General features: G+C 41.3%; 1 protein-coding gene and 2 long non-coding RNA genes across 5 annotated transcripts; 2 read left to right on the forward strand and 1 right to left on the reverse strand.

The window, feature by feature from the left end:
• Positions 1 to 15634: 15634 nt before the first annotated feature.
• Positions 15635 to 34463, forward strand: LOC148186587 (uncharacterized). Its single transcript, XR_015779467.1, has 3 exons — positions 15635 to 15753; positions 21589 to 21662; positions 34285 to 34463. It is a non-coding gene; the product is annotated as an uncharacterized LOC148186587 (long non-coding RNA).
• Positions 34464 to 35485: 1022 nt separating this feature from the next.
• On the forward strand, positions 35486 to 79908 carry LOC148186588 (uncharacterized). The gene is made up of 12 exons (XR_015779591.1): positions 35486 to 35595; positions 41404 to 41477; positions 54007 to 54122; positions 54439 to 54621; positions 54740 to 54890; positions 55601 to 55750; positions 61570 to 61643; positions 74645 to 74760; positions 75077 to 75259; positions 75378 to 75528; positions 76225 to 76374; positions 79249 to 79908. It is a non-coding gene; the product is annotated as an uncharacterized LOC148186588 (long non-coding RNA).
• A 1588-nt stretch (positions 79909 to 81496) lies between these two features.
• Positions 81497 to 109620, reverse strand: nt5c1aa (5'-nucleotidase, cytosolic IAa). 3 transcript variants are annotated; one of them, XM_088090892.1, is made up of 8 exons: positions 109314 to 109617; positions 109003 to 109128; positions 103136 to 103180; positions 99114 to 99281; positions 97675 to 97804; positions 91426 to 91548; positions 85256 to 85440; positions 81497 to 83540 (listed from the first exon to the last, which is right to left on the reverse strand). In XM_088090892.1, exons 2-8 carry the CDS (start codon positions 109123 to 109125, stop codon positions 83184 to 83186), a joined length of 1131 nt encoding a protein of 376 aa, XP_087947018.1. In that variant the 5' UTR covers positions 109126 to 109128; positions 109314 to 109617; the 3' UTR covers positions 81497 to 83183. The 3 variants fall into 3 exon arrangements, with proteins under 3 accessions (XP_087947018.1, XP_042363176.2, XP_087947019.1); XM_042507242.2 differs by having other exon boundaries at positions 109003 to 109617; XM_088090893.1 differs by lacking the exon at positions 103136 to 103180 and having other exon boundaries at positions 109003 to 109620.
• Between the last annotated feature and the right edge of the window lie 5920 nt (positions 109621 to 115540).

A 115540-nucleotide genomic window follows, 5' to 3' on the forward strand; every position in this document is an offset into this window, starting at 1 on the left:
TTTTCTTTAAGTATTTATTTACATATTTACATATATATTAACTTATTACTGTTTTTGTTAACTCATTTATTAACATATTTATTTACTCAGTCCTGTACTGGCATAATTAATTAAACATGGAGATATTTATAAATTTATTTTCAGTTCATGCATTCATTTTCTGATTCCTGTATGTATTTACACATTTATTCACATATTATTTTACTTTATTTTGTGTTTATCTATACATTTATTTGTACATACATATGCTTTTAGCTGTTTGTATTTGTCAATTCATTTTTTTTTTTTACATTTATTCATTCATTTATTAAAATATTTATTTCCTAATACCTGTATTTATAAATATATCCACATTCATTTATATATGTATTTATAAAATGACATGTTTGAGAGGCTGCAATGTCCTCATAATAGCTACCAGGATGACTTTTAACCAAGCTAGCTAGTTGAAGGCCAGCAGGCTGTAATACACTGGCAGCTTCACTGTTTGATGAATAAAACATGAATATAAAACACTTAAAGCAAAAATGTAGCCCAACATTTGGCCTGAGTGAGCAAAGCCGTATTGTTGTTGTGACATGGCCAGAAAGGTGAGGGAGAGACGTATGCATAGTTTTGATAACCTTTTGAAACCTGAGTAAATCGGCTTGACTTCTGACAAATTCAGAAATTGTGAAAAATGAGTAAAAATTGATGAAGAAAATGACCTGAAAATAGAATTACATGTTAAAGCCATGAAGAAAAAATATATACTTTTTAAAGAAAACATTTAAGCATTTAAAAAAAAACAGTTTTCTTTCTTCTATTGCTTATTTTCAGGGTATTTCCGTGTAATTTTTTAATTAATTTCTTGCTAATGTTTTGGTCATGTCTTCTCCCCATGTTTTTAATCAATTTTTGCTCTGGTGTCAAAGGGTTAAAGGTTAAGTAAGGTTAAGTAGAATAACTTTAACCTTAACATTACCTTAATAAAAAAACTGCTAAAATGTTTTAGCTCTCTCAGCTCTGCTCTATCATGTTGCATCCTGGGTCACTCTGCTCAGGTGTGCTGCTGCTCACAGGTGAAGGGGGCGTGGCCTTTGTGAACAGAGAGCAGGGAATTGTTTGGGAAGGGGTTTTTGAAGGAGGAAACAGGAGGGGGAGGTGGAAGCTGGGCAGCTTGCTGATGAAAAAAGCCTTCACTTGTGTCTTTTTATGCTGTTTCCTCAACAGGCTGCAGGAGGAAGAGAAGCAGTGTGTGTGGTGGACCATGAACACAGAGCAGAGGTTCCTTCCTTCACTCCCAGGTGACTTAGATTCTTTTTGTTGATGTTTTTCCATTTGTTTGCAATGCATCACATTTTCTGGTTTTCTATTTTTGGATTTTGAAAGGGTGGACTATGAACATTTCTGTTCTCAGGTGTTTTAACCCTTTGAAACCTGGAGCGACATCACTTCTCTTGTGCTGCTTTTAGACACTTTTCACAAGTATTTAACCCTTTGAAGCCTGAGTAAAGTGGTGCAATTTCTCTTCAAAACATGAAGAAAAAGTCAATGAGCAACTTGGTAAGAAATCTTCCGCAGATTGCAGGAAATAAGCAGATTTAGAGAATTAAAAAACAAACAAACAAACAAACAAAAAATATGTTAAAGCAAGGAAAATGTTTAGGGAAAATAAAGAATAAAGTAAGGAAAAAATTATATTGTTCATATTCATGTGTTTAAATTATGTTACAGAATTTTAATATTTTCAAACCACCTTTCTCAGTCATTTTCTTTTTTTAACTTTCAATTTTTTTCGATTATTTTAAACTAAATTCTAGGCAATTTTCTTCTTTTACTTATTTCTGGCAATATTTTGGGGCCTTTCATCATTTCTCATTGCCTTCTTCACATGATTTTAAAAGAGGTCAAAACTATTTTCTCAGGTTCCAAAGGGTTAATTTGGACTATAAGGACAATAATTTAAGTAGAAAATCCTCCACTTTAGATTTTACTCGTATCTTTATTGGGGACGAGGTTACTTTCTTGATAAACTGTGTCCAACCCCATTTAAATTTTGATGCAGCACTCTCTTTTGCTTGTGTCAGTAGAGAGTTAAAAGCAGACCCATTATATTAATAAACACTCCTTTAACCAAGTTAAACTTTCCACCAGAATTACTTTCATCGAGTTAACCAACATCAGTCCTCATCATGAATATCAAATATTTTTAATTTTCAGAAATTTAGCCCTTTAAATGCCAGGTTTTTGTCAGGATGCCGCTATGTTTTAAATGAAAATGCCAAATATGGTAAAAATCATCATCAGGTTGAAAATAGTCAAACGACATATTCCAAGGCGGAAGCTCAGAATAACTCCTAGAAATAATACAACGCATGTTTTTATGCTTTGATGGCTGTGGGATCAAAAATTGCACAATTTTTCCACAGTGTATTTTAGACTTATTATAGGAGCTGAGCTGGAAATTCCAAGATTAAACAAAAATGCACAATCTTGCCAAAATGTATGAATTGTGTGCATGAACACAGCTAAACTTATCAAACAATGAAGAATGAAAAGCCTGTAAAATGTACCAAACAGTCCCTAAGGGTTAAAGGTCCAGTGTGTAAGATTTTGTGGCATGGAAGTGTACATTCATGTTTGAATATAGTTTTGAATTCCAAAACAGTTTGTCAAGTTCATATTAACAAGGTAAAGCAGTTTATAGTATGTGTCTTGATTGAAAACCAAATGTATATGCAAATACATTTACTTTATGATCTTAACTTTCACATTTATTTCTTTTAAATAAGTGTGGTCTTGAAACCACGGCTTTGAGGTTGTGTTGTAAAAGTGGGGTTGGGGGTTTGTGGGGGGGCCATGGAGAGAGCAGTAGCATCTCTGCATGGGGAGGTGGAATAAGGATCTCTGGTACAGATCTTGTAGATGGACTTGTCCTTGCAGGCCTGAATCAGCTCCTTTTGGATCTGAAAGTCTGTCAAGTCCATCAGGGCCTGCAGAAAACCACAAAGAGTTTCCAACTTCAGTACTATTCTTAGATATTGTATTAGATATTATTCTAGTGTTTATGATTACTGTGATTACTACAGACTTGATTGTTTCTAATACAATACATGACTACACACTGAGACACTCCCAAATATCTTATAGTGCTATACACTGGCCTGATCTACACCACCTTAAATTAGATTTATCATTGCAGGCATGCTATTATTGCACTGCTATTGTCTATTTTATCTTAAAAGTTATATTTACTAGTGTATCTCTGGTCTCTGCTGTTCCTCGAAGGTCTTCACATAGCAGGACAGAAATCAGCGGTGCAGGTTGCTGGAGGAAGCTCTGTGGTGGAGGTTTGGCTGCAGCTGTCTGCAAGAAATTTCAGGTGGCAAGCAGCAGCTGCAGATTGCTGTCATAGCCTATAGATGGGGGTGACAGTGCAGGTTGCTGGCAGAGGCTGTTGGTGGAGGTTTGGCCGCAGCTGTTTGCCAGAATCTTTAGGTGGAGGCAATGGCTTTAGGTTGCTGACAGAGGCTGGAGGTGGAGGTCTAGTGGCAGCTCTCTGCTCTCTCTTGCAGGTTGAGGTGGATACTGCAGGTTGCTGTTAGAGGCTTTTGATTGAGGTTTGGTGCAGACATCTGCCAGAATCTGCAGGTGGAGGCAGCAGCTGCAGGTTGGTGACAGAGGCTGTTTAGTGGATGTGTGGTTGCAGCTGTCTACCAGAAACTACAGGTTGAGGCAGCGGTGGAGGCTGTTGTGTCAGTTTTGGTCTCATACAGTAATGACTACTTTGAGTTTAAAGTTCGGAGCATTTACTCATGCAACAGGCAGGTAAATGTTACATATAAGAGTAGCAGTCATCTCATCGTTAACTACGCAGCCTGTGATCCCCAACCAAAACGGAGCCCACCCTGTGACATCATCAAATGATCTTTTTCATTTCCTGTACTGCTGTGTTTTTTTTCTGGATCTGCCCTCATGTTGTCATCTGAAATGATGTAGCTGAGAAACTTGACCTCTATTTTCCTAAAATTCCCACTTTGACATTTTTAGTTTGACACCTGCCTTTTCCACTCGCTCCAGAGCATCATTCACCCTTGTGTCATGCTGCTCTTTTGCGGTCCCACAATTGAAGATGTCATACATGTGGGGCAAGCGGTTAAAGTGATAGCGCCCAGATGGCATGATGAAGGTCGTGTGAAGAGCTGATTCTTCAGAGAGGAGTGTTTGCCAAAAGACCGTGTTTGCGTCCAGCTTGGTGAAATACGCTCCTGTGAGCATGCCCAGGGTTTGGTCTTCAGAGGGAGCATGAACTTTTCCTGACACACCGACTCATTTAGGGCTGTCATGCTGACTACTTCTTCATTTTTTAGGGGCAACCATCATACCACAACACCAGTCTGCTGATCCCTCAACGCAGCTGATGATCCCTAAATTCTCCATCCTCTCCGACTCTTTTTCACTTTACTCATAAGAAGTTATAAGACCTGCTGTGGCACAGAAAATGTCTTGGCATCAGGTGTGCGATTCATGGTGTGAAGTGTCTGAACCAGCCTGAGTACATCACAGAGTTTCGGATATGACTGTCTGACTGTGGCTCGGCCTATGTTTTCAACTCTGTTCATTAGCTTGTGTCTCACTGAAGCTGTTCTGCTCAGTAGCGCCACCCGTAGATCGCTCACTACATAGATTTTCTCTGTGGAGCAGGGGGGGGGGTTTCTGATTTTTCTTCTGTGTGCATGATTCCTTTAAACACCCGCTCAGGAATGGCTGTAACATTGGCTCCTGAGTCCAGTTTCAATGTTACCTTACTGCCTCTTGAGTTGATGTCAGCCATACATGGTTCCTCTTCTGAAGCCATCTCTCCACGACACAGTTCATCCATCCTCAGCAACCTCATTCACTGTGCTGTTGGACTTGCAGACGTTTTTATAATGTCCTTCTTTACCACAGTTGTGGCACAAATGCTGAGTGAGACGGTGACTTACCAAATTTGGGGGATGCACAGTGTTCATAGCTGCTTTATCAGCACTCATCTCTCATCTGAAATCAGTCTGTTGTTGCTTTATTTCCTCTGACTGTTGAGCCATTGTGATAGCTTTTGTGGATGTGAGGTCTTTGTCAAGTGGCATCCTCTGTGACAGTGATGAATCTTTAAGACTCACTACTATTCTGTCTCTCTAAATTTCACCATGCAATTCTCCATCCTCAATTTTCTTCCAGTGCATAAAGTGCTGTGATGAATGAGTCCACTGTTTCAGTTGCCTGCACCACTCTCTTATTGAACTTAGCCCATTTGTACATCATTTGTTTGTGGAGGGCTGCAGCTTTCTGCCTGAACCTGCAGGTGGAGAAGAGGCCTACAGGTTTCTAACAGAGGCTGTAGTTGGAGATTTAGTGGCAGCTGTCTGACACATGGTATATGGTTTTTTAGCACTTTGAGCTGGTGGAATATTGCTGGCTGTGGCTGTAGTTTGAGTATTGGCCAAGTTGTCAGCCACAATCTGCAGGTGGAGCTATTATTGCAGATTGCAGAGAGGGCCTGGAGATGGAGGTTGAAAGAGGTTTCAGATGGCACCTGGTTCTTCAGCATCCTGAGGTAATGTAGCTGATGGAATCATAGTTAGACAATTTTGTCAAGCTTTTTGCCGTAGTCTGCAGGTCATGTTGCAGTTTGCTGACAGAGACTGAAGGCTTGAATTCGGTAGCAGCTGTCCGTGAAAATCCGCAGGTGGAGGGATAGCTGCAGATTGCTGACATAGACTGTAGTTGGAGATTTGGCAGCAGTTGTCTACTAAGATGTGCATGTTGAGATGGCAGCTCTAGGTTACTGATAGAGGCTGAAGGTGGATATTGACAAAGATTTCAGATGTCATGTGATTCATTAGGACTTTGAGGTGATGGAGCTGAAGAAATGATTCAGTAGTTGGAGGTTTGGTGCCAGCTACTTGCCAGAACCTACAGGTGAAGGGCAGAAGCTGCAGGTTGCTGACAGATGCTGATAGTCGGAAGTTCACTGCAGATTTCTGCCAGAATGTGCATCTGGATGCTGCAGAATGCTGAATGAAGCTGTAGTTAGTAGTCAGTTTTAAGAGGTTTACGAAGAAACGTGGTTTCTTGGCTCTGTGAGGTGATGGCGCCTATGGAATACAGCCTGCTGACAGAGACTGTTCCTTTTGTCATAATCTTAACATGGCAGTACAGGTAACTTAGCAAGTTGCTAATAAAGACTGTAGGTTGAGGTTGAAGGTTTTAGATGGCACATGTTTCTCCAGCACTTTGAGTGGATTGAGCCTATGTGAATATTGCTAATTGTTGTTGTATTTTCAGCATTTAGTCAAGCTGTCTGTTAGAATCTGCAGGTGGAGGTGGCGGTAAAGGTTGCTTACAGGAGCAGTAAATGGAGGGTTGGCGGCAGCTGTCTGCAAAATTCTGCAGGTGGAGGCAGCAGCTGCAGGTTGCTGATAGAGGCTGTAGTTTTAGGTCTGGAGGTTCTTCAGCACTTTCAGGTGATGGAGCTAATATTGTATAGCTGATTGTAGTTATAGTTTTAGCATTTGGCTGCAGCTTTTTGCAACAATCTTCAGGTGAAGGGGGGCGGCTGCAGGTTACTCATATCAGCTACTGATGGACAATTCTCTGACATAATCTTTGGCCAAGCTTTCTGCCAGATTGCGCAGGTGGAGGCAGCAACCAAGGGTTTCTGAATGAGCCTGTAGGTGGAGTTTTGATAGGAGCAGTCTGCCAGAATCTGCAGGTGGATACACAAGCTGTAGGTTCCTGACAGAAGCTGTAGGTGAAGTTTTTTTCTGTCTGTTTTCCTCCAGAATTGTCAGTTGCAGGAACTAACTGCAGGTTTCTGACAGAGGCTTTTGGTGGAGGTTTGCCCAGGCTGTGTGCCAGAATCTGCAGGTGTATGTGGCAGCTGCAGATTACCGACGGAGGCCGTAGATAGATGTTTGGAGGCAGTTGACTGCCAGAATATCCAGGTGGAGGCAGCAAATGTGGGTTGCTGACTGAGGCTTTAGGTGGAGGTTTGACCAGCCATCTGCCAAAATGTGCAGCTTGAGGCTGCAGCTGCAGGTTACTGACAAAGGCTTTAGATGAAGGTTTGGTGACAACAGCTCACCAGAATCCAAAGGTCTAGGTCCCAGCTGCAGATTCTTGTCATGGGCAGTGGATGGAGGTTTGGCCGCAGGTGTTGGGGGAATCCTCACATGGAGGCCCCAGTGCAATTTGCTGGAATAGGATGTTAGCTGTAGTTTGAGGTTTTGCAGCCGTTTTCTCCGAGGATGTGCACGTTGAGATTGCAGCTCTAAGTTGCTGACAGAGGCTGAAGGCTGAAATTAAAAGAGATTTCAGATGGCATGTTATTCTTAAGAACTTTGAGGAGATGGGGCAGAGGGAATGCTGCTGGTTGTGGTTGTAGTTTGAGCATTTGGCCAAGCCGTCTACCTACGTCTACAAGCGGAGTAGCAGTTTCCAGCCCGAGGCTGTAGTTGGCGGTTTTGCAGGAGCTGTTTGCGAAAATCTGTGGGTGGAATTTGTAGCTGCAAGTTTGAGACCGAGGTTAAAGATTGAGATGTAAGAGATTTTTGATGTTAAATGTTTCTTCAGCTCTTTGAGGTGTTGGAGCTGATGGGGTGCTGTAGTTATGACTAGTTTGATTATTTGGCCATGCTGTGTCTCAGAATATAAAATTGGAGGCAGTGGTGAAGGTTGCTGCCAGAGGCCATAGTTGGAGGCTTGGTAGCAGCTTACTGTCAAAATCTGCAGGTGGAAGCAGGAGCTGAAGATTGGTACATAGGTTTTGGTGGAGATTTGGTGCCAGAATCAGCAAATGGAGGGAAATCTGCTGGTTGCTGATAGTGTACTAGTTGGAGGTTGAAGTAGGTTTCAGATGACACATGGTTCTTGCCATGCTGGAATATTGCTGGTAGTGGTTGTAGTTTAGAACATTTTGCCAAGCAGTTTCCCAGAATCTGCAGGTGAAGGTGGAAGTTGAAAAATGCTGATTTAGGCTTTTGGTGGAAGTTTAGTGCAGCTCTCTGCCAGAGTCTGCAGGTGCAGCTGACACCTGTAAGTTCCTCACAGATGATGTCGTTTGACGTTTGGGGGCAACTGTTGGCTAGAATGTGCAGACAGCAGCTGCAGAATGCAGATAAAGGCTGTAGTTGGAGGCCGAGCGAGGTTTAAGATGACACGTGGTTCCTCAGCACTTAGAGGTGATGGAGATTATGGAATGTTGCTGGTCGTGGTTATAGATTTAGCAGTTGGCAGCAGCTATTTGCAAAAACGTGCAGGTAAAGGGTGGAAGCTGCAGATTGCTGACAGAGGCTGTAGTTTGAGCTTTCACAGCAGCAGTCTGCCAGAATCTGCAGTTGAAGGAAGCAAAGCAGGTACTGACAATGACGCTGCTGCAGCTGTCTGCAAGTAGTTGGAGGTCTGGCAGCAGTTGTCTGCTAAAATGTGCAGATGGATGCTACAGGTTGCTGGTACAGGCTATGAAGGTTGAAGGTTATGCTGGAGGCTGCAACTGCAGGTTTCTGACAGAGGCTTTAGGTGGATGTTTTGTGGCAGCAGTTTTGCTAGAATCTGCGGGTGTCACATGTTCCCCCAACACTTGGAGGTGATGGAGCCGATTATATATGGCTGGTTGTGGTTGTAGTTCAAGCATTTGGCCAAGCTGTCTCCCAGAATCTGCAGGTGGAGGCAGCAGTGCAGATTGTCTGAGAGAGGCTTAGGGTGGAGGTTTGGAATCAGTTGTTTGCCAGAATAAGCATGTGAAGGCGGCAGCTGCACGTTGCTGACATACTTTGTGAGTGGAGATTTGGTGTAGCCCTGGTGTCCATCCTCTCCAATTGTTTTTCACTTTACCCATGAGAGGTAATGAGACCTGCTGTGGCATTTTAAAAGAAAATGGCTTGGCGTCAGGTTTGAGCTTCATGGTGTAAAGTGTGAAGCAGCCCGAGTCCATCTCAGAGTTTCGGATATGACTGTCTGACTGTGGCTCGGTCTATGGTGTCAACTCTGGTTATTAGTCTCACTGAAGCTGTTCTGCTCAGTAGCGCCAATCGTAGATCTCTCACTCCATAGATTTTCTCTGTAGTGGTCCTCTCTCCATATGAGAGTGTCTCTGAAGCTGAACCCCAAACAATACGTTTCTTTCCACCAGGACCACAGAGCAGTTTTTGTGCCTTTTCTAATTTTTAATTTGTGTGCGTGATTCCTTTAAACACCTGCTCAGGAATGGCTGTAACATTGGCTCCTGAGTCCAGTTTGAATGTTACTTACTGCCTCTTGAGTTGATGTCAACCATACATGGTTCATCATCTGAAGCCACCTCTCCAAGACAGAGTCCATCCATGTCCTCAGCCATCTCTTTCACTGTGCTGTTGGACCTGCTGACTTTCTCATAATGTTCTTTCTTGCCACAGTTGTGGCACAAATGCTGAGTGAGACGGTGACCAATACCAAATTTGGGGCATGCTTTCCGTTTCAGCTTTGTTTTGTTCTGTTTTTGTAGCTTTTGTTGTTGTCTGTTTCTTGGATTCATATTTGTGCTGCTTTCCTGGCTTAAAATGCAGCGTTCATAGCGGGTTTACCAGCAGTCATCTCTCATCTTAAATCAGTCTGTTGTTGCTTTATTTCCACTGACTTTCGGTCCATTGTGATAGCTTTTGTGGGTGGCAGGTCTTTGTCAAGCTGCATCTTCTCTGACAGTGATGAATTATTAAGATTCACTAATATTCTGTCTCTCAAAAGTTCACCATGCAATTCTCCATCCTCATCATTTTCTTCCAGTGCATAAAGTGCTGTGATGAATGAGTCCACTGTTTCAGTTGGCTGCTGCACTCTCCTGTTGAACTTAGCCCATTCATATATCATGGTTTGTTTTTTTTTGGAAGAAAATATAAACTGCACTGTATCAGTGCTGCATGCTGGCTTGTTTGTGGAGGGCTGCAGCTTTCTGTCAGAAATTGCAGGTGAAGGAGAGGCCGACAGGTTTCCAACAGAGGCTCACGTTGGAGGTGTGGCAGCAGCTATCCTCCAGAATTTGCTGGTGGAGGCGGAAGCTGCAGGTTGCTGACAGAGGCTGTAGTTGTCCTCTGTAATGGAGCTTATGGCATGTTGCTGGTTGTACCTTGAACAGAGCTGTCGCCAGAATCCTCAGATGGAGGATGAAGCTGCAGGTTGTTGGCAGAGGCTTCACGTGAAGGTCAAAAGGAGTTTCACATGGCGCTTTGTTTTTTAGCACTAAGATGATGTAGCACTTAAATCTTTAGCACTAAGATGATCTGCTGCTTTGTTTTTAGCACTTAGATGGTGTCCTAAACTTATGGATCCTGGTTGTGGTTGTAGTTTGAGCATTTGATACATTCTGTCTGGCCATAAGCCACTGCTGTGGCCAAACCTCCATCCTCACGTGGAGGTCCCAGTGCAATTTGAATTACAATTAAAGCAGATGAAATGCTGCTGGTTGTGTTTGTAGTTTGACAGTATGGCCAAGATGTTTGTCAGAAACTGAAGGTTGCAGTGCAGCGCTGAGGCTTTTAATGAAAGTTAGGTGAAGCCATCTGCCTGAATCTGCACATGGAGGCAAAAGCTGCAGGCTCTGGAAAGAGGGTGAAGTTGGCAGTTTTCCCACAGTCACCTGCTAGAATGTTCAGGTTGAGTTGAGATGACTCCATGAGACACTTTCTGATGACACATGGTTCTTCAGCACTTTGAGGTGATGGAGCTGATGACATTTTCAGGTTTGGCCATGCTTTCCCCCAGAATCTTCAGGTGGAGGCAAATATTGCAGACTGCCTACAGAAGCTGTAGTTTGAGGTTTGCAGCAGTTTTCTCCGAGGATGTGCGCGTTGAGATTGCAGGTCTAGGTTGCTGACAGAGGCTGAAGGTGGAAATAGCAAGAGTTGTCTGATTGCATGTGATTCTTAAGAACTTTGAGGAGAGTGAGCCAAGGGAATGGTGGTGGTTGTGGTCGTAGTTTGAGCATTTGGCCAAGCCATCTACCCAAATCTGCAGGTGGAGTTGCAGTTTCCAGGCAGAGGCTGTAGTTGAATGTTTTGCAGGAGCTGTTTGCCAAAACTTGTGGATGAAATTTGTAGCTGCAGGATTCAGACCGAGGTTGAAGATAGAGATGAAAGAACGTTTTGATGGCAAATATTTCTTCAGCACTTTGCAGTGTTCAAGCATATGGAATGCTGTAGTTATGACTGTAGTTTGATTATTTGGCCATGCTGTGTCTCAGAATATAAAAGTGGAGGCAGTGGAGGTTTAGTGCAGCTCTCTGCCAGAGTCTGCAGGTGCAGGTGAAAGCTGTAAGTTCCTCACAGATGCTGTAGTTTGAAGTTTGGGGACAGTTGTTGGCCAGAATGTGCAGACAGCAGCAACAGAATGCAGATAAAGGCTGTAGTTGGAGGCTGAATGAGGTTTAAGATGACACGTGGTTCCTTAGTACTTAGAGGTGATGGAGCTTATGTCTTTGGCTGTTGTTTTAGATTTAGCAGATGGTGGTAGCATTTTGCAAGAACGTACAGGTAAAGGGTGGAAGCTGCAGGTTGCTGACAGAGGCTGTAGTTGGTTTCACAGCAGCTGAATCCTTTTTCCTCCACCTGCAAGAATCTGCAGGGGGAGGAAAGAGGTGCAGGTTCCTGACAGCCTGACAGAGGCTTCAGGTGGAGGCCAAAAAAGGTTTCATATTGCACGTTTCTTCAGCACCTTGAGGTGATGGAGTGGAGTTTTTTGGCAGCAGGCTGCCAGAATCTGCAGGTAGAGGCTGCAGCTAAAGTTTGATGACAGAGGCCGTAGGTGGAGTTTTATGGCGGCGGTCTATCAGAATCTGCAGGTGGAGGCAGCACCTGCAGGTTAATGACAGAGGCTGTAGGTGGAGTTTTATGGCAGCGGTCTGCCAGAATCTGCAGGTGGAGACGGCACCTGCAGGTTAATGACAGTCGCTTTAAATGGAGGTTGTTTTTAAGCGGTCTGCCAGAATCTGCATGTGGAAGCAGCAGCTGCAGGTCACTGACAGAGGCTGTAGTTTGAGATGTTGAGGTAACAGACTGCCAGAACCTACAGTTGGAGGAATAAGCTGCAGGTTTCTGACAGAGTCTGTGGAGTTTTTTAGTAGCGGTCTGCCAGAATGTGCAGCTGGAGGCGGCAGCTGCACATCACTGACAGAGGCTGAAGCTCGAGGTTTTGAGGGTTAGGGTTAGGTGAAGGTTTTGAGACAGCGGTCTGCCAGAATCTGCAAGGGGAGTCGGAAGCTGGAGGTTACTGACAGAGGCTGTAGGTAAGGTTTTGTAAAAGTGGTCTGCCATATTTTGCAGTTGGAGACGACAGCTGCAGGTTAATGACTGACACTTTAGATGGAGGTTGTTTTTAAGCGGTCTGACTGCAGGTGGAGGCAGCAGCTGGGCTGTAGGTGGAGTTTTTTGGTAGCGGTCTGCCAGAATCTGTAGGTGGAGGCAGCACCTGCAGGTTAATGACAGAGGCTTTAGGTGGTGGTTTTTGGCAGCCGTCTGCCAGAATCTGCAGGTGGAGGCGGCAGCTGCAGTTTGATGACAGAGGCCGTAGGTGAAGATTTATGGCAGCGGTCTGTCAGAATCTGCAGGTGGAGGCGGCACCTGCAGGTTAATGACAGAGGCTTTAGGTGGTGTTTTTTGGCAGCAGTCTGCCAGAATCTGCAGGTGGAGGCGGCAGCTGCAGGTTAATGACAGAGGCTATGGTGAGGTTTTGTAAAAGCAGTCTGCCACAATCTGCAGTTGGAGGCGACAGCTGCAGGTAAATGGCAGACGCTTTAGATAAAGATTGCTTTTAAGCGGTCCGCCAGGATCTGCAGATGGAGGCGGCAGCTGCAGGTCACTGACAGAAGCTTGAGGTGGAGGTTTTGAGGCAATAGACTCCCAGAGCCTACAGGTGGAGGCGGAGGCTGTAGCTGGTGGTTTTAAGGGTTAGGGTTAGGTGAAGGTTATGAGGCAGCAGTCTGCCAGAATCTGCAGGTGGAGGCGGCAGCTGCAGGTCACTGGCAGAGGCTGTAGCTAGAGGTTTTGAGGCAGCGGTCTGACAGAATCTGCAGGTGGAGGCAGCACCTGCAGGTTAATGACAGAGGCTGTGGATGGAGTTTTTTTGAAGCAGTCTGCCAGAAACTGCAGCTGGTGTCGGAAGCTGGAGTTTATTGACAGAGGCTGTAGGTGAGGTTTTGTAAAAGCGTTCTGCCACAATCTGCAGTTGGAGGTGACAGCTGCAGGTTAGTGACTGACACTTTAGATGGAGATTGTTTTCAAGCGGTCTGCCAGAACCTGCAGGTGGAGGCGGAAGCTGCAGGTCACTGACAGAGGCTATAGGTGGAGTTTTATGGCAGCGGTCTGCCAGAATCTGCAGGTGGAGACGGCACCTGCAGGTTGCTGACAAACCCTTTAGAGGGTCGTTGTTTTGAAGCTGTCTGCTGGAATCTGCAGGTGGAGGCGTTAGCTGCAGGGTAATGACAGAGGTTGTGCGTTGCAGACTTCACATTTGAAGGCGGCTGTGAGAGGCTTTTGGTGGAGGATGGATCTAGAAACTTAGAATTGTATCACTATAAAAACTATTACCACTACAAGTATTTTTTTGCCCAGTTGAAATAATTCTGTCATGAAAACTTGCAAGTCAAATAAATCCAACCCAAGAACATGCACTTGAAAGTCTTACTCAGATTACTTACTTTAAACATGCAATGCAAATGAAACTTACCTAAAAACATTTAATTCAAAGAAAACTTATCTAGAAACATGTAATTCAAAGGAAACTTAGCCAAAAACATGCAATTCAAAGAAACCTTACCTAAAAACATACTCTTAAAATGGAACATATTTAAAAACATACAGTTGAAATATACTTGATGTAAAATAGTTTCAGTTTAGCTCATTTTATGAGAAAAACATGAATTCAAAATCAGTTGCCAGGACAAAAGCGCTTACCTGCAGACTCACCTGCAGGTTCAGCAGCTCTCTTGCTCCACCTGCTGCCAACCTGGTTTCTCCTCTTGATCAGGAGCCTCACGTTCCTTACCCACTTTGGCTCAGGGCCACTGCACAACGGCTGAGACTTACCGGATGCCGCAGGTCCTTGAGGGGGGCTTGCAACCAAAGACTTACCTGGTGATGGAGGTGAGTCAGAGGAGCTCGGCTCAGGGTCACAGCCACGGGGGGAGTCTGGTGCAGGGACCAAACGGAGGATGAGCCGTGGAAGGCTGCACCCGTCTGGGTTTGGGATGAGCACGCTGGTCCAAGTAGCACCCTGGTCCACCGGAGGGTTAAAACAAATACAGCTGTCAGACCCCTGCTCCGTATTTTGTTTACACAACATGGGTTGTTCTACCATAATCATTTTCTGGAAAAGTCATCACATCACAGGTAGATAATATGTCAAATAAATGATGTGCAGACTCAGTGGAGTCCTTGCCCTTCTTACATGGTTTCCCAGTGGACTGGATGCACCAGAGTAGCTGGGTGAGGAACCAGGGGAGGAGCCAGACGAAGAGCTACTCTGGGAGGCTGACGCTGGGACCCTCCGCAAGATGAGCCGTGGGCTGTCGGGTCTGCCGGGGACTGGCTCAAGGACGCACCTGAAGCGCTGTTTGATGCAAAGTTTTAAAGAAACACAACGGTGAGAATACTGCTCCACATCACGTTTTTATTGTATTTCTGGAAAAGTCATCACATATATGGAAAATGTGTCAAATGTGTGATGTAGACAGACTGTGGAGTCCTTGCATTACTTACAGTGTCCCCCAGAGGACTGGAGGCACGAGACGAGGCAGATAAAGAGCCAGACGAGGAGCCAGACGAGGAGCCGGGGGAGCTGCAGTGGAGGGCTGGCGCTGTGTCACTCGGAAGTGGCGACAGGATGCACCCATAGCGCTTGTCCAACTAAAGGTAAAAACAAGCACAACCCTGAGAGCACTGCTCCACATCATGTTATCAAAGCATGGCTTGTATTTCTGGAAGTAACTTCATATCACACAGTCCTGCACTGAAAATGTTATTTAAGTCAAATGAAGTATAATCAGGAACAGGTATTAAGAGTGAAAGTACCCAATGCAGAAAAAATAGTTCTAGACAGAAAAAACACAGCCTAAAATACATAAAAAAAACAAAACAACACTCCAAACAAGGGTCAAAAACACCTCCAAAACAAAAAACTCAAACAAAACTTTTAAAAAAAAAAATGGGAAAAAACTCACAATTACAGAAAACTTGAAAAATAAAAACCCACTCCCAAAACAAAAAAAAATGTACTCAAATGTTTCGTGTTGCTGTTGTACTTGTTCACTGTTTTGTAATTGAATTTGTGATACAACATCATATTTTATAAACTCCTATTGTGTTTTTTTCTGCAAAACATCTGAACATGTAACGAAAGCTGTCAGTTAAATGTAGTCAAGTAAAAAGAACAATATTTCCTTCTTAAATTCAAAAAATAAAATTACTCAAGTAAAGCACAGGTACCTCAGTGTCATACTTAAACACAGTACTTGAGTAAATGTACTTGGTTAGATTCCACCAGTGTTGGAAAATATTTCAGTGCGTCATGTTCAGACTCAGGGAGTCCTTGCATTTCTTACAATGTCTCTTTCAAGACTGGATGCACCAGAGTAGAACGGGAGGAGCCAGGGGAGGAGCTACTCTGGGAGGTCGGTGATGGGACCCTCCGGAGGACGAGCAGCGGACTGCTGGGCCGGCCAGGGACAGGAACAAGGGTGTAACTGCAGCGCTGAGCCATCTGAAGGTAAAGACAAATCCTACAATGAAACCACTGCTCTGCGTCGTGTTGAGATACCATGGACTGTTATACCATACTGACTTTCTCGTAAATTCATCACATCATCTGTTTAATGTGAAAGAGTAACACAATGCAATAATACTTCATTAAAAGTACATTTTAAGCATTAAATTATTGACAGGCAAAAATATAAAAGTATTTGTAATCTCGAAAATACCACAGTGCCAAATGTCAGCATTTCTTTCACGGTGTTACCTTACATATGTCAGCGTGCACGTACAACCTGATGGCACACATGGAAGCTGTTACACTCTTATTTTCTTTTGACACATCAAACCCATTAGCACACAGTCAGCACTGATACAGCTTAAGTGTGCAGAATACAGTAAAATGTAACATTTCAGACTACATGTTGATGGCAAACTCAGAAAATTAGGTCACAATCTACTTTTGGAAACTAACTCAAATTTGTGCATGTTTGTTTGTATGTTTGTTTTAAGTCATAATAGCTATGTTATTTATGAAACCAGTTTGTTCTGTTAAGAGTCTGGAAGCTTTATCACAGCAGACAGGCATGGATGGATTATGAATTGGCCTACCAGACACAGGCCCAGGGGCCCAGAGTGTCAGGGGCCCTCTTGCCTCCACCCCCAAAATGTCTCTGACATTAACATGAAAAAGACAAACAACGACTCCAACAACAGAAATTCATGTGACAAATACAAAAAAATACAAAAAATTAACTCAGAGAGAAAACATTTCCTCAAAGAGACAAAACGCTACAAAAAAGTTACACAATTAGTTCAAAAAAACACAAATTGACCAACAGAAAAAGACAAAAGACACAAAATAACCTAAATTACCCTAAAGGTACACAAGATTACCAAAAATTTTACCGTAAAGAGACAAGGAACTACCAAAAAGATCCGTAATTTGCCACAAACATTTACAAATCTACCAAATAAGATGCAAAATTACCCAAAGAGACATACGATTACTCAAAGAGATGCAAGGTTACTAACCCTCAAAAGGTTACTGCAAACAATCACAAATTGACTTAAAAGATACATAATTACCTCAAAAAGATGCAAAACTGCCTCAAAGATACACACAATTACTAAAGTCTGTAATTTACCTCAAAAACAAAACAAACATTGACCAAAAAACACAAAAATTAACTTCAAAAAGAAACAAAATTACAATTAAGAATCAAAACTAACAAAAAAGTCAGTAATTTACCACAAACAATTACAAATCTACCTGAAATGGCATGAACTTACCTCAGAAATACTAAATTTCTTTAAAGAGACAAAAAAAACCACCAAAACGTCACAAAATTATCTCAAAGAAACACCAATCAACCAAAAAAGACACACCTGACAGACACAGTTACCTCAGAGACACAAAACGACCTTTAAAGTAAGTTATTTACACAAATCGACCTATAAGGACACAAACTTACCTCAAAGAGAAACAAATCAACCAAAAAAAGACACAAAATTATGCCAAAGACACAAAGTGACCTCAAAGACACATTACCTGAGAGAGACAAAATTACCCAGGGACACAAAATGACCCCAAAGACACAAAACGAGTACAAAAAGACACAAAACCTAAAACTGTGTGTGTCCTGCCCTATATGAAGCAGAAGTGGTGGGGCCTTTTGTGAATCGTGCCCAGGGGCCCATTGTCTCATAATCCGCCCCTGCGCACAGAGGAGCTACAGAAAGATAGCTGTCTTTGAAATTTAGCCCCAAATCATTCAACAATATGTCAATTCTAACTTCTCTTGCTGACTGAGAAAAAGTCAGCAGCATATCAGCGTGTTTTTCTCGAAAAATCTCTTCGCCCAGCTGTTTTACAGCCTCTGTTTCACACTGTGTGTGTTGCTCAGGATATGATAACATCATAACATTACTCCTTTTTGCTTCAATTACTTATACATTTTAAAGATCTGACTTATGATGAGCATGTTCAAATGATAAGTTTGTTGCTGCTTTCATCTCTGATGGCCTGAATCCCCAAGAAGTGAACAAACAAACATTATTGTTATTGGCAATGCTTATGTTACTTGTTGAGGATGAAACGGACAGGTGGTGAACCAAAGAAAGCAGCTTTAGATTTATTGATTCAAACTTGGTCACAACAGTCAAAAGTCAGCTGGATTTGATTAATTTACACTGAAAATAGAAAATATTGTCCATATTAGCAATTAGTCGTTAATTTTTCAGGTCGATTGGGAAGGTCTCAACGGTGAAACAGACAGGAAACAACATGGGGTTAAACAGAATAAAAACCTCACGTCTACCATGAATTATACCGTTTGTCAGTGACAGTAGGTCTTAAGAAGATGTCCAGATGTGAAAAGTCTCAGTTTGAAGTTTCTTTCTCAGAAAAATCGTCGAGTGAAAGTAGATTTCGTGGTGTTTCTGCTGCTGGAAAGTTTGTTTTAGTTTGAAAAATCAAACGATGCGTAACGACGCATTGGAACCATCAGGTCTGTTCTGAGAACACGTCATAGCTCAAAGTTCTCCTTCAGTCCTCATCAGCCAGTCCAGTGATGCCAAATGATGTTTGCTTCAGTCATTTCATTTCTGTGTCTTCTCTCTTCTGTTATGATACTTTGTTTTCATATTCACGTGGACAGTTTTCTCCAATACACACCATATATCCTATGCCAGATTTCCAGAGAAAATATCCCTATATAAATACCCAGACTCCATATATCATACCTTCAGATGAAAAATCATTATAACGATTATTACTTGCACACCAGAGAAGAGATGTTGTACTCCATCTGCCTGTACAATCATTATAGACAAAGTACATTTTATATTTCATTTTCGCTGGGCTCTCCGTCCCTTTTTTATCGCTTGTCAACAGAGCCGCACTGCGCTTTTACGCACGAATGGTGGCACTGTGAAGGACAGCAGAGCGCCATGAAGGCCGTCAGCGTGTGAGCGTTTTTCTGCCTCCACACCAAGAAGGTGATTCTGCTGCCTGCTCTGCTGTTGTTTCTCTGGGGAAGAAGTGGGATTGAAGCTTCACTTTGGATGGAGACTTCCGTCGCTTCACCGGGGCCGCCAACAGCGTTTAAATCGCTCCAGAAAACAGCTGTAGCAGCTGAGCCACGATCCGACTCTGGTCCAGAGTCTGAACCAGAGAGGAACATTGAGGGCAGAAAATATCTGTTGCATCTGTCTCTAACTGGAGTGATGTTGGGCACTGTGGAACCAAATTACGCACGGCAGATCCGCTCATTACATTTTGTGCAACGAGCCTCAGATGCAAGAAAAACTGTAAACGGAGAAAAAGCCGTTAATGTCACGGTTTCTTCTGTTTTGGGTTTTTTTTTCTGATTTCCACACCGTGTCCAAGTGCGCCACAGGTGCGCCAAGGGAGCCCGATCACGCACTTACCCAAAGTATTTTTGGCAAGCTGCCGACGCACTTGGTAGAGCTCACCTGCGCGTGATCTGGCTGAGATGCTTGGTCCGCGATAGTAGATCCCTTGATGTGCTCTTGTGCGCACAGAAAGTTGGAGGACATAAAGTCTCCTTGTCCTCACTGTTTAGGCTGGAGTGCGCCAAACGAACTTTGCGCTGTTTTAACGGGTTTCTGCGATGGACGCAACATTGAGCGTCAACATATTGTTGCCGTTTGTTGAGAATGAAACTCTGATCAGCTGCGGTGTCATCCAGGGCCCTAAGCATCTATTTAAAATCGGGGGGGAGGGGACCCTTTTAAATCAGCACCTTTTAGAATTCCACCCAGGCCAAATTTTTGGAAACTCAACAGCTTAACTGATAAATTTACAGCAACTTGAAATAAATAAATCTTTGAACAGGAGTTCTCAAAGTTTACATGGCTGTGTAGGGAGCCAGCATATAATCAAGAAGCCCACAGGAAAAGTGCACAGAATGGCAGTTTTATGTCATTTTATGACATCCTAAACTGTGACTTTTCTATGACATGAGGCGACCACAATGACACAAACTGAACTCAAAGACACATAAAATTACATCAAAGAGACACAAAACTACAAAAAAGACACAAATCTACCTGAAATGAACAGCAGAAAATCCCAGAGCCTCAAAATTAATTCAAATTTACCTCAACAAGACAGAAATTTAAGTTAAAAACACATAAAATGAGCTCAAAGAGAAACAAATGTACCTCTAAATTGACCACAGTGAAACAAATTCGACTCAAGGAGACAGAAACTGACACGTCAAAGTCACAAACTGACCTCTCACAGAAACAATGTTGCTGCAAAGAGACACAAAGTGACCATGGCAGCACAAATAGACCTTTCAGAGACACAAAATTACGTCAAAGATATACAAAATAACTGCAGTGACACAAATTAACCTCAAATACACAAGCTGACCTCAAAAAGACACAAAATCGACCTCAGAGACACAGAATGACTTAAGATATACACAACATGACCTCAGAGAAAATCTCTGGACATCTTGAGACAGATGTTTATACGTTTATTTTATATTTATGCATTCATTCACTGATTACTGTATTTATTTACACAATTATTCACATATTTATTTACTTTATACATTTTTGTCAATTATTAATGTATTTACTTACTTATTCCTTTATTTGTATGTTTGTTTGTTTTTCTTTAAGTATTTATTTACATATTTACATATATATTAACTTATTACTGTTTTTGTTAACTCATTTATTAACATATTTATTTACTCAGTCCTGTACTGGCATAATTAATTAAACATGGAGATATTTATAAATTTATTTTCAGTTCATGCATTCATTTTCTGATTCCTGTATGTATTTACACATTTATTCACATATTATTTTACTTTATTTTGTGTTTATCTATACATTTATTTGTACATACATATGCTTTTAGCTGTTTGTATTTGTCAATTCATTTTTTTTACATTTATTCATTCATTTATTAAAATATTTATTTCCTAATACCTGTATTTATAAATATATCCACATTCATTTATATATGTATTTATAAAATGACATGTTTGAGAGGCTGCAATGTCCTCATAATAGCTACCAGGATGACTTTTAACCAAGCTAGCTAGTTGAAGGCCAGCAGGCTGTAATACACTGGCAGCTTCACTGTTTGATGAATAAAACATGAATATAAAACACTTAAAGCAAAAATGTAGCCCAACATTTGGCCTGAGTGAGCAAAGCCGTATTGTTGTTGTGACATGGCCAGAAAGGTGAGGGGAGAGACGTATGCATAGTTTTGATAACCTTTTGAAACCTGAGTAAATCGGCTTGACTTCTGACAAATTCAGAAATTGTGAAAAATGAGTAAAAATTGATGAAGAAAATGACCTGAAAATAGAATTACATGTTAAAGCCATGAAGAAAAAATATATACTTTTTAAAGAAAACATTTAAGCAATTTTAAAAAACAGTTTTCTTTCTTTTATTGCTTATTTTCAGGGTATTTCCGTGTAATTTTTTAATTAATTTCTTGCTAATGTTTTGGTCATGTCTTCTCCCCATGTTTTTAATCAATTTTTGCTCTGGTGTCAAAGGGTTAAAGGTTAAGTAAGGTTAAGTAGAATAACTTTAACCTTAACATTACCTTAATAAAAAAACTGCTAAAATGTTTTAGCTCTCTCAGCTCTGCTCTATCATGTTGCATCCTGGGTCACTCTGCTCAGGTGTGCTGCTGCTCACAGGTGAAGGGGGCGTGGCCTTTGTGAACAGAGAGCAGGGAATTGTTTGGGAAGGGGTTTTTGAAGGAGGAAACAGGAGGGGGAGGTGGAAGCTGGGCAGCTTGCTGATGAAAAAAGCCTTCACTTGTGTCTTTTTTATGCTGTTTCCTCAACAGGCTGCAGGAGGAAGAGAAGCAGTGTGTGTGGTGGACCATGAACACAGAGCAGAGGTTCCTTCCTTCACTCCCAGGTGACTTAGATTCTTTTTTGTGGATGTTTTTCCATTTTTTTGCAATGCATCACATTTTCTGGTTTTCTATTTTTGGATTTTGAAAGGGTGGACTATGAACATTTCTGTTCTCAGGTGTTTTAACCCTTTGAAACCTGGAGCGACATCACTTCTCTTGTGCTGCTTTTAGACACTTTTCACAAGTATTTAACCCTTTGAAGCCTGAGTAAAGTGGTGCAATTTCTCTTCAAAACATGAAGAAAAAGTCAATGAGCAACTTGGTAAGAAATCTTCCGCAGATTGCAGGAAATAAGCAGATTTAGAGAATTAAAAAACAAACAAACAAACAAACAAAAAAATATGTTAAAGCAAGGAAAATGTTTAGGGAAAATAAAGAATAAAGTAAGGGAAAAAATTATATTGTTCATATTCATGTGTTTAAATTATGTTACAGAATTTTAATATTTTTAAACCACCTTTCTCAGTCATTTTCTTTTTTTAACTTTCAATTTTTTTTTCGATTATTTTAAACTAAATTCTAGGCAATTTTCTTCTTTTACTTATTTCTGGCAATATTTTGGGGCCTTTCATCATTTCTCATTGCCTTCTTCACATGATTTTAAAAGAGGTCAAAACTATTTTCTCAGGTTCCAAAGGGTTAATTTGGACTATAAGGACAATAATTTAAGTAGAAAATCCTCCACTTTAGATTTTACTCGTATCTTTATTGGGGACGAGGTTACTTTCTTGATAAACTGTGTCCAACCCCATTTAAATTTTGATGCAGCACTCTCTTTTGCTTGTGTCAGTAGAGAGTTAAAAGCAGACCCATTATATTAATAAACACTCCTTTAACCAAGTTAAACTTTCCACCAGAATTACTTTCATCGAGTTAACCAACATCAGTCCTCATCATGAATATCAAATATTTTTAATTTTCAGAAATTTAGCCCTTTAAATGCCAGGTTTTTGTCAGGATGCCGCTATGTTTTAAATGAAAAATGCCAAATATGGTAAAAATCATCATCAGGTTGAAAATAGTCAAAACGACATATTCCAAGGCGGAAGCTCAGAATAACTCCTAGAAATAATACAACGCATGTTTTTATGCTTTGATGGCTGTGGGATCAAAAATTGCACAATTTTTCCACAGTGTATTTTAGACTTATTATAGGAGCTGAGCTGGAAATTCCAAGATTAAACAAAAATGCACAATCTTGCCAAAATGTATGAATTGTGTGCATGAACACAGCTAAACTTATCAAACAATGAAGAATGAAAAGCCTGTAAAATGTACCAAACAGTCCCTAAGGGTTAAAGGTCCAGTGTGTAAGATTTTGTGGCATGGAAGTGTACATTCATGTTTGAATATAGTTTTGAATTCCAAAACAGTTTGTCAAGTTCATATTAACAAGGTAAAGCAGTTTATAGTATGTGTCTTGATTGAAAACCAAATGTATGCAAATACATTTACTTTATGATCTTAACTTTCACATTTATTTCTTTTAAATAAGTGTGGTCTTGAAACCACGGCTTTGAGGTTGTGTTGTAAAAGTGGGGTTGGGGGTTTGTGGGGGGGCCATGGAGAGAGCAGTAGCATCTCTGCATGGGGAGGTGGAATAAGGATCTCTGGTACAGATCTTGTAGATGGACTTGTCCTTGCAGGCCTGAATCAGCTCCTTTTGGATCTGAAAGTCTGTCAAGTCCATCAGGGCCTGCAGAAAACCACAAAGAGTTTCCAACTTCAGTACTATTCTTAGATATTGTATTAGATATTATTCTAGTGTTTATGATTACTGTGATTACTACAGACTTGATTGTTTCTAATACAATACATGACTACACACTGAGACACTCCCAAATATCTTATAGTGCTATACACTGGCCTGATCTACACCACCTTAAATTAGATTTATCATTGCAGGCATGCTATTATTGCACTGCTATTGTCTATTTTATCTTAAAAGTTATATTTACTAGTGTATCTCTGGTCTCTGCTGTTCCTCGAAGGTCTTCACATAGCAGGACAGAAATCAGCGGTGCAGGTTGCTGGAGGAAGCTCTGTGGTGGAGGTTTGGCTGCAGCTGTCTGCAAGAAATTTCAGGTGGCAAGCAGCAGCTGCAGATTGCTGTCATAGCCTATAGATGGGGGTTTGGCTGAGTCCTGCCAGAATCTACAGGTGGAGGTGACAGTGCAGGTTGCTGGCAGAGGCTGTTGGTGGAGGTTTGGCCGCAGCTGTTTGCCAGAATCTTTAGGTGGAGGCAATGGCTTTAGGTTGCTGACAGAGGCTGGAGGTGGAGGTCTAGTGGCAGCTCTCTGCTCTCTCTTGCAGGTTGAGGTGGATACTGCAGGTTGCTGTTAGAGGCTTTTGATTGAGGTTTGGTGCAGACATCTGCCAGAATCTGCAGGTGGAGGCAGCAGCTGCAGGTTGGTGACAGAGGCTGTTTAGTGGATGTGTGGTTGCAGCTGTCTACCAGAAACTACAGGTTGAGGCAGCGGTGGAGGCTGTTGTGTCAGTTTTGGTCTCATACAGTAATGACTACTTTGAGTTTAAAGTTCGGAGCATTTACTCATGCAACAGGCAGGTAAATGTTACATATAAGAGTAGCAGTCATCTCATCGTTAACTACGCAGCCTGTGATCCCCAACCAAAACGGAGCCCACCCTGTGACATCATCAAATGATCTTTTTCATTTCCTGTACTGCTGTGTTTTTTTCTGGATCTGCCCTCATGTTGTCATCTGAAATGATGTAGCTGAGAAACTTGACCTCTATTTTCCTAAAATTCCCACTTTGACATTTTTAGTTTGACACCTGCCTTTTCCACTCGCTCCAGAGCATCATTCACCCTTGTGTCATGCTGCTCTTTTGCGGTCCCACAATTGAAGATGTCATACATGTGGGGCAAGCGGTTAAAGTGATAGCGCCCAGATGGCATGATGAAGGTCGTGTGAAGAGCTGATTCTTCAGAGAGGAGTGTTTGCCAAAAGACCGTGTTTGCGTCCAGCTTGGTGAAATACGCTCCTGTGAGCATGCCCAGGGTTTGGTCTTCAGAGGGAGCATGAACTTTTCCTGACACACCGACTCATTTAGGGCTGTCATGCTGACTACTTCTTCATTTTTTAGGGGCAACCATCATACCACAACACCAGTCTGCTGATCCCTCAACGCAGCTGATGATCCCTAAATTCTCCATCCTCTCCGACTCTTTTTTCACTTTACTCATAAGAAGTTATAAGACCTGCTGTGGCACAGAAAATGTCTTGGCATCAGGTGTGCGATTCATGGTGTGAAGTGTCTGAACCAGCCTGAGTACATCACAGAGTTTCGGATATGACTGTCTGACTGTGGCTCGGCCTATGTTTTCAACTCTGTTCATTAGCTTGTGTCTCACTGAAGCTGTTCTGCTCAGTAGCGCCACCCGTAGATCGCTCACTACATAGATTTTCTCTGTGGAGCAGGGTTTTTCTGATTTTTCTTCTGTGTGCATGATTCCTTTAAACACCCGCTCAGGAATGGCTGTAACATTGGCTCCTGAGTCCAGTTTCAATGTTACCTTACTGCCTCTTGAGTTGATGTCAGCCATACATGGTTCCTCTTCTGAAGCCATCTCTCCACGACACAGTTCATCCATCCTCAGCAACCTCATTCACTGTGCTGTTGGACTTGCAGACGTTTTTATAATGTCCTTCTTTACCACAGTTGTGGCACAAATGCTGAGTGAGACGGTGACTTACCAAATTTGGGGGATGCACAGTGTTCATAGCTGCTTTATCAGCACTCATCTCTCATCTGAAATCAGTCTGTTGTTGCTTTATTTCCTCTGACTGTTGAGCCATTGTGATAGCTTTTGTGGATGTGAGGTCTTTGTCAAGTGGCATCCTCTGTGACAGTGATGAATCTTTAAGACTCACTACTATTCTGTCTCTCTAAATTTCACCATGCAATTCTCCATCCTCAATTTTCTTCCAGTGCATAAAGTGCTGTGATGAATGAGTCCACTGTTTCAGTTGCCTGCACCACTCTCTTATTGAACTTAGCCCATTTGTACATCATTTGTTTGTGGAGGGCTGCAGCTTTCTGCCTGAACCTGCAGGTGGAGAAGAGGCCTACAGGTTTCTAACAGAGGCTGTAGTTGGAGATTTAGTGGCAGCTGTCTGACACATGGTATATGGTTTTTTAGCACTTTGAGCTGGTGGAATATTGCTGGCTGTGGCTGTAGTTTGAGTATTGGCCAAGTTGTCAGCCACAATCTGCAGGTGGAGCTATTATTGCAGATTGCAGAGAGGGCCTGGAGATGGAGGTTGAAAGAGGTTTCAGATGGCACCTGGTTCTTCAGCATCCTGAGGTAATGTAGCTGATGGAATCATAGTTAGACAATTTTGTCAAGCTTTTTGCCGTAGTCTGCAGGTCATGTTGCAGTTTGCTGACAGAGACTGAAGGCTTGAATTCGGTAGCAGCTGTCTGTGAAAATCTGCAGGTGGAGGGGATAGCTGCAGATTGCTGACATAGACTGTAGTTGGAGATTTGGCAGCAGTTGTCTACTAAGATGTGCATGTTGAGATGGCAGCTCTAGGTTACTGATAGAGGCTGAAGGTGGATATTGACAAAGATTTCAGATGTCATGTGATTCATTAGGACTTTGAGGTGATGGAGCTGAAGAAATGATTCAGTAGTTGGAGGTTTGGTGCCAGCTACTTGCCAGAACCTACAGGTGAAGGGCAAAAGCTGCAGGTTGCTGACAGATGCTGATAGTCGGAAGTTCACTGCAGATTTCTGCCAGAATGTGCATCTGGATGCTGCAGAATGCTGAATGAAGCTGTAGTTAGTAGTCAGTTTTAAGAGGTTTACGAAGAAACGTGGTTTCTTGGCTCTGTGAGGTGATGGCGCCTATGGAATACAGCCTGCTGACAGAGACTGTTCCTTTTGTCATAATCTTAACATGGCAGTACAGGTAACTTAGCAAGTTGCTAATAAAGACTGTAGGTTGAGGTTGAAGGTTTTAGATGGCACATGTTTCTCCAGCACTTTGAGTGGATTGAGCCTATGTGAATATTGCTAATTGTTGTTGTATTTTCAGCATTTAGTCAAGCTGTCTGTTAGAATCTGCAGGTGGAGGTGGCGGTAAAGGTTGCTTACAGGAGCAGTAAATGGAGGGTTGGCGGCAGCTGTCTGCAAAATTCTGCAGGTGGAGGCAGCAGCTGCAGGTTGCTGATAGAGGCTGTAGTTTTAGGTCTGGAGGTTCTTCAGCACTTTCAGGTGATGGAGCTAATATTGTATAGCTGATTGTAGTTATAGTTTTAGCATTTGGCTGCAGCTTTTTGCAACAATCTTCAGGTGAAGGGGGGCGGCTGCAGGTTACTCATATCAGCTACTGATGGACAATTCTCTGACATAATCTTTGGCCAAGCTTTCTGCCAGATTGCGCAGGTGGAGGCAGCAACCAAGGGTTTCTGAATGAGCCTGTAGGTGGAGTTTTGATAGGAGCAGTCTGCCAGAATCTGCAGGTGGATACACAAGCTGTAGGTTCCTGACAGAAGCTGTAGGTGGAGTTGTTTCGGTCTGTTTTCCTCCAGAATTGTCAGTTGCAGGAACTAACTGCAGGTTTCTGACAGAGGCTTTTGGTGGAGGTTTGCCCAGGCTGTGTGCCAGAATCTGCAGGTGTATGTGGCAGCTGCAGATTACCGACGGAGGCCGTAGATAGATGTTTGGAGGCAGTTGACTGCCAGAATATCCAGGTGGAGGCAGCAAATGTGGGTTGCTGACTGAGGCTTTAGGTGGAGGTTTGACCAGCCATCTGCCAAAATGTGCAGCTTGAGGCTGCAGCTGCAGGTTACTGACAAAGGCTTTAGATGAAGGTTTGGTGACAACAGCTCACCAGAATCCAAAGGTCTAGGTCCCAGCTGCAGATTCTTGTCATGGGCAGTGGATGGAGGTTTGGCCGCAGGTGTTGGGGGAATCCTCACATGGAGGCCCCAGTGCAATTGCTGGAATAGGATGTTAGCTGTAGTTTGAGGTTTTGCAGCCGTTTTCTCCGAGGATGTGCACGTTGAGATTGCAGCTCTAAGTTGCTGACAGAGGCTGAAGGCTGAAATTAAAAGAGATTTCAGATGGCATGTTATTCTTAAGAACTTTGAGGAGATGGGGCAGAGGGAATGCTGCTGGTTGTGGTTGTAGTTTGAGCATTTGGCCAAGCCGTCTACCTACGTCTACAAGCGGAGTAGCAGTTTCCAGCCCGAGGCTGTAGTTGGCGGTTTTGCAGGAGCTGTTTGCGAAAATCTGTGGGTGGAATTTGTAGCTGCAAGTTTGAGACCGAGGTTAAAGATTGAGATGTAAGAGATTTTTGATGTTAAATATTTCTTCAGCTCTTTGAGGTGTTGGAGCTGATGGGGTGCTGTAGTTATGACTAGTTTGATTATTTGGCCATGCTGTGTCTCAGAATATAAAATTGGAGGCAGTGGTGAAGGTTGCTGCCAGAGGCCATAGTTGGAGGCTTGGTAGCAGCTTACTGTCAAAATCTGCAGGTGGAAGCAGGAGCTGAAGATTGGTACATAGGTTTTGGTGGAGATTTGGTGCCAGAATCAGCAAATGGAGGGAAATCTGCTGGTTGCTGATAGTGTACTAGTTGGAGGTTGAAGTAGGTTTCAGATGACACATGGTTCTTGCCATGCTGGAATATTGCTGGTAGTGGTTGTAGTTTAGAACATTTTGCCAAGCAGTTTCCCAGAATCTGCAGGTGAAGGTGGAAGTTGAAAAATGCTGATTTAGGCTTTTGGTGGAAGTTTAGTGCAGCTCTCTGCCAGAGTCTGCAGGTGCAGCTGACACCTGTAAGTTCCTCACAGATGATGTCGTTTGACGTTTGGGGGCAACTGTTGGCTAGAATGTGCAGACAGCAGCTGCAGAATGCAGATAAAGGCTGTAGTTGGAGGCCGAGCGAGGTTTAAGATGACACGTGGTTCCTCAGCACTTAGAGGTGATGGAGATTATGGAATGTTGCTGGTCGTGGTTATAGATTTAGCAGTTGGCAGCAGCTATTTGCAAAAACGTGCAGGTAAAGGGTGGAAGCTGCAGATTGCTGACAGAGGCTGTAGTTTGAGCTTTCACAGCAGCAGTCTGCCAGAATCTGCAGTTGAAGGAAGCAAAGCAGGTACTGACAATGACGCTGCTGCAGCTGTCTGCAAGTAGTTGGAGGTCTGGCAGCAGTTGTCTGCTAAAATGTGCAGATGGATGCTACAGGTTGCTGGTACAGGCTATGAAGGTTGAAGGTTATGCTGGAGGCTGCAACTGCAGGTTTCTGACAGAGGCTTTAGGTGGATGTTTTGTGGCAGCAGTTTTGCTAGAATCTGCGGGCGTCTCATGGTGTCACATGTTCCCCAACACTTGGAGGTGATGGAGCCGATTATATATGGCTGGTTGTGGTTGTAGTTCAAGCATTTGGCCAAGCTGTCTCCCAGAATCTGCAGGTGGAGGCAGCAGTGCAGATTGTCTGAGAGAGGCTTAGGGTGGAGGTTTGGAATCAGTTGTTTGCCAGAATAAGCATGTGAAGGCGGCAGCTGCACGTTGCTGACATACTTTGTGAGTGGAGATTTGGTGTAGCCCTGGTGTCCATCCTCTCCAATTGTTTTTTCACTTTACCCATGAGAGGTAATGAGACCTGCTGTGGCATTTTAAAAGAAAATGGCTTGGCGTCAGGTTTGAGCTTCATGGTGTAAAGTGTGAAGCAGCCCGAGTCCATCTCAGAGTTTCGGATATGACTGTCTGACTGTGGCTCGGTCTATGGTGTCAACTCTGGTTATTAGTCTCACTGAAGCTTTTCTGCTCAGCAGCGCCAATCGTAGATCTCTCACTCCATAGATTTTCTCTGTAGTGGTCCTCTCTCCATATGAGAGTGTCTCTGAAGCTGAACCCCAAACAATACGTTTCTTTCCACCAGGACCACAGAGCAGTTTTTGTGCCTTTTCTAATTTTTAATTTGTGTGCGTGATTCCTTTAAACACCTGCTCAGGAATGGCTGTAACATTGGCTCCTGAGTCCAGTTTGAATGTTACTTACTGCCTCTTGAGTTGATGTCAACCATACATGGTTCATCATCTGAAGCCACCTCTCCAAGACAGAGTCCATCCATGTCCTCAGCCATCTCTTTCACTGTGCTGTTGGACCTGCTGACTTTCTCATAATGTTCTTTCTTGCCACAGTTGTGGCACAAATGCTGAGTGAGACGGTGACCAATACCAAATTTGGGGCATGCTTTCCGTTTCAGCTTTGTTTTGTTCTGTTTTTGTAGCTTTTTGTTGTTGTCTGTTTCTTGGATTCATATTTGTGCTGCTTTCCTGGCTTAAAATGCAGCGTTCATAGCGGGTTTACCAGCAGTCATCTCTCATCTTAAATCAGTCTGTTGTTGCTTTATTTCCACTGACTTTCGGTCCATTGTGATAGCTTTTGTGGGTGGCAGGTCTTTGTCAAGCTGCATCTTCTCTGACAGTGATGAATTATTAAGATTCACTCATATTCTGTCTCTCAAAAGTTCACCATGCAATTCTCCATCCTCATAATTTTCTTCCAGTGCATAAAGTGCTGTGATGAATGAGTCCACTGTTTCAGTTGGCTGCTGCACTCTCCTGTTGAACTTAGCCCATTCATATATCATGGTTTGTTTTTTTTTGGAAGAAAATATAAACTGCACTGTATCAGTGCTGCATGCTGGCTTGTTTGTGGAGGGCTGCAGCTTTCTGTCAGAAATTGCAGGTGAAGGAGAGGCCGACAGGTTTCCAACAGAGGCTCACGTTGGAGGTGTGGCAGCAGCTATCCTCCAGAATTTGCTGGTGGAGGCGGAAGCTGCAGGTTGCTGACAGAGGCTGTAGTTGTCCTCTGTAATGGAGCTTATGGCATGTTGCTGGTTGTACCTTGAACAGAGCTGTTGCCAGAATCCTCAGATGGAGGATGAAGCTGCAGGTTGTTGGCAGAGGCTTCACGTGAAGGTCAAAAGGAGTTTCACATGGCGCTTTGTTTTTTAGCACTAAGATGATGTAGCACTTAAATCTTTAGCACTAAGATGATCTGCTGCTTTGTTTTTTAGCACTTAGATGGTGTCCTAAACTTATGGATCCTGGTTGTGGTTGTAGTTTGAGCATTTGATACATTCTGTCTGGCCATAAGCCACTGCTGTGGCCAAACCTCCATCCTCACGTGGAGGTCCCAGTGCAATTTGAATTACAATTAAAGCAGATGAAATGCTGCTGGTTGTGTTTGTAGTTTGACAGTATGGCCAAGATGTTTGTCAGAAACTGAAGGTTGCATTGCAGCGCTGAGGCTTTTAATGAAAGTTAGGTGAAGCCATCTGCCTGAATCTGCACATGGAGGCAAAAGCTGCAGGCTCTGGAAAGAGGGTGAAGTTGGCAGTTTTCCCACAGTCACCTGCTAGAATGTTCAGGTTGAGTTGAGATGACTCCATGAGACACTTTCTGATGACACATGGTTCTTCAGCACTTTGAGGTGATGGAGCTGATGACATTTTCAGGTTTGGCCATGCTTTCCCCCAGAATCTTCAGGTGGAGGCAAATATTGCAGACTGCCTACAGAAGCTGTAGTTTGAGGTTTGCAGCAGTTTTCTCCGAGGATGTGCGCGTTGAGATTGCAGGTCTAGGTTGCTGACAGAGGCTGAAGGTGGAAATAGCAAGAGTTGTCTGATTGCATGTGATTCTTAAGAACTTTGAGGAGAGTGAGCCAAGGGAATGGTGGTGGTTGTGGTCGTAGTTTGAGCATTTGGCCAAGCCATCTACCCAAATCTGCAGGTGGAGTTGCAGTTTCCAGGCAGAGGCTGTAGTTGAATGTTTTGCAGGAGCTGTTTGCCAAAACTTGTGGATGAAATTTGTAGCTGCAGGATTCAGACCGAGGTTGAAGATAGAGATGAAAGAACGTTTTGATGGCAAATATTTCTTCAGCACTTTGCAGTGTTCAAGCATATGGAATGCTGTAGTTATGACTGTAGTTTGATTATTTGGCCATGCTGTGTCTCAGAATATAAAAGTGGAGGCAGTGGTGAAGGTTCCTGCCAGAGGCCATAGTTGGAGGTTTGGTAGGAGCTTACTGCCAAAATCTGCAGGTGGAAACAGCAGCTGAAGATCAGTACATAGGTTTTTGGTGGAGATTTGGTGCCAGAATCTGCAAATGGAGGGAAATCTGCTGGTTGCTGATCGAGGCACCAGTTGGAGGTCGAAATAGGTTTCAGAATATACATGTTTCTTGCCATGCTGGAATATTGCCGGTTGTGGTTATTTTTAGCATTTTGCCAAGCAGTTTGAGGTGGATGTTGATAATTGCGGATTTAGACTTTTGGTGGAGGTTTAGTGCAGCTCTCTGCCAGAGTCTGCAGGTGCAGGTGAAAGCTGTAAGTTCCTCACAGATGCTGTAGTTTGAAGTTTGGGGACAGTTGTTGGCCAGAATGTTCAGACAGCAGCAACAGAATGCAGATAAAGGCTGTAGTTGGAGGCTGAATGAGGTTTAAGATGACACGTGGTTCCTTAGTACTTAGAGGTGATGGAGCTTATGTCTTTGGCTGTTGTTTTAGATTTAGCAGATGGTGGTAGCATTTTGCAAGAACGTACAGGTAAAGGGTGGAAGCTGCAGGTTGCTGACAGAGGCTGTAGTTGGTTTCACAGCAGCTGAATCCTTTTTCCTCCACCTGCAAGAATCTGCAGGGGGAGGAAAGAGGTGCAGGTTCCTGACAGCCTGACAGAGGCTTCAGGTGGAGGCCAAAAAAGGTTTCATATTGCACGTTTCTTCAGCACCTTGAGGTGATGGAGTGGAGTTTTTTGGCAGCAGGCTGCCAGAATCTGCAGGTAGAGGCTGCAGCTAAAGTTTGATGACAGAGGCCATAGGTGGAGTTTTATGGCGGCGGTCTATCAGAATCTGCAGGTGGAGGCAGCACCTGCAGGTTAATGACAGAGGCTGTAGGTGGAGTTTTATGGCAGCGGTCTGCCAGAATCTGCAGGTGGAGACGGCACCTGCAGGTTAATGACAGTCGCTTTAAATGGAGGTTGTTTTTAAGCGGTCTGCCAGAATCTGCATGTGGAGGCAGCAGCTGCAGGTCACTGACAGAGGCTGTAGTTTGAGTTTGAGGTTAGTTAGGGTGAAGGTTTGAGACAGACTGCCAGAACCTACAGTTGGAGGAATAAGCTGCAGGTTTCTGACAGAGTCTGTGGAGTTTTTTAGTAGCGGTCTGCCAGAATGTGCAGCTGGAGGCGGCAGCTGCACATCACTGACAGAGGCTGAAGCTCGAGGTTTTGAGGGTTAGGGTTAGGTGAAGGTTTTGAGACAGCGGTCTGCCAGAATCTGCAAGGGGAGTCGGAAGCTGGAGTTTATTGACAGAGGCTGTAGGTGAGGTTTTGTAAAAGCGTTCTGCCACAATCTGCAGTTGGAGGTGACAGCTGCAGGTTAGTGACTGACACTTTAGATGGAGATTGTTTTCAAGCGGTCTGCCAGAACCTGCAGGTGGAGGCGGCACCTGCAGGTCACTGACAGAGGCTATAGGTGGAGGTTTTTGGGAGCGGTTTGCCAGAACCTGCAGGTGGAGGCGGCACCTGCAGGTTGCTGACAAACCCTTTAGAGGGTCGTTGTTTTGAAGCTGTCTGCTGGAATCTGCAGGTGGAGGCGTTAGCTGCAGGGTAATGACAGAGGTTGTGCGTTGCAGACTTCACATTTGAAGGCGGCTGTGAGAGGCTTTTGGTGGAGGATGGATCTAGAAACTTAGAATTGTATCACTATAAAAACTATTACCACTACAAGTATTTTTTTGCCCAGTTGAAATAATTCTGTCATGAAAACTTGCAAGTCAAATAAATCCAACCCAAGAACATGCACTTGAAAGTCTTACTCAGATTACTTACTTTAAACATGCAATGCAAATGAAACTTACCTAAAAACATTTAATTCAAAGAAAACTTATCTAGAAACATGTAATTCAAAGGAAACTTAGCCAAAAACATGCAATTCAAAGAAACCTTACCTAAAAACATACTCTTAAAATGGAACATATTTAAAAACATACAGTTGAAATATACTTGATGTAAAATAGTTTCAGTTTAGCTCATTTTATGAGAAAAACATGAATTCAAAATCAGTTGCCAGGACAAAAGCGCTTACCTGCAGACTCACCTGCAGGTTCAGCAGCTCTCTTGCTCCACCTGCTGCCAACCTGGTTTCTCCTCTTGATCAGGAGCCTCACGTTCCTTACCCACTTTGGCTCAGGGCCACTGCACAACGGCTGAGACTTACGGATGCCGCAGGTCCTTGAGGGGCTTGCAACCAAAGACTTACCTGGTGACGGAGGTGAGTCAGAGGAGCTCGGCTCAGGGTCACAGCCACGGGGGGAGTCTGGTGCAGGGACCAAACGGAGGATGAGCCGTGGAAGGCTGCACCCGTCTGGGTTTGGGATGAGCACGCTGGTCCAAGTAGCACCCTGGTCCACCGGAGGGTTAAAACAAATACAACTGTCAGACCCCTGCTCCGTATTTTGTTTACACAACATGGGTTGTTCTACCATAATCATTTTCTGGAAAAGTCATCACATCACAGGTAGATAATATGTCAAATAAATGATGTGCAGACTCAGTGGAGTCCTTGCCCTTCTTACATGGTTTCCCAGTGGACTGGATGCACCAGAGTAGCTGGGTGAGGAACCAGGGGAGGAGCCAGACGAAGAGCTACTCTGGGAGGCTGACGCTGGGACCCTCCGCAAGATGAGCCGTGGGCTGTCGGGTCTGCCGGGGACTGGCTCAAGGACGCACCTGAAGCGCTGTTTGATGCAAAGTTTTAAACAAACACAACGGTGAGAATACTGCTCCACATCACGTTTTTATTGTATTTCTGGAAAAGTCATCACATATATTGAAAATTTGTCAAATGTGTGATGTAGACAGACTGTGGAGTCCTTGCATTACTTACAGTGTCCCCAGAGGACTGGAGGCACGAGACGAGGCAGACGAGGAGCCAGACGAGGAGCCAGACGAGGAGCCGGGGGAGCTGCAGTGGAGGGCTGGCGCTGTGTCACTCGGAAGTGGCGACAGGATGCACCCATAGCGCTTGTCCAACTAAAGGTAAAAACAAGCACAACCCTGAGAGCACTGCTCCACATCATGTTATCAAAGCATGGCTTGTATTTCTGGAAGTAACTTCATATCACACAGTCCTGCACTGAAAATGTTATTTAAGTCAAATGAAGTATAATCAGGAACAGGTATTAAGAGTGAAAGTACCCAATGCAGAAAAAATAGTTCTAGACAGAAAAAACACAGCCTAAAATACTTACATAAAAAAACAAAACAACACTCCAAACAAGGGTCAAAAAACACCTCCAAAACAAAAAAACTCAAACAAAACTTTTTTTTTTTAAAAAAAATGGGAAAAAAACTCACAATTACAGAAAACTTGAAAAATAAAAACCCACTCCCAAAACAAAAAAAAATGTACTCAAATGTTTCGTGTTGCTGTTGTACTTGTTCACTGTTTTGTAATTGAATTTGTGATACAACATCATATTTTATAAACTCCTATTGTGTTTTTTTCTGCAAAACATCTGAACATGTAACGAAAGCTGTCAGTTAAATGTAGTCAAGTAAAAAGAACAATATTTCCTTCTTAAATTCAAAAATAAAATTACTCAAGTAAAGCACAGGTACCTCAGTGTCATACTTAAACACAGTACTTGAGTAAATGTACTTGGTTAGATTCCACCAGTGTTGGAAAATATTTCAGTGCGTCATGTTCAGACTCAGGGAGTCCTTGCATTTCTTACAATGTCTCTTTCAAGACTGGATGCACCAGAGTAGAACGGGAGGAGCCAGGAGGAGCTACTCTGGGAGGTCGGTGATGGGACCCTCCGGAGGACAGGCAGCGGACTGCTGGGCCGGCCAGGGACAGGAACAAGGGTGTAACTGCAGCGCTGAGCCATCTGAAGGTAAAGACAAATCCTACAATGAAACCACTGCTCTGCGTCGTGTTGAGATACCATGGACTGTTATACCATACTGACTTTCTCGTAAATTCATCACATCATCTGTTTAATGTGAAAGAGTAACACAATGCAATAATACTTCATTAAAAGTACATTTTAAGCATTAAATTATTGACAGGCAAAAATATAAAAGTATTTGTAATCTCGAAAATACCACAGTGCCAAATGTCAGCATTTCTTTCACGGTGTTACCTTACATATGTCAGCGTGCACGTACAACCTGATGGCACACATGGAAGCTGTTACACTCTTATTTTCTTTTGACACATCAAACCCATTAGCACACAGTCAGCACTGATACAGCTTAAGTGTGCAGAATACAGTAAAATGTAACATTTCAGACTACATGTTGATGGCAAACTCAGAAAATTAGGTCACAATCTACTTTTGGAAACTAACTCAAATTTGTGCATGTTTGTTTGTATGTTTGTTTTAAGTCATAATAGCTATGTTATTTATGAAACCAGTTTGTTCTGTTAAGAGTCTGGAAGCTTTATCACAGCAGACAGGCATGGATGGATTATGAATTGGCCTACCAGACACAGGCCCAGGGGCCCAGAGTGTCAGGGGCCCTCTTGCCTCCACCCCCAAAATGTCTCTGACATTAACATGAAAAAGACAAACAACGACTCCAACAACAGAAATTCATGTGACAAATACAAAAAAATACAAAAAATTAACTCAGAGAGAAAACATTTCCTCAAAGAGACAAAACGCTACAAAAAAGTTACACAATTAGTTCAAAAAAACACAAATTGACCAACAGAAAAAGACACAAAATAACCTAAATTACCCTAAAGGTACACAAGATTACCAAAAATTTTACCGTAAAGAGACAAGGAACTACCAAAAAGATCCGTAATTTGCCACAAACATTTACAAATCTACCAAATAAGATGCAAAATTACCCAAAGAGACATACGATTACTCAAAGAGATGCAAGGTTACTAACCCTCAAAAGGTTACTGTAAACAATCACAAATTGACTTAAAAAGATACATAATTACCTCAAAAAGATGCAAAACTGCCTCAAAGATACACACAATTACTAAAGTCTGTAATTTACCTCAAAAAACAAAACAAACATTGACCAAAAAACACAAAAATTAACTTCAAAAAGAAACAAAATTACAATTAAGAATCAAAACTAACAAAAAAGTCAGTAATTTACCACAAACAATTACAAATCTACCTGAAATGGCATGAACTTACCTCAGAAATACTAAATTTCTTTAAAGAGACAAAAAAACCCACCAAAACGTCACAAAATTATCTCAAAGAAACACCAATCAACCAAAAAAGACACACCTGACAGACACAGTTACCTCAGAGACACAAAACGACCTTTAAAGTAAGTTATTTACACAAATCGACCTATAAGGACACAAACTTACCTCAAAGAGAAACAAATCAACCAAAAAAAGACACAAAATTATGCCAAAGACACAAAGTGACCTCAAAGACACATTACCTGAGAGAGACAAAATTACCCAGGGACACAAAATGACCCCAAAGACACAAAACGAGTACAAAAAGACACAAAACCTAAAACTGTGTGTGTCCTGCCCTATATGAAGCAGAAGTGGTGGGGCCTTTTGTGAATCGTGCCCAGGGGCCCATTGTCTCATAATCCGCCCCTGCGCACAGAGGAGCTACAGAAAGATAGCTGTCTTTGAAATTTAGCCCCAAATCATTCAACAATATGTCAATTCTAACTTCTCTTGCTGACTGAGAAAAAGTCAGCAGCATATCAGCGTGTTTTTCTCGAAAAATCTCTTCGCCCAGCTGTTTTACAGCCTCTGTTTCACACTGTGTGTGTTGCTCAGGATATGATAACATCATAACATTACTCCTTTTTGCTTCAATTACTTATACATTTTAAAGATCTGACTTATGATGAGCATGTTCAAATGATAAGTTTGTTGCTGCTTTCATCTCTGATGGCCTGAATCCCCAAGAAGTGAACAAACAAACATTATTGTTATTGGCAATGCTTATGTTACTTGTTGAGGATGAAACGGACAGGTGGTGAACCAAAGAAAGCAGCTTTAGATTTATTGATTCAAACTTGGTCACAACAGTCAAAAGTCAGCTGGATTTGATTAATTTACACTGAAAATAGAAAATATTGTCCATATTAGCAATTAGTCGTTCATTTTTCAGGTCGATTGGGAAGGTCTCAACGGTGAAACAGACAGGAAACAACATGGGGTTAAACAGAATAAAAACCTCACGTCTACCATGAATTATACCGTTTGTCAGTGACAGTAGGTCTTAAGAAGATGTCCAGATGTGAAAAGTCTCAGTTTGAAGTTTCTTTCTCAGAAAAATCGTCGAGTGAAAGTAGATTTCGTGGTGTTTCTGCTGCTGGAAAGTTTGTTTTAGTTTGAAAAATCAAACGATGCGTAACGACGCATTGGAACCATCAGGTCTGTTCTGAGAACACGTCATAGCTCAAAGTTCTCCTTCAGTCCTCATCAGCCAGTCCAGTGATGCCAAATGATGTTTGCTTCAGTCATTTCATTTCTGTGTCTTCTCTCTTCTGTTATGATACTTTGTTTTCATATTCACGTGGACAGTTTTTCTCCAATACACACCATATATCCTATGCCAGATTTCCAGAGAAAATATCCCTATATAAATACCCAGACTCCATATATCATACCTTCACATGAAAAATCATTATAACGATTATTACTTGCACACCAGAGAAGAGATGTTGTACTCCATCTCCCTGTACAATCAATATAGACAAATTACATTTTATATTTCATTTTCGCTGGGCGCTCCGTCCCTTTTTTATCGCTTGTCAACAGAGCCGCACTGCGCTTTTACGCACGAATGGTGGCACTGTGAAGGACAGCAGAGCGCCATGAAGGCCGTCAGCGTGTGAGCGTTTTTCTGCCTCCACACCAAGAAGGTGATTCTGCTGCCTGCTCTGCTGTTGTTTCTCTGGGGAAGAAGTGGGATTGAAGCTTCACTTTGGATGGAGACTTCCGTCGCTTCAGCGGGGCCGCCAACAGCGTTTAAATCGCTCCAGAAAACAGCTGTAGCAGCTGAGCCACGATCCGACTCTGGTCCAGAGTCTGAACCAGAGAGGAACATTGAGGGCAGAAAATATCTGTTGCATCTGTCTCTAACTGGAGTGATGTTGGGCACTGTGGAACCAAATTACGCACGGCAGATCCGCTCATTACATTTTGTGCAACGAGCCTCAGATGCAAGAAAAACTGTAAACGGAGAAAAGCCGTTAATTTCTCAGTTTCTTCTGTTTTGGGTTTTTTTTTTTTCTGATTTCCACACCGTGTCCAAGTGCGCCACAGTTGCGCCAAGGGAGCCTTTGGCAAGCTGCCGACGCACTTGGTAGAGCTCACCTGCGCGTGATCTGGCTGAGATGCTTGGTCCGCGATAGTAGATCCCGTGATGTGCTCTTGTGCGCACAGAAAGTTGGGGGACATAAAGTCTCCTTGTCCTCACTGTTTAGGCTGGAGTGCGTCAAACGAACTTTGCGCTGTTTTAACGGGTTTCTGCGATGGACGCAACATTGAGCGTCAACATATTGTTGCCGTTTGTTGAGAATGAAACTCTGATCAGCTGCGGTGTCATCCATGGCCCTAAGCATCTATTTAAAATCGGGGGGGAGGGGACCCTTTTAAATCAGCACCTTTTAGAATTCCACCCAGGCCAAATTTTTGGAAACTCAACAGCTTAACTGATAAATTTACAGCAACTTGAAATAAATAAATCTTTGAACAGGAGTTCTCAAAGTTTACATGGCTGTGTAGGGAGCCAGCATATAATCAAGAAGCCCACAGGAAAAGTGCACAGAATGGCAGTTTTTATGTCATTTTTATGACATCCTAAACTGTGACTTTTCTATGACATGAGGCGACCACAATGACACAAACTGAACTCAAAGACACATAAAATTACATCAAAGAGACACAAAACTACAAAAAAGACACAAATCTACCTGAAATGAACAGCAGAAAATCCCAGAGCCTCAAAATTAATTCAAATTTACCTCAACAAGACAGAAATTTAAGTTAAAACACATAAAATGAGCTCAAAGAGAAACAAATGTACCTCTAAATTGACCACAGTGAAACAAATTCGACTCAAGGAGACAGAAACTGACACGTCAAAGTCACAAACTGACCTCTCACAGAAACAATGTTGCTGCAAAGAGACACAAAGTGACCACGGCAGCACAAATAGACCTTTCAGAGACACAAAATTACGTCAAAGATATACAAAATAACTGCAGTGACACAAATTAACCTCAAATACACAAGCTGACCTCAAAGACACAAAATCGACCTCAGAGACACAGAATGACTTAAGATATACACAACATGACCTCAGAGAAAATCTCTGGACATCTTCGAGACAGATGTTTATACGTTTATTTTATATTTATGCATTCATTCACTGATTACTGTATTTATTTACACAATTATTCACATATTTATTTACTTTATACATTTTTGTCAATTATTAATGTATTTACTTACTTATTCCTTTATTTGTATGTTTGTTTGTTTTTCTTTCAGTATTTATTTACATATTTACATATATATTAACTTATTACTGTTTTTGTTAATTCATTTATTAACATATTTATTTACTCAGTCCTGTACTGGCATAATTAATTAAACATGGAGATATTTATAAATTTATTTTCAGTTCATGCATTCATTTTCTGATTCCTGTATGTATTTACACATTTATTCACATATTATTTTACTTTATTTTGTGTTTATCTATACATTTATTTGTACATACATATGCTTTTAGCTTTGTATTTGTCAATTCATTTTTTTTTTTTACATTTATTCATTCATTTATTAAAATATTTATTTCCTAATACCTGTATTTATAAATATATCCACATTCATTTATATATGTATTTATAAAATGACATGTTTGAGAGGCTGCAATGTCCTCATAATAGCTACCAGGATGACTTTTAACCAAGCTAGCTAGTTGAAGGCCAGCAGGCTGTAATACACTGGCAGCTTCACTGTTTGATGAATAAAACATGAATATAAAACACTTAAAGCAAAAATGTAGCCCAACATTTGGCCTGAGTGAGCAAAGCCGTATTGTTGTTGTGACATGGCCAGAAAGGTGAGGGGAGAGACGTATGCATAGTTTTGATAACCTTTTGAAACCTGAGTAAATCGGCTTGACTTCTGACAAATTCAGAAATTGTGAAAAATGAGTAAAAATTGATGAAGAAAATGACCTGAAAATAGAATTACATGTTAAAGCCATGAAGAAAAAATATATACTTTTTAAAGAAAACATTTAAGCATTTAAAAAAACCAGTTTTCTTTCTTCTATTGCTTATTTTCAGGGTATTTCCGTGTAATTTTTTAATTAATTTCTTGCTAATGTTTTGGTCATGTCTTCTCCCCATGTTTTTAATCAATTTTTGCTCTGGTGTCAAAGGGTTAAAGGTTAAGTAAGGTTAAGTAGAATAACTTTAACCTTAACATTACCTTAATAAAAAAACTGCTAAAATGTTTTAGCTCTCTCAGCTCTGCTCTATCATGTTGCATCCTGGGTCACTCTGCTCAGGTGTGCTGCTGCTCACAGGTGAAGGGGGCGTGGCCTTTGTGAACAGAGAGCAGGGAATTGTTTGGGAAGGGGTTTTGGAAGGAGGAAACAGGAGGGAGGTGGAAGCTGGGCAGCTTGCTGATGAAAAAAGCCTTCACTTGTGTCTTTTTTATGCTGTTTCCTCAACAGGCTGCAGGAGGAAGAGAAGCAGTGTGTGTGGTGGACCATGAACACAGAGCAGAGGTTCCTTCCTTCACTCCCAGGTGACTTAGATTCTTTTTTGTGGATGTTTTTCCTTTTTTTTGCAATGCATCACATTTTCTGGTTTTCTATTTTTGGATTTTGAAAGGGTGGACTATGTTTTAACCCTTTGAAACCTGGAGCGACATCACTTCTCTTGTGCTGCTTTTAGACACTTTTCACAAGTATTTAACCCTTTGAAGCCTGAGTAAAGTGGTGCAATTTCTCTTCAAAACATGAAGAAAAAGTCAATGAGCAACTTGGTAAGAAATCTTCCGCAGATTGCAGGAAATAAGCAGATTTAGAGAATTAAAAAACAAACAAACAAACAAACAAAAAACTATGTTAAAGCAAGGAAAATGTTTAGGGAAAATAAAGAATAAAGGAAGGGAAAAAATTATATTGTTCATATTCATGTGTTTAAATTATGTTACAGAATTTTAATATTTTTAAACCACCTTTCTCAGTCATTTTCTTTTTTTAACTTTCAATTTTTTTTTCGATTATTTTAAACTAAATTCTAGGCAATTTTCTTCTTTTACTTATTTCTGTCAATATTTTGGGGCCTTTCATCATTTCTCATTGCCTTCTTCACATGATTTTAAAAGAGGTCAAAACTATTTTCTCAGGTTCCAAAGGGTTAATTTGGACTATAAGGACAATAATTTAAGTAGAAAATCCTCCACTTTAGATTTTACTCGTATCTTTATTGGGGACGAGGTTACTTTCTTGATAAACTGTGTCCAACCCCATTTAAATTTTGATGCAGCACTCTCTTTTGCTTGTGTCAGTAGAGAGTTAAAAGCAGACCCATTATATTAATAAACACTCCTTTAACCAAGTTAAACTTTCCACCAGAATTACTTTCATCGAGTTAACCAACATCAGTCCTCATCATGAATATCAAATATTTTTAATTTTCAGAAATTTAGCCCTTTAAATGCCAGGTTTTTGTCAGGATGCCGCTATGTTTTAAATGAAAAATGCCAAATATGGTAAAAATCATCATCAGGTTGAAAATAGTCAAAACGACATATTCCAAGGCGGAAGCTCAGAATAACTCCTAGAAATAATACAACGCATGTTTTTATGCTTTGATGGCTGTGGGATCAAAAATTGCACAATTTTTCCACAGTGTATTTTAGACTTATTATAGGAGCTGAGCTGGAAATTCCAAGATTAAACAAAAATGCACAATCTTGCCAAAATGTATGAATTGTGTGCATGAACACAGCTAAACTTATCAAACAATGAAGAATGAAAAGCCTGTAAAATGTACCAAACAGTCCCTAAGGGTTAAAGGTCCAGTGTGTAAGATTTTGTGGCATGGAAGTGTACATTCATGTTTGAATATAGTTTTGAATTCCAAAACAGTTTGTCAAGTTCATATTAACAAGGTAAAGCAGTTTATAGTATGTAATTGCTAATACATATGTATATGCAAATACATTTACTTTATGATCTTAACTTTCACATTTATTTCTTTTAAATAAGTGTGGTCTTGAAACCACGGCTTTGAGGTTGTGTTGTAAAAGTGGGGTTGGGGGTTTGTGGGGGGGCCATGGAGAGAGCAGTAGCATCTCTGCATGGGGAGGTGGAATAAGGATCTCTGGTACAGATCTTGTAGATGGACTTGTCCTTGCAGGCCTGAATCAGCTCCTTTTGGATCTGAAAGTCTGTCAAGTCCATCAGGGCCTGCAGAAAACCACAAAGAGTTTCCAACTTCAGTACTATTCTTAGATATTGTATTAGATATTATTCTAGTGTTTTTGATTACTGTGATTACTACAGACTTGATTGTTTCTAATACAATACATGACTACACACTGAGACACTCCCAAATATCTTATAGTGCTATACACTGGCCTGATCTACACCACCTTAAATTAGATTTATCATTGCAGGCATGCTATTATTGCACTGCTATTGTCTATTTTATCTTAAAAGTTATATTTACTAGTGTATCTCTGGTCTCTGCTGTTCCTCGAAGGTCTTCACATAGCAGGACAGAAATCAGCGGTGCAGGTTGCTGGAGGAAGCTCTGTGGTGGAGGTTTGGCTGCAGCTGTCTGCAAGAAATTTCAGGTGGCAAGCAGCAGCTGCAGATTGCTGTCATAGCCTATAGATGGGGGTTTGGCTGAGTCCTGCCAGAATCTACAGGTGGAGGTGACAGTGCAGGTTGCTGGCAGAGGCTGTTGGTGGAGGTTTGGCCGCAGCTGTTTGCCAGAATCTTTAGGTGGAGGCAATGGCTTTAGGTTGCTGACAGAGGCTGGAGGTGGAGGTCTAGTGGCAGCTCTCTGCTCTCTCTTGCAGGTTGAGGTGGATACTGCAGGTTGCTGTTAGAGGCTTTTGATTGAGGTTTGGTGCAGACATCTGCCAGAATCTGCAGGTGGAGGCAGCAGCTGCAGGTTGGTGACAGAGGCTGTTTAGTGGATGTGTGGTTGCAGCTGTCTACCAGAAACTACAGGTTGAGGCGGCGGTGGAGGCTGTTGTGTCAGTTTTGGTCTCATACAGTAATGACTACTTTGAGTTTAAAGTTCGGAGCATTTACTCATGCAACAGGCAGGTAAATGTTACATATAAGAGTAGCAGTCATCTCATCGTTAATTACGCAGCCTGTGATCCCCAACCAAAACGGAGCCCACCCTGTGACATCATCAAATGATCTTTTTCATTTCCTGTACTGCTGTGTTTTTTTCTGGATCTGCCCTCATGTTGTCATCTGAAATGATGTAGCTGAGAAACTTGACCTCTATTTTCCTAAAATTCCCACTTTGACATTTTTAGTTTGACACCTGCCTTTTCCACTCGCTCCAGAGCATCATTCACCCTCGTGTCATGCTGCTCTTTTGCGGTCCCACAATTGAAGATGTCATACATGTGGGGCAAGCGGTTAAAGTGATAGCGCCCAGATGGCATGATGAAGGTCGTGTGAAGAGCTGATTCTTCAGAGAGGAGTGTTTGCCAAAAGACCGTGTTTGCGTCCAGCTTGGTGAAATACGCTCCTGTGAGCATGCCCAGGGTTTGGTCTTCAGAGGGGAGCATGAACTTTTCCTGACACACCGACTCATTTAGGGCTGTCATGCTGACTACTTCTTCATTTTTTAGGGGCAACCATCATACCACAACACCAGTCTGCTGATCCCTCAACGCAGCTGATGATCCCTAAATTCTCCATCCTCTCCGACTCTTTTTCACTTTACTCATAAGAAGTTATAAGACCTGCTGTGGCACAGAAAATGTCTTGGCATCAGGTGTGCGATTCATGGTGTGAAGTGTCTGAACCAGCCTGAGTACATCACAGAGTTTCGGATATGACTGTCTGACTGTGGCTCGGCCTATGTTTTCAACTCTGTTCATTAGCTTGTGTCTCACTGAAGCTGTTTTGCTCAGTAGCGCCACCCGTAGATCGCTCACTACATAGATTTTCTCTGTGGAGCAGGGTTTTTTTTTTCTGATTTTTCTTCTGTGTGCATGATTCCTTTAAACACCCGCTCAGGAATGGCTGTAACATTGGCTCCTGAGTCCAGTTTCAATGTTACCTTACTGCCTCTTGAGCTGATGTCAGCCATACATGGTTCCTCTTCTGAAGCCATCTCTCCACGACACAGTTCATCCATCCTCAGCAACCTCATTCACTGTGCTGTTGGACTTGCAGACGTTTTTATAATGTCCTTCTTTACCACAGTTGTGGCACAAATGCTGAGTGAGACGGTGACTTACCAAATTTGGGGGATGCACAGTGTTCATAGCTGCTTTATCAGCACTCATCTCTCATCTGAAATCAGTCTGTTGTTGCTTTATTTCCTCTGACTGTTGAGCCATTGTGATAGCTTTTGTGGATGTGAGGTCTTTGTCAAGTGGCATCCTCTGTGACAGTGATGAATCTTTAAGACTCACTACTATTCTGTCTCTCTAAATTTCACCATGCAATTCTCCATCCTCAATTTTCTTCCAGTGCATAAAGTGCTGTGATGAATGAGTCCACTGTTTCAGTTGCCTACACCACTCTCTTATTGAACTTAGCCCATTTGTACATCATTTGTTTGTGGAGGGCTGCAGCTTTCTGCCTGAACCTGCAGGTGGAGAAGAGGCCTACAGGTTTCTAACAGAGGCTGTAGTTGGAGATTTAGTGGCAGCTGTCTGACACATGGTATATGGTTTTTTAGCACTTTGAGCTGGTGGAATATTGCTGGCTGTGGCTGTAGTTTGAGTATTGGCCAAGTTGTCAGCCACAATCTGCAGGTGGAGCTATTATTGCAGATTGCAGAGAGGGCCTGGAGATGGAGGTTGAAAGAGGTTTCAGATGGCACCTGGTTCTTCAGCATCCTGAGGTAATGTAGCTGATGGAATCATCGTTAGACAATTTTGTCAAGCTTTTTGCCGTAGTCTGCAGGTCATGTTGCAGTTTGCTGACAGAGACTGAAGGCTTGAATTCGGTAGCAGCTGTCTGTGAAAATCTGCAGGTGGAGGGGATCGCTGCAGATTGCTGACATAGACTGTAGTTGGAGATTTGGCAGCAGTTGTCTACTAAGATGTGCATGTTGAGATGGCAGCTCTAGGTTACTGATAGAGGCTGAAGGTGGATATTGACAAAGATTTCAGATGTCATGTGATTCATTAGGACTTTGAGGTGATGGAGCTGAAGAAATGATTCAGTAGTTGGAGGTTTGGTGCCAGCTACTTGCCAGAACCTACAGGTGAAGGGCAGAAGCTGCAGGTTGCTGACAGATGCTGATAGTCAGAAGTTCACTGCAGATTTCTGCCAGAATGTGCATCTGGATGCTGCAGAATGCTGAATGAAGCTGTAGTTGGTAGTCAGTTTTAAGAGATTTACGAAGAAACGTGGTTTCTTGGCTCTGTGAGGTGATGGCGCCTATGGAATACAGCCTGCTGACAGAGACTGTTCTTTTTGTCATAATCTTAACATGGCAGTACAGGTAACTTAGCAAGTTGCTAATAAAGACTGTAGGTTGAGGTTGAAGGTTTTAGATGGCACATGTTTCTCCAGCACTTTGAGTGGATTGAGCCTATGTGAATATTGCTAATTGTTGTTGTATTTTCAGCATTTAGTCAAGCTGTCTGTTAGAATCTGCAGGTGGAGGTGGCGGTAAAGGTTGCTTACAGGAGCAGTAAATGGAGGGTTGGCGGCAGCTGTCTGCAAAATTCTGCAGGTGGAGGCAGCAGCTGCAGGTTGCTGATAGAGGCTGTAGTTTTAGGTCTGGAGGTTCTTCAGCACTTTCAGGTGATGGAGCTAATATTGTATAGCTGATTGTAGTTATAGTTTTAGCATTTGGCTGCAGCTTTTTGCAACAATCTTCAGGTGAAGGGGGGCGGCTGCAGGTTACTCATATCAGCTACTGATGGACAATTCTCTGACATAATCTTTGGCCAAGCTTTCTGCCAGATTGCGCAGGTGGAGGCAGCAACCAAGGGTTTCTGAATGAGCCTGTAGGTGGAGTTTTGATAGGAGCAGTCTGCCAGAATCTGCAGGTGGATACACAAGCTGTAGGTTCCTGACAGAAGCTGTAGGTGAAGTTTTTTTCTGTCTGTTTTCCTCCAGAATTGTCAGTTGCAGGAACTAACTGCAGGTTTCTGACAGAGGCTTTTGGTGGAGGTTTGCCCAGGCTGTGTGCCAGAATCTGCAGGTGTATGTGGCAGCTGCAGATTACCGACGGAGGCCGTAGATAGATGTTTGGAGGCAGTTGACTGCCAGAATATCCAGGTGGAGGCAGCAAATGTGGGTTGCTGACTGAGGCTTTAGGTGGAGGTTTGACCAGCCATCTGCCAAAATGTGCAGCTTGAGGCTGCAGCTGCAGGTTACTGACAAAGGCTTTAGATGAAGTTTGGTGACAACAGCTCACCAGAATCCAAAGGTCTAGGTCCCAGCTGCAGATTCTTGTCATGGGCAGTGGATGGAGGTTTGGCCGCAGGTGTTGGGGGAATCCTCACATGGAGGCCCCAGTGCAATTTGCTGGAATAGGATGTTAGCTGTAGTTTGAGGTTTTGCAGCCGTTTTCTCCGAGGATGTGCACGTTGAGATTGCAGCTCTAAGTTGCTGACAGAGGCTGAAGGCTGAAATTCAAAGAGAGATTTCAGATGGCATGTTATTCTTAAGAACTTTGAGGAGATGGGGCCGAGGGAATGCTGCTGGTTGTGGTTGTAGTTTGAGCATTTGGCCAAGCCGTCTACCTACGTCTACAAGCGGAGTAGCAGTTTCCAGCCCGAGGCTGTAGTTGGCGGTTTTGCAGGAGCTGTTTGCGAAAATCTGTGGGTGGAATTTGTAGCTGCAAGTTTGAGACCGAGGTTAAAGATTGAGATGTAAGAGATTTTTGATGTTAAATATTTCTTCAGCTCTTTGAGGTGTTGGAGCTGATGGGGTGCTGTAGTTATGACTAGTTTGATTATTTGGCCATGCTGTGTCTCAGAATATAAAATTGGAGGCAGTGGTGAAGGTTGCTGCCAGAGGCCATAGTTGGAGGCTTGGTAGCAGCTTACTGTCAAAATCTGCAGGTGGAAGCAGGAGCTGAAGATTGGTACCTAGGTTTTGGTGGAGATTTGGTGCCAGAATCAGCAAATGGAGGAAATCTGCTGGTTGCTGATAGTGTACTAGTTGGAGGTTGAAGTAGGTTTCAGATGACACATGGTTCTTGCCATGCTGGAATATTGCTGGTAGTGGTTGTAGTTTAGAACATTTTGCCAAGCAGTTTCCCAGAATCTGCAGGTGAAGGTGGAAGTTGAAAAATGCTGATTTAGGCTTTTGGTGGAAGTTTAGTGCAGCTCTCTGCCAGAGTCTGCAGGTGCAGCTGACACCTGTAAGTTCCTCACAGATGATGTCGTTTGACGTTTGGGGGCAACTGTTGGCTAGAATGTGCAGACAGCAGCTGCAGAATGCAGATAAAGGCTGTAGTTGGAGGCCGAGCGAGGTTTAAGATGACATGTGGTTCCTCAGCACTTAGAGGTGATGGAGATTATGGAATGTTGCTGGTCGTGGTTATAGATTTAGCAGTTGGCAGCAGCTATTTGCAAAAACGATGCAGGTAAAGGGTGGAAGCTGCAGATTGCTGACAGAGGCTGTAGTTTGAGCTTTCACAGCAGCAGTCTGCCAGAATCTGCAGTTGAAGGAAGCAAAGCAGGTACTGACAATGACGCTGCTGCAGCTGTCTGCAAGTAGTTGGAGGTCTGGCAGGAGTTGTCTGCTAAAATGTGCAGATGGATGCTACAGGTTGCTGGTACAGGCTATGAAGGTTGAAGGTTATGCTGGAGGCTGCAACTGCAGGTTTCTGACAGAGGCTTTAGGTGGATGTTTTGTGGCAGCAGTTTTGCTAGAATCTGCGGGCGTCTGCGGGTGTCACATGTTCCCAACACTTGGAGGTGATGGAGCCGATTATATATGGCTGGTTGTGGTTGTAGTTCAAGCATTTGGCCAAGCTGTCTCCCAGAATCTGCAGGTGGAGGCGGCAGTGCAGATTGTCTGAGAGAGGCTTAGGGTGGAGGTTTGGAATCAGTTGTTTGCCAGAATAAGCATGTGAAGGCGGCAGCTGCACGTTGCTGACATACTTTGTGAGTGGAGATTTGGTGTAGCCCTGGTGTCCATCCTCTCCAATTGTTTTCACTTTACCCATGAGAGGTAATGAGACCTGCTGTGGCATTTTAAAGAAAATGGCTTGGCGTCAGGTTTGAGCTTCATGGTGTAAAGTGTGAAGCAGCCCGAGTCCATCTCAGAGTTTCGGATATGACTGTCTGACTGTGGCTCGGTCTATGGTGTCAACTCTGGTTATTAGTCTCACTGAAGCTTTTCTGCTCAGCAGCGCCAATCGTAGATTTCTCACTCCATAGATTTTCTCTGTAGTGGTCCTCTCTCCATATGAGAGTGTCTCTGAAGCTGAACCCCAAACAATACGTTTCTTTCCACCAGGACCACAGAGCAGTTTTTGTGCCTTTTCTAATTTTTAATTTGTGTGCGTGATTCCTTTAAACACCTGCTCAGGAATGGCTGTAACATTGGCTCCTGAGTCCAGTTTGAATGTTACTTACTGCCTCTTGAGTTGATGTCAACCATACATGGTTCATCATCTGAAGCCACCTCTCCAAGACAGAGTCCATCCATGTCCTCAGCCATCTCTTTCACTGTGCTGTTGGACCTGCTGACTTTCTCATAATGTTCTTTCTTGCCACAGTTGTGGCACAAATGCTGAGTGAGACGGTGACCAATACCAAATTTGGGGCATGCTTTCCGTTTCAGCTTTGTTTTGTTCTGTTTTTGTAGCTTTTTGTTGTTGTCTGTTTCTTGGATTCATATTTGTGCTGCTTTCCTGGCTTAAAATGCAGCGTTCATAGCGGGTTTACCAGCAGTCATCTCTCATCTTAAATCAGTCTGTTGTTGCTTTATTTCCACTGACTTTTGGTCCATTGTGATAGCTTTTGTGGGTGGCAGGTCTTTGTCAAGCTGCATCTTCTCTGACAGTGATGAATTATTAAGATTCACTAATATTCTGTCTCTCAAAAGTTCACCATGCAATTCTCCATCCTCATCATTTTCTTCCAGTGCATAAAGTGCTGTGATGAATGAGTCCACTTTTTCAGTTGGCTGCTTCACTCTCCTGTTGAACTTAGCCCATTCATATATCATGGATTTTTGTTTTTGGAAGAAAATATAAACTGCACTGTATCAGTGCTGCATGCTGGCTTGTTTGTGGAGGGCTGCAGCTTTCTGTCAGAAATTGCAGGTGAAGGAGAGGCCGACAGGTTTCAACAGAGGCTCACGTTGGAGGTGTGGCAGCAGCTATCCTCCAGAATTTGCTGGTGGAGGCGGAAGCTGCAGGTTGCTGACAGAGGCTGTAGTTGTCCTCTGTAATGGAGCTTATGGCATGTTGCTGGTTGTACCTTGAACAGAGCTGTCGCCAGAATCCTCAGATGGAGGATGAAGCTGCAGGTTGTTGGCAGAGGCTTCACGTGAAGGTCAAAAGGAGTTTCACATGGCGCTTTGTTTTTTAGCACTAAGATGATGTAGCACTTAAATCTTTAGCACTAAGATGATCTGCTGCTTTGTTTTTTAGCACTTAGATGGTGTCCTAAACTTATGGATCCTGGTTGTGGTTGTAGTTTGAGCATTTGATACATTCTGTCTGGCCATAAGCCACTGCTGTGGCCAAACCTCCATCCTCACGTGGAGGTCCCAGTGCAATTTGAATTACAATTAAAGCAGATGAAATGCTGCTGGTTGTGTTTGTAGTTTGACAGTATGGCCAAGATGTTTGTCAGAAACTGAAGGTTGCAGTGCAGCGCTGAGGCTTTTAATGAAAGTTAGGTGAAGCCATCTGCCTGAATCTGCACATGGAGGCAAAAGCTGCAGGCTCTGGAAAGAGGGTGAAGTTGGCAGTTTTCCCACAGTCACCTGCTAGAATGTTCAGGTTGAGTTGAGATGACTCCATGAGACACTTTCTGATGACACATGGTTCTTCAGCACTTTGAGGTGATGGAGCTGATGACATTTTCAGGTTTGGCCATGCTTTCCCCCAGAATCTTGAGGTGGAGGCAAATATTGCAGACTGCCTACAGAAGCTGTAGTTTGAGGTTTGCAGCAGTTTTCTCCGAGGATGTGCGCGTTGAGATTGCAGGTCTAGGTTGCTGACAGAGGCTGAAGGTGGAAATAGCAAGAGTTGTCTGATTGCATGTGATTCTTAAGAACTTTGAGGAGAGTGAGCCAAGGGAATGGTGGTGGTTGTGGTCGTAGTTTGAGCATTTGGCCAAGCCATCTACCCAAATCTGCAGGTGGAGTTGCAGTTTCCAGGCAGAGGCTGTAGTTGAATGTTTTGCAGGAGCTGTTTGCCAAAACTTGTGGATGAAATTTGTAGCTGCAGGATTCAGACCGAGGTTGAAGATAGAGATGAAAGAACGTTTTGATGGCAAATATTTCTTCAGCACTTTGCAGTGTTCAAGCATATGGAATGCTGTAGTTATGACTGTAGTTTGATTATTTGGCCATGCTGTGTCTCAGAATATAAAAGTGGAGGCAGTGGAGGTTTAGTGCAGCTCTCTGCCAGAGTCTGCAGGTGCAGGTGAAAGCTGTAAGTTCCTCACAGATGCTGTAGTTTGAAGTTTGGGGACAGTTGTTGGCCAGAATGTGCAGACAGCAGCAACAGAATGCAGATAAAGGCTGTAGTTGGAGGCTGAATGAGGTTTAAGATGACACGTGGTTCCTTAGTACTTAGAGGTGATGGAGCTTATGTCTTTGGCTGTTGTTTTAGATTTAGCAGATGGTGGTAGCATTTTGCAAGAACATTACAGGTAAAGGGTGGAAGCTGCAGGTTGCTGACAGAGGCTGTAGTTGGTTTCACAGCAGCTGAATCCTTTTTCCTCCACCTGCAAGAATCTGCAGGGGGAGGAAAGAGGTGCAGGTTCCTGACAGCCTGACAGAGGCTTCAGGTGGAGGCCAAAAAAGGTTTCATATTGCACGTTTCTTCAGCACCTTGAGGTGATGGAGTGGAGTTTTTTGGCAGCAGGCTGCCAGAATCTGCAGGTAGAGGCTGCAGCTAAAGTTTGATGACAGAGGCCGTAGGTGGAGTTTTATGGCGGCGGTCTATCAGAATCTGCAGGTGGAGGCAGCACCTGCAGGTTAATGACAGAGGCTGTAGGTGGAGTTTTATGGCAGCGGTCTGCCAGAATCTGCAGGTGGAGACGGCACCTGCAGGTTAATGACAGTCGCTTTAAATGGAGGTTGTTTTTAAGCGGTCTGCCAGAATCTGCATGTGGAAGCAGCAGCTGCAGGTCACTGACAGAGGCTGTAGTTTGAGATGTTGAGGTAACAGACTGCCAGAACCTACAGTTGGAGGAATAAGCTGCAGGTTTCTGACAGAGTCTGTGGAGTTTTTTAGTAGCGGCCTGCCAGAATGTGCAGCTGGAGGCGGCAGCTGCACATCACTGACAGAGGCTGAAGCTCGAGGTTTTGAGGGTTAGGGTTAGGTGAAGGTTTTGAGACAGCGGTCTGCCAGAATCTGCAAGGGGAGTCGGAAGCTGGAGGTTACTGACAGAGGCTGTAGGTAAGGTTTTGTAAAAGTGGTCTGCCATATTTTGCAGTTGGAGACGACAGCTGCAGGTTAATGACTGACACTTTAGATGGAGGTTGTTTTTAAGCGGTCTGACTGCAGGTGGAGGCAGCAGCTGGGCTGTAGGTGGAGTTTTTTGGTAGCGGTCTGCCAGAATCTGTAGGTGGAGGCAGCACCTGCAGGTTATTGACAGAGGCTTTCGGTGGTGGTTTTTGGCAGCCGTCTGCCAGAATCTGCAGGTGGAGGCGGCAGCTGCAGTTTGATGACAGAGGTTATAGGTGGTGTTTTTTGGCAGCAGACTGCCAGAATCTGCAGGTGGAGGCGGCACCTGCAGGTCACTGACAGAAGCTTGAGGTGGAGGTTTTGAGGCAATAGACTCCCAGAGCCTACAGGTGGAGGCGGAGGCTGTAGCTGGAGGTTTTAAGGGTTAGGGTTAGGTTAAGGTTATGAGGCAGCAGTCTGCCAGAATCTGCAGGTGGAGGCGGAAGCTGCAGGTCACTGGCAGAGGCTGTAGCTAGAGGTTTTGAGGCAGCGGTCTGACAGAATCTGCAGGTGGAGGCAGCACCTGCAGGTTAATGACAGAGGCTGTGGATGGAGTTTTTTTGAAGCAGTCTGCCAGAAACTGCAGCTGGTGTCGGAAGCTGGAGTTTATTGACAGAGGCTGTAGGTGAGGTTTTGTAAAAGCGTTCTGCCACAATCTGCAGTTGGAGGTGACAGCTGCAGGTTAGTGACTGACACTTTAGATGGAGATTGTTTTCAAGCGGTCTGCCAGAACCTGCAGGTGGAGGCGGAAGCTGCAGGTCACTGACAGAGGCTATAGGTGGAGGTTTTTGGGAGCGGTTTGCCAGAACCTGCAGGTGGAGGCGGCACCTGCAGGTTGCTGACAAACCCTTTAGAGGGTCGTTGTTTTGAAGCTGTCTGCTGGAATCTGCAGGTGGAGGCGTTAGCTGCAGGGTAATGACAGAGGTTGTGCGTTGCAGACTTCACATTTGAAGGCGGCTGTGAGAGGCTTTTGGTGGAGGATGGATCTAGAAACTTAGAATTGTATCACTATAAAAACTATTACCACTACAAGTATTTTTTTGCCCAGTTGAAATAATTCTGTCATGAAAACTTGCAAGTCAAATAAATCCAACCCAAGAACATGCACTTGAAAATCTTACTCAGATTACTTACTTTAAACATGCAATGCAAATGAAACTTACCTAAAAACATTTAATTCAAAGAAAACTTATCTAGAAACATGTAATTCAAAGGAAACTTAGCCAAAAACATGCAATTCAAAGAAACCTTACCTAAAAACATACTCTTAAAATGGAACATATTTAAAAACATACAGTTGAAATATACTTGATGTAAAATAGTTTCAGTTTAGCTCATTTTATGAGAAAAACATGAATTCAAAATCAGTTGCCAGGACAAAAGCGCTTACCTGCAGACTCACCTGCAGGTTCAGCAGCTCTCTTGCTCCACCTGCTGCCAACCTGGTTTCTCCTCTTGATCAGGAGCCTCACGTTCCTTACCCACTTTGGCTCAGGGCCACTGCACAACGGCTGAGACTTACCGGATGCCGCAGGTCCTTGAGGGGGGCTTGCAACCAAAGACTTACCTGGTGACGGAGGTGAGTCAGAGGAGCTCGGCTCAGGGTCACAGCCACGGGGGGAGTCTGGTGCAGGGACCAAACGGAGGATGAGCCGTGGAAGGCTGCACCCGTCTGGGTTTGGGATGAGCACGCTGGTCCAAGTAGCACCCTGGTCCACCGGAGGGTTAAAACAAATACAACTGTCAGACCCCTGCTCCGTATTTTGTTTACACAACATGGGTTGTTCTACCATAATCATTTTCTGGAAAAGTCATCACATCACAGGTAGATAATATGTCAAATAAATGATGTGCAGACTCAGTGGAGTCCTTGCCCTTCTTACATGGTTTCCCAGTGGACTGGATGCACCAGAGTAGCTGGGTGAGGAACCAGGGGAGGAGCCAGACGAAGAGCTACTCTGGGAGGCTGACGCTGGGACCCTCCGCAAGATGAGCCGTGGGCTGTCGGGTCTGCCGGGGACTGGCTCAAGGACGCACCTGAAGCGCTGTTTGATGCAAAGTTTTAAAGAAACACAACGGTGAGAATACTGCTCCACATCACGTTTTTATTGTATTTCTGGAAAAGTCATCACATATATGGAAAATGTGTCAAATGTGTGATGTAGACAGACTGTGGAGTCCTTGCATTACTTACAGTGTCCCCCAGAGGACTGGAGGCACGAGACGAGGCAGACGAAGAGCCAGACGAGGAGCCAGACGAGGAGCCGGGGGAGCTGCAGTGGAGGGCTGGCGCTGTGTCACTCGGAAGTGGCGACAAGATGCACCCATAGCGCTTGTCCAACTAAAGGTAAAAACAAGCACAACCCTGAGAGCACTGCTCCACATCATGTTATCAAAACATGGCTTGTATTTCTGGAAGTAACTTCATATCACACAGTCCTGCACTGAAAATGTTATTGAAGTCAAATGAAGTATAATCAGGAACAGGTATTAAGAGTGAAAGTACCCAATGCAGAAAAAATAGTTCTAGACAGAAAAAACACAGCCTAAAATACATAAAAAAAACAAAACAACACTCCAAACAAGGGTCAAAAAACACCTCCAAAACAAAAAAACTCAAACAAAACTTTTTTAAAAAAAAAAAATGGGAAAAAAACTCACAATTACAGAAAACTTGAAAAATAAAAACCCACTCCCAAAACAAAAAAAAATTTACTCAAATGTTTCGTGTTGCTGTTGTACTTGTTCACTGTTTTGTAATTGAATTTGTGATACAACATCATATTTTATAAACTCCTATTGTGTTTTTTTCTGCAAAACATCTGAACATGTAACGAAAGCTGTCAGTTAAATGTAGTCAAGTAAAAAGAACAATATTTCCTTCTTAAATTCAAAAAATAAAATTACTCAAGTAAAGCACAGGTACCTCAGTGTCATACTTAAACACAGTACTTGAGTAAATGTACTTGGTTAGATTCCACCAGTGTTGGAAAATATTTCAGTGCGTCATGTTCAGACTCAGGGAGTCCTTGCATTTCTTACAATGTCTCTTTCAAGACTGGATGCACCAGAGTAGAACGGGGAGGAGCCAGGGGAGGAGCTACTCTGGGAGGTCGGTGATGGGACCCTCCGGAGGACGAGCAGCGGACTGCTGGGCCGGCCAGGGACAGGAACAAGGGTGTAACTGCAGCGCTGAGCCATCTGAAGGTAAAGACAAATCCTACAATGAAACCACTGCTCTGCGTCGTGTTGAGATACCATGGACTGTTATACCATACTGACTTTCTCGTAAATTCATCACATCATCTGTTTAATGTGAAAGAGTAGCACAATGCAATAATACTTCATTAAAAGTACATTTTAAGCATTAAATTATTGACAGGCAAAAATATAAAAGTATTTGTAATCTCGAAAATACCACAGTGCCAAATGTCAGCATTTCTTTCACGGTGTTACCTTACATATGTCAGCGTGCACGTACAACCTGATGGCACACATGGAAGCTGTTACACTCTTATTTTCTTTTGACACATCAAACCCATTAGCACACAGTCAGCACTGATACAGCTTAAGTGTGCAGAATACAGTAAAATGTAACATTTCAGACTACATGTTGATGGCAAACTCAGAAAATTAGGTCACAATCTACTTTTGAAACTAACTCATATTTATGCATGTTTGTTTGTATGTTTGTTTTAAGTCATAATAGCTATGTTATTTATGAAACCAGTTTGTTCTGTTAAGAGTCTGGAAGCTTTATCACAGCAGACAGGCATGGATGGATTATGAATTGGCCTACCAGACACAGGCCCAGGGGCCCAGAGTGTCAGGGGCCCTCTTGCCTCCACCCCCAAAATGTCTCTGACATTAACATGAAAAAGACAAACAACGACTCCAACAACAGAAATTCATGTGACAAATACAAAAAAATACAAAAAATTAACTCAGAGAGAAAACATTTCCTCAAAGAGACAAAACGCTACAAAAAAGTTACACAATTAGTTCAAAAAAACACAAATTGACCAACAGAAAAAGACACAAAATAACCTAAATTACCCTAAAGGTACACAAGATTACCAAAAATTTTACCGTAAAGAGACAAGGAACTACCAAAAAGATCCGTAATTTGCCACAAACATTTACAAATCTACCAAATAAGATGCAAAATTACCCAAAGAGACATACGATTACTCAAAGAGATGCAAGGTTACTAACCCTCAAAAGGTTACTGCAAACAATCACAAATTGACTTAAAAAGATACATAATTACCTCAAAAAGATGCAAAACTGCCTCAAAGATACACACAATTACTAAAGTCTGTAATTTACCTCAAAAAACAAAACAAACATTGACCAAAAAACACAAAAATTAACTTCAAAAAGAAACAAAATTACAATTAAGAATCAAAACTAACAAAAAAGTCAGTAATTTACCACAAACAATTACAAATCTACCTGAAATGGCATGAACTTACCTCAGAAATACTAAATTTCTTTAAAGAGACAAAAAAACCCCACCAAAACGTCACAAAATTATCTCAAAGAAACACCAATCAACCAAAAAAGACACACCTGACAGACACAGTTACCTCAGAGACACAAAACGACCTTTAAAGTAAGTTATTTACACAAATCGACCTATAAGGACACAAACTTACCTCAAAGAGAAATAAATCAACCAAAAAAAGACACAAAGTGACCTCAAAGACACATTACCTGAGAGAGACAAAATTACCCAGGGACACAAAATGACCCCAAAGACACAAAACGAGTACAAAAAGACACAAAACCTAAAACTGTGTGTGTCCTGCCCTATATGAAGCAGAAGTGGTGGGGCCTTTTGTGAATCGTGCCCAGGGGCCCATTGTCTCATAATCCGCCCCTGCGCACAGAGGAGCTACAGAAAGATAGCTGTCTTTGAAATTTAGCCCCAAATCATTCAACAATATGTCAATTCTAACTTCTCTTGCTGACTGAGAAAAAGTCAGCAGCATATCAGCGTGTTTTTCTCGAAAAATCTCTTCGCCCAGCTGTTTTACAGCCTCTGTTTCACACTGTGTGTGTTGCTCAGGATATGATAACATCATAACATTACTCCTTTTTGCTTCAATTACTTATACATTTTAAAGATCTGACTTATGATGAGCATGTTCAAATGATAAGTTTGTTGCTGCTTTCATCTCTGATGGCCTGAATCCCCAAGAAGTGAACAAACAAACATTATTGTTATTGGCAATGCTTATGTTACTTGTTGAGGATGAAACGGACAGGTGGTGAACCAAAGAAAGCAGCTTTAGATTTATTGATTCAAACTTGGTCACAACAGTCAAAAGTCAGCTGGATTTGATTAATTTACACTGAAAATAGAAAATATTGTCCATATTAGCAATTAGTCGTTAATTTTTCAGGTCGATTGGGAAGGTCTCGACGGTGAAACAGACAGGAAACAACATGGGGTTAAACAGAATAAAAACCTCACGTCTACCATGAATTATACCGTTTGTCAGTGACAGTAGGTCTTAAGAAGATGTCCAGATGTGAAAAGTCTCAGTTTGAAGTTTCTTTCTCAGAAAAATCGTCGAGTGAAAGTAGATTTCGTGGTGTTTCTGCTGCTGGAAAGTTTGTTTTAGTTTGAAAAATCAAACGATGCGTAACGACGCATTGGAACCATCAGGTCTGTTCTGAGAACACGTCATAGCTCAAAGTTCTCCTTCAGTCCTCATCAGCCAGTCCAGTGATGCCAAATGATGTTTGCTTCAGTCATTTCATTTCTGTGTCTTCTCTCTTCTGTTATGATACTTTGTTTTCATATTCACGTGGACAGTTTTTCTCCAATACACACCATATATCCTATGCCAGATTTCCAGAGAAAATATCCCTATATAAATACCCAGACTCCATATATCATACCTTCACATGAAAAATCATTATAACGATTATTACTTGCACACCAGAGAAGAGATGTTGTACTCCATCTCCCTGTACAATCAATATAGACAAATTACATTTTATATTTCATTTTCGCTGGGCGCTCCGTCCCTTTTTTATCGCTTGTCAACAGAGCCGCACTGCGCTTTTACGCACGAATGGTGGCACTGTGAAGGACAGCAGAGCGCCATGAAGGCCGTCAGCGTGTGAGCGTTTTTCTGCCTCCACACCAAGAAGGTGATTCTGCTGCCTGCTCTGCTGTTGTTTCTCTGGGGAAGAAGTGGGATTGAAGCTTCACTTTGGATGGAGACTTCCGTCGCTTCACCGGGGCCGCCAACAGCGTTTAAATCGCTCCAGAAAACAGCTGTAGCAGCTGAGCCACGATCCGACTCTGGTCCAGAGTCTGAACCAGAGAGGAACATTGAGGGCAGAAAATATCTGTTGCATCTGTCTCTAACTGGAGTGATGTTGGGCACTGCTAATCCGCACTAATCCGCTCATTACATTTTGTGCAACGAGCCTCAGATGCAAGAAAAACTGTAAACGGAGAAAAAGCCGTTAATGTCACAGTTTCTTCTGTTTTGGGTTTTTTTTTCTGATTTCCACACCGTGTCCAAGTGCGCCACAGGTGCGCCAAGGGAGCCCGATCACGCACTTACCACACTTAAGTCACGCACACTTAAGTATTTTTGGCAAGCTGCCGACGCACTTGGTAGAGCTCACCTGCGCGTGATCTGGCTGAGATGCTTGGTCCGCGATAGTAGATCCCGTGATGTGCTCTTGTGCGCACAGAAAGTTGGGGGACATAAAGTCTCCTTGTCCTCACTGTTTAGGCTGGAGTGCGTCAAACGAACTTTGCGCTGTTTTAACGGGTTTCTGCGATGGACGCAACATTGAGCGTCAACATATTGTTGCCGTTTGTTGAGAATGAAACTCTGATCAGCTGCGGTGTCATCCAGGGCCCTAAGCATCTATTTAAAATCGGGGGGGAGGGGACCCTTTTAAATCAGCACCTTTTAGAATTCCACCCAGGCCAAATTTTTGGAAACTCAACAGCTTAACTGATAAATTTACAGCAACTTGAAATAAATAAATCTTTGAACAGGAGTTCTCAAAGTTGACATGGCTGTGTAGGGAGCCAGCATATAATCAAGAAGCCCACAGGAAAAGTGCACAGAATGGCAGTTTTTATGTCATTTTTATGACATCCTAAACTGTGACTTTTCTATGACATGAGGCGACCACAATGACACAAACTGAACTCAAAGACACATAAAATTACATCAAAGAGACACAAAACTACAAAAAAGACACAAATCTACCTGAAATGAACAGCAGAAAATCCCAGAGCCTCAAAATTAATTCAAATTTACCTCAACAAGACAGAAATTTAAGTTAAAAACACATAAAATGAGCTCAAAGAGAAACAAATGTACCTCTAAATTGACCACAGTGAAACAAATTCGACTCAAGGAGACAGAAACTGACACGTCAAAGTCACAAACTGACCTCTCACAGAAACAATGTTGCTGCAAAGAGACACAAAGTGACCACGGCAGCACAAATAGACCTTTCAGAGACACAAAATTACGTCAAAGATATACAAAATAACTGCAGTGACACAAATTAACCTCAAATACACAAGCTGACCTCAAAAAGACACAAAATCGACCTCAGAGACACAGAATGACTTAAGATATACACAACATGACCTCAGAGAAAATCTCTGGACATCTTGAGACAGATGTTTATACGTTTATTTTATATTTATGCATTCATTCACTGATTACTGTATTTATTTACACAATTATTCACATATTTATTTACTTTATACATTTTTGTCAATTATTAATGTATTTACTTACTTATTCCTTTATTTGTATGTTTGTTTGTTTTTCTTTAAGTATTTATTTACATATTTACATATATATTAACTTATTACTGTTTTTGTTAACTCATTTATTAACATATTTATTTACTCAGTCCTGTACTGGCATAATTAATTAAACATGGAGATATTTATAAATTTATTTTCAGTTCATGCATTCATTTTCTGATTCCTGTATGTATTTACACATTTATTCACATATTATTTTACTTTATTTTGTGTTTATCTATACATTTATTTGTACATACATATGCTTTTAGCTTTGTATTTGTCAATTCATTTTTTTTTACATTTATTCATTCATTTATTAAAATATTTATTTCCTAATACCTGTATTTATAAATATATCCACATTCATTTATATATGTATTTATAAAATGACATGTTTGAGAGGCTGCAATGTCCTCATAATAGCTACCAGGATGACTTTTAACCAAGCTAGCTAGTTGAAGGCCAGCAGGCTGTAATACACTGGCAGCTTCACTGTTTGATGAATAAAACATGAATATAAAACACTTAAAGCAAAAATGTAGCCCAACATTTGGCCTGAGTGAGCAAAGCCGTATTGTTGTTGTGACATGGCCAGAAAGGTGAGGGGAGAGACGTATGCATAGTTTTGATAACCTTTTGAAACCTGAGTAAATCGGCTTGACTTCTGACAAATTCAGAAATTGTGAAAAATGAGTAAAAATTGATGAAGAAAATGACCTGAAAATAGAATTACATGTTAAAGCCATGAAGAAAAATATATACTTTTAAAGAAAACATTTAAGCATTTAAAAAAACCAGTTTTCTTTCTTCTATTGCTTATTTTCAGGGTATTTCCGTGTAATTTTTTAATTAATTTCTTGCTAATGTTTTGGTCATGTCTTCTCCCCATGTTTTTAATCAATTTTTGCTCTGGTGTCAAAGGGTTAAAGGTTAAGTAAGGTTAAGTAGAATAACTTTAACCTTAACATTACCTTAATAAAAAAACTGCTAAAATGTTTTAGCTCTCTCAGCTCTGCTCTATCATGTTGCATCCTGGGTCACTCTGCTCAGGTGTGCTGCTGCTCACAGGTGAAGGGGGCGTGGCCTTTGTGAACAGAGAGCAGGGAATTGTTTGGGAAGGGGTTTTTGAAGGAGGAAACAGGAGGGGGAGGTGGAAGCTGGGCAGCTTGCTGATGAAAAAAGCCTTCACTTGTGTCTTTTTATGCTGTTTCCTCAACAGGCTGCAGGAGGAAGAGAAGCAGTGTGTGTGGTGGACCATGAACACAGAGCAGAGGTTCCTTCCTTCACTCCCAGGTGACTTAGATTCTTTTTTGTGGATGTTTTTCCATTTTTATGTAATGCATCACATTTTCTGGCTTTCTTATTTTGGATTTTGAAAGGGTGGACTATGAACATTTCTGTTCTCAGGTGTTTTAACCCTTTGAAACCTGGAGCGACATCACTTCTCTTGTGCTGCTTTTAGACACTTTTCACAAGTATTTAACCCTTTGAAGCCTGAGTAAAGTGGTGCAATTTCTCTTCAAAACATGAAGAAAAAGTCAATGAGCAACTTGGTAAGAAATCTTCCGCAGATTGCAGGAAATAAGCAGATTTAGAGAATTAAAAAACAAACAAACAAACAAAAAAATATGTTAAAGCAAGGAAAATGTTTAGGGAAAATAAAGAATAAAGTAAGGGAAAAAATTATATTGTTCATATTCATGTGTTTAAATTATGTTACAGAATTTTAATATTTTTAAACCACCTTTCTCAGTCATTTTCTTTTTTAACTTTCAATTTTTTTTTCGATTATTTTAAACTAAATTCTAGGCAATTTTCTTCTTTTACTTATTTCTGGCAATATTTTGGGGCCTTTCATCATTTCTCATTGCCTTCTTCACATGATTTTAAAAGAGGTCAAAACTATTTTCTCAGGTTCCAAAGGGTTAATTTGGACTATAAGGACAATAATTTAAGTAGAAAATCCTCCACTTTAGATTTTACTCGTATCTTTATTGGGGACGAGGTTACTTTCTTGATAAACTGTGTCCAACCCCATTTAAATTTTGATGCAGCACTCTCTTTTGCTTGTGTCAGTAGAGAGTTAAAAGCAGCCCCATTATATTAATAAACACTCCTTTAACCAAGTTAAACTTTCCACCAGAATTACTTTCATCGAGTTAACCAACATCAGTCCTCATCATGAATATCAAATATTTTTAATTTTCAGAAATTTAGCCCTTTAAATGCCAGGTTTTTGTCAGGATGCCGCTATGTTTTAAATGAAAAATGCCAAATATGGTAAAAATCATCATCAGGTTGAAAATAGTCAAAACGACATATTCCAAGGCGGAAGCTCAGAATAACTCCTAGAAATAATACAACGCATGTTTTTATGCTTTGATGGCTGTGGGATCAAAAATTGCACAATTTTTCCACAGTGTATTTTAGACTTATTATAGGAGCTGAGCTGGAAATTCCAAGATTAAACAAAAATGCACAATCTTGCCAAAATGTATGAATTGTGTGCATGAACACAGCTAAACTTATCAAACAATGAAGAATGAAAAGCCTGTAAAATGTACCAAACAGTCCCTAAGGGTTAAAGGTCCAGTGTGTAAGATTTTGTGGCATGGAAGTGTACATTCATGTTTGAATATAGTTTTGAATTCCAAAACAGTTTGTCAAGTTCATATTAACAAGGTAAAGCAGTTTATAGTATGTGTCTTGATTGAAAACCAAATGTATGCAAATATATTTACTTTATGATCTTAACTTTCACATTTATTTCTTTTAAATAAGTGTGGTCTTGAAACCACGGCTTTGAGGTTGTGTTGTAAAAGTGGGGTTGGGGGTTTGTGGGGGGGCCATGGAGAGAGCAGTAGCATCTCTGCATGGGGAGGTGGAATAAGGATCTCTGGTACAGATCTTGTAGATGGACTTGTCCTTGCAGGCCTGAATCAGCTCCTTTTGGATCTGAAAGTCTGTCAAGTCCATCAGGGCCTGCAGAAAACCACAAAGAGTTTCCAACTTCAGTACTATTCTTAGATATTGTATTAGATATTATTCTAGTGTTTTTGATTACTGTGATTACTACAGACTTGATTGTTTCTAATACAATACATGACTACACACTGAGACACTCCCAAATATCTTATAGTGCTATACACTGGCCTGATCTACACCACCTTAAATTAGATTTATCATTGCAGGCATGCTATTATTGCACTGCTATTGTCTATTTTATCTTAAAAGTTATATTTACTAGTGTATCTCTGGTCTCTGCTGTTCCTCGAAGGTCTTCACATAGCAGGACAGAAATCAGCGGTGCAGGTTGCTGGAGGAAGCTCTGTGGTGGAGGTTTGGCTGCAGCTGTCTGCAAGAAATTTCAGGTGGCAAGCAGCAGCTGCAGATTGCTGTCATAGCCTATAGATGGGGGTTTGGCTGAGTCCTGCCAGAATCTACAGGTGGAGGTGACAGTGCAGGTTGCTGGCAGAGGCTGTTGGTGGAGGTTTGGCCGCAGCTGTTTGCCAGAATCTTTAGGTGGAGGCAATGGCTTTAGGTTGCTGACAGAGGCTGGAGGTGGAGGTCTAGTGGCAGCTCTCTGCTCTCTCTTGCAGGTTGAGGTGGATACTGCAGGTTGCTGTTAGAGGCTTTTGATTGAGGTTTGGTGCAGACATCTGCCAGAATCTGCAGGTGGAGGCAGCAGCTGCAGGTTGGTGACAGAGGCTGTTTAGTGGATGTGTGGTTGCAGCTGTCTACCAGAAACTACAGGTTGAGGCAGCGGTGGAGGCTGTTGTGTCAGTTTTGGTCTCATACAGTAATGACTACTTTGAGTTTAAAGTTGAGCATTTACTCATGCAACAGGCAGGTAAATGTTACATATAAGAGTAGCAGTCATCTCATCGTTAACTACGCAGCCTGTGATCCCCAACCAAAACGGAGCCCACCCTGTGACATTATCAAATGATCTTTTCATTTCCTGTACTGCTGTGTTTTTTCTGGATCTGCCCTCATGTTGTCATCTGAAATGATGTAGCTGAGAAACTTGACCTCTATTTTCCTAAAATTCCCACTTTGACATTTTAGTTTGACACCTGCCTTTTCCACTCGCTCCAGAGCATCATTCACCCTTGTGTCATGCTGCTCTTTTGCGGTCCCACAATTGAAGATGTCATACATGTGGGGCAAGCGGTTAAAGTGATAAGCGCCCAGATGGCATGATGAAGGTCGTGTGAAGAGCTGATTCTTCAGAGAGGAGTGTTTGCCAAAAGACCGTGTTTGCGTCCAGCTTGGTGAAATACGCTCCTGTGAGCATGCCCAGGGTTTGGTCTTCAGAGGGGAGCATGAACTTTTCCTGACACACCGACTCATTTAGGGCTGTCATGCTGACTACTTCTTCATTTTTTAGGGGCAACCATCATACCACAACACCAGTCTGCTGATCCCTCAACGCAGCTGATGATCCCTAAATTCTCCATCCTCTCCGACTCTTTTTTCACTTTACTCATAAGAAGTTATAAGACCTGCTGTGGCACAGAAAATGTCTTGGCATCAGGTGTGCGATTCATGGTGTGAAGTGTCTGAACCAGCCTGAGTACATCACAGAGTTTCGGATATGACTGTCTGACTGTGGCTCGGCCTATGTTTTCAACTCTGTTCATTAGCTTGTGTCTCACTGAAGCTGTTCTGCTCAGTAGCGCCACCCGTAGATCGCTCACTACATAGATTTTCTCTGTGGAGCAGGGTTTTTTTTTTCTGATTTTTCTTCTGTGTGCATGATTCCTTTAAACACCCGCTCAGGAATGGCTGTAACATTGGCTCCTGAGTCCAGTTTCAATGTTACCTTACTGCCTCTTGAGTTGATGTCAGCCATACATGGTTCCTCTTCTGAAGCCATCTCTCCACGACACAGTTCATCCATCCTCAGCAACCTCATTCACTGTGCTGTTGGACTTGCAGACGTTTTATAATGTCCTTCCTTACCACAGTTGTGGCACAAATGCTGAGTGAGACGGTGACTTACCAAATTTGGGGGATGCACAGTGTTCATAGCTGCTTTATCAGCACTCATCTCTCATCTGAAATCAGTCTGTTGTTGCTTTATTTCCTCTGACTGTTGAGCCATTGTGATAGCTTTTGTGGATGTGAGGTCTTTGTCAAGTGGCATCCTCTGTGACAGTGATGAATCTTTAAGACTCACTACTATTCTGTCTCTCTAAATTTCACCATGCAATTCTCCATCCTCAATTTTCTTCCAGTGCATAAAGTGCTGTGATGAATGAGTCCACTGTTTCAGTTGCCTGCACCACTCTCTTATTGAACTTAGCCCATTTGTACATCATTTGTTTGTGGAGGGCTGCAGCTTTCTGCCTGAACCTGCAGGTGGAGAAGAGGCCTACAGGTTTCTAACAGAGGCTGTAGTTGGAGATTTAGTGGCAGCTGTCTGACACATGGTATATGGTTTTTTAGCACTTTGAGCTGGTGGAATATTGCTGGCTGTGGCTGTAGTTTGAGTATTGGCCAAGTTGTCAGCCACAATCTGCAGGTGGAGCTATTATTGCAGATTGCAGAGAGGGCCTGGAGATGGAGGTTGAAAGAGGTTTCAGATGGCACCTGGTTCTTCAGCATCCTGAGGTAATGTAGCTGATGGAATCATAGTTAGACAATTTTGTCAAGCTTTTGCCGTAGTCTGCAGGTCATGTTGCAGTTTGCTGACAGAGACTGAAGGCTTGAATTGGTAGCAGCTGTCTGTGAAAATCTGCAGGTGGAGGGATAGCTGCAGATTGCTGACATAGACTGTAGTTGGAGATTTGGCAGCAGTTGTCTACTAAGATGTGCATGTTGAGATGGCAGCTCTAGGTTACTGATAGAGGCTGAAGGTGGATATTGACAAAGATTTCAGATGTCATGTGATTCATTAGGACTTTGAGGTGATGGAGCTGAAGAAATGATTCAGTAGTTGGAGGTTTGGTGCCAGCTACTTGCCAGAACCTACAAGTGAAGGGCAGAAGCTGCAGGTTGCTGACAGATGCTGATAGTCGGAAGTTCACTGCAGATTTCTGCCAGAATGTGCATCTGGATGCTGCAGAATGCTGAATGAAGCTGTAGTTAGTAGTCAGTTTTAAGAGATTTACGAAGAAACGTGGTTTCTTGGCTCTGTGAGGTGATGGCGCCTATGGAATGCAGCCTGCTGACAGAGACTGTTCCTTTTGTCATAATCTTAACATGGCAGTACAGGTAACTTAGCAAGTTGCTAATAAAGACTGTAGGTTGAGGTTGAAGGTTTTAGATGGCACATGTTTCTCCAGCACTTTGAGTGGATTGAGCCTATGTGAATATTGCTAATTGTTGTTGTATTTTCAGCATTTAGTCAAGCTGTCTGTTAGAATCTGCAGGTGGAGGTGGCGGTAAAGGTTGCTTACAGGAGCAGTAAATGGAGGGTTGGCGGCAGCTGTCTGCAAAATTCTGCAGGTGGAGGCAGCAGCTGCAGGTTGCTGATAGAGGCTGTAGTTTTAGGTCTGGAGGTTCTTCAGCACTTTCAGGTGATGGAGCTAATATTGTATAGCTGATTGTAGTTATAGTTTTAGCATTTGGCTGCAGCTTTTTGCAACAATCTTCAGGTGAAGGGGGGCGGCTGCAGGTTACTCATATCAGCTACTGATGGACAATTCTCTGACATAATCTTTGCCCAAGCTTTCTGCCAGATTGCGCAGGTGGAGGCAGCAACCAAGGGTTTCTGAATGAGCCTGTAGGTGGAGTTTTGATAGGAGCAGTCTGCCAGAATCTGCAGGTGGATACACAAGCTGTAGGTTCCTGACAGAAGCTGTAGGTGAAGTTTTTTTCTGTCTGTTTTCCTCCAGAATTGTCAGTTGCAGGAACTAACTGCAGGTTTCTGACAGAGGCTTTTGGTGGAGGTTTGCCCAGGCTGTGTGCCAGAATCTGCAGGTGTATGTGGCAGCTGCAGATTACCGACGGAGGCCGTAGATAGATGTTTGGAGGCAGTTGACTGCCAGAATATCCAGATGGAGGCAGCAAATGTGGGTTGCTGACTGAGGCTTTAGGTGGAGGTTTGACCAGCCATCTGCCAAAATGTGCAGCTTGAGGCTGCAGCTGCAGGTTACTGACAAAGGCTTTAGATGAAGGTTTGGTGACAACAGCTCACCAGAATCCAAAGGTCTAGGTCCCAGCTGCAGATTCTTGTCATGGGCAGTGGATGGAGGTTTGGCCGCAGGTGTTGGGGGAATCCTCACATGGAGGCCCCAGTGCAATTTGCTGGAATAGGATGTTAGCTGTAGTTTGAGGTTTTGCAGCCGTTTTCTCCGAGGATGTGCACGTTGAGATTGCAGCTCTAAGTTGCTGACAGAGGCTGAAGGCTGAAATTAAAAGAGATTTCAGATGGCATGTTATTCTTAAGAACTTTGAGGAGATGGGGCCGAGGGAATGCTGCTGGTTGTGGTTGTAGTTTGAGCATTTGGCCAAGCCGTCTACCTACGTCTACAAGCGGAGTAGCAGTTTCCAGCCCGAGGCTGTAGTTGGCGGTTTTGCAGGAGCTGTTTGCGAAAATCTGTGGGTGGAATTTGTAGCTGCAAGTTTCAGACCGAGGTTAAAGATTGAGATGTAAGAGATTTTTGATGTTAAATGTTTCTTCAGCTCTTTGAGGTGTTGGAGCTGATGGGGTGCTGTAGTTATGACTAGTTTGATTATTTGGCCATGCTGTGTCTCAGAATATAAAATTGGAGGCAGTGGTGAAGGTTGCTGCCAGAGGCCATAGTTGGAGGCTTGGTAGCAGCTTACTGTCAAAATCTGCAGGTGGAAGCAGGAGCTGAAGATTGGTACATAGGTTTTTGGTGGAGATTTGGTGCCAGAATCAGCAAATGGAGGGAAATCTGCTGGTTGCTGATAGTGTACTAGTTGGAGGTTGAAGTAGGTTTCAGATGACACATGGTTCTTGCCATGCTGGAATATTGCTGGTAGTGGTTGTAGTTTAGAACATTTTGCCAAGCAGTTTCCCAGAATCTGCAGGTGAAGGTGGAAGTTGAAAAATGCTGATTTAGGCTTTTGGTGGAAATTTAGTGCAGCTCTCTGCCGGAGTCTGCAGGTGCAGCTGACACCTGTAAGTTCCTCACAGATGATGTCGTTTGACGTTTGGGGGCAACTGTTGGCTAGAATGTGCAGACAGCAGCTGCAGGATGCAGATAAAGGCTGTAGTTGGAGGCCGAGCGAGGTTTAAGATGACACGTGGTTCCTCAGCACTTAGAGGTGATGGAGATTATGGAATGTTGCTGGTCGTGGTTATAGATTTAGCAGTTGGCAGCAGCTATTTGCAAAAACGTGCAGGTAAAGGGTGGAAGCTGCAGATTGCTGACAGAGGCTGTAGTTTGAGCTTTCACAGCAGCAGTCTGCCAGAATCTGCAGTTGAAGGAAGCAAAGCAGGTACTGACAATGACACTGCTGCAGCTGTCTGCAAGTAGTTGGAGGTCTGGCAGGAGTTGTCTGCTAAAATGTGCAGATGGATGCTACAGGTTGCTGGTACAGGCTATGAAGGTTGAAGGTTATGCTGGAGGCTGCAACTGCAGGTTTCTGACAGAGGCTTTAGGTGGATGTTTTGTGGCAGCAGTTTTGCTAGAATCTGCGGGCGTCTATGGTGTCACATGTTCCCCCAACACTTGGAGGTGATGGAGCCGATTATATATGGCTGGTTGTGGTTGTAGTTCAAGCATTTGGCCAAGCTGTCTCCCAGAATCTGCAGGTGGAGGCAGCAGTGCAGATTGTCTGAGAGAGGCTTAGGGTGGAGGTTTGGAATCAGTTGTTTGCCAGAATAAGCATGTGAAGGCGGCAGCTGCACGTTGCTGACATACTTTGTGAGTGGAGATTTGGTGTAGCCCTGGTGTCCATCCTCTCCAATTGTTTTTTCACTTTACCCATGAGAGGTAATGAGACCTGCTGTGGCATGTTAAAAGAAAATGGCTTGGCGTCAGGTTTGAGCTTCATGGTGTAAAGTGTGAAGCAGCCCGAGTCCATCTCAGAGTTTCGGATATGACTGTCTGACTGTGGCTCGGTCTATGGTGTCAACTCTGGTTATTAGTCTCACTGAAGCTGTTCTGCTCAGTAGCGCCAATCGTAGATCTCTCACGCCATAGATTTTCTCTGTAGTGGTCCTCTCTCCATATGGGAGTGTCTCTGAAGCTGAACCCCAAACAATACGTTTCTTTCCACCAGGACCACAGAGCAGTTTTTGTGCCTTTTCTAATTTTTAATTTGTGTACGTGATTCCTTTAAACACCTGCTCAGGAATGGCTGTAACATTGGCTCCTGAGTCCAGTTTGAATGTTACTTACTGCCTCTTGAGTTGATGTCAACCATACATGGTTCATCATCTGAAGCCACCTCTCCAAGACAGAGTCCATCCATGTCCTCAGCCATCTCTTTCACTGTGCTGTTGGACCTGCTGACTTTCTCATAATGTTCTTTCTTGCCACAGTTGTGGCACAAATGCTGAGTGAGACGGTGACCAATACCAAATTTGGGGCATGCTTTCCGTTTCAGCTTTGTTTTGTTCTGTTTTTGTAGCTTTTTGTTGTTGTCTGTTTCTTGGATTCATATTTGTGCTGCTTTCCTGGCTTAAAATGCAGCGTTCATAGCGGGTTTACCAGCAGTCATCTCTCATCTTAAATCAGTCTGTTGTTGCTTTATTTCCACTGACTTTCGGTCCATTGTGATAGCTTTTGTGGGTGGCAGGTCTTTGTCAAGCTGCATCTTCTCTGACAGTGATGAATTATTAAGATTCACTAATATTCTGTCTCTCAAAAGTTCACCATGCAATTCTCCATCCTCATCATTTTCTTCCAGTGCATAAAGTGCTGTGATGAATGAGTCCACTTTTTCAGTTGGCTCTCCTGTTGAACTTAGCCCATTCATATATCATGGGTTTTTTTTTTTTGGAAGAAAATATAAACTGCACTGTATCAGTGCTGCATGCTGGCTTGTTTGTGGAGGGCTGCAGCTTTCTGTCAGAAATTGCAGGTGAAGGAGAGGCCGACAGGTTTCCAACAGAGGCTCACGTTGGAGGTGTGGCAGCAGCTATCCTCCAGAATTTGCTGGTGGAGGCGGAAGCTGCAGGTTGCTGACAGAGGCTGTAGTTGTCCTCTGTAATGGAGCTTATGGCATGTTGCTGGTTGTACCTTGAACAGAGCTGTCGCCAGAATCCTCAGATGGAGGATGAAGCTGCAGGTTGTTGGCAGAGGCTTCACGTGAAGGTCAAAAGGAGTTTCACATGGCGCTTTGTTTTTTAGCACTAAGATGATGTAGCACTTAAATCTTTAGCACTAAGATGATCTGCTGCTTTGTTTTTTAGCACTTAGATGGTGTCCTAAACTTATGGATCCTGGTTGTGGTTGTAGTTTGAGCATTTGATACATTCTGTCTGGCCATAAGCCACTGCTGTGGCCAAACCTCCATCCTCACGTGGAGGTCCCAGTGCAATTTGAATTCAAATTAAAGCAGATGAAATGCTGCTGGTTGTGTTTGTAGTTTGACAGTATGGCCAAGATGTTTGTCAGAAACTGAAGGTTGCATTGCAGCGCTGAGGCTTTTAATGAAAGTTAGGTGAAGCCATCTGCCTGAATCTGCACATGGAGGCAAAAGCTGCAGGCTCTGGAAAGAGGGTGAAGTTGGCAGTTTTCCCACAGTCACCTGCTAGAATGTTCATGTTGAGTTGAGATGACTCCATGAGACACTTTCTGATGACACAGGGTTCTTCAGCACTTTGAGGTGATGGAGCTGATGACATTTTCAGGTTTGGCCATGCTTTCCCCCAGAATCTTGAGGTGGAGGCAAATATTGCAGACTGCCTACAGAAGCTGTAGTTTGAGGTTTGCAGCAGTTTTCTCCGAGGATGTGTGCGTTGAGATTGCAGGTCTAGGTTGCTGACAGAGGCTGAAGGTGGAAATAGCAAGAGTTGTCTGATTGCATGTGATTCTTAAGAACTTTGAGGAGAGTGAGCCAAGGGAATGGTGGTGGTTGTGGTCGTAGTTTGAGCATTTGGCCAAGCCATCTACCCAAATCTGCAGGTGGAGTTGCAGTTTCCAGGCAGAGGCTGTAGTTGAATGTTTTGCAGGAGCTGTTTGCCAAAACTTGTGGATGAAATTTGTAGCTGCAGGATTCAGACCGAGGTTGAAGATAGAGATGAAAGAACGTTTTGATGGCAAATATTTCTTCAGCACTTTGCAGTGTTCAAGCACATGGAATGCTGTAGTTATGACTGTAGTTTGATTATTTGGCCATGCTGTGTCTCAGAATATAAAAGTGGAGGCAGTGGAGGTTTAGTGCAGCTCTCTGCCAGAGTCTGCAGGTGCAGGTGAAAGCTGTAAGTTCCTCACAGATGCTGTAGTTTGAAGTTTGGGGACAGTTGTTGGCCAGAATGTGCAGACAGCAGCAACAGAATGCAGATAAAGGCTGTAGTTGGAGGCTGAATGAGGTTTAAGATGACACGTGGTTCCTTAGTACTTAGAGGTGATGGAGCTTATGTCTTTGGCTGTTGTTTTAGATTTAGCAGATGGTGGTAGCATTTTGCAAGAACGTACAGGTAAAGGGTGGAAGCTGCAGGTTGCTGACAGAGGCTGTAGTTGGTTTCACAGCAGCTGAATCCTTTTTCCTCCACCTGCAAGAATCTGCAGGGGGAGGAAAGAGGTGCAGGTTCCTGACAGCCTGACAGAGGCTTCAGGTGGAGGCCAAAAAAGGTTTCATATTACACGTTTCTTCAGCACCTTGAGGTGATGGAGTGGAGTTTTTTGGCAGCAGGCTGCCAGAATCTGCAGGTAGAGGCTGCAGCTAAAGTTTGATGACAGAGGCCGTAGGTGGAGTTTTATGGCGGCGGTCTATCAGAATCTGCAGGTGGAGGCAGCACCTGCAGGTTAATGACAGAGGCTGTAGGTGGAGTTTTATGGCGGCGGTCTATCAGAATCTGCAGGTGGAGGCAGCATCTGCAGGTTAATGACAGTCGCTTTAAATGGAGGTTGTTTTTAAGCGGTCTGCCAGAATCTGCATGTGGAGGCAGCAGCTGCAGGTCACTGACAGAGGCTGTAGTTTGAGATGTTGAGGTAACAGACTGCCAGAACCTACAGTTGGAGGAATAAGCTGCAGGTTTCTGACAGAGTCTGTGGAGTTTTTTAGTAGCGGTCTGCCAGAATGTGCAGCTGGAGGCGGCAGCTGCACATCACTGACAGAGGCTGAAGCTCGAGGTTTTGAGGGTTAGGGTTAGGTGAAGGTTTTGAGACAGCGGTCTGCCAGAATCTGCAAGGGGAGTCGGAAGCTGGAGGTTACTGACAGAGGCTGTAGGTAAGGTTTTGTAAAAGTGGTCTGCCATATTTTGCAGTTGGAGACGACAGCTGCAGGTTAATGACTGACACTTTAGATGGAGGTTGTTTTTAAGCGGTCTGACTGCAGGTGGAGGCAGCAGCTGGGCTGTAGGTGGAGTTTTTTGGTAGCGGTCTGCCAGAATCTGTAGGTGGAGGCAGCACCTGCAGGTTATTGACAGAGGCTTTCGGTGGTGGTTTTTGGCAGCCGTCTGCCAGAATCTGCAGGTGGAGGCGGCAGCTGCAGTTTGATGACAGAGGCCGTAGGTGAAGATTTATGGCAGCGGTCTGTCAGAATCTGCAGGTGGAGGCGGCACCTGCAGGTTAATGACAGAGGCTATAGGTGGTGTTTTTTGGCAGCAGACTGCCAGAATCTGCAGGTGGAGGCGGCACCTGCAGGTTAATGACAGAGGTTATAGGTGGTGTTTTTTGGCAGCAGACTGCCAGAATCTGCAGGTGGAGGCGGCACCTGCAGGTCACTGACAGAAGCTTGAGGTGGAGGTTTTGAGGCAATAGACTCCCAGAGCCTACAGGTGGAGGCGGAGGCTGTAGCTGGAGGTTTTAAGGGTTAGGGTTAGGTGAAGGTTATGAGGCAGCAGTCTGCCAGAATCTGCAGGTGGAGGCGGCAGCTGCAGGTCACTGGCAGAGGCTGTAGCTAGAGGTTTTGAGGCAGCGGTCTGACAGAATCTGCAGGTGGAGGCAGCACCTGCAGGTTAATGACAGAGGCTATAGGTGGAGTTTTTTTGAAGCAGTCTGCCAGAATCTGCAGGTGGAGGCGGCACCTGCAGGTCACTGATAGAAGCTTGAGGTGGAGGTTTTGAGGCAATAGACTCCCAGAGCCTACAGGTGGAGGCGGAGGCTGTAGCTGGAGGTTTTAAGGGTTAGGGTTAGGTGAAGGTTATGAGGCAGCAGTCTGCCAGAATCTGCAGGTGGAGGCGGAAGCTGCAGGTCACTGGCAGAGGCTGTAGCTAGAGGTTTTGAGGCAGCGGTCTGACAGAATCTGCAGGTGGAGGCAGCACCTGCAGGTTAATGACAGAGGCTGTGGATGGAGTTTTTTTGAAGCAGTCTGCCAGAAACTGCAGCTGGTGTCGGAAGCTGGAGTTTATTGACAGAGGCTGTAGGTGAGGTTTTGTAAAAGCGTTCTGCCACAATCTGCAGTTGGAGGTGACAGCTGCAGGTTAGTGACTGACACTTTAGATGGAGATTGTTTTCAAGCGGTCTGCCAGAACCTGCAGGTGGAGGCGGAAGCTGCAGGTCACTGACAGAGGCTATAGGTGGAGGTTTTTGGGAGCGGTTTGCCAGAACCTGCAGGTGGAGGCGGCACCTGCAGGTTGCTGACAAACCCTTTAGAGGGTCGTTGTTTTGAAGCTGTCTGCTGGAATCTGCAGGTGGAGGCGTTAGCTGCAGGGTAATGACAGAGGTTGTGCGTTGCAGACTTCACATTTGAAGGCGGCTGTGAGAGGCTTTTGGTGGAGGATGGATCTAGAAACTTAGAATTGTATCACTATAAAAACTATTACCACTACAAGTATTTTTTTGCCCAGTTGAAATAATTCTGTCATGAAAACTTGCAAGTCAAATAAATCCAACCCAAGAACATGCACTTGAAAGTCTTACTCAGATTACTTACTTTAAACATGCAATGCAAATGAAACTTACCTAAAAACATTTTATTCAAAGAAAACTTATCTAGAAACATGTAATTCAAAGGAAACTTAGCCAAAAACATGCAATTCAAAGAAACCTTACCTAAAAACATACTCTTAAAATGGAACATATTTAAAAACATACAGTTGAAATATACTTGATGTAAAATAGTTTCAGTTTAGCTCATTTTATGAGAAAAACATGAATTCAAAATCAGTTGCCAGGACAAAAGCGCTTACCTGCAGACTCACCTGCAGGTTCAGCAGCTCTCTTGCTCCACCTGCTGCCAACCTGGTTTCTCCTCTTGATCAGGAGCCTCACGTTCCTTACCCACTTTGGCTCAGGGCCACTGCACAACGGCTGAGACTTACCGGATGCCGCAGGTCCTTGAGGGGGGCTTGCAACCAAAGACTTACCTGGTGATGGAGGTGAGTCAGAGGAGCTCGGCTCAGGGTCACAGCCACGGGGGGAGTCTGGTGCAGGGACCAAACGGAGGATGAGCCGTGGAAGGCTGCACCCGTCTGGGTTTGGGATGAGCACGCTGGTCCAAGTAGCACCCTGGTCCACCGGAGGGTTAAAACAAATACAACCGTCAGACCCCTGCTCCGTATTTTGTTTACACAACATGGGTTGTTCTACCATAATCATTTTCTAGAAAAGTCATCACATCACAGGTAGATAATATGTCAAATAAATGATGTGCAGACTCAGTGGAGTCCTTGCCCTTCTTACATGGTTTCCCAGTGGACTGGATGCACCAGAGTAGCTGGGTGAGGAACCAGGGGAGGAGCCAGACGAAGAGCTACTCTGGGAGGCTGACGCTGGGACCCTCCGCAAGATGAGCCGTGGGCTGTCGGGTCTGCCGGGGACTGGCTCAAGGACACACCTGAAGCGCTGTTTGATGCAAAGTTTTAAACAAACACAACGGTGAGAATACTGCTCCACATCACGTTTTTTTTGTATTTCTGGAAAAATCATCACATATATGGAAAATGTGTCAAATGTGTGATGTAGACAGACTGTGGAGTCCTTGCATTACTTACAGTGTCCCCCAGAGGACTGGAGGCACGAGACGAGGCAGACAAAGAGCCAGACAAGGAGCCAGGCGAGGAGCCAGGGGAGCTGCACTGGGAGGCTGGCGCTGTGTCACTCGGAAGTGGCGACAGGATGCACCCATAACGCTTGTCCAACTAAAGGTAAAAACAAGCACAACCCTGAGAGCACTGCTCCACATCATGTTATCAAAGCATGGCTTGTATTTCTGGAAGTAACTTCATATCACACAGTCCTGCACTGAAAATGTTATTTAAGTCAAATGAAGTATAATCAGGAACAGGTATTAAGAGTGAAAGTACCCAATGCATAAAAAATAGTTCTAGACAGAAAAAACACAGCCTAAAATACTTACATAAAAAAATAAAACAACACTCCAAACAAGGGTCAAAAAACACCTCCAAAACAAAAAAACTCAAACAAAAATGGGAAAAAAACTCACAATTACAGAAAACTTGAAAAATAAAAACCCACTCCCAAAACAAAAAAAAAATTTACTCAAATGTTTCGTGTTGCTGTTGTACTTGTTCACTGTTTTGTAATTGAATTTGTGATACAACATCATATTTTATAAACTCCTATTGTGTTTTTTTCTGCAAAACATCTGAACATGTAACGAAAGCTGTCAGTTAAATGTAGTCAAGTAAAAAGAACAATATTTCCTTCTTAAATTCAAAAAATAAAATTACTCAAGTAAAGCACAGGTACCTCAGTGTCATACTTAAACACAGTACTTGAGTAAATGTACTTGGTTAGATTCCACCAGTGTTGGAAAATATTTCAGTGCGTCATGTTCAGACTCAGGGAGTCCTTGCATTTCTTACAATGTCTCTGTCAAGACTGGATGCACCAGAGTAGAATGGGGAGGAGCCAGGGGAGGAGCTACTCTGGGAGGTCGGTGATGGGACCCTCCGGAGGACGAGCAGAGGACTGCTGGGCCGGCCAGGGACAGGAACAAGGGTGTAACTGCAGCGCTGAGCCATCTGAAGGTAAAGACAAATCCTACAATGAAACCACTGCTCTGCGTCGTGTTGAGATACCATGGACTGTTATACCATACTGACTTTCTCGTAAATTCATCACATCATCTGTTTAATGTGAAAGAGTAACACAATGCAATAATACTTCATTAAAAGTACATTTTAAGCATTAAATTATTGACAGGCAAAAATATAAAAGTATTTGTAATCTCGAAAATACCACAGTGCCAAATGTCAGCATTTCTTTCACGGTGTTACCTTACATATGTCAGCGTGCACGTACAACCTGATGGCACACATGGAAGCTGTTACACTCTTATTTTCTTTTGACACATCAAACCCATTAGCACACAGTCAGCACTGATACAGCTTAAGTGTGCAGAATACAGTAAAATGTAACATTTCAGACTACATGTTGATGGCAAACTCAGAAAATTAGGTCACAATCTACTTTTGGAAACTAACTCAAATTTGTGCATGTTTGTTTGTATGTTTGTTTTAAGTCATAATAGCTATGTTATTTATGAAACCAGTTTGTTCTGTTAAGAGTCTGGAAGCTTTATCACAGCAGACAGGCATGGATGGATTATGAATTGGCCTACCAGACACAGGCCCAGGGGCCCAGAGTGTCAGGGGCCCTCTTGCCTCCACCCCCAAAATGTCTCTGACATTAACATGAAAAAGACAAACAACGACTCCAACAACAGAAATTCATGTGACAAATACAAAAAAATACAAAAAATTAACTCAGAGAGAAAACATTTCCTCAAAGAGACAAAACGCTACAAAAAAGTTACACAATTAGTTCAAAAAACCACAAATTGACCAACAGAAAAAGACACAAAATAACCTAAATTACCCTAAAGGTACACAAGATTACCAAAAATTTTACCGTAAAGAGACAAGGAACTACCAAAAAGATCCGTAATTTGCCACAAACATTTACAAATCTACCAAATAAGATGCAAAATTACCCAAAGAGACATACGATTACTCAAAGAGATGCAAGGTTACTAACCCTCAAAAGGTTACTGCAAACAATCACAAATTGACTTAAAAAGATACATAATTACCTCAAAAAGATGCAAAACTGCCTCAAAGATACACACAATAACTAAAGTCTGTAATTTACCTCAAAAAACAAAACAAACATTGACCAAAAAACACAAAAATTAACTTCAAAAAGATACAAAATTACAATTAAGAATCAAAACTACCAAAAAAAAGTCAGTAATTTACCACAAACAATTACAAATCTACCTGAAATGGCATGAACTTACCTCAGAAATGCTAAATTTCTTTAAAGAGACAAAAAAAAACCCACCAAAACGTCACAAAATTATCTCAAAGAAACACCAATCAACCAAAAAAGACACACCTGACAGACGCAGTTACCTCAAAGACACAAAACGACTTATAAAAGTAAGTTATTTACACAAATCGACCTATAAGGACACAAACTTACCTCAAAGAGAAACAAATCAACCAAACACAGACACAGACACATTACCTGAGAGAGACAAAATTACCCAGGGACACAAAATGACCCCAAAGACACAAAACGAGTACAAAAAGACACAAAACCTAAAACTGTGTGTGTCCTGCCCTATATAAAGCAGAAGTGGTGGGGCCTTTTGTGAATCGTGCCCAGGGGCCCATTGTCTCATAATCCGCCCCTGCGCACAGAGGAGCTACAGAAAGATAGCTGTCTTTGAAATTTAGCCCCAAATCATTCAACAATATGTCAATTCTAACTTCTCTTGCTGACTGAGAAAAAGTCAGCAGCATATCAGCGTGTTTTTCTCGAAAAATCTCTTCGCCCAGCTGTTTTACAGCCTCTGTTTCACACTGTGTGTGTTGCTCAGGATATGATAACATCATAACATTACTCCTTTTTGCTTCAATTACTTATACATTTTAAAGATCCAACTTATGATGAGCATGTTCAAATGATAAGTTTGTTGCTGCTTTCATCTCTGATGGCCTGAATCCCCAAGAAGTGAACAAACAAACATTATTGTTATTGGCAATGCTTATGTTACTTGTTGAGGATGAAACGGACAGGTGGTGAACCAAAGAAAGCAGCTTTAGATTCATTGATTCAAACTTGGTCACAACAGTCAAAAGTCAGCTGGATTTGAGTAATTTACACTGAAAATAGAAAATATTGTGCATATTAGCAATTAGTCGTTCAGTTTTCAGTTCGATTGGGAAGGTCTCAACGGTGAAACAGACAGGAAACAACATGGGGTTAAACAGAATAAAAACCTCACGTCTAACATGAATTATACCGTTTGTCAGTGACAGTAGGTCTTAAGAAGATGTCCAGATGTGAAAAGTCTCAGTTTGAAGTTTCTTTCTCAGAAAAATCGTCGAGTGAAAGTAGATTTCGTGGTGTTTCTGCTGCTGGAAAGTTTGTTTTTGTTTGAAAAATCAAACGATGCGTAACGACGCATTGGAACCATCGGGTCTGTTCTGAGAACACGTCATAGCTCAAAGTTCTCCTTCAGTCCTCATCAGCCAGTCCAGTGATGCCAAATGATGTTTGCTTCAGTCATTTCATTTCTGTGTCTTCTCTCTTCTGTTATGATACTTTGTTTTCATATTCACGTGGACAGTTTTTCTCCAATACACACCATATATCCTATGCCAGATTTCCAGAGAAAATATCCCTATATAAATACCCAGACTCCATATATCATACCTTCACATGAAAAATCATTATAACGATTATTACTTACACACCAGAGAAGAGATGTTGTACTCCATCTCCCTGTACAATCATTATAGACAAATTACATTTTATTTTTCGTTTTCGAGCAACGCTCCGTCAGTTTTTATTTATTTATTTATTTATTTATTTATTTTATCGCTTGTCAACAGAGCAGCACTGCGCTTTTACGCACGACTCTTGGCACTGTGAAGGAGAGCAGAGCGCCATGAAGGCCGTCAGCGTGTGAGCGTTTCTCTGCCACCACACCAAGAATATGATCCTGCTGCCTGCTCTGCTGTTCTTTTTCTGGAGAAGAAGTGGGTCGGTGCCTGGAAGAGGATGGAGGTTTCACTTTAGATGGAGACCTCCGTTGCTTCACCGGGGCCATCAACAGCGTTTAAATCTCTCCAGAAGAAAAGCTGTAGCAGCTGAGCCACAATCCGCTCCAGAGTCTGAACCAGAGAGGACCATTGAGGGCAGAAAGTATCTGTTTTATCTGCAGTCTGTGACTGTATTGATGTTTGGCACTGTGAAACCAAATTACGCACGTCAGATCCGCTGATTACGTCTTGTGCAACCAGCTCCATGCTGTTTCAAAATAACACGCCTTTTGTATAAGTGCACATCAAACATTTCGTTTTGATGAATCATTCTGCATTGTTATTAATAACAGTAATTAACTATTAATAACAGTAAACGGAATGCGCCACAGGTGCGCCATGAGAGCCTGACCACGAGCCCGACGTACTTCAGGGCGCACCTGACTATGCTCTGGCTACGTTGCTAAGTTCACGATAGTAGATGATGTCTTCCTATGCGCACAGAAAATGAGGTGGGGCAAAAAGTTTAATTGTACCTCTTGTTTCGGTGGCCATGCGTCAGAGGAACCATGCGCAGTTAAAAAAAAAAAAAAAGCAATTAAAAACAGAGATAAGAAAAATTACCTGAAAATTTGCAAGAAAAGAGAAATACAAACAACATAGTTTTCATAAACAGAAAAATACTTTATTGGACCTTTTTCCCAAAATATTTTTTCCCATAATATTCTGTCTGTTTTAAAGGTTCATATGCTTGTGAAAGTCATCTGATTGTAGCAAGAAAACAGGTGTGACTTTTTAGGATTAAAAACGATAGATCAGGAGAACAATGCACAGTGTTGTGCGTTGAAAATTAATGTATACTGAAATGTTACAATTGGGGGGAACTGTCATGTGTTCCATCTTTGTACACAGTCTTTATGTCAGACCTGGAAAATATCGCCCTCTACTGGATTTATACGTTTATGAACTGCAATATATGTGATTTTCTGTGCTATGATTACTTCTATGAAATAACATGATGATCTTATTATGCCTAGTTGCACTTCTGAGATTATTTAGGTGAAAGTAACGCAAAAGTAGTGTAATGCTTTACTCTACACAGAGAGTCATATAACTCATTACTTTCAAATGAAGATAACTTTTAAATTGTAATAATATTACATTTTAAAAGTAACTTGTGCAACAGTGTTGCTGGTGTGGCTTCAGAGAAATTAAAGGCAGCAGCTGAAATTTATGGCTGTCTGTATGTTTTTTGTCCCAACAGATTAAAGACAGACAATTTCTTCCTTATTACAAAATACATTTCCCAACACGTTCTCATCCCAACTCGTCACATGTTACTGCTCCATCAGTGACCTTCTGCATCTGCATTTTAAGTATCTCTCCAGGATGCCATTACGGTGACGTCAACAAATGCACTTGCTGGGATGACATCATGGTGGGATGACGCAGCCTGTTATCAGGTTGCAACAAATGCAACAGCACATGGTCATATGAGTGTGCTCGTACACCTTATATTATGTTGTCACCGGCAGCATTATTACCTTTTGCTGTCCTTCAGTGTTTATTTGCGTGCAACTTTTTTTTTTATCATTTAAAAGTTTTATTGATTTTCTTTGGACGCATGTTCACGGGATGCTGCCCATGCACATTGCATGTGGCCATGCCCAGCCCTGTCCAGTGGTATATAAAAACAATGCTGCCGGTTCTGTCCGAGTGTGTTCTCTTCTGACACCTTCCAGTCGTGTTCCAGTTGGACGCGGAGGGTGGCTCACGCTCTCACACCAAAAGCATTGGAATATTTGAAGAGTTAGGAGTGTGAATGGGCTGCATTTACCGGTAAAATGCTGAGAAGATAAACTTTAGCATGCTAATGGTACATTGTACAGCTACATGTTAAAGGAATTCTGTCATTAGTTTGGCAAAGTCAGGGGATCACCATCAAATTAATTTGTTTTCATTCTCTACAAACCATAAATGTCTAAACTGATTTTACGGCAGTCTATCCAACAGCTGTCGAGATCTTTAATTAATACTGACCCGACCACACTGCCAGTTTGGCTAAAATAGTGTCTTCTTTGAAAATAAGGCACCAACCGAAAATTATGGCTTTCTATATTTGTTTTAGACTAATACATTACAGTACATAATATTGCTATCTTCTGTCATATACAACACATTTTGTAACGTTGCAAACAAACAATTGTACATTCTTGTGAAGTCAAACTCTGTGAAATGATTGACACATACACTTTGAATTATGATGCTTGCGCTACATGACATCACTATAATATTCTTTATAATATCTCTGCATTGTGCTTATGGCTCATTTTCTTGCCAACATACAGTGTAGTCTCTGTGCTTTACTGAAGTAAATGTCAATGAGGCCATTCATTCGGGATCCTCAAGCATTCTCTGAAGAGGTGTCTTCATTATGAAGACAAGTAGTGGTGAGAGAACTAGCAGGTCACCATGACAATCAAGCATCTTTACATTTCCCATATAAAGCCAGATTGAACAAAACACATCAGTGCTGAGAAGATTAAATATTTGAAAAATAAACCTGACACTTGATTTCAGGTTCCAGACTTTTATCCCATATTGTACTCATAATGTGATTAGCCTGGTAAGACCGTCCCAGTGACATGACCGCAACATTCTTTTTCGCTCTTTGTATCAATCTGGACTCGCTGCAACCCCAAACACTTTTCAGAAATTAAAATCCAGAAATTAAATACTGCTGCTTTGACAGTGCTTTCGGTATACACTCCCAATGCCAAAAGGCACCTTTTGCATCTTTATGATACGCCCCTTAACGGTATCAGTTAAGAAGGCAGCCGGACAGAACTGATCACTTTGTTATACCTGTCAACTGAGAACATGGCCTGATTGAACCTGTCATGTGTCCATGATATACCACATAATAGAATCAGGTTGAAGGGCTGGTGGTAACCACATAACATAAGGAGTGCAAGAGTGCCTGTAGGGTGGGTGGAAGGGTTGATTAATGGGTCCAACAAACCTTGGACTTTCAAGTGAGAGTCTGCTGTTTGCTTCCTGTCAGAATGTGATTTTTTTTTCAACACTTTAAACATGTGCCTCCTTGCACTACTCTTAACCATCCGTGCCAGCATATGCGTTTGTTGACGTCCCAGCATTGGCTGCTATGTGCTTGTGTTGTCTAAACATAGCGATATATGGTGGGATGATGCGGCATATGGCTATGTTTAGACAACCCCAGCACATCACACCCAAGCATTTGTTGACAATAATGGTAGCGCCTTTCGGAAACACAAAGAGCAGAGGCAGAATGATACCTAAAACAAAATATGAAGACACAGAAGTCCATTGCAACGCAGCAACACGTGATGACTTTGAACGAGATCTTGTTATTACTGGAGGCTAGTTCTAACATTGGGATTGGCTGAACGAGTTTGTCTGTTAAGGCGAGTTCTCCCGCCCGCTGAAAGTGTTTTGGGTGGCAGCTATTCCAGACTGACACAGAGAGAGAAACCGTAAGTTGCGCTAATGTCACCAGGATGGTTTCACCAGACTGCAATGTGATGTCATTAAGATGAGACTGTTTATATAGTGATAAAACAGTCTTACAATACCATGCTACATTATGGAAATGATGCATTCCCATGACAATTCAGTATAAGGTCATCCTCCCAAGCACTCTGTAACCTCTCCGCTTCACTTTGCTCTTCCAGAAGATGTTTCCTCATCCCATCATCCTCTTGTTCTGTTTCTGACTGTGCCACTGACATCTCAAGTCCTGCTTTCTACTTCCCTGCACTTGTGTTCTGTTTGGCCTTATGTTTCTGTGCGATGCCGTAAGGCACATGGGCAGCAATGGTGCCCATCTCAGCTGCTCCCTCCACGTGAAACATCTGATCATCAAAATAGATGTGAGGCCTGATCTTCTCCAGCATGGGGCCTTTTGCTGCCCCTGCAAGGAACAAGGCCTCGTCAATCTCCAAGCCCCAGGCCCTGAGCGTCTTCAGCGCCCGGATCCCCGAGCTGGCTGCGCTACGAGCTGTGACCAAGTATGTTCGGATCGGACAATCCAGGCGCTGGCCCTTAGCATAAAACTTTTTCTGGAGCTTCCCCAGTGCCTCCAGGAAGCCTTTCAGGGGACCCTGCCACAGAGGAGGAGAGAGATGATGATCATTATGTTCTCTCAAGTTTCAATAGCCCTTTTTACACAGAGATGACACAAAGTCCCTTCTTTATGGCACCTCCAGTGTGCGATTTCAGCATGCCGGCATCACGTAAGTAAATAAGAAACACAAAAGCATATGTTTGAACGTAGAAAATAATGCATTTTTTGTGGTTTTTACATGGACAAACAGTGGCGTTTTGTAAAGAAATTGGCATGAAAGGGTTACATATTTTGTAATAATGATTTGAACTTAAGTTAGATAAACTCCAATAAAATGGAAAACAACATTAACTTGTATTATTTTTATAGTAGTTTAGTAAGAGGACATTTTTGTCCTGGGATGAGAGAAACTTTTTTTTTTTTAAATCTCATACTGCAAAAAAAAAAAAAAAGCACCAAAATAAACATTTTTATTCTGATATATCCCAGAATCTGATAATCCAGCCCCTCCCAAAAATGATTTATTCTCTGTGTTTTTGTCATTAAAAAAATAGCGTTTTGGAAAGAACTTGGTGTTTAAAGGGTTAAAACATTCTGAAAATTAATATTTTATATTTTTGATTAAGAAGTTGTAAAAGTATTGAGGAAAAAAGGAAAATAATACCATGAGATAGTGTTTTTAAGGCAGTTTTAAGAAGAGGACATTTTTTGTCTGTAGGAGGCAGTCTTGAGCTAATGTTAGTAGGGAACTAGAGGGTTAAATCTTAAGTGGTGGGTTCCATTTCATGATCGCTGTGTAAAAGGGGCTAGTGTCTTGTTTTTGTAACTTTTACACCTTGCATCATAAATTGGTTTGTTATGACGCATCTTTACGTTCATGCAGCACAAGCAAAATTTTTATTAAATTTGCATCAATTTAGTGCAACTTTATTTTTCAAACCTGCACAGCTCAAAGCTAATTCTGGTAAAGGCTGGTTGTCTAACAGAATGATGCCCCACATGACTGCATGAAACATTCATCATGTAATTTTGCATAATTTATTCATAGAATAATCAGTTAATGTAATGTGTTTTATATCAAGAACATGTGCATAATCATTCACACTTGATTGAGCTTGCATGAAAATGGTAATGTAAGGCTACACAGAAGAACAGAATTTAAAGCTTTATTTTAATCAACAGAAACCTGGACCGACATCAGATAACTTTTACAAGAATTTAAACTTCTAAACCCTGAGCAAATTGGTAATTTATTTATTTATTTTAAAAAAAAAAAACATGGGGAAAAAAAAAGAGGCAGTGAGCAACCCAGTGAGACATGTTTCACAAATTGCAAGAAATTTGTAGATTTATTTGAAAAAAATAAGAAATAAAAAAAGAAAGCTAGGGAAAATTATTAATCATGGCAATTATAATTACCATGGTTGGATATTTTAAATTATGTTACAGAAAATATTATGAGCACTTTTTCTAATTCATTTCTTTTTTTTTTTCTTCTGCTAATTTTCAGCTAATTTTCTTGTTCCTTTTTGTTACTAATTTATTTAAGTAATAATTTATCTATCTCATTGCCTTCTATGTCTATGTTGCTCAGGTTTCACAGGGTTAAATTTCTGCACAAATGATGTTAAAAAAATAAAAAGGAATCCTTGCCCAGTGAAATGCAATCACTACCATACCACTCTATAATGAATTTCATGGTTACAGCAAATTGCTGTTCAAGAGAGCAGACCTCCAGTGAAAACTACCTACATGATCCAACAGCGTGTCCTCGTTGTCCTTCTCGTGTTCGAAGAACTTGTCCAGCCCGTGGGCCTTAAAGATGCGCTCAGATTCATCCGAGAAGAGGACGGCGTCACCGTCAAACGCTACCCTCAGCTGGGACTCTGACACCTCCGTCAGCTTCTCTGGCATGAACATGGTGGCTGCTGCGATGCCTGGACACAAATACACACACACACACACACACACACACACACACACACACACACACACACACACACACACACACACACACACACACACACACACCAAGAAGAAATTGATTCCTTGAAACCAGAGGTGGTGTACATGACCCCGCTTTATTTCTCTTGCCATCACAATTAGTCCCTGCACAGAGGCGTGTGTAGGAAATGACCTGAGGTGGCATTGGCCTCCCGTGCCACCCTGTTATGATTGGTTTTGTGCCTGGTCATTTTGAACTGTTTGACATGTAAACTCAATTTCCATTTAAAAGTGCAACTAGTCTTAAACCAGAGACGCAGTAATGTGCCAGAGTTGTGTCTTGCCTGACTAATTTTAAATAAAATCCAAATTGATACAACTGTTAAAAAGTTTGTTCACACAGGCTTGTTTATTTAACACTTGAACCGCCAACATTCCAGTAACCCCCGAGAACATTTTTTTTTCTTTCTTTCTTCGTATTCTATTGTCTATTGTCCTACCTGCCAAGGAGCTACAGATGTAAATTGTCAGTCCTGGTAACTCTGGCGTATTTACATTTTCATTTTATACTGAAGTTCATTAATATGCTGTCCTTTTTAAATAAAAAATAGATTAAATTAGATTAAATGAAATTAGGTTAAATACAACTAAATTAAATAAAATAATACAATCAGATTAAGTTAAATTCTATTAAATAACTATAGACAAACATTGACTTTTGCCCACTGTGTTTATCCATTTTTGACATCAGGTCGGCTACTCATGTTATAAAATTTCTCTAACTTGCTGCATTGTTCGTCCGACAGGAGAGGCTGCTCATGTGAACTTTCCTAATGGGAAAGTAATCGTTCCGATTTTTCTGACGTCACATGAATGCAGCATTCATGCCACCCCTGCATAAATCGGTTGGGCCACCCCCCTTAAAAAAGTCTTGACACGCCGCTGTCCCCGCCCTCTTGTTCATTCCATAGAGAACACCCACAATCCTTAAATTAGCCAATGACAACCCCAAACGAGTCACACAGGTGAAATCAACCTGCAGAAAATCTGCTGGTGTTGTTGAAGTCCGCGTGAGTTGGTCAGTGAAGGAGAAACGCCCGCGTATCCTCGGTATCAGAGCGCGCGTAAAATGTCCGCGGAACTGTTGTGCGCTCATAGGAAAGAAGCCACAAGATTATTCAGTCATTCCTGGATTATGGATGTATATTTCCTGTCGGAGTTTTTCCAGGAGTTACAGCTGGGAAAGAGTTAAAACTGACGCTACAAACAGGACAGATGAACTGACCAAGTGACTGATCGGCGGCACTGTGAGTACCAGGTGTTTGTAATGTGACCGATTCTCTGTCAGCGCAATTTAGAATTTAATGATTTCCTGGTTTGTTTTGTGGGTTTCGCGGCAAAACGCGGAGCGGGTTTTTTGAGTTGTATTTTCTGTTGGTGATTGAAACTGGATTGGGGTCAGTGTATTGTTTGGTCTTTGGGGTTGTTTCCTTTCAGGACCAGAAGACAAACAAAAAACAGAAGTTGTCCAAAAAAAAAAAAGGGAAGAAAATCCCATTTTTAGTTTTCTCGATCAGAAACATTTTTTTTTCTTTCTCCTAAAAATAATATATATATATATATATATATGTATATATGTATCATGATGATGATGAAAAAGATTTCTTGAAAGATGTCTTGAAAAAAATACGAATCACAGTATAGCACCAAAACCATTACAGGGCTAATTATAACCAATTAACAATTATTAACTCTTTACTTCTCTCACCAACAACTTTGACACTCATGCACTGAACAGTATTTTTATTTTGTTTGTTTGTTTGTTTGTTTTTAACTCAGGAAAACTTCCAAAAAATAAAAATAAAATACCTTTATTTGCTTTTTTCCCAGTTTTTTGTTTTCTTGGTATATTGCATTTCTTTGATGGTAGAAAAAGATTAGTAAGAGGCATTTATTATTGGTATATTTCATTTTGACTGCATTTTCATTTTTATACTTTTCCAGATCGTTTTGTTTGCTGCTTGAATACATGTTTGGAACTGAACTGAGCTGAGCTGTGGTCTATTTGTTTTTTGAAGAGCTGGTTTTTGGTGATATATGTTTAAATATCTGATGTGTTCTTTATTGTTTTGCAGTCTGTGGTTTGACAGAACTATTTTCTAACTATTAACTAGATTTCTATGTTATCGCTGTTTGTTAGACGTGACTGACTGGCAGCCCACTGTATTTAAGTAACATAAAAGAGACACCAAACCTTCACGCATCACTGCATCGTTCTCTGTCGCTTTCTATCTGTCCTTCACATGACTTGACTTTACTGGACTTTTTAACTATCCTTCTTCACTTTAAATGAAACTGTTATGTCACTTCACTTTATATAAACCCAATAGATCCTTAAATACTTCAACTATCAGCAAATTACAACTTGTGGAGAACACTGCTGCAAGGATTTTAACCAAAACTAGAAAATGTGATAATTACCTATGTTTTTATTCCCAAAAAACAAAAACAGCTTTGGTCTCTGTAGCTAATTTTCCTGTTCATGGAAACTGTACAAGAGGTGAATTTTTATATAACCTTTGAAACGTCATCAGTGCTTATAGTTATGCATAAGGTGAGTGCTGTCTGTTGAGTATGGATGTAGCTGAAACTATTTCAGTGTGTTTTCAGTTCATGGAATTGAATATCAGTGTTTTGATCGCTGAAAAGAGTCTTTTTGTGGCATGTGTTTGTACTAAAAGGCAATAACTATACATTTTGTTTTAGTGGTATTGTTATGAGGAAGACACATTAACATTAGTAATACACAGTTAACTCTAGTATTACACTATGCTAACTCTAGCTGGAATTAGGGTTTTCTCCTCCCTCAAATATGGTCACCTCTGGCTCAAAAAACAAAATTAATATGGCGACAGCAAAAGTGCCAAAATCGAGGCCTCAAAACAGGAGTCCACAACCCAAAAGAGGAAAACCCAGCTCATGTTTTTCTTTCTTTCTTAATTTCCTGCTAAAAATAGAACAAATCATCAAAGTTTTTACCGTTGTTGTTACAGCTGCGGTGCTGTTAATGCTACTCAGAGCAGATCCTGGCCTTCAGCTTACAGAAAGCATTATGTAATTGTCTTCATCACTAATTAAGACCCTTCAAGTAAAATGTCAAGGACGCTTCCTTTGATTCTTTTGTGTGTGTGTGTGTGTGTGTGGGGGGGGGGGTGCGCTCCTCACAGTCACTGCATTAGTGACATGAAGCATGTAAGTCACATGGTGTCACCTTGAGAGGCGTGTGGTTACGCTGTGATCGATCAGCACTCAAGTTAATTTCCCTCAGCCCTCGAACTGTGACACAGTAGAGACAATATGGTGTTTCCTGGTTCACGTTACCAGAAAGTCAAAAATATCTTTTGTGTTAAGGAGCTTATACACATTTTTAGATTTTAATTCATTTGAAACTGGTTTCATTCTTCATTCTGGTTAAGCTTTGCGGGATTTTCCGTTTGGTTTCTCTTTGGGTTTGACCTCTTCCTCTCTGGCAGCAGTAACAATGCAGCGTGAAATGCGCTCCGGAACACATTTGAACCTTCAGAGGCGCTTGTCACCTCAAGTCCCGTAAATTTCACATCAGTGTACTGTGTTTGCTGCTCCCTGTCAGCAGCATATTAACATCTGGTATTTCTTTGGCAGAGAGCAGCCCATGCTTTCAAATATTAAAATATATATCCACAGCCAGCAGCCTGCTGGTATTGCCTGATATGCTGTGACATGCAGGAAGCCACCACAGAGAGGGAAAATCATCAACATGCTGGTTTATGATAATGTGACTGCAGCGTCAGACGAGATGTCAGTCAATGCTACTCAAAATGCAAACGGGACATAAAAACTTAAGAATGTTAGCTTGCAGCTTGCTGTTAACATGCTGTGTGTGTAAAAATGTAACAGCTTCATTAGGGATCATTTGGGGAATATTGTGCGCTTTTCATTCTTCATTTTTTGCTCATTTTGGCTGTGTTCATGCATATTGCATAAACTTTAGCAAGATTGTGTATTTTTGTTTAATCTTGGAATTTCCAGCTCAGCTCCTACAATAAGTCTAAAATACACTCAGTAAACAAATTTGTCACATTCATACACATTTTTTTTATCTCACAGCCACCAAAGCATAAAAATCATGCATTGAAATTTGTAATTTTTATTATTTTCTACCTGATGATTTGTACCATATTTGGTGTAATTCACCAAAAAAACCCCATAATGGCATCATGACAAAAACTTTCCATTTCAAAGGTTAAAATGGTGAAAATTTATGAATATTTGAAATTTATAAGTAGGATTGATGTAGCATGATGTAAAATAACTCAATTAAAGTAAAAAATCATATTAATGTATAATATTTCTTGTAGCCTGATTTTTAAAAAGCATTTTGTGCGCTGAGTGACATGAGTGTGAGTATTTGACACTGCACAAAAAGAGTAAATTAAAAATACAAAAAGTTGCTGCTAATCATTGACATATTCTAGGCTGTGATAGGAAAAAAAATCAACTTAGCATGTAGTATATTGAAAGTAATTCATTTTTATGTTTTTTTTTTCATCTAAAAACATAGTGACATCATGACAAATTTAAAGGGTTACAATTGAAAATTTGATATTCATGATAAAGACTGATGTTGGTTAAAAATGAACTCAATGAAGATAGAAAATAATGAGAATTTATCATTTTTAAAGCTTGATTTTGAAAAGCACTTTTGTGCGCAGAGTGATACAAGTGTGTGTACTATTAAAGCGAGCCCTATTGAAGGCAGTTTTTGAGTGATTTCTCCATTTTCTTCTAAATGTACTTTGCAATTATTGCACTTCTAATAATAATAAAACTAGATATGCATGATGGATTGCTTATCTGGAGCAGGTTTAAAGTCTGAGTGCCTGGAAGGTAGGAAAGACATTTAAATTACAACATTACTGCAGCTTTAAAAAAAAAAAAAAAAAAAAAAAAAGCTCAGCTCTAATGTAATGTCAGCTGTTATTGCTCTTTATGCCGAGATAAACCAACCAGCTGCTGACTGGAGCCTTGTCTTTAACAAAGAGGTATCAGTGGTACCCACTTTACTCTGAGAAATCACATAAAAAATTCTTTAAGCATTTTTCCTGTTAAATAATCCTCATAGAGGTTGTTTTCTGAATATGAATAGAATTAACTTAAAAAAAATGCAACTATATGTTTTTTTTCAACCTAATCGCCAGAATAATGTTGGCATTGTACACTATTGCAAACTATGGATATGAGACATTTTTATATGGACACTTTGTGTTTCAGCAAAGCTGTGGTTAACGTGTGGTTATGTTTTTTCTGTTTTCTGCTTGCGTTTTTTAGGGCTATTATTAAGGGCTATCATGCCTTTTTTTATGGGGGTGGTGGGGATGAGACACAGCAAAGGGTCACAGGTCAGATTTTAACAAAACACATGTCAAGCAGATATGTTTGACATGTTTCACACATGTTTTTGTTTATGAGCCATAAAAAGCTTTTTTATTTGATATTTGATATTTTTTATTTTATTTTATATCCTATCTTATCTAACCACAGTATTTTTGAAATGTAAAGTTTGAATGATCTGCTAAATAATAACGCACAAATATCTAAGGTTTGCAGAAATGTAAAATGCCAGCATTTTTTTCTTATGAGAGCTGATGTAAAGAACTTTTTTTTACTCCAAAGTTGACTATTTGGAGCTTCTTTAAGTGTAATTTCTAAAGTATAATTAATATGTGCCCTGGATAATCATGCATGATCAAAAAAAAAGTTTTTAATATAAATTTTAGATCCTGATTATTGTCCAAAAAACACGGAAATACTTAATGAAAAAAAAAGAGAAAATGCATTCAAACCTAAAATCCTTAACCTCCTAAAATCTCTCTTGCATGTGTGTGTGGCATGTGTGTGTGGCATGTGTGTGTGTGTGTGTTGGATGTGTGTGTGCTCACCTTCAGCCAGCGCCTCCCTGACCTTGTCGGCGTCAGCAGACAGGTAGAGGTTGGTGTGCCAGGCCTTCAGGTAGCCAATAGGGCTGCTTCCTCCCGTCATACAAAACCTCTCAATGAACAAGTCTGAGGACCAGAACAACAAACACAAACAATGTTTTTAGATTTAGATTTATGTCTCAGCGTTCACTATCAACATCCAGTGCATTTTGCAGCATTTCACAGCCAAAAAAACAGAACAGAGAAATAAAATCCTCCCTGTTTCAGCGGGGAGCTGCAGCTCTGAGTTTGTCCTGGAGTCACGGAGGGTGAAGTGGAGAGTGGGTGGGAGTTAGGGACAGGGTGAGAGGATACACAGGATAACACTTAAAAGGTGGTGAGAGTCCGGGGGGGGGGGAGAAGAGGGGAGAGGCTGTGAGAGCGAGTGCTGCTTGGGTGTCTGGTTGCATTTTGGCTGAAGCGGGATCCTAATTCGCTGCTTATGTACTGAGCCAAAGAGCAGCGGAGAGCCGGTATGTGGAGGCCGAGAGGAGACTGATATTGGGTAATAAGATCCATGATTACAGAGCTGTACCCTCTTAAAGGGTGCAGGAGCAAAGTAATAGACTAATATCAGGATGGAGATTTGATCAAATGTAGGGCCATGATAGAGGAGAAAAGGTGGGTGACACCTGAGATGGATGGAGGAATGGTAAAAGAGAAAGTTAGCGAGGGTGGAGATTGATGTGCTGAATATAGAATGAGATTCGGCAAGGTTAAGGCATTTATTAGAAGCTGCACTGCGCAAGAAACTTGTCTTTGATATTGCATTTCCATAAAGATGGACTCATGAGAAACATGTTTATCCCCTTGAAACATGAAATTGGTTTGATTTCTTTCAAAAACATGACAAGGAGGCAATGAAAGACTTAAAAGAATGACCAAAGAATTAGCAAGAAATCTAGTAAAAAATAACAAGAAAATTAACCAATCAAAAACAGAAATAATAATAAAAGAAACAAAACAGGACATGACTTGAAAAGGTGCTAAAATAAAAATACAAATCACAAATTGGTGCAATTTCTTTCAGAAACATGTGAAGAAAAGGGCAATTAGCAATATAGTAAGAACTGCTCCAAAAATTGCAAAAACAACAAAAAAACTCTTTTAAAAAGGTAGGGGAAAATATTTTGGAGGAAAAGCCATATTTATTTTTAAGGACATATTTAAAATTATGTTACATTTACATACATCTTTTAAGCACTTTTCCTAGGTCATATCCTTGTTTTTTGTTATGATTATTATTATTTTTAATTATAAGTCATTTTCTTGTGCTTTTTACTTTCCTTGATAATATTTGGATCAGTTGTATTTTGTTGCTAATTGCCTTCTTCCAGTGTTTTTTTTTAAAGAAATCAAGCCTATTTGTGCATGTTTCAAAGGGTTAACTGACAGATATACTAAAGTGAAGTGTGGTCTTATATTATACACTCTATATTTGCTATATTTAGTGTTGAGCATGCTGCTTTGGTTGCAGCTATCGGTTACTGCAACAACTACAGCAAAGCTACCTTAAGCAAAATATAGCTGTTTAACTAATAATGTACCCACTGTAAATTACCTGTTCAGCTGAGTACCTCTTGGCAAGAAAAACATAGTGAACAAACTTAAACATCAATCTGATTGTGTTTGTTGCAGCAGTTGACAGTTTAGAGCAGCTAAAGAATTACATAATTTTAAACAATAATAACATTAAAAACAATAATATTGAAAACGATGATATTAAATGTAAAATGTGGCTTATAGGACTTATTATATATTATTCTTAATTCTTCAAATTTTTAAAAAATTATATACATGACTCATATTTGAAACCTTTTTTACTCATCTCCTGCAGTACTTCAAAGTACCCCTAGGGGTACCTGTATCCCCACTTCAGAAATACTGCTGAGGTTACAGAGAGAGTGAGTTGTTCAAACTGCAATGTAAAAATGCAGTTTGAACAACTTGACAAATATGTTAATATAAGAAATTTAAAAAAATATATATGTAATCCAAAAAAGTCACATGCCAGCATAAAACACCAGTCAATTAAGTTTGATGCAATAAGTGGCCACTTGTTCACAGGTCACGCATAAACCAAGCTTAACCCTTTGAGACCTGAGCAAAATGACTTCTTTCAAACATATGGGATAAGTGCAATTTGCGAAAAAAAGAAGGAAAGAAAAAGAAAACTGACCCCCAAAAGAAAAAGAAAAAAAAAAAAAAGTCTTAAAAATATTGTAAAAAAAGTTACCTGGAAAAAGTGCTTAAAATTCTGATAACTCATAGTTACATGGTTTTGAATTTTAATTATGGTAATTGCCTTTAAATTTAGTTTTTTTCTTTGTGTTTTTTCTCTTTTTGCCCTGGACATTTTCCTCTAGCTTTAAAAATGGATATAAAAGATGGATATGATATGACTCACAGATCGTCTGAAGGCAGATGAAGATGGAGACTAAAGAAACAGAAACTGAGTTCAAAGAACCGACCGTCCTCTGCAGATTCTCTCAACCGTTTATTTAACTTTGTAGTTGGGCCCTGGTGAGTCTGCCCCCCCCCCCTGCACCTCGCAGCACCTCATCACTTCAAACCTCCCAAGTGTCCCCTGCCTTTAAGACGGGCGCCGGAGCGTGGGAGTCACTTGATGGAAAATATCCTAACCATTGATGTCTTTGTATCTTTTTATTTTCTCCTTGCAAAAATGTTTTCATATCATCTATCTTTGTATGAATTATTTGCTTGTTCAGATGATCTGAAACATGCTAATAGGAAGCGGGAAATCGGCGGGAGTGCAGACACACAGCTTCATTGTGCAGTTTAACACATTTCACTTGTGTGTGTCAGAGTGGGCTGTTATGCAAACTGCATGCATATATGAGGTCGTGTACTGGCTTCAAATTAGATTTCCAAAGAGAACGTTATCACATGAGATCTCAATTTGCTGCACACAGAGCTTATTACAGGACCTGCCAGTCATCTTGGCCCCCTGGGTCCTTCATGTTATACATGCCAAATAGATGGATGAAATTGCTGGCAGGCACCTATATGCTTGTCACTCACAGCCATTCGCTAACTGTATAGTCATCCCCCATCATAGGGAGGGAAGGAGGGAATCTTTATACCTCACCTTGCACCTGTTAAAAATAGCAAGTGTAAGCAGATGATGAGGGATGAGTAGTGGTGCGTTCATGTTCAAATACGAAAAGCAAAGGAGCAGGTAAATGATTTTATGCTTCTAAGCCAGGGATAGCCTTGGCTGGAGGCTTAATGTTTTCGGGATGTCTATCCATTTATCCATCCCATTCTCATGTATGCAATATGTCAAAAATACAGAGAGGGAATTTCTTCAGTTTTGGCACAAACATCAATTTTGACTCAACAATGTCCTGATTATCCTTTTAGTGGTCATGAGTCAAACGTCAAGGTCATTGAGACATTGTCTGTCTCATTATTGGGAATGTGATATCTTAAGAACCCCTTGAGGGATTGTTTTCAAATTTGGCACAAACGTTCACTTAGATTTACCGATAAACTGATCAGATTTTAGTGGTAATAAGTCAGTCACTGTGATTTTGCATCAGTCTCATCCTTGTGAATGGGATTTCCCACAAACAACAATGAACTGAATAGATTTTCGGTGGCAAAATACCAAGGTCATTGTGACACTGTCTGTCCCATTCCTTTGAATGCAATACCTTAAGTAAGCCTTGAGGGCTTTTTATTCCCTCAAATTTCACTGCTAAACTGATTAGATTTTTGTTGTCAAAGGTCAAGGTCACTGTGACCTTGTGTCAGTCTCATTTTTTAATTTTATTTTTTATGACCCTGTCACCAGTGGAGGCTGATTGCTGACAAAGGAACTGCAGGAATCATGATCAGCAAACCCTCATTTCTGTGACATCAGAGACGCCATGTTTTCATACAGTTCTGTAGGAAAGGTCAGAGGTCAGGGGACTGTGTGACTGCATCAGGCCCTTCATGCTGAGAGCCACCAGAGAGATCTAACATGAGCATCTGAGAGGCGGCACGTTGCTTTGCGGGCTCTGCTCAGACCTGTTTTTATTTGAGGCCTCTCAGATTATTTTTACATCCCAAAGGACATAATCTTGAACTTTTGAGGACATGAAAACATTTGAGGAGCCGAGCAGGAAGTGGTCTGTGAGGAAGATGTCAGATATCCCTGGGAAGGATCCAGTCAGTCAGCTGTTCACACACTTTGATGTTTATCGCTCAGCTGAGTTTGTGTCATCAGTATCCTTTATCGTTACGCTGCCTCTTGACATTTTGTAGTCCTCTGTGTCGTGCCAGCAGCAGCCATGAGAGAGGCATCATGTTTTTAGGCTTCCCATACATACATCTGTACATATGTCCATCCCATTCTTGTGAACACAATGTCTTAAGAACACCTTGAGGGAATTTCTTATACATTTGGCACAAACACTCAACAATTAATTTATTGGATTTTGGTGGTAATGGATTAAAGGTCAGGGTCACTGTGACCTCTTCTTTCTTGCTCTCGTAAACACAATAACTCAAGAAAAGCTTACGAGAATTTTTTTCAATAAAAAATACTTGTAAGTCCAAACATCCACTTGGACTCAAGGATGAACTGATGAGATTTTGGTTGCCAAAGGTCAAGGTTACTGTGACCTTACATCTGTTGCATTCTCATGGAAGTTATATCTCAAAAATGCCTTGAGGGAGTTTCCTCAAAATTGGCACAAACGTCCACGTGGACGCAAGGATTAACTGATTAGATTTTGGTGGTCACAAATTAAAGGTCAAGGTCATTGTGACATCTATCTCATTTTTTCACGAACGTTTACTTAGATTCACCGATAAACTAATACAATTTTTGTGGTCAAAGGCCAACTCAATTTTGTTTATAAAGGCCATTACCACACATCACAATTTGCCTCAAAGGGCTTCACATATGAAACCTCTCTGTCCTCAGACCCTCACATCGACTAAGGTAAAAATCACCCTCAAAAAAACCCTATAACAAGGGGAAAAAACAATTGAAAACCTTTTCCAGGACAGACAGACAGACAGACATGCAGTACATGTTGTAAAAAAAATTACAGTCGATGACAAAAAATGTATGAGAGAGAGAGAGAGAGAGAGAGAGAGAGAGAGAGAGAGAGAGAGAGAGAGAGAGAGAGAGAGAGAGAGAGAGAGAGAGAGAGAGAGAGAGAGAGAGAGAGAGAGAGAGAGAGAGAGAGAGAGAGAGAGAGAGAGAGAGAGAGAGAGAGAGAGAGAGAGAGAGAGAGAGAGAGATGCACAGCATCAATAACATAACATGTAACAATAGCAATTAACATAGAAACTAGTCAACTGTAATTTATAATAGCATGTAATAATACATGCAAATATTGTAGTTTTTTGTAAGTGGCGATTAACACTCGTATATTGTATGTTATACTGTATATTAATAGTGGAGGCATGACTAATAATATGGCAGAGGAAGCTGGCATCAAGGGGGATCACGGCATCAGTGTGACCCTCAAAACACAAAATGTTTTTGTCTCAAAATCAAGAATCCGTTCATGCAAATCATAGAATAAAATGCTGAACTGATGACTTTTCATATTCAGAAGTCAACTTCACTTTGACATCATGTCACACAAAAGCACTTTTCTGGCCAATACTTAATGTCTAAACTCTGGAACAGAAGGGACATTTGGTCACATACTGAACTGGTAACACTGATCCTGGGAAACTGCTGATTGTATAGATCCACTGTGCTGCGGAAGATGTGTGAAGCACCCATGTTTTCACAAACACGGGTGTAAACTGTAAGTGGAACTTCAGTGGTTCACAGAAGCATCAGGTGGTAATTCAAGGTTTTTATGTTTTCTCTTCTGGATAAATTATTTACATTATTTATGCTCTATGTCAGTTTGACGTGGAGAGTGAGATAATAATCTTATCAAACTGAATTGCCAGAGTCCATGTGGGTGCTTGAAACCTCATATCTTCCTGAGCTATCAATGGGCTACACCATGACAGGAAACTATTTCAAGCCTATTTTTTTGCCTGACACATTGTATCATATGATAATGCCACAGAGGGTCGCCATAGTCGTAAATTTTCAGTTTCTGCATAGCAGGTCTTTAAACTAGTGTGTTAATGCCACTACTGTCTAATTCTGGAGGAGATGCCAGCTATAAAGCACCTGTTTTCTCAACTTAAAGCCACATCTTTATAATTAGTTCTGTCTGTGAGACTTACTGTGATGGTTGATGGTGTTGATGAGTCGGATTCCTACGTGGGCATGGTTGTATGTCACCAAAACAATGTCAAACAGTTCTTCACTTTGGGGGTACAGGTCCCGCAGACGTGCATTTACCGTCTCCAGAGCCTGTCAGGATACGGCAATTGTCAGCTGAGATGTCCAGGCCAGCACAAAAGTCAAATGTTCAATCTGCTAATCAAACTCTGTATTTGCAACCCAATCGCTAGAATAAATGTTGCTATTGTGCGTTTCTGCTGACCTCAGATACATCACATTTGCGCCTTATTATGTGGCTTATATGCTGAAACTTTGCTTTTTTTACATTTCAACAATGCTGGTAAGACAGGTTTCGGCACAAAAATGACTTGGTTATGGTGAGGAGAAATTCATGTTTTGGCTTAAATACCTGCATTTGATGGTACAGTCCCCACTTGAAACACAGCAATGGCTCTTTATAGACAACCGCTTTTTGCAGCACTTTTTCGGCTGGAAATGCAGCTATATCTAGGTGGAAAACATCTGCTTTTCACGGAACTTTCCCAGCTGGAAACACATAGATTTCTCCAAAAAAAACATTCACTTTTTGTGGCACTATCCTGGCAGGAAATGCATTGATGTCTCAGGAAAAACACCTGCTTTTTGTAGCACTGTCCTAATGTATACGGACAAACAATAGCTTTTCGTAGCACCATTTTCGCAAGAAATGCAGAAATATCTCTGTAAAAACAACAACATTTTTTTTGGTACTATCTTGGCAGGAAATGCAATCAGATCTTTGTAAAAACAATCAATTTTTTGTGGCACTATATGTGCAGGAAATGCAGCAATGCCTCAGGGAAAAAGAACAATTTTTTGTGTCACTATCCTGGCAGGAAACGCATCTATATCTAAGGAAAAACAACCACTCATGGTGGCACCATTTTGGCAAGAAACACAACAACATCTAAGTGAAAGCAATCACTTTTTGTTGCAATACACTGGTGGGAAAAGCAGCCATGTCCCATTAAAAACTTTTCCTGGCAATGTACCGCTGTGTCTTTTTAAGTCTTTTTATAGCAGTAAATGGAGCCATGTCTCAGTAAGAAAAATCATTTTTCGTGGCACTATTTCAGCAGGACGCACAGTGATATCTCTGAAAAAACCAACTACATTTCAAGGCATTTCCCTCGTGGAGACACCGTGATGACTCACTAAAAACAACCAGTTTTTGTTGTTTGTCAGTCTTATAATGTGGTCTGTAGCTCGGCAGACATCTCGCCGGGGTGACATGACGTCCAACATCCTCTCCACTCCGGTAATTTAAATGTTAATATGATACGTATGAAACATACAAATAAAGCATATCTGTAGTTTGCAGAAATACACAATATCAACATTTTCCTCTAACGCCTGGGCTGGTATTTGTCATGTGAGTGTGAGCTTGTTTGACTTCAACCTTGACGAAGGGGAAAGCCGGTCCGGGGGCGAAGGGCTCGTTCTCATGCTCGATTTGGTACCTCAGGTACTCTTCCACCCCTTTCTGCTCAAACACCTTCTGCTCCCGTTCAGTCCGAAATAAAACCCGAGAGGAAACTGCAATGGTCACTGCGTTCTCCGGCTTTGGCTGCAGAAAGGAAGATATGAGACAAAAAAACTGTTATGACAAAGATAAATAGGAGAAAAAAAGCGATGATGATGAAAACACAGAGAGGAGAGTTGAAAGGTTTCGGAGGAACGGATGAGCCCGTGGGGCAAAACTGACCCTCAAACTAAACCGTTCTAATAATACATTTCACTTTTACAACTGCATGCTAATGGGTGTCGCGGTTATTTCTTTTACAAGAAGCGCTGGCTCATTAAAACTTTATTTGCATGCAGTTCAAAGAATTGTTAGAGCTCTTCACATCACAATACATGCCGGGCTACATGCACAAAACATGTGATACATTTCGGCTATTTTGGCACCTTTAATCTGTTGCAATGCTGTGACATTACAACAAGCTGCAAATGGAGATCTATCATAAGAATGGTGCCATTTCTAATCATGGGACAACAAAACCAGCAAGAACGCAGCTGCATACAACCACCTGAGTAACATCAGTTTGTTCTTTTATTCAGAGGAACTGTACAAAAATAATTGAGGTAAAAGGGGGGCTTAACCACATGTTGTAAAGTTTTAAAAGACCCTTCTCCATGTTCTTCATATTTTCTTTGGACCCTCATATAGACTTAGAAAAACACTGCAAAACTCTAAATATCTTAAAATATCAAATTGACATATTAAACCTCTTTCAACAATGAATAAATAAGAGGAAAAGCATAAAAAATTGAGGCTGATATACCCTAATTTAATTGTTAATATTGTAATAAAAACCTGCTTTCAAAAATGTGTGTAAGAAATTAACAAGATGATTAGAGAAGCTTGAGGCTGGCTCCAAAATAGTCAATCCAATGGACACCAATATTAACCCTTAGGGACTGTTTGGTGCTTTTTAAGCACTTTTCATTCTTTTTTATATATATATATATATATATATATATATATATATGTATATATATATATATATATATATATATATATAGATTGTGTGTTTGTTTTTGTATTTGTTTAATCTTGGAATTTCTAGCTCAAAGTTGTTACATTCATACAGTTAACTGCAAAAAAAAATGCGCCATTGAAACCCATTCAAACTGCAAATTTTCCACAGCCATCAAAGCATAAAAACATGCACTGTATTATTTCAGGGTGTTATTCTGGGATTTTGCCTTGCAATTTGTAATTTTTACTATTTTCCAATCAATTTATTTATTTATTTATTTATTTATTTTTTTTACCATATTTGGCATATGGTATACATGCTATTTCCACTAGGTGCACTGTCACAGTAAATGTTGCTGCAAATACTGGCCATTTTCCAAGCTGTGATAATGATAATTAAAAAAAAAAAAAGATTATCTTATTAGCATTTAATGTATTGAAAATAATCTTTTTTTTTTTTAATCTAAAAACCCTCAACCCCTTAAATGCCCGGCCTGACTGGCTGATGTTGGTTAAAAATAAGTCAATGAAAGTAAAAAATATTGTGTAATATTTTTTAAAGCTTGATTTTGAAAAGCGCATTTTGTTCACAGACTAACACAAGTGTGTGTAATATTAAAGCAGGCCCTGAAGGTTATTTATACAGTACAAAGTTTTTGCCCCAAGGTTTTACAAAATTACTATTTAAAGTCTGAGCTGCTTATTTTGCAGCTAGCTAGTAAGTACCAAACACCCTGTGCCCTCAGTGAATCCTATCACTGTTAAGCTCATAATGTTCAGAGTTTGGTGAGAAAGTGTCAGGAGGCTGTTGACTCAGCTCTGTGGTCATTTTGGAAACTAAGTTGTGTTGTACATTTACATTATATTGCATGAAACTGAACAGAGATTCTCATATTTATGTCAAATCGTCAGTGAGTCACCAAATAAAAATGTAATGCAGTGTGTGTGTGTGTGTGTGTGTATGTGTATGTGTGTATGTGTGTGTGTGTGTGTGTGTGTGTGTGTGTGTGTGTGTGTGTGTGTGTGTGTGTGTGTGTTGTGGACTCCAGTGAACAGTGCTAGATGGCAGAGTGGCCTCATGTTGCTTAATGTGTGTTTACGCTCGGGTGCTAGTGTTTAAAAGGGGACGGTAGAATTCTTATGAGGGCAGCTGGCATTAGTGCCCACAGCAGGCAGATGAACTCAGACGCTGCCTGGTTGGTGGGAGAAGAGCAGGGAGGGGGCCTCTGGAGCCATAATGTGCTTGTGAAAGTTTGTGTGTGTAATGTACCAGGACACACAACTGCGCTTAAATGTGTGCAAGTATCTTCTGCTCAGCTCTAAATCCTGCATGTTGCCTATAATGGTAAAATCAGTTTAATAAGAGATAATATCAGCAATTTTTATTGCAGAGTAGCTCAGTGTTATTAGTACAAACATTTGTATTGGCAATGAATAATGCATGCCCCTGAGTCAATATGTGTCTACATCCGGTGTGTGTTTGCATTGAGGCAGGAAGCCGTGTAACAACACACACATGCATGTTTGTGTCCACGCCCCGATGGCTGTGAGCTGATAAATAGGCCACAGGCTGACGGGGCCACTGATTCACTGTGCCTCTATTTAGCCTTACAGCAGCACAACAGCACTGCCTGCTGACATGTCACCTACTTACCTGTTGACACACACACACACACAGACACATGCACGCACAAACATGCACGCACACATCACTTTGTCAGGAATAATCTTGACCCACAGTGAATTTGATCAGATGATAACACTATTTCTGTAGCTGTGAGTCCACTGAGCTGAATTGTGATGAATGTTTGCACGTGTATAAATACATGCAAACTGTGCATACAGTATAAATGTCGTCTTATGCCATATTCTTGTGCATTTGTTAGGTATATATTTTGTATGTTTTTAGTGGTCACTTAGACTCAATGAATTTGCCCATAGAGCAATATGTTTATGAAACACAGCGTTTCACACAGTAGGAATACACAACAATTTTCCACAGTTTCTGTATCCAAACGCAGGTCTTTGTAAAGTTTGTAGCACACACTGATGAGATGGGGTGGGGGAGTGGGAGTGGGGGTGGGGTGTAAAAATAATTCTCATGCGCAAAAATACACAAATGTGGAGCTTTGCCAGCTTTGCTCATTTAAAATGAACACTGCGGGTTTCCATCCAAATGTAGAGTAAATTTAACCAAATTTTTAGGGAACTGGCAGAAGACATTGCAAATAATGCACTTTTCCATCCATTAAACGTACAGATGTTTCAGAAAATTCCACATTCCAAACCCAGAAATTTCCAATTTTTTTTCATTTCTGCACGCATTTAAAAAAAACTAAAAACTCATTCCACCATTTAAATTCATTGCACAAAATTACAAAAAATCCAGTTTATATTTCCTTACACAAAAAGAAGCCCTCATTTGTTTTTCCTTACATAAAAAACCTAAAAAAAATCCCAGTGTATATTTCATTTTTTTTTTTAAATCTAATTTATTTTTCCTTACCCCCTACCCTAAAATTAAGAAATCCACAGTTAACAATTAAAAAAATATTTTTAAAAAGGTTGGAAGAATTTTTAGAAATTTCTCTTTTTTTTAACATGATGTGTCAGCTAATATTAAACTTGAATAAAATCACAGGAGCATGAGCATACAGATCACAAAGCCTCATACGTAGCTCTCTGTGTGTCTGTCTGGTGATTAGAACACAGCATGCTGGCTCATCAGCTCACTGACTGTCCGGCACAATGTGAATCAACATGACGGCACACGTGACGATGCGGCGGCTCAAGTTGTTTGGTTAGTGGAGTGGGTGCGTCTGTGATCATGCGGGCACATCGACAGCTGAGGTGAAAAGGAGGTGAAAAGGCAGTGGTGATGGTCATACGGTAGCCATGGACACAACCTTTGACCTCACATGACGATGGGACATACTTACGAAGAACACGCCTCCCTCCACCTTCCGGGCTCGTCTCCCTGACACCTTAGCAGAACGACAGTTTGTTTTTATTCAGAGGAAATTCACGAGCTTCACTGACAATCCATCCAATAGACAAATCCACCCAAAATACTTTTTTTTTTCGCAGTAAATCAAGTTTTAACACATGAAGAGAAACAGTTTCACAGAGCTATGTGTGACACAATGTGTTGTGGAAAAACAGGGGTCTTTACGAGCGCTGCCGGGAAACAGCTTTGCACATGTACGACTGCTTCTGGCGCACCTTCTCCATTCGAGTCAGTTTACTCTATGAATAACATGTCACACAGTCTGGAAGTGATCCCAGAGGCCAGTTCTTTGCTGTGACTCGATACCGGCAGTGTTAACAGCCTGCCCTCTCTCAGTGGGCCTCTACTCCCACTGGGAATGCATCAATCACACGGCTCCTGTATGCAGGAACCAGCAGTAACCATGATCACCTCATATTGATTTGTATGGTGGCAGAGAATATAATTAACTCTGCCAGGACTGCAAACATAACAACCATGTGTTTATTTTTTGTTGCATTAACTATTACGGCATGATTTATTGTCCCATAAAGCTCAAAAAAAGGAAATAGTTTTTGAGCCCTCTCCCCCCTCTTCCACACCTTACATATTAATCCTGTCAGAGCTCTGCCTGATCAGCAGGACTGGTGTTCACGCATAACCCAGATCCATGAGTCATCTGTAATTTATCGTTACATATCTAAGGCGCTGACACATCCCTTCCGTCCACCGGAGAATTAAAAAGAGCAGGAGTGATAAAGGGACTTCCAGACAATAGACAGAGACCGAACAGAGAGGAAGCAGTGGGAGAAATAGAGGAGTGAAAGGGTGGGAAGAGAGTGGTGGTGGTGGTATTGGGGGGGGAGCAGTAGGGGGGCTGATATTTATAGATATGTAAAAGGCCAGTGATGATGCAGTCTAGTCAGGCCTTGGCAGATATGGTAACACACAAGTGTGACTGACCACTCCAATAACAGCCGTAATAATGTACTGGTTTGTCTGAAATCAGGCCAGTATCACAATATCACATAGACCGTGAGCCGTGATGTACACTAGGTTAAACAGTATAACAATATAATAGCTCATAATAACAATATAACAATATCAGTATCTTTATCTATATACAGTGTATATATACAAGGACTTCTGTCTTTGTCTCAGTATACAAGCACCAGGAGAGAACTGATTTATTGATTCCTCCAGGGCAGGTGGAATTATGCCCTCATTCATTAGTTGCAATAACACTATATTATTCATATAGTCTATGATATGGACCGCATCACAATCATTAATACAATAACTTCGGGGTAGAAAACCAATGCAATAGGTATAAATAATCAAACGGCACTGAGCAAACTCATTGATTAGTTTTAAGCCACCTCAAAAAATCTGTCGGTTTAAGCATACACAATATTTAGAATAATTTCAGCACTTTACCTTGCTGTGACACAGCCCTTAACAACGGCAATTTGAAGATGTTTTGTCAAAAACACCAGACACCGCTGAGAAAAAGTCTTCTTACTCTACTGAACAGCAGAGCTGCTGCTCTAACGCTGCCTCAATCAGCTGTTGTGGAAGGTAAAAAAAAATTCAAACATAGTCAACACCTTTGGTGATTGTTTTTTTTTTTTTTCTTTTTAGGTGACTAAAGTATGTTTTGCTTTGGGCCCTGTCCAGGTTGGGTAGTTTATGTTTATTTTATATAAAATACTACCTTTTCAAGTTGTATGTCTCTCACCTAAGCCAAAATGAAAAACACTAGTCCCTCCTTTGTGCTTACATTTTTTTAATGCCTGGCCAGTTTTGCAGCACCTCTTTCTCCTCATAAATAACAAACAGTCCCAAACCACAGAGGGAGGCCAGTATGGCGACCAGGAACACTCGCAGAACGCAGAGTCCAGTTTAAGTCAGAAGTGACGGAAAAGCTCAACTTCCAATCGCATTATCTGGCCGTGTTAGTCCGATTTCCAACACATTGATTTAACTTTTTCTAACATCATGTAAACATACTGAGTGTCCACCAGAAGGCTACAAGAAAATATATGTGTACTGAGGAAGAGTAAAAGAGGGTACTCTCACAAAAAAGGCCAGAGAATTGACTTTTTGACACACATTTTTCATCTAGCAAGAGATAACTGCGCCATTTCCATGTGGACACAGTATAAAAGCTTAGAAAGCGTCATTTTGATTTGTCAAAATTATGTCATTGCAGTCTTTCTCCTGCTCAGTTATTACTGTAATATGACAATTTAATTTCTACTTGCAGTCATTTGATTAAAAGCCTGATAATCTGCATGCTCGATACTAAATAATCTGAGGCTGAGATGGATCGCTGCTGTCCATTAGTATCATGTATTTATTCCATTGATGTAAAGCAGTAATATTTGGAGTTAAGCAGTATCGCTGCTGTGTACAGAATGTTTTACAGTCTGAAAATAAACCACTGTGGCCGCACTAATCCGCACAGGGCAGAGATTACTCAGCTTTTAGCCACTTTTAGCTCTAGTACCTGGTTCCCACCATTATTTCGCTCACTCTTTGTTGTTTTTCTGTTATTTGTTTAATCTACTTTTCTCAGTTGTTTCGCGTGTTATAATTCTATGAATATAACTGCGATAACTCTGCTCAGCACCTTGTGCACTGATTCCCTGGAAGAGCTGCTGTGTCCTGAACAGTATGTTTTAGTCCTGCAATGCAATTAACACTAAACCCTGCTACTGCATGTCTGCTCCTCTTTGTCAGCTCAAACATGCGTTCAAGGGACATTTCATCCCAAAATCAAAAATCCGTATTTTTCCTGGTACCTGTAGTGCTAGTTTTGGTGTGAGTTGCCAAGTGTTGGGGGTATCAGCCATAGAGGTGTCTGCCCTCTCTCTAATATAATGTGATTAGATGGCAGTCGGCTTGTGGTGCTAAAAGTGCCCAAAAAAATACATTTGAAAAACTCAACAGCAGTGTCTCTTTCCAGAAATCATGACCTGGTCACTCAACATAATCCAAAGACCTTGTTGTGAGCACTTTCATGCAGGAACTATTTTCTCTCTATTTAACTACACCTGCCAACTGTATCACTGCACAGAAGGAAGTGCATCTACACGCGGCCGAGAAGCTCTTGACGGCATGAGATGCAAACATTAATGGCGTTCTTGTCAGCTGAGGCTTAACTCTTTGAGACCTGAGCAATTTAGCTTGTTTTCTTTCAAAAACATGGTAGGAGAAACAAAAGAAATGATCGTCAAAATAGCAAGAAATTAATAAAAAATACAAGAAAATTTTCTGAAAATCAGAAATAAAAAATAAAAGCAAAAAAGATCTAACAAATAAAAAGGGCAAACAAGACTTGGGAAAGTGCTTAAAATATATCCTATCTCTGCAACATATTTTTAAATTTGTAATCATGTTAATTATGAATTATAATCATAAATATATTTTTTACCCAGCTTTTTTTCCCTTGACATTTCCCTTGGCTTTTTTAAAACACATTTTCTAAATCTAGTAATTTCTTGCAATTTGTGGAAATTTTTTTATCCAGTTGCTCATTGCCTTTTTTTCCTGTACTTTTAAAGGAAATTTCCCCACTTTATGCAGGGGTCAAACATTAAAATACTTTTGAAAGGCATCTGAAAAGCAGTGCAAGAAAAGTGATGTCGCTTCAGGTTTCAAAGAGTTAACATTAGTTAGCTCAGTGTTGCTAAGTGAGATAGCGGATGCATGCGTCCTTCTGTGCAATGGTAAAAATGTTTCAATTTCCTATATTCCAATACTTGAAATTGTGTAATGGCTGATACAGAGTACCAATGAAGTAACAATACATGAAAAACAAACAAAAGAAAAGACTGCTGTTTATCAAACTAACCATGTATGGATGTGATTTTTTTTTGGCATGGCTCAGGTCAAACCTTTAAAAAAACATAAATGAAATGAAAAAGAAATTCAAAAATTGCTGAAAATTTCACCAACTGCTAATGTTACACTATTTCCCAGAAACCAGTTATTTTTTTGCTGCTCTAAGGCCACATTGAGATGAAAATAGACCCACTAAAATGGGAAAAGTCTTCCCTTTGCATTTAAATGTTTTTTTTGCATTCATATGACAAAAATGGTGTGTACACGTATCCATAAAAACAACTGAAAAAGCTGTAGTATGCATGCCAGGCCAGTAGTTGGCGGTGTAACTTTGTAAAGACACACCATAGAAGAACGCCACAAGCATGCATGAAGTGCGTCCGTGACTTCACCGTTCTCACAGGATCCGCGCATTGCCAGGTGACACGGCGTCAGAAGGGGTTGCGTTTTAAAAGATTACACTCTTGAACACACTATTAAAGTTTGGGTTTTCAGGCCTCGCAGTGTAGTGTGAACAAAAGGCCAAACTGCAATAAAAGTTTTTCATGCAAAAACTGTTGCCATGTAAATGGCCCTAAAACAGTAGCTGCCACAGTGCACCTTGCTGCGTAGGCTACTCATGCAGAGCGCCGAAGAAGAATTGATTTCTGGAAAACCTGCTGTTTTTATCCTGCTGTGAATTCTACTTTAGAGTGCATAAATTACGTGCTTTCAGATTGGTGCATAGACTTGGTGCAGTATTGGAGGTCTCCAACTGGTCTACTGGTATCTGTATCAGAACAATGCTTCCATCTAGTTCCATTATACTGGAGAAAAGGCAGACATCTCTACAGCTGGTTTCCCTTTCACTTTGTTCAACAGCTCAAAACAAAACTTAGACTGATAAACAGCTCTAATGGTTTGAGGAGAAATATGTACTTTTGATTTGGGGCTGTCCCTTTAACCTTTTGCAAAGTCATCATTCTCTGATGACTCTTAGAAGCAAAAATGCTCTAAAGGCAGAACTAAGGAACTAAGGACAAAAAAATATGACCTGGACAAAAACAATGTGTGAAAACAATAATTCAATAATGTTTTAAATATATGGTTTGAAAAAAATGAACCAAAAGTTAGCGATAGTAATTTGCGGAAATTAAACAAATAATAAAAAAATAGAAAGAAAAAAGGAAAAGAGTGAGAGAAAAAGAAAGAAAGAGAAAGAAAAAGTGAGAGAGGAAATGTGAGAGACAGAGAAAGAAAGAAGACAAAAGTAAAAGACAAAAAAAATGACGTGGAAAAAATAATAATTGTCTTCTTGATGTAAAATATTCTAAACATGTGATTGAGATAATTATAAATTTTGTTTTTTTGGACATTGTTCCCTAGCTTTTAAAAAAATAATTTTCTAAATTCAGTCATTTCTAAACACAGCATGTAAAATTGCTCCAGGTTTCACAGGGTTTAAGTACTGATCCAGATCTACAGTGCACTGCTGTAGCGTACATTTACATGTGAATATTTCGGTTAATTCTTACTTGTTTTATAATTGTGCTCTCAGTTTTTCTACTCTTATTTTGAAATGCAGTCTATGCCATATATATGTTTTATGAGGAATACTGTAAGAAGGTGGACAAAATCAGATGTAACTGAGCCTTTAGACCAGAGTCCATCGGTGCCTGGTGCGTCTGCCATTAAGATTCCACTCATGATTTGGAAGACGGCTGTAATCGTAGTTTGATGCCGCGCTCTGTGACCTCACACTCTTAACCTTATCTAACCCTTGGCCCCTCCGTGTACGAGGTAAAGTTTGAGCTGCACGTGGGTGATGTAAGCACCTGACTCAAAAGTTTATGTGGGTTGAAAATGCAACAGGAGACGAAAAGAGAAGACGAGTAAAGGGGATCTTCGACATACATTCATTGTCCGGTAAAGACGCCTTTGCTCACAAATTATCTAAAAAAAAAATCAAGAGAAAAGATGTGAGTGCAGACTCACCGGTTTGGGCTTGGTGGTGAGACCCAGGTGGTCCTGATCAAACTCTTCTTTCTCGTCCCATGGTCCTCTGCTGTCCCCGTTGGACGAAGAGGCGACTTTGAGCTCCTTGACCTGTCCGCTCATCACCTGCACAGGGTCCAGACTCATCTTCACCATAAAGAACCCCCTCCACCTCCTCCGTGTGCTCCCACAGGCGCCCCGCGACCTATCCCAACCCTCTGATAAAGATACAACTCTCTCCTACAAATTAAAAGTGTCCCTCTACAGTCTGCTGCATTTAATGAAACTGTCCTACATTAATAATGACTCACTGCAGTTGTTTTCTGGGCTTGTGAAGCAGCCAAAGTGTGACGGGAAAAAGTCTTCTGCTCACTTGTCTGTCTCCTTTGCCCCCTACCCTCAAGAGGATTATTGCTCACTGCGTCCAATTCCAGAGGACATGAAAGACGTTAGCTGCTCCACTCATTCACAGCCATTCTGATCAACACACACTGTCACACACATACACACAGTCTATCCTTTGTGAGTGTGGTGCAGGCTGTGCAGCGGTCCATCTGCTGCTATCTGCTCAGAGTCTCTTTCTCTTTCCCCACTCAGTGACCCTCCTCCCCTCCCCTCTGTCCCTCTCTGTCCCTCCCTTTCTGTCCCATTCAATCACTCCCTAAGCTCCCCTGCTTGGCTACCCCCCCCCGCGCAGTCTTCCCGCTGACCAATCACAGGCCTGCTTCCTTATTCAGCCACGCTCCGCCCCTCACCCTCTGCTGTCCCTTGTTGACGGTGCAATTTGCCCAAGAGGCTCATGGGACGTCCAGGCACACACACTAAGTCCAAGCAAAAAATAGCCAATAGCGTGATGAGCCATTTAATCTGGAGGCCAGTCTGAATTGGGTTTTTTTTGTTGTTGTTTTTTTAATTAGTGAGATGGGCTGACAGAATTTTGCACATAAAACAAAAGCAAATCAGGTGATAAAGAAATTTTAAAAAACCTCAAATGGAAGTTTTTGATAAAGAATTTAAACTCTTTATATGGTTTTTATTGACTTTATTTGCAATATAACACCCTACACTTCCTTTAATAATCACTCTATTCTGAACATGGAAGATTTAACCCTTTCTAACCTAAGAAAATAGCCTGAATACGGGAAGAAAGCAATGAGCTATGTTCTTTCTTTCTGGTTATGAATTATTTAAAAAGAAAACTACAAGTCTAACGTCTCCTTCCGTTATATGGAAAGAAAGAATGACTCAATAATATAATAAATATAAGATGTTACTTTAAAAAAAAAAAAAAACAAAGAACCCCCCCTTAAAACAAGAAAATGACCTGTAAAAAGTGCTCAAAAATATAGTAAAACTAACATCATTTTAAATGCAAAATTCTGATCATTGTAAATATAGTTTTTCCCAGCTTTTTTCTTTTCTCCCTAAACATTTTTTCCTGTCTTTTACATTTTTTTCAAAATCCACTTATTTCTACCAAGTTGTTCATTGCATTTTCCCCATGTTTTTATTTTTATTATTATTTTTTTTTAAAAATCGCACAGATGAGCTCAGAATTCAAAGGTTTAAATACTTGTGAAAGGTGTCTGGAAGCAGCAAAAGAAATGTGATGTCATTGATTCTGAAAATGCATCACATGATGTACATCCTATAACTGTAATTTTCCAAAAATTAAAAAGGTACTTAAAAAAAACGTATCATGATGGAGAAAAACATACTTGAAAATACAACTTTTATGGCAATGTTGTAGAAAATCTACAGGGTATTTCAGGCTGCAACGATTCTAAAAACAGTCAGGGAAATCCTGGTGGGACTGTTAACCCTTTTAATCTGAGCAAATTGACTAGACTTCTTTCAAAAACACGGGAAGAAGGCAATTAGCAACAAAAGAAGAAATAACTCTTTTAAAGAAGTTAATATCCTGAAAAAAGGTACTTAGAAATTATACTTTTTCCCGAGCTTTGATATTTTTTTCCTAGATATTTTCCCATAGATTTAAAAAAAAATAATCTCTAAATCTGTTAATTTCTTCCAATTTGTGGAACATTTCTCACCAGGATGCTTATTGCCTTTTTGTCCGTGTTTTTGGAAGAAATCTCACCAATTTCCTCTGGGTTCAGAGGTTTAAATACTTTTGAAAGGCGTCTAAAAGCAGCACAGGAAAAAGGGATGTCGCTTTGGGTTTCAAACGGTTAAACACATGTTAGTTGAAAGATAGTGGGCTGAGAGAGGGGGAGTGAGTCAGAGAGGGGTTGATCAGAGGATGGGGGGCTGAATTAGCCTAAAGCTAGCAGATAATGGATGTAACCTCCATTTAAAACCAAGGTTGCACAGCGAGTTGAACATTAGTGTTCTTACTCATGCACGCTGACTGCAGCACAGAACCAGAGCTCCCAGCAGCCACGTGTCTGTGGTTTGTTACCATGTTTCATACAAAGGTGACATGACAAGTTCACTGATCTTTTAATCACAATGATATTGATACTTTTGTCCCTTTATGGTCAAAGATACCCTCACTTTCTAATAACTGCTGACTGAATTTTGGCTTCACTTCAGTGCAAACCAGCACGGTGATTCATTTCTAAATTGCACTCATCATTTCTGGAGCACAGTTTGGACTCTGCCAGGACTCAGGGCTGAAAACGAATTCTGGTGAAGCGTCTGACTTCAACAAAACACATTTTTTTTCAATAACCCTTTTATTTATTGTATTACTAGAAGATTTTTTTTTCCACTAATAGTAGTTCTACTAATGATAACCATAATAGTAGTGAAATTGCATTATAGCACACAGTCGTTTAGTAGCAGTATTCAGTCCTTTTGAAATGCTTTATACGATACTTTTAGCCATGCTAACTCTAGTCGGGTTTCCATTACAGATTCACGATAAAACTCAATTGCGTTATTGCGTTTAGAGTTATGTTGTGCGCTTTCTCCTCTGGCGATAACGTGAGTGATAATGGAAAGGCGAGCCCCTTATACATGGGAGCGGCCACATATGAGGGAATTCTGGGAGGTGATACTCCACAATTTCACAGAGGAATTGTGAATTCAAAACTTCCTGATAATCTGCTCAACTTTTGAAGACTTATGTGCAATAACACCTCTTGTAGCTCCTCCGTGGTTTCCATTACTTGTATTTTATATTCACAATTTTAATTTGCAAAATTTTAGGGTGAATGGAAACCCGCCTAATGTTTTTCTGACTGTCACTTTGGTGCAGACTGAAAATGCTGTCAAATTTGGTCCAGACGAGGGCTGACAGATTATCGCCCTGACCAATTTTCGGGGCAGATATTTGGCTAGAAAGTTTCTGTTTGAATCAAACATTTGCTAAAGGCATTTAAACAAAGCTTTGTGTTTGAGTTTGCTATATTCCAAATTCTAAACTTTGAACTGTAAATTATTGGTGACCTGTCTCATTAAGCACTAATAATCAGTATTGATATTGGCCTTAAGAAACCAATATCAGTTGACCAGTAGTTCAGATTATGAGCCTCCAGGCACAGACTTTGTGGTTTTGCCTCTTTATTGCTGTTTTTTTGCATCTCTTTGTAGTCGTTATGCTTCAGTTAGTGTTTTTTGTGTCTCCTTTGGAGTCATGTTGTGTTTTTGGGGGGGTTGTTTTGTGTCTCTTTGCAGTTCTCTTACACGTCCTTGTGATCCTTTTAAGGTTTTTCCTGGTTGGTCATTTTTACAGTAATACAGGTGATATTTTGCAGATGAAGGCCAGGAGGGCCCCATACACTTTGGGTCCCTGTGGGCCTGTGCCCAACAGGGCCGTTCAATAATCCATCCATCCATCGGCCCAAACATTCCTGGAGCGATGAGGAGGAAATGTGAAATGATTAGACTGTGGAATCGTTTCATTTATATGTCGGATAAAAGGATCAATAAGACAGTTTTTCTTTGGTATAAAGTGCAGAATTCTTCATTTGGCTGCAGACCTCCATGCTGTCTTTGGAGATGCTGAAGTACATTTATAGAAATAATTTACCACGCAGTGTGAGAACAATAAGAGAGACTTCACTCACTGCATTTGAAGAAAAGTAGTTCAATGACATCTTGTTAAAACCCAAATTAAGGATGTGTATTCAAATCAAGCATAATTATCTAACTGAATTTTATGTGAAAGCAAACTCAAGAAGTCAAAGATCTTTAGTTGCTCAGTTAAGAACAGGAATCCTTCTTTTGTCTCTTGGAAGTTGGCAGATTTAAAAACATCCCGAAGGAAAGCAGACTTTGTGAATTTTGTGATTTAGGAGAAGTCTAGAATGAATCTCATTTTCTTTTATATTGTCCCTTCTGTGATGATTTAAGAGCACCTGTGATGAATAAAATGTATTTTGGAGAACAGATGATGAAATGGTTGATTACTTTTAATGTTTATAAGTTGGCCACTTTTGTGGCTAAAGCCTGGAAGAGACGTCAAGATGGTTTGTTTCATTTGTATACAAGTATTATTGTTATTTGCTTTAATAATGATCTCTTATAAACCTGTTTGGGCTGGGCAAATTGTTTATGCATGACACAATAATAAAATTAAATCAATCACACAATCAATTCATGGTGTGATGAGAATAATGCCGGCTGACTTTTGTGATCCTCTGACCCAGGACCGTAACTTACAGCGGCGACAAGGGGCACGCTCCCCTGCCCCTTTTCAGAGGGCAGTATGGACACCTTCAATTTTAAATTCCAAAAACTAACATTATATTCAAAAGGTCCCTCATAAAAGCATTGTTCTGGCAGAAAGCATACCCTGATCTTGTCTGAGTTGTCTGTTTTATTAGTTTGATTAATTTAGCACACATTAAAAATGACTTTTTTTTCATTTTGGTGATATGTTATGACATTTCAGTTTGTTCCATTCTTCCATGGTTATTGTAAAGCATTTTTTTTTAACCATGAAGGCAAAAGAGTAGAAGAGGTCACATACAGGTGCTCTTTGGATACTTCAGGTATACTGCATTTCATTGTGTGAAAGGCTCCTTGCATGATTGAAGTGGATTCTCAAATAAAAGAAAAATATATAGAGTGTAAAATACAAGTCTCACTTAAAAATAATCCAAGGCACACTGTAGGATTTCTGGAAAGAAATTAAAATGTTAAAATTATATTACAAAATTATTGTAAGTTTTCAAGCATTTCCAGGCCATTTCCTTGTTTTTTTTCTTTTTTAAAAAAAATCATTATTTTATTTTATTTTATTTTAATTGTCCGTAACCGCTTGTCCTCTCAAGGGTCATGGGGGCACTGGAGCCTATCCCAGCTGTCACTGGGCAAGAGGGGAGGTACACCCTGGACAGGTTGCCAGACTATTGCAGGGCTATGTAATGTAATGTTATGTTATTTTATTATATTTATTATTTTATTTTTGCCAGACTATCACAGAGCTATACTCATTTTATTTCATTTTATTTTATTGCTCAGGTTTCAAACGGTTAAAAAGATTTTTTTAAAGGAGACTTGCTTTAGATTTTTTTTATTATTATTTTTTTTTAATCAAGAATCCACTTCACCAATGCAAGGAGAGCCCTTAATAAGATGAAATAAGCACTTTTTAACTGTGTTTTGAAAGGTGCTACACAAATAAATGTTGTTATTATTATCATTATTGTTATTATTTAATATAGAAGTAATGCAATGCAAGTTTATATGGCACCATTCAGTGCAGTAGGGCTACATTAATAGCATTAGCAGTGATAGTACTGGTAACAGTAGAACAGTACCAGTAGTAGTGTGAGTTTTTTTCTGTCCCCTGCTCATTCATCACTTGTCCACTTGGGGACAGTTGGACATTCAGAACGTTTGCTGGGTCAGTGTGATGCTGACTCAGTCTGGCAACAGAAGTTGTTTTGTATTTGAATGCCAAAATCTCTCTTTTCTATGTAGGCTTTGTCTTTTCTCTAGTGTCTCGGCTGTCTTTCATCGGACACAAGACTATTGTAAGGCAGGGGGCTCAGTGACTTGATGATACAGTTGTCTGAGCTTACAGCGCCATGCCGTGGCCACTCTGTAAGCTGCACTTTTCCAGCATGACCTCTATTGCTGCAGTGTGATTCACTGTGTGTGCTGCTGGCCTCTGAGTGTGTATCTGTGCTGTTTCCACTGAGCTGAAGCCTGAGCCAGCCCAGCTCAGAATAGGCTTCTATTGATCCCTGATGGATGGCTGGAGAAGCGGAAACAATAGTGGAGCCAACACTATTCAAACAGCTGAATGAACCCAAACTTAGGAAGTGAAGCACAATTATGATAACCTTTGTGTCTTCATTTATATAGTTGGTTTTCTTTTAGTGCACATTGTAATCTTTTTTTTTTTTTTAGTGCACATTGTAATCTTTTACACCAGTAAAAGAGGTTATCTCAAATGAGTGTTCAAATTGAGCAGTATTGTCCTTTAATTTATTTGACAAAAAAGTGTTTGCGTCTGCGGCTCTCATGGGGCAGTAAATATCCATATTGATTCATCAGTAGGAGCATAATCTTCATGAGTCACTTCATTGTGCCCAATTATTCCTCCATTGCTGATACCAGA

Source organism: Plectropomus leopardus, chromosome 17 (assembly GCF_026936395.1).
Source record: "Plectropomus leopardus strain MGB_pleo_1.0 chromosome 17, ASM2693639v1, whole genome shotgun sequence".
Classification (NCBI taxonomy): Eukaryota; Metazoa; Chordata; class Actinopteri; order Perciformes; family Serranidae; genus Plectropomus; species Plectropomus leopardus.

Bases quoted from the DNA above. Each gene is read 5' to 3' on its own strand.
- nt5c1aa (XM_042507242.2), bottom strand. From the start codon at position 109,158: ATGGTGAAGATGAGTCTGGACCCTGTGCAGGTGATGAGCGGACAGGTC. The intron at 91,549-97,674 runs GTAAGTCTCACA...TCTGGTCCTCAG, and splicing joins CAACACCATCAACCATCACA to ACTTGTTCATTGAGAGGTTT. The intron at 85,441-91,425 runs GTGAGCACACAC...ATTTGTGTCCAG, and splicing joins CAGGGAGGCGCTGGCTGAAG to GCATCGCAGCAGCCACCATG.